This window comes from Toxotes jaculatrix, chromosome 21, assembly GCF_017976425.1.
Source record: "Toxotes jaculatrix isolate fToxJac2 chromosome 21, fToxJac2.pri, whole genome shotgun sequence".
NCBI lineage: Eukaryota > Metazoa > Chordata > Actinopteri > Toxotidae > Toxotes > Toxotes jaculatrix.
Window position 1 is genome coordinate 13,797,938 of NC_054414.1, and position 114,227 is coordinate 13,912,164.

Genomic DNA, 114,227 nt, shown 5'->3' on the forward strand with positions numbered 1-114,227 from the left:
TGACCTCAAAATGTCATAAAAAACGTAACAGTATAGTATGGCGTTTTTTTTGGGCAAAAAAAGTCAAAAAATTTTTTGACCTCAGAATGTCATAAAAAACGTCATAGTATAGTAAGGCGTTTATTTCGGCCAAAAAAAGTTAAAAATTTTTTTGACCTCAAAATGTCATAAAAAATGTCATAGTATAGTAAGGCATCAAAATCTGCCAAAAAAAGTCAAATTTTTTTTTGACCTCAAAATGTCATAAAAAACATCATAGTATAGTAAGGCGTTTTTTTCGGCCAAAAAAAGTCAAAATTTTTTTTGACCTCAAAATGTCATAAAAAACGTCATAGTATAGTAAGGCGTTTTTTTCGGCCAAAAAAAGTCAAAAAATTTTTTTGACCTCCAAATGTCATAAAAAACGTCATAGTATAGTAAGGCGTTTTTTTCGGCCAAAAAAAGTCAAAAAAATTTTTGACCTCAAAATGTCATAAAAAACGTCATAGTATAGTAAGGCGTCAAAATCGGCCAAAAAAAGTCAAAAATTTTTTTGACCTCAAAATGTCATAAAAAACGTCATAGTATAGTAAGGCGTCAAAATCGGCCAAAAAAAGTCAAAAATTTTTTTGACCTCAAAATGTCATAAAAAACGTAACAGTATAGTATGGCGTTTTTTTCGGGCAAAAAAAGTCAAAAAAATTTTTGACCTCAAAATGTCATAGAAAACGTAACAGTATAGTATGGCGTTTTTTTCGGGCAAAAAAAGTCAAAAAAATTTTTGACCTCAGAATGTCATAAAAAACGTCATAGTATAGTAAGGCGTTTTTTTCGGCCAAAAAAAGTCAAAAATTTTTTTGACCTCAAAATGTCATAAAAAACGTCATGGTATAGTCAGGCGATTTTTTCGGCCAAAAAAAGTCAAAATTTTTTTTGACCTCAAAATGTCATAAAAAACGTCATAGTATAGTAAGCCGTTTTTTTCGGCCATAAAAAGTCAAAAAAAATTTTTGACCTCAAAATGTCATAAAAAACGTCATAGTATAGTAAGGCGTTTTTTTCGGCCAAAAAAAGTCAAATTTTTTTTTGACCTCAAAATGTCATAAAAAACGTCATAGTATAGTAGGCGTTTTTTTCGGCCAAAAAAAGGCAAATTTTTTTTTGACCTCAAAATGTCATAAAAAACGTCATAGTATAGTAAGGCGTCAAAATCGGCCAAAAAAAGTCAAAATTTTTTTTGACCTCAAAATGTCATAAAAAACGTCATAGTATAGTAAGGCGTCAAAATCGGCCAAAAAAAGTCAAAAAAAATTTTGACCTCAAAATGTCATAAAAAACGTCATAGTATAGTAAGGCGTTTTTTTCGGCCAAAAAAAGTCAAATTTTTTTTTGACCTCAAAATGTCATAAAAAACGTCATAGTATAGTAAGGCGTCAAAATCGGCCAAAAAAAGTCAAAAAAAATTTTGACCTCAAAATGTCATAAAAAACGTCATAGTATAGTAAGACGTTTTTTTCGGCCAAAAAAAGTCAAAAAATTTTTTGACCTCAAAATGTCATAAAAAACGTCATAGTATAGTAAGGCGTCAAAATCGGCCAAAAAAAGTCAAAAAATTTTTTGACCTCAAAATGTCATAAAAAACGTCATAGTATAGTAAGACGTCAAAATCGGCCAAAAAAAGTCAAAAAATTTTTTGACCTCAAAGTGTCATAAAAAACGTCATAGTATAGTAAGACGTCAAAATCAGACAAAAAAAGTCCAAAAAATTTTTGGACTTTTTTTGTCATAAAAAACGTCATAGTATAGTAAGGCGTCAAAATATGCCAAAAAAAGTCATATTTTACACCATGTAACTTTGATGAAAGCTTTAGATCACTTTTACTGATCAATATCTTCTGAACAACATTTCAAATGTATCAGATTATGTCCCTCGGAGAACTTAATTAAAATACAATGTGTGGAATGTGGAAAATAGGGCTAAAAATAATGCATACAGCCAGTAGGTGGTGCTGTTACTGTATCATCATATTAGCAAATCAATCTGTCCAGAATCACATGGTCATCAGGTCTGATTTTTTTCATCCACATTGCATGAAGTATGTTGGAGATACAGCCACAATTATATCCATTTCCTGTGTGTCGGTGAAGGCTGAAGTTTGTGGCAGCGCCACAGGTAGACCGTATAACCCACACCAAAACTTTTGATAACTTTTTGTCCTTGATGCCTTAAGATTTAACAGACAAATTTCAGGATTTCGGACCAATCCCCTAGGACAAGATCGTTAAAGTACTGCCAAATGGCGGCATTTTTCCAAAATGGCGGACTTCCTGTACATCGTAGAATTTTTCTCCAAGAGACTTTTTTTTCTTGTATTGAAGAGATCTATCTGTGCACCAAATTTCATGTCTCTAGGCCTCACAGGGGCTGAGTTCACATTCCAGGGGGCGTTGCTGAGCTGAGTGACCACGCCCAATTGTGCTAAAACAGTGCCCTGTGGCAAGACTTGTAGGAGATTATAGATTTCATGGTGGAATATTAGCCAGAATGGATGAGTGGGAAAAACCCAAAATCCTCATTTTCACAAATCGGAGGGTGAGTTTGCGGCAGTGCTCCGCCCACATCGTGTAACATAGAGAAAAGCTTTTGATCACTTTTGGACAACAGTGTCTTAAGAGCAACATGACAAGATTTCAGCTCCATCCAATGATATCCCTAGGAAATCATCCCTAGGAGTTAATTAAAGAAAAAAATGAACCACTGCCATTAGGTGGCGCTGTGACGATATGATCATATTAGCATATCAGTCAATATGTTCAGAATCCCATGCTCATCATGCCTGATTTTTTTCATCCACATTGGATTAAGTATGTGTGAGATACAGCCACACGGGCAGACCGTGTAACCCACATCAAAACATTTGATAACTTTTTATCCCAAATGAGCAATCTCACCAAAATTCAGCGCAATCGGACAATTCCCCTAGGAGGAGTTCATCAAAGTACGGCAAGTGTGAAAGGCAAGATGGGGCAGTCTTTCTAAAATGGCCGACTTCCTGTACATCGTGGAATTTTTCTCCAAGAGGCTTTTTTTCTTGTCTCGACATGATGCATCTGTGTATTAATTTTCAAGTTTTTTCACACTCTAGGGGACGCTGCAGAGTCGTTTGGCTGCGCCCAGTTGTATGGACAGTGTCAAACAAGAATTTTCGTGGGGGGACAATTTTGGGCAAAGTTTGGTGACTTTTGAGCATGTTCAGGGGGTCAAATTAACTGACAAAGCGGAGGAAGAAAAATAAAAGAGAATAATAATAATCCCTTCAGTTACAATAGGGCTTCGCACGAATTTCGTGCTCAGGCTCTAATAACAAGAATCGGAGTTTTTTCAAATGTCTTTTACTTTGTTCTCCATACCACTTAAAAATTCAATAAATATTAACATTTAAAGCTTTCATTCACGTATGTATATACAAGAACTATACAATAAACATAATGATGTTACGAACTGCAATGCAGGAATGGTGTAACAGTATGACCAACCACAGTCTGTAGACTTACAGCATCACCTGTATTTTCCAATTGCAAAACAAAACTTTTCAGAACTTGAAATTTACACTATATACATTATTATCTGAAAAATATATCAGTTACAAAAAAATATCATAATGTGTTTTTTTTTTTCTGAAATCTTTTTGTTTTTAAAGCGTAAGTAACTGACTTCCACAAAGGCAGACAGAGGGCATGCTACAGTGGGGATCACCCCTGCTCATCAGTGAGGAGGAGAATCACCAGTTGGCATCCATCGCTTCTCCAGCCCAGTTTAGATGAAACCACGCCCACTGAGTGAAACAAAAAGGCCAAAGTCTTGACCCCTAGCCCCAACCCCCTAAAAAAGTGGGCAGCGTTTCATCTAAACTGGGTTGGAAAAAACAATACCAGCCACCAGTACGTTGGATGTGGACAAAAATAAAAGAGCACCGGGGACAGAGGAGCCAGGAAGCTCCCTGCCAGGAACAATAACTATGAAGCCTGGAGTGTGCCAGTGGAATAATTATAGACTTAATATGTGTTTACTGTACCAATTTAAAAACAATTATTAAAAAGTTAGCATTAATTAATTAATTAGATTAGAAATATAAATGATACACTAAAAAACAAAGAATTATAAAATGATCATTAGCTTAGTATAAGACTGGAGGCAGAAGGAAACAGCTAGAAATGTGAAAACAAGTTGTGGTTGATCCTTTTACTTACCATTATTCAACTAGCCTGGCAGCCTCATGGTGACAAGAAAAGTCTGGGAAGTCACAGTGAAAACAGCTGGACAGGCAGTGCTACAGTTACTCCTCTGAGGGTTTGTCCTCAAATAATTCCTAGCCATCACACTGCATTTTAAGTGTGAGAACCATTTTTAAATTAGAGCGATCGTGAAATGGAAACTGGAAGAGAATATTAGTAAATGTAAAGACAAAAAATAAAATTTTCACTTAACAATTTTAAAATACTTATTGCAATTTCAATTTACTATCAAATTAATTCAAAATTCAATTTAATTAGTAAAAATAAAAATAGTTTTTATTGCAAATATTGCAATTAAAGAATTTATGCATTTTACTGAACACTGCCAGGGTCTATAAATATTCTGGTGGCACACTCAGAGACTCCATAGCTGGCACATGCACCTCCAAAACCATGGCATCTCTCATGTTCACAATACCAGTTCAATAGTAGTTCTAATGCACTTGAAAAAAACAGGCTTACACAACTGTACACAGATAAAAACATGAATGTAGCAATGCAGTCATCACATTTTGAACACGTCTTGTAGTCGTTTTAGTTTACAGCACCTTCGTTTTGACAACTTTTTTTTTCTTCTGTTTCATACTTGAAGCACAGAGGACAGAGCGACGCAGCACGCAGATCGCTCTGGAGATTTGATGAGGTAACCATCACTGGTCAGTTCACTGGCATGGAAAAAAAACTTAAAATATATGCAGCAAGACATGGCATGGAAAGGCATGGAAAAAAAAATTAAAATATATGCAGCAAGACTGCAAGTCTATCAGATGCTGCAAAGGATGAGCTGCTCACTGTTCATTGTTTCTAAGCTGACAGGGTTCTGTGACTCGAGTCCCTCTCAGATCCTAAATTGTCCCTTCTTGACCTGGCAGTGACTGGGCCTAAAGTGCTGTTTGGACTGTGCTCTTTAGAGGCACCTCCACTGGAGTCTGCTGTGGGCCGTGCCGGCCCTGGAGGTAGAAGAGGCCCCGGGTCTGAGTCTCCCTTCCCAGCTGTGAGGAAGGAGTTGCTGGTGGGAACCTGGGGTAGAGCAGCACCTGTGGATGGCAAGGCTTCAGCAGTGGTCGCGGTGGTGGGCGCTGGGGCAGTGGACCGTGGCCGTCTGCTGATGGCTTTAGTGGTTTGGGGAGGGCTCTGGGTTGTAGCGGGTAGAGGAGCCTTGGGTGATGAAGTTTGAGAAGGAAAGGAGGGCTCAGGTTCAACTGAGGCCACTGGGGTGTTTTGGAGGTCAGGAGCATGAGTGGCGAGGTTTTCTTTCTTGTTGCAAGACTCACAACAAAGCTTATTATATCCAGGGATGGAACAATAACGGGCAAGAACCTCCATTTGACAGAAAATGGATTTATCCCCCAGACATGGCTCATCTAGTAACAACAGGAGAGAGGACATCACTAAGAGCAAGACTGAAGAAAAAGCATTTTTACTGTAGATGTTTAAGTTTAGATCAATGTGACTGATTTCTGAGAAAATTAACATATTGACTTACTTGAAGAAATTTTGTGGACAGGCTTTTCAGGAACCCTTTGATGTATAGCTTCATCTGTTACTGTGGAGTTTCCCATTGTTTCAACAGTGAGAGAAGACACTGGCTGTCCTGAAGTACATAACAGCAAAGACAGAACAAAAATGAGGCTAAAAATATTCCTAAATAAGACATTAAAACAGGAGCCACAAGACCCAAGAAAGGTTTTTGACAACCTCTCACTACTGTAAGAAAACAGAGCTGTGCTGTTAAGAAATCTATAATAAAGCCTGGTGCTATTTACAGAACACAGGGCACAACCTGGACTTCATGTTTTTGACAAAAACCACTCCATTTATCAGTCACTGCCTGCACAGGGAAACAGAAAAAAAACAGTGGCGGGTCATAGCTCTTTGAAGAGGAAGCAACATGAGAAAAACCGTGAGTGGGTTTCCTTTGCGTTTTCAGAAGGTTCTTTGTCCTTAGAATACATTAAGGACCGGATGTAGTTAGAACAGCTGGTGTGATTTATAGAAGCAAACCTACAATTTGTATGTCTGAAGTTGCAGTTTACTTCCATGTATGTCCAGACTCATTTAAGATACTGAGTGAAGACTGAGTGAAGACTTTGAAGGAATTTAATAAAAGGTGTTAAGGGTATTGGCGGAACATTATGATGCCACACTGAAGTTGAACCCAAACCTTGTCGATATAAAATGTTAACTTCATCATTTTAACCTATTAGACATTTCTGTGAAATAATCTCAGAATTAGCATGTGAATTATTGAGTTATGGCCATAAATGTAATAGTGACCTTTGACCACCAAATTGTTGTGTTAAACCTGCAATTGTAACTGTTCTGGCTACATGCTGCCCGTACCCATGAGGGAGTTATCATGTAAGCATATGTTCTGTTTGATTTGGCAGTGAGATTACGTCTGAGTCAAGCAAACATTATACACTAAGTGAAGTATCCTCATTTGGCTGAGTTTAAATCTACTTCTAAGGAATTATGACTAAATGTACAGGACGTAAACCACCCACAGGTTCTTCCAAAGAAACATACAAGTCTTTGTGCCAGCTATTTACAGTCAGTCTTTCTACATCCATCACGAAACGGAAATGACTTGATCATGCAGAGCCAGTTTCTTTAACAGCGAATGTTAGGAGGGCAGCAAATCAGTCAGCTGGAAAATTGATCAACTCTGTCTCCAAATGACATGTGTGTGGATCTCACCTGGACATGGACTGAGTTTGCAAATGAGGACTGTTTCCGGCTTCTCGCCCTCACATTCTCCAATGGTGTTGTCGCTGGCCTTGCAAACCACCTGCCTTTGTTGGATTCCTTCGCCACAGGTCACTGAGCACTAATACACAACAACCACAGATACACACACAAGTTACAGCCATAGGAATCATATTAATGTGTTATTACAGAGCAGCAGCAGTTCATTATATATTTACTATGCTTCCAAACCCTGTCACTTCCCCTTCAAAATAAAGTCTTCACCTTCTTCTATATCTTTCAGACATGGTGTATATTTAGCATAAACTCATTTTCCTTTTGGGTCTTCATGAGAGTCAAATGAGAAATGGTAAAACTGCACAGTGGATGACATGATGCGACACATTTCTGTATTATTCCTGTCTGTTTACTGGTTTTCATTTGTTTTTAAAATTCATATTTCATGGTTTCGGGGAGTCGGTTTTGTGACCAAACCATGGGCATTTGAGCTGCGCCATCATGGATTTTAGTGGGAGTGTTCTTTCCATATTTGGCGGAGAGGCGGTTACGCTACGGGTCAGCCGGCCGAGAACACGCCCACTTAGCTCAGAGCAATATTTAATATTTACCGGCTTTCACCGCTGCTTCCATCCACTATCTACGTACAGTTACAGCAGCACATAAACAACAGCAGCCGCTTACTGACGGAGCTGCTCTGTCCATGAAATGTCGGAAAAATAAGACGAAATAAAATTGTAGCCTAGTATTCCCGCAAAGACTCTGGGAGCACGGAAAAAACCGCAACAGCGTTCTTAACATTAGCTGCTCTGGTCCTCCATCTGTATCAGCAGCGACCATAAATCGGCAATTAAGTCATAAGACAGCAGTAAAATATGCTAATACATGCTAATTAGTGCAAACACACAAAAAAACTGCAACACAGACTCCTTCGACGGTCGGTTAGTACAGTCTACTGGACTATCCGACAATGTTCGGATAGTCACAAAAACCTATCCGAACATTGGCAAACAAACACGGACACTGCAGCCCCTGTCCACGGCTGGAGGAAGCCGGAAGCCTCTGGATGTAGCCGCCTAGCCTAGCCGATGCTTTAGCAAAGAGCTTGTAGCTATCCACTTCGCTATGCCATTTGCTAGCTTGTCTTGCTTACCTATACTTCTGCCACACGTTGCATCCAACGTAGTCTGCCGAACCACCACCCCACCCCTCACACTGTTTGTTCGGCGTTAATTCATTAATGCGTTAATGCGATAATAACGCGCTAACTTGCCCAGCCCCAAATTATATATTAGCGAGGTAACATTAGCTGCCAGTTAGCTAGTTCAATTAGCTACACAACAGTTGCACCTGGCAGCTACTAGGCGTAAATGTTTAGTAAGAACTGATTTCTACGTAAGAACTGTGGTACAACGTGTTTTAATTTGGTGTAAATCTCCACTTAAGAGACACCTGGACAATAACCCAGCTGAGTTCGATATTAAGTTTGACCTGACTCACCTGAGACCACGCCCCTGTCCTCCACTGGGCAGGGCATATGGTGTGGTTACAGGCTCTCCTGGTCTCGGGCCGATTCTCGGTGCAGTGTTTGCTGTGGACGGGCCTGTTGGTGCCGTTGTGGAGCGCCTGCATGCACTGTACCACCCTGGTCTGGTAGCCGAGCTTCCCGCAGGTCTTACTGCAGGGACTCCACTCTTCTACCACCCACCTGTCAGCACAGCAGGCTCTTTGAAAAAGGCTTCCATGTCACACGGCAATTGAATTTTTTTTCTCCTCCACTAGTCAAGATTAGCACTTATGTTCCCTCTAAAATTGCATAAATGATGCCAGGATGAACATATGGAGGTAAAGCCATTATTACCACTTTTAATGCTGAATTAGCTTTTGAAATTCAAAAGTATGGATGTACCATCTACAGCTGCACTTACGTGGGCTGGCTGCACTCTTGCACATTGCAGCGTTTGCGGATGGGTTTGGGCTTTTTGCTGGTTTCACAAAAATTACGATGCACCAAACGGCTGTCACTCTTTCTCCTGCACCCATATTTTGTGTACTGTATGCCTGAGGAATAGAAAACGGACATTATGACATCTTCTTGCAAGGTCACACAGTCATATGGTGTAGTTAAATAGACAAATCTGAAACCATAATGTTTTCTGACTTATACGTATACAGATTTAATTGCTTTTTTTTTTTTTTTTTTTTTACATATATACTCACTGACCTCCCCCACAGGGTTTGGAGCACTGAGACCAGCTTTTCAGCGCCCACTCATAGGTGTCCAGTTCAGCCAGCAGTACATTGTTGTTGGTAATAAGCGGTAGCAGATCTTCATGTATGATATACTTATATGTCAAGCTTATTTTTGCATCCTCCTCCTGGGGAATGACCTGCAGTGAAGAGAAGAAAGTTTGTTAGACAAACAACGAAAATCATAAAAAAGCAAATTAAAATGAGATGATCCTGTCTCACTCACCAGAACCACGATGCCTTCATGGAGAGGGCCTGTTGTTTTCAGGGTCTCCTTCCCACTGTCCATGGAATACTCCCACTGTAAACCATTTTCGATAAAGGTCTTTGATTCAGCTTCTTCACTTTTTGCATTCAGTATGAAGTTTCCAGTAACTTGATTCTTCACAGCTGTCAGTAATGAGCAAAAAAAAGTATGTTATGAATGTGTGCACATCATGTAGTTTTTAGTTTAATTTATCAAAAATCTCAAAAATTGAACAGATATTCATAATCAGCCCTCCCTCGCCAAACAACTCAGAGATTTTCCTTTAAGAAGGGGAACGTGTCAGTATGTATTTTGAGATGTTTGGCGTTGTGGTTAGCCAACAGTAATTCCTCCAAGTTGTGTGTCATCTCTTCTTCCCATGAGCTAATAAAAACCAGAAAGAAAAAGAGTGGAGAAAAGAGGAGAGGGAAGGTTTGGCTGAATGCCACGGTGATCTTGACTCATCCTCGTCAGTCGCATAGAGACCCATTGTAAGCAGAAAAATATAAGTCTGTCACCCCTTCACCTACCTGAAGACATTCTGACATCATGCTTCCTACTGCAGACTGCATTTACTGCACTTATGAAGCCATTCTCAACGCATTGTTCCACCTACTCAGCTACATTTAGCTCAAATTAAAAGCCATTAGCGTGTCAGTGTAGCTTAAATTAGAAAACTTTTTTTTTTCTTTTCACAGAACCATAGCACCTGTGATGTGACTCATCAGCTGTGCTAACTGCACGGACATCTGAAATATTCCACAGAGAAATAAGATAGACTTAAGTGCTGATTGTTTTCATCTTTTTAGTGTTCCTTGTAAAAAAAAACAGTAGGTACAAGTGCTTCAAATTCACACTGCTGTCCTCCATGACAGGATGGAGACAGCAAGATCCAAACCTTTCAGGGCCACCACTTAAGCCAACATAGGGTGGATTACTTGATGCACATGTTTTTTGTGCATTATTCCCTCAATGTATTTACCCTGTGGTTCTCTGTGCAGAAGTCAGAGATGATGTGAGTTAATCTACTTTTGTATAGAAGTGTTTGATGAAATCCATTTGGTCAGACACTTAGGAGCTGTATTTCTTAGAGCCTTCTGAGTCTTCACTTTGTGCATTGGACTTCACTGAGACTCATAAAATTGAACCTTAGAACATCCAAGCAGTCCCCTAACACGCTGATGTATTCAGTTAAGGACTGTTTCACTCTTTCTCTTAGTGCTTTAGAGTCTTTCTTTTGGATGCTGTATTCCACAGAGATAGATGCATGATGTGATGTGGTGGAAAACTATGAGCTCCCTGTTAGCTCACTGATCTAGGTATGCAAGCATGCACACATTCACACACAAGAAATGTGTAACATTTAAAAAAAATGGACTTGTGTTAATAAATTCTATTTACAAACCAATTCTGTTACTTAGCACCAACATTTTTATGTGTTATCCCCCTTTGGAAAAGGATGTGAGACAGACTCACCAATTATATGAGGGGAGGTCTCGTTCTCTTCGATAACAATGTGGCGGGCTCCTATTGGGATGTCGAACATTTTCAGCATTCCTAACAAGACAAAGAGACACAGTACAGTACAGCTGGGAGCCTTAAACAGTGGGTACTTATTCTGGGTTGTAATAGCAGCCAATTATTTCTGAATCAAGACACTGAGACAGAAAATGTAGTCCTTTGTTTGATGATAGTGTGGGATATAGGCTGTGGTCAGTCACAGAAGACTGAGAAGATGTGTTTAAGGCCTCTGGATAAGTGATTTTGAGCTTAAATGATGAGAGCCAGGTAATATAATGACTCTTCTGAAGCAAAGCTGCTGACTTCAGCACTGGTCCATCCACACAGATGATAATTACCGTTCTTTTTGGGCGTCTTGGTGAGTGTCAGCTTCACGGTGCGACAGTGTGAGTTGTCCCCCTCACACACTCCACATTTGTCCTCTTGTTTGTAAGAACCAACCTCCTTGTCACAGCCAACATGCTGTGAGGGGAGAAGGGCCAAGACAGTCAATCAAATCAGGGCAATGCTGCATCTGACTTTTACACAGAGTGAGATTACTCCACTGGGAAAGTGATGCCATGGGAAAATGCAGCGCACATCTGGTTCAGAGCCTCGTTTAACATGATGATGCATACTGGAAACACACCCACACATAACAGAGTGCAGCCAAAACACTGAGTGATTGGCCTACAACAATGAGTCCCAACATTATGCCCAAGGTGAATATTGAGACAAAATAATGTCTGTGTGTGTTTGTGTTAGATCAGAGTGCAGAAGAGTCCAGTATTTCCGTCACAGTTATTTACAGTTTCATAGTGAGATATCTGTATAACTCTTTCTAGGCCACTATTTACATCATCAGAGAACTTCCTAGTAAAAGGTCAAGGTAAGAAAATATAATGGTATTTCTAAACTCAGCTCCTTGACAAGTGATGTTTATTATTCAATATTTCTCCTGGCATTCATGAGGATGCTTATCGCTGGCATAAAATGGCATAGAAATTAGTGCTAAAGGCAACACGTTTAATGAAACATAAATATATTGCACTCATAAATCAGCCTTATTTTGTAATTTGAATACAGAATTATCATGTCATTTAAAACAAGTTTTAATTTACATATCTTTTAATTTGTAATTTTAAAAAATAATTAAAAATTGAAGAATATGTTGCTATTAAACAACTGAAGTTCAACATGTTTTTGTCATGTGATTGGCATTTACAAAAAATGTCCACCCACTCTAACATTGTAATTAAAATTATGAATGAGATAACTTTGTCATTTGAGAATTAGATTAAAATGTGACATTTAAAGTCTTCCTCCAGTCAACAGTGTGCTTTGCTTATTGTTCCTTTTTTTGGATGTTTGACCTTACCTGTGCTGGATGATATGGGTACAGAGTTTGACACTAGCAGGCTGTTTTCACATTTATCTGCTGAAGGAGGAAAGTTTCTGTGTGCTAAACCGGAAATGTGACTTTAAGATGTATTAAGTTTTGAAATGAAAAATGTTTGTATATTCATAGATTGTGGATTTCTCAACATGGGTAGAGAAAAAAAATGCATATTTTTAAAAAAAATATATTTTATATGTCTTAATGCTAATATTTGTGTTTGAGAGAGCATACAGTTTAGGTGAATACATACCAGGCACTCTCCTCGAGCACACACGCTGAAGGGGTCTAAGTAGCTGCATCGGGTCCCATCATGCATCACCTGGTTCATGAACACCACCTCTCCCGTTTCCTTTGACTTACAGCTCAGCTCACATTTACGGCCCTCTGAAAACACAATGAATATCCCAAATATCTTCAGAAGTGTATACAGTGGACAGATAACACCCAGCTCATTCTGAATATGTGTGCAAGCAGCTGCTCCTGCAAATATCATTTGTGCATTTTTGTTGCTTTTCAAGAAACTTTTAAGCTCATCTCTGAAAGAGGGAGCCAACTTTGCTTCACCCTATATGCACTTACCATCCGGGTGCTCATACGGTAGCCAGGTGTGCTTGATGTTTTTGTGGTATTTGTTGCTCCTCTGGATGCACTGCTGAGCACGGAAGTCCTCGTAAGGACCAGCACACTCCTCAGTGTTGCACATCTGGTAGTCAAAAGCAGAGCCTGGGCAATCTCGACCACCGTAGGCGGGCCTGATCAGTGACAAACAAAACCTGTTTTTTTAGCCTATTCATAAGTCATAAACACAGGAGAGAGGACAATTTAGATCAGACAGAAAATGGATCACCATTTTTTTCTCACTTGCCTCTCAGGGCTTCTATAGATTTCAATATATAAATTTAAAAGAAGAAACCATATAAAGCACTGCCATTTCAGTGGCATTAACATTCCAAATGTGTTACTCTCCTACTCTCTATCAGATCATCTAACCATGCTACATGGGAAACACAATTTACAGGCCCTCACTACGGTGGCCTTTATTGTGAAGGCTTTATCTGCCACCGGTTTGAGATGCTGAATTTGAAGGTGTAAAGTTAATTAACTGCACAAAGCAGAGATTTTGACATTTCACAGAAGGAAAAGCACAGGTGTTACTTATAGCGTTAACAATGGCTCTGTTCTATTCAAGTGTCACAGTGAGCCATGACAGTGTGACAGTGAGCCAGCATGCACAATACCAGGGCCCTGTAACTGTGAGCAGCTAAATGGAATTCAGCCAACATTGATTTTATTACGTGCACCTGTGATTTTCTTACTGTGACATGTCAAAATGTCATCTGGTGAAAAAGGCTTGCTGCATACTATTTCTATAAATTATGTCCTATATAATGAATGTCACAGCACTGTTCTCATAGACTGTATGCAGGAAATCTACTTTTTTCCTTAAATCCTCCTGCCAATAAGACTTAACAAGATGAAAGCTAAATGTTTCCAAAAATTGAATACTTTTTTGTCTGCTAATCATCTTGACCGTTTCTTTACTTCCACCAATTCACTCCCTTTGTACATTGCATCCTATGAGAGTTAACTAAAAAATGATGTTAAGAGACGGAAAGAGAAAATGTCATCACATTAAAGTTTTAAAGTATGAAAAAAGGGGAAAAATGGCAGCGATATATACAGTAGCTCTTGAACACTTTCAATTCAAGTGCTGGATCAAAAACCAGCTCTGCTATCCAGCTCTACACTCACACTTCTACAGTATGTCATCATCTGTTGGATGAACACACAGATCATATAAACTATTTGGCAACTAAATAAATAATAGATTTTGTTTCAGTGCGCTCTCTTTTTTTTGCCACCCAGAATCACTTTACTTGCTGCCACAACACTCACGGAGGGTTGTTGCACTGTCGGCTGCGGGAGCGAACACCACCTCCACAAGTTCTGGAGCAGGTGCCGAACTTTGACCAGGAGCCCCAGCTCCCATCGTGGCCCTGAGGCTGCTGGCTGGACCTCCAGATGCAGTGGCCCTTGAAACACCACTGAAACAATGACAAAGACAGGAGAAAAGACAGACCTATAAGACTGAAAGAAAGAAAGGTCAAAAAGTGAAAACTAATGACTCTGAAACCATTTCCAGCTTTTTGATTTTCTCTCTGCTTCCTATCATTAGAGAGCTCCACTTTGCAATTACTGTACAATAGAACTTATAATCTAAAGCAGATTCAGAGACATTTCCCACCTTTCCTGGCGCACACTCTGTTCCATCCACTGGAGGTCCTTTTTTTGTTTTGCAAAAGTACTGGTTGTCGGGGTGACTGCACCACAGTTGCTTGCAAGGGTCGTAGGTTCGAAACTAAATGAAGAAACAGCAAATTTGAGCTTGAGCTATTCTTGCTGGAAATGTAGACGGGTAAAAAGACTCATTCATTCAGCCTCTTCATGCTGAAAGAGGAAAATCCACCTTTACTGTACAGCATTCTGAGCTAAATTCGTGTTTGATTTTTTAAAATTTCCCATTGGAGCCACATTCTTGACTTTCTACATGAGCATCAAAAAAGACAATGTGTAAGGACTTTATATATTCTGTGTTTATATTGTACTGTTATTTTATTTTTATCTTCTGTAACGCAGTGACATGTTGTAAATGTTTATCTTTGCGAGGGCACTTCAGGTTTCCCGCTGACTCAGAGGGGCTAAATAAATGAATTAATTAATACAATTTAAATAAATTAATTAAACAAGTGTGAGAGACTTACAGCGGTGCACATTTTATAACCAACGCCAAAGTCAAAGCGGCACTGCTCGTCCATTGAATAATTTATTCCAGGGAGCTCGGGAAGCTTGGGCCACTTGTGTTCAAAGGGATCATCCAGCAGGCAGTCATAGGAGCTGAGGAAAAGATGACAATAGCATAGTCCTAAATGTGATATAAGGTGAGATCTTTGGAGAAAGTTCTACAAAAAAAAAAAAAAATCAATAACATATTGAGCTCCACATATAAGATGTGCAGCATTACACACATATGGGGCCAAGAGAAAATGAGAAATCATGGGACTGGAGAAGCAGAATGTACTGGATGTATCGATTGAGCTCCTGCTTGCTGCAACGTGACCAGTGATAGCGGTGGAACGCTGCTTGGACAAGTGGTGCCATGATGCTCCCCATACTGGTCTCATCAGCACAGCGATTCCCCTGGCCATCATGCTCCATACCAAGCCTGATGAGGGGAAAAAAGGTTTATTGAACAGGAGATGCACACAGTGTAAGCAAACGATGACCAGCAAAGTCACTGGAAACTTACTACCTTTGGACAGAGCCAGGCTAGCTCTTCCCTGTATCTCCAGTCTTTGTGCAAAGCTAAAAGAGCCGGTTGGTGGTGGCTGCTTCATATTTACCATACAGAACATAACAGTGGTATTAATCTTCCATTATATCTCTCTACAAGAAAGGACATAGTTGAATTTCTCAAAAAGTTGAACTATTCCTTTAAAAGCCACCGCTTTGACAGACTGAAATCAGGCAAGTGGAGAGCTATGAAAACAGACATTGGTCAAACGGCACACACATTGCAGCTAAAACGTTGGAAAATGACATTAGTGGAGAGTGTAGGTGGTTGTCATTGGAGACCGTAAAAGGGAACCAATTATGATGAGTTACAGAAGCTGGTGGAACAAGAGAAGGGGGTGGATTTTCGCTCTCCATAGAGCTACTAGCATTTGTCATTTCTTTGTACGGAAATTACGTGAAATGTTGCCTACGGGGGGTTAGGATGTAATGTGAGCTCTCTATTAGCTATGAGGTTTCTGTCTGTGAAACCACTCTCAACACATGTACTTGCTATATAATGTCCATATACATTCAGGTTGAGTTTAAAGCATTGTATCTCAAAAGTCTTTGACACGCTGACAAAGCAGTATGGACACCATAGTTACTGAATGCCAACTAAATATTTTTTTCTTTGTTGAAACGATCAAAGTACGTACTCCTGTATTAGCAGCTTTTCACAGAGACTAATTAAGGACAAACCCAATGAGAAAACCCACTGAGTTACAGAAGCTAGAGGAACAGGAGAGAGGGCAGGACTCTGTGGTGCTGCTGGCATCTGTCGTTTCTTTGTAGTGACAATGAACTGAAATGTAGTCTGCAGGGGGTGAGAGAATAACATGATCTGTCATGAGCCATCCCAGTGGGATCTGACAACACGTGAATTCTCAAAGTTCAATCTAAAGAGCAATTCAAGCCTGTTAAACAGATATTATGTGATCCTCCAAAATTATCATACAGTTGAATTAACACCTCTTTACACAGTTTCAACAAAAACTGAACATTATAACCTGCATGAAGGAGGATGCATTACTTTTAGCTAGATGTTATTCCTGAACTTGCATGTTCACCAGCAAGACACTTACTTTATTGACCTCAGTAACAATGTACATTAATGAAGCAGTGTAGGATTCCCTTTCTTGTGGACAGCTTTACTATTCTAATATATCCACCCATCCAGCTTCTATACTCCCTCATCCTGTTCAGGATCATGAGAAGCTGAAGCTTATCCCAGCATGCACAGGAGAAGAGGCAGAGAATACCTCAGAGAGGCTTCCTGTCTATCATATAGCTACAACTTGTGAAAGAACATAGAGTATTCACACCTCTTTGGAATTAATAGGATTCATTTCACCTAACCTGCATGTGTTTGGACTGAGGAAGCCAGAGCACACAAAGGAAACCCACGCAGACATGAAGAGATAGACAGGACCCAGCTGGTCAGGTCTGGTTTTAACCCGGGAGACACTGTGCTGCTTAAATGTATATGTAAAAAAATTAAATAGGGTGTAATTAAACCCTGCAATCCTCCAGAAGCTACAGCTGTAACATGTCTTAGAAAAGGCTAACATAGAAGAACAGCTGCTCAGATCTGGCTAATTTATTCTGGCGAATAAACACTGCCCAACTGTCACAGGTACAATTAAAGGCAGCAAATTGCACTGGTAAATTTTGACACACACATCAAACTCACTCTCAGTGCATTTCACTACTTCCTTTGCCTACAGAGAATAATTCAGCATTTAGAGGTTAACTACTGTCCTCACACAAAACACCTTCAAGAATCTGATGGAGGAGGTAGAAATCTAAGAAGGTACTACTGGCATACACGACTGATTACTGAGAGTGAAGGAAAAAGGGAGAGAAGATGCAAAAAAAAAAAAAAGAAAGCTTATCAATCAGTGCAAAAAAGGCACAGGTACTCTAAACCTCGTGAAAGTGATGGATTCAATCTCTGAGTTAGTCATGCTTGTTGACAAGGTCTCTGAGCACCAACAGGCAGATCATGGCGTCTGCCACCTTTACAGTGGTAGCAGATGAAGAGGTGAGTGACCTGTTCGTCTGTTCTTTTGTGTGATGTGACAGTCAATCAGGTCTGTCTGGCCAGTTTTAGATGTTTGTGCCGCAGCGTAGTTCACAGACTGTACTTCATAAGCCTTTAGAGCCCCATTAGAGGAGAAGAAGTCTGTGTGAAATTGAGCAGTAGTTATACATGATAATGGTGTACGACCACAGGAAGAAGCTGCTAATGAGTCAGACTGCAGCTCCACAAGTTCATAGACAGAGAGAATGCAGCCTGTTGTTTCACGAACCTTAAATAATCAGCGACATAGCTGCACAGAGGTGGAACTAAATACATTTACTTTCTTGCCATAAGTTGAGATGAGATGAGAAAACCAATACCACTTTCATGTCTATACAATAAATATGAAACCACTATAAGAATATGACAAAGCATTAGAGCCAACCTCCAGTATTTTACAGTTTTTTTATACTCACTGCTACGGACTAATCCCTGTGGATACTCAAATGTATAGATTTTTTCTAAAATATTAGAAACATTACTCAGTGTTATGCAGTCCAGTACAACACCACCATTATTACCATCTCTATGAGAGTGTCACAAAAACTCAACATTGTAGGTATAAAAGTAGACTTAGGTATTGGATGTGTTAAACTGCACAGGTACCTTTACCTAATAAAGTGGACACTGATTGTATATACATGACAAAAATACACATCTGCAGATGCGGTATTGATTACACGTATATAGCTCATGTTGCCTGGTTGAGTACCTGTATGCTCACTCTGAGGCAACCAGATGCCTTGTTTGGTTAAGACAACAGAGCCACGTGAAAGGACTCTGCCTTTGATTACAGACTACAGTTCCCATGCAAAACCGTCAGCTTAATTGCATGCAGCAAAATCCTGTGAGACTCTGCTGGTCTTTTCATCATCACACCATTACTCACACATGGCCGGTTTCGTGAGCAACCACAAAGGCGGAGGAGAAGCCATCCTCATGGTTCAGAGTGCAGCTCCTCAGCGGGTGGCACATCCCTGTCACTGGAGCATAACCTGGGCAATAGAAAAGACCACACAGCCCTAATAATCAAGCACCAGGATGAAGGTCGTGACATTCTCATGCAGTGCTGATGATGGAGGTGGAAAATTATCTCTTGGTGCAACATTATTGAACTTAAGAGAGCTATACATGACGTAACCGCAGTCATTGTGAAGGTCTCCAGTCTTTTCTAGATGCATGGCAGGCTGTCAGCTTAGATAACTACATTTTTTAAAAAAAGAGACTGTGAAGATTGCTCAGTCTCTTTCTACGATCAGCCCACATATCTATGTGCATATTTCTTTTGATGTGACACACTAGGTTGCATTTAGGCAGAAACACTCAAAATAATAAAAGCAAAGCCTCAAGGTGCACTAAGGAGAGGGGGAAATGCTTGTAATGAGTCACTAACTGAAAGCGTCTGTACATGATGTACCACATCAACATGTTCAGTTAAGGGTAATGCAGTGTTGTAGTGAAGTAAGTCTGCATTCAGAGCCAGATGCCATTCAGGGATTATAAAATACATCTTCAGGCTATGCCTAACCGAAGACGCAAAATTCAAATACTGAAGCCTTTCTGTCTGTAATAAAACACCTTAAAAGCACCTTGGTTAAAGCTGTGTGGTGGAGTGGAGGTGGTGTGAAGGAGACTGGAGCTCCTTTGTCATTGTGTGTTCTCTATACATAAAGCAAGTCCCAAATTAAACAGCAAGCTCGGAAGCCTGTCATCATTACCCCGCAGACATCCGCCCGGCATAACAACATATCACACAGTTCACCAGGACGAAAAACTTTTAAGCAAAGCACAGACATTAAACATAACTCGATCAAGAGGTGTGCAGTGATTTCAGCTTAGCGCCTTTGGTTTGGACCAGAAGCACGCTCGTTCCGGCCTTCTTTTGGCGGCTTTCAGATAATTTTCATGCTTTCTGACCATCAGAAGACCTTTTTGGCATGCAGGTAAAAAGCAGAAAATGCAGCAGACAGACAGCCGATGATAAAGACTCTTAAAAAGCACATATATCGTGTTATTATGATGGTGCTGAAAAAGAGCAATGTCTGCAGCAAGTTATTTCAGTCACAGCAGAGTGTGATATGACTTCACAAAGGCCACTTTCTGATCCACATGGTTGATGATTCTGTGGCTGATGGACGTATTTAGTGCTGCGAGTGAAACAGTGAAACATGAAAGCAGATGTAGAGCATGACCCTTTATCTTAAAGGCAGATAAAAGCAATTCAGGAGAATGCAGATTACATTCCCATGAAGAAGCCATCGGGAGCTTTGCACGTTGAAGCGAAAAGGCTCAGCAGCAGCAGCTGGGTTCAAAAATGTATTTCTCTCTAGCTGATGTCATGAGCGAGGAAAGAGATGGTCTCTGTCACACACCGAGCATACTGCATGGGAAATAAATCAGTGACAAGGATCAAAAACGCCAGAAATCATAGGATTTGATTATAGTGCATTTGTAAATGTGGCAAAGTCATTATCACTTCAAGAGAAGCTGTTTCATCTCCATTTGCTTTGCAGTTCCACCACAGACAGAACACATTTTCCTCTATTCATCCCACGGCCCAATATCTGTATTTGGATATAGAATCTCACAGCTAAACTTTGACAAAAGAGTGTGATGTCTGCTCATGACCCTGTGACACAGCACTGAGTCCAGCCCAGCACAGTGCGAGGTGCCATAGAAACTGGGCTTGTTATGAACACAACACAACCGCAGCTATGGCAACATCCGAAGGTGTGACAAGCAAACCAGGTAGCCTCGGGCCGTCCTCTAAACATGACACATGTGCTTTAAAAGTTAAAAATATACACAGGTCAATGCGAGATATTGAGCTTTGTTCATTCTGGGCCCAGTCTCTCTGGCGGTTTGGCTGCTCACTTCAAATTTTGTTTTGAAGGGCTGAAAAGAAGAAATACAGCATGAGACAAATGCTAAACTGACAGAACAACATGTATGGTACAAATCTTCTCTTAATGGCTGCATACATGTATTATTAGGATAGGGAATTATCTACTGATTATTTATGAGTAAAGACAAGTTCATACTGAGCTTAACAAAAGTTAATAAAGACTAAAAAACAACAGTTTACTTAAATAATATAACAAACGTTTCTGTTTTTTCTCTACATGCCAAAAAACCTTCTTCAGCAAAATCAGTCTCAATTTTTCATATCCAGGGTGGCGTCAATGTCAAGTCAGCAAGGTTTTGGAAAGCTACTCAACAAGTATTTTCCTGTGAGATCGCTGTTGGCAGAATTGGATTTGAGACCTCAGGTGCAGCCTCCACTTTTAAGTTTCCGTTGACCTTACCTGGGCAAGACTTGAAGCCAACCCCTTTGTGAATGGAAGCAGATATCAGCACTCAGTCTGCACAGGCCTCGATCGAGAAAAATACAGTACCTTGCATACCTGCGGGACCAAAATCTTGCCTTGTGAGGAAGATGGCGTGGTCGTGGTACTCGTTGTGGTCGGGGTCGCGGCGCTGCTGCGTGTTGGCCCACCGACACACCTGCTCCAGGCTGCGTGATGGGTTGCCACGCTCGATCAGGCTTATAGACTGTAGAAGTACAAAGACCGGGGGAAACATTTTACCTCTGAAACCGTGAATAAAAAACAATTGTTCATCTTATCAAATCCCTCTAAATGGCATCGCTCTTGGTAATGCGAAGGAGTGAGACTTCTCACCGGTACACCATCATTTTAGGTGCACGTGTACTTTCACTTTGAAAATCATGAAAGGAGGTAACCTAGGGATTCATTTCCCTGAGAAAGTCACAGAGCGGGGACGTCTGCTCAGCCAAAAATAAGAGATTACATTCACCTTTTCTTCAGCCTTTCTTTGAAGGCTGAAGTGCCCGGTGATTTTGTGATGCAGCTAATAGGCAGCACCATTAGAAATGATATAAAGTAAAAATTTCAATTCCCCCCTAAAAAAACACAGAGATCAGATCTAGTTTCACCTCTGCTTGATGAAGTGCCAGATTTGCATTTTGAACATAAAAACCTGCTGTGTATGTGTTTTTTTTTCTCAAACTGGCATGGAATGTCACAGTTGAATTATGATTGCAAATAGGTGATTTCCAAGTGGAAACTAGAAATAGCGTGACAAATATTAAGCAGAAATGGGAAAAAAAAATCTGTTTTGTCTTCCATGTTCAACAACAAAACTCAGCTGAGGATGAAATAGCGTGTTGATTGACAGCAGCAACCCTGCTTGTTCACACTGTGTGTGGCCAGGAGAAATGAAAGCGTCCAGAGGAGCTGGCAAAACATTTGTCTTTCTTCTCCCAGCGTGTGCTGCAAACAGGACTGGTAACACATTCAACATGTTTGAGCTCATCTAATTGGTGCTGTGTAAACAGAATCTCTCTGCTTTGGCAACCAGACAGGAGACGCCAAATGCAAAATGCCCAGTCTCCAGGCAGCATCAGTCAGTTATGTTGATTAAAAGGCACTTGAGGAAAAATGGACATACGAGTACAGCAAATGACATGCTAGTATCTGTTGCCAAGTATAGAATGGTTAATATATCTGTACCTCATTACTACATATTTTGCAGCCTACTAATGACCAAGTTGATATTAGACCAAGTTGATATGTTGTTGACACAAGCAGCATCTACCTCTGAATATTTAATTACAGTGTTACAGGCCATATGGGACCATTTCAATATGTTTGTGATCTGCATTGTAGATGTATGATTTGTCTGTTACATAAGCAGAATATCAGTCCCTGCTGGCTGAGCTAACGCACAGTATGCAGCACAGAGTGGTGTTGTCAGTAATAAGTGGAATGTATTACGCATTTCTCACTTTAAAATCATCTAACAGGTCTTTGGCACTGAGATCAAATGTGTTAAGAAATGTGTTAAGATTTTTTTTTAGCATCTTTGGTGTTGACAATTTTTTACAGCGGCAATTCCAAAATTGCGCCTGTCAATCAAAATGTGAGTAATCCCCTTTCCTTGTAAATGAAGCTAGTTTTCTCATATACATGATGTAAAAAAAAATATAATAATAATAGTAATAATAATAATTACAGCAGAAAGGCTGCTGTAACCCAGTTACTTACATGTAAACACACTGACTGAGTCAGTCTTTGAGGAATAGTTGGGCATTTTGGCAATAAGCTTGTTCACTGTCTCATCTGTATGATCCATATGAAAATACAGCGAGTACCATGGACTGGAAATGGGGGAAAACAGCTAGACTGGCTTTGTTCACTGGTAACAAAATCCCCCTATCACCACCTCTAAAGCTCACTAATTAACATTTAATCTGTACTGACCTTTGCGGTTTTCCAAAATGTCAAACTATTCTTTTAAAGTTGCAAGATTGTGGTTTCAATGTGTCTTTTGTAAAGTTCATACAAATTACACTGTCCAAAACAGGTCAGATATTCTAAAATATACAGTAACATTTTCTATAGGCAGTAACAGCAGAGTACTACTGGAAATAGCTTTAGATCATTGTTTAGATCACTGAATCAACAGGGCAGGCAACAGAGGTTCATTCATTTGAAAATATGTTTGCATTCAAACCCAGTCCTGTAGCAAATGTCTTAAGCTTGAATGATGTTTGAAAATGTATTTGCACATATACAGAAAAAATCAACAGCGCGTGACATGGCTCACCTGTCGGTACCCGACCATTATCATGCGGACAAGGACAATGTTGATGTTGGTTCCCAAAGATTCATCATGGTAGATTTCATCGACCTAAAAGGGAATGAACAGCATCTGTCACTGATCTGCGGGATGAAAGGAAAGCAATGCGTTTAATGACGGTCACTGAGAACGTCTCACAATATTGAGCCTGCAGAACACGTACAGGACAATGACACAATCAAACACACGGCTGTCCTTAAGGCAGAGAATTGCTACAAACAAAGTGCAGCCCAAGCATGTGGGAAGAAAGACACAGTGCTTCAGTTCAAATCAAAAAAACCTAAACTTAGCGTGGGCAGGATTTTCATCGGGCCATTACAAAACAATAGTGAGGTCTTTGGGTTCATTTCTAACTTCTGGAGTTTCCAAGGGATACAGTACTGCATAAAATATGGCAGTTTATTAGTAAGTGGGCACTGAAAAGGACTGAATAATGGCTTCTCTAACTCTGCAAATCAACTGGCATCAAAAGGTTTTAAAAGTGAGGCTTGGTTCCAGTAACATTGATAAATTGCAGACTGTAAGCTCATGTTTACCACAACAGCTAGTGTGTGACTTTTCATCCCGAGGGTAATCAAAGGCACACAGAAGAAGAAGAAGTAATGGATACATTGGTGGATTCAGTGTTCCCCTGACTGACTGAGTGCCCATGCTGTTTGGGGAGCAGTACTTGCACCTGTTTGCAGCTTTTATGAGAAGATATATGCTGTGATGTATAAAGTCTTTATCAGTAACAAGTCAATTAATCCATCTGCTTTATCTAAAATCTGCAGAAGCAAGTAGCAAACATTTGTTTGAAACTGATCTAATAGTGATCAGTACAAAAGCACTTGTTCATGCTTGTATGTTGTCGCTTCCACAGATTTCATCTTGAAGTGCAGCACCCCAGCAGCAGGCCGTCTCACCATAGAGGAGGGGTTTTTTTTTTTTCATCTTTCACAACAAGCTTAGAATCATGATGAAATATGTTGTTAATACATTGGCAGCCATCCAATGAAACCATTGTTGTTATGCAATGGCAATGAAGCCTGACCCAGAAATGTGTCAACTGCTATTTAGCTTTATAGTAATGCTGTGGTATGTAGATGCTTATCCCAGGGCCTAGCTGGGATCCCATTCAAATCCCAACTCCAATTTCCTCTCGAGTTTCTTTCATTTTCATGAAATAGTCGCTACATGTCGGCCCCATAAAGTCAATCAACTGCTTCGCTTTGCGGTTGATAAGTGAAGTTCTGGGGAAAATAAGGGGTAAATATTTCTTTTTCCATAAATCAGTAAGTCATTTAGTTGGGGCATGGTGGTTATGGATTGTAATTAACAACGTGCCAAACAAACCGGGCGACTCTCGACTGGTAAACATAGAGTCATTTAGCTTCACAAAGCACCCTCACATATCTCCACGTGACTTCTGAGCTTGTCACTGAGAGGAAACATATGTTTTACAGCTGGCATTTTAAGGCATGTGGGTTGACACTGTGTGTGAAAAACTCATAATTAACTTGGCATGTTATGTTACAAGCTTGGAAAAATAATTTTATGCAACATCTTAGTCTTGTATTGTCATCTTCATCATTTGTGCAACATATAATTTCCCTCATGTATTAAGTTTTTAATGAGACTAGCACGCTTATCGTATCAGCCCAGTCATTTCTGCAACTTCTAACTGTGTCAGTTTACCACAATAAAAAAAAACATTTATTTTTTTCATAGACAGTGTTAACTGACTCACAGTTGAATTACTTCCAAGGCTTAGACTGGTACAAAACTCTCCCAGCAAAAAGATCAACAACTGCATTTGAAAATATCTGACTTACAAAACTGACCCTTTAACATTAGGCCCATGGCAGAACTGTATGGATAAATATGGTAATTACAGAAAACACTTGCATACAGATTATCTTCATCTGGTCACACCTGAACCTCATCCTTTGAGTCACAACTCTCTTGCTGACTGCACCATTTTTTGGTCACTCTGCTGCAGAGTCCTATGAGATTATTTAAAACTACTTTGTTGAAAAGATAAAAAAAAAAAAAACATCAAATCCCTGTCTCCCTCAATGACCTTGTGTCTCATCCATCTGTCTGTCTCTTATCTTTACTTTCCACTGTCCAAATTCTTCAAATCATTCTCCATGGACTTCCTGTCAGTGTTAATGAGTCTCTGTCTTGGTTTGGTAGATGACAGGCCTTCATTCGCCTCTAATTAAGAAAAACCCTTGAAAGTGTTGTTTTAGGGTGGTAGACCCTATCTCCAAATAACCCTTAGTGTCAAACTGTCAAAAAGGCAGGAACTGTTGAAGGGAACAATACCTTTGACAAATTTCCATCTGGCTTTCACTGACATTTCCATGCTTCACTTCCAGTCACAAGTGACATCCTTATGAGTGCAGACTATGTTTGCCACACCATCGTAATATCACTGGCTTTAAGTGCAGCTATGGATAACCGACCCCAGATGATGCCATTTTACTTCAGAGACTCAAGCACTAGGTGGGTCTAAATGGAACTACTTTAAATTGGTTTTCTTCCTTTTGATTCTACAAGTTGTTTGAAGTGGCTGCTGGCAATTCTGTTTCTTCCTTTCCTTATTTTATGTGGAGTCCCACAGGGCTGAATTCCTGGTTCAATTCTTCTCAGTATAAGCTGAGCTGAAGATACTCAGTATATTTCAGATAAACCTAAACGTCTTAACAACAGCCATGAACCAGCGCCTTCCTGATATTTAAGACTGGGTGGCATGACCCAGTTGAAGCTATAGTCGGTGACAGGTGAAAACAGGTTGCACGGCTCTCTTCAAAGCTAAAAAAAAAATCTCCCCCCCAGCCACTCTAAAGCCTACTAATCATTATCATTATGTTATACCTCTTTTGTTTAAATGAGGTTTAATGTAAAACATTTTTTTACTTTTGTAGGGGTTTATGCGCTGAATCTATTTCTTTTTGCCAAGCCAGTAACTACCCTAGTGCTAGACTGATCTACCGAAGGTCATCGATTAATTGGTGTTGCTGAACAATTCACAAGAGCCCTGAGGTGAAGTGTAATGTTTTCATTAATGCTGCAGCAGAGCTGTTGAACAGCTGTGATGCTATTTCTATCCATAAGTTTTAATCTCTCCAACTGCTAATGTTGAAAGCATATGCATGGAAATCCTACAAGTATTGCTGTGCTTTATGAAAATGAACATACATACCTTTAGAGGGACATCGAGCCATCCATATGGCAACATAAACAAACACATAGGTGGAAACAGTGGAAAAGTGTTGTCCTTACCAGGGCTGTTTTCATTATCAAGTCATTGCTCTTTTTATTTAGGAGGTACAGATAAGAGCTATTGGGCATCTAAACTCAGTTTTAGGCACCTTTTTCCAATAATATCAACAATGATTCTGTCAAATCTCAAATGTCGTCTTCATGGCTCTTTGTGTATCTGTCCTTATGCAGGCTCTAAACAAACAGACACACACTTGTGGCTGAAACAACCACAAGTCTCTGGATAAAAATTATGACTGTGCAGAACAAAAGCTCTGTCACTGAAGAAAGGCTATCCTGGCTCAAGTCCAAATTTGCTCTGGGACGCAGGGTTACACCCAAGGCATTTAAGCAAATATTCCATTCACAGAAGCCTATTCAGGTCAATAAAAGCTGTAAAGAACACTCGAGTGACCCCAGATTCTCCCTGATTTGTTACAAACTCAAATTCCTAGACTGGTCTATACTGACCTATATACATGTCGGACCTGAAAGAGAGAAGCTGTTGAAAAATGAGTGCATCAGTAAACAGCCTCACAAAAGTTACATGATAACTTTTGTAAACACGGAAGTTGCATATTTTTCCTGACAGGACTCAGGTCTACGTATCGAACCTTTAAAAGCCTTTTTGGAGACTCCTGATGAGGGATGGGCCAACCCGGCAGATACAGGGATAATTACAAAGCCAGGAGGAGCACACAGAAAGCTGGAATCGGACTGTTGTGGCTGAAAATGAGAGAAGCAGCTGTGGGCTACAGGCGCTAGGTGTCACTGGCTTGTGTACAGCATCACATCGATGTGGACAAAACCTGGTCCGTGCTCAAACAACACGGCCATTGTGCGGCAGGCACCTCAGCAGTCACCTTGGCTTCGCGCAGACAGGATGTTCAGTAATCAATCCCTCAGGGAGAGTTTCTCCAGGTGGTACTACACATTCTGCAGCCACGGAGCAGGGATTCAGAGGGATTTGAGCGGGCAGAGCTCTTTCAGACACAGCAAGCCTGTGGCTTACGAGTGGAACTAAAGAGTTTTGACCCTCCTTTTTTTTTTTCTTAAACTGCACCTTTCTTTCTGGACGTTTCTCTCATCAAATTTTACTCAGCATGAAGGAGGCTATATGGATATTACTTTAAGAACTTTACTTGATTTCACTTATAGCTCAGTCAGTTTCATCTCTAAGGACTTATCAGAGAGCACTAGACACTGAGGACTGACAGTTACAGAACGCGCTCTTACTTCCACTTCACAGTATAATATATAATCAGCCAAGGTCATTAAAAATCAGACATTTCTCCCTGCTGCAGACATTTGGGGGACAAAATGTGAATATAATATCCTAATTAAATAAACACATCATTCCATGTAAGCAGAGCTTGGCGGTGCGAGCGGACTTCTGGCACTGGTTTCCCTGACTGCCCCGCACAGTTCCCAGTCAACTTTCTAATTGGTCTAGTGCAGCTAATCAGACCACCATGCAGAGTCCAAATGGTAACTGTTACAGAGTGAAACCAGCACCCTGTGAAAATCTGACTTGGGGGATTTGGGCCCAGTAAGTAGATTAGGGTGGTAGGAGCTGGTGGAACCCGTAATGAATGAGCTGAGAGTTTCTTTTTTCCCCCACCTCATTGGTAATCCATAAACAGCTAAAGAAAGTGGGGGTCTGGTGAGAAGTGTGGCAAGATCTGATGTCAGAGAGGACAAGGAGGCAAAAATCTCTCCACAGGTAAATAAAAACAGAAAAAGATCACCAAACCAAGAAAAGCATATTAATAACCAATTAATTTTTCAAGAAAAAATGCATAAAAATTACTAGTTTGAGGCTCTCAATTGTTACTCTTTGCTGCTTTACTTTGTATTATATAACAGTAATCCAAATATGTTCGTATTTTTGGTCATTTCAAAGCATCACCTTTGATTTTAGGGTTTCTGCCTATTTGTGCAAATTTAGAATACAACTTCATGACATTTTGCAGACCAAATAATCTGAAGGTTAGTTGATATTGAAAATAATCACTAGCCCTAAATATTTCCTGTTGGAAATCTGCATAAACAAGCACCAGGTGGTGAGAATCTGATTAGCATCTTCAACGAGAATAATACAGACTTACTATGTTCATGAGTGTGAGAACGTAATTCTGCACATGCTCCTTGCCATGGAAGCGCACCACAGAGTCGTCCACAGCCAGTAGCACCTCAATGTTGTAATCGTCTTTCTTCGCATGCCTCCTCTTGCGCTCAGACTCAGACAGTTTATGTTCGATGAGATCCAGAGAAGCGGGGAGGTCGGCGATCCCGAAGTCTGCCACTGAAAAATATGACCAGCACATAAACAACTCAGTGAACAGACTGTGGGAATCTGGTGCATTATATGATATTTCTTATTATTATTTCAGCTTCTCTGAAATGATATAGTTCAGTGTCAAACTCGACATAAAACAAACTTCTGTTCTTGAGTCTCAGGATGAGCAGGAGGAATCCTTCGGGATTTCTAACAGGGGTGTGGACTCTATATTTTCTAAGCCACTCAATCTCTAGTCAAAATACTCCCCTCAGACTAACTCACTCGTTGGCCTAGTGAGTCAGAAGTGCATTTCCTGCTCCACATTCAGCCAAACTATATGTGCATTCAGAGAACGAATCCCAACCGGGTCACAAAAATATCAAACAACATTCATTCACGTCATAAAGCCTTTCAGCAGTTCTTTGCATTTGCGATGTTTATGTAAAGCAAGCCATCAGTCTTTGGCTTTGTTTGTTAGACATGACACATTTATAAAGAAATATAAATTATGTGAGGGTTTTTGAGATTCAGGCCATGACACAAACTCTGAGATGAGACAGATCTTGCGAGACAAGATGAAATGTCAAAGGAAAAAAACAACAGTGATATGCAATCATCCACGCGTTTGGGACACACACACGATAAAGTGAACACTGAATTGCTGTCATGTGTGACAAACACTACAGAGGCAATAAACAGAAAGCTCTCAGAGAGAGCATGTCACTGCCAAAGCTGCACAGCAGTGTTGTTTTAATTTGTCTAGTTATTCTTAATCTCCACCTGGGTCTGCATGAAAACACACATAGTAATAGACCATTATGAAAATAGCAAAAATGTCTCATCATTTAACCAGATTTTACTGAAATCTATTGCAAAGCTGTGATGTTCTGCTATCTAAATAATCAAACAAATGGAGGAGGTAATAATGTTCACTAATCGGAGGTAGTGTTGACACAGAGAACATGTCTGGCAGAAACTGCCATTCATGCATCATAAAAGTCTGGCACGTTGCTGGAGGCACTGAATTATTGCAATCTCCTGTAAAAGACTCCACTTAATTTCGCATTTGAGACGGTATTGATTCAAGCCTGCCAGATACAAAATAGAGACATGACAGATTATCTTATGCATACCAGAAAATCCATTGGACAAGGTATTTTCAGAAGAACAGTGCAGAAAAATGAAAATAAAGGATAAATGCTGTGTTCTCTGTAAAACTAAAAATTTTAACAACTGGTTCCTGGTAAATCTCATGAGAAGCAATTTATTCTAAATAAATATAGATAACAGCATAAATGCATAACAGATGACAGCTTATTTGCAACAGCTCCAGTAGGGTAAATCAAGATAAATGTCTCAACAGCTGAAATAATTGGGTTAATTTTTTATAAGCAGTAAACAAAATAAGTGTTTGCAAAGCTCTGACCATAATTAATACCACATATGCTTACATAATACTGATAAAAGCAGGGATGAGGGCGATGGAGCATAAAATATCACTTCAGTTCAAGTGAAATTTTTGACTGCTGTGGGAAGATTTTTCCAGATACTGTTTGTGAATATAGAAAAAGCCACATCACATGTTTTAAAGCTTAATTGGGACACCGACTCTCTGTGAGGGACATAACAGTACTGTAAAGGACAGAAATCTCCAAAAAAGCAAGAGTAACACTGTGAAACACCTTCACGCCAGTGTCCTGTAATATTAGTCTGAAACTTTTCTCTGCAAATAAGATCTTATCAGAGCGAGTCGGTGAATGAAGTTATTTGAGCAGGTACAGAAACGGTAATGGAAAAGGTAAAAATGGCAACTATATTTAAAGCTCTTCCCCAGATGGATGCAGATTCAACATCAGACAGCTGCATCACTTTATAGAAGAATGTAGCCTGTAAAGATAAATATGAACATAATGGATTTCACAAAGGCGGTAAAAACATACGCACACCAAAAAAAAAAAAACGTGAATGTGAAAAATATGGCTTGGAAAATGTGAACAAGTGACTCGATTAAAATTGTTTCTCGGGATGTATGAGCTGGAGCCCTGTGGAGTAAAATGAAAAGACCCATGCATCAGTTTTACGGTTACAGACAATGGGAAATGGAGTGAATTAATGAGTATAGTGAAAATCTTCCGCCAGATGCTCAAGCTATTGTTGTCGCAAGGAAGGAACAGAAAAGGAATTCATGATGGAGTTGGGTTGTCGACTGCGAAGGAAAGGTCACCCCGCCTTTCCACGCTGGTTCCCCCTCCCTCCCTCCCTCCCCTGTCCCCAGTTCTACCACTGGAGCCCAGAATTCCTCACTTTACCAGGTGGTTTGGTGAACACTGCCTCGGCTGCTAAGCCTAATAAATATACCTTGAGCAGTGATAAGGTTTTTTAAAAGAGTTAAAGGAACACACCAAACGCTGCAGGGTTAAGTTCCCTGGTTCCTTGCTGCTGGGCAAGTAACGTCCACTGAGATTATCGGAGCTCACTGAAAACAGCTGCCTGCTGCAGCTGGAATCAAGGTTGATGAGACCAGCGAACGTGAACCAAAACAGTAAAGCTGTGGGCAGTAAATGAAAAACATTGAGCTGAGAGATGCTAAAGTGCCCAGTACATTCCAGGGGGAGCTTTATGAACATGCTGTAATTATTTTCTGTTGTTCTGTTTCTTAAATGCTTTTGTGTCTGTGTCACGTGTGACTTCAGGACAGTGAAGCTGCATGTTATTATATCCACCTATCATATGGTCCTTGCTATTTTGAAGCTCCAATGAGCTGTGCACCAATGTACTTACTCACACACGTGCTCATGGGATGCTTTTTGTTTCCACTGACATCATCACTCCTAACCTACCTTCATTGTGGAGGTCCTCCTTCCGCTGGCCCGTCTCCCGCTTGATGGCCGACCTGCGGTAGACCACGTGGACACGCCCCTTCACTTCCACGTCCTGTTGGCCCTTCTCTAGGGGCTCGATGAAAAACTCCCCATTATCAGTCCGGATCAGACCTGCCTGGAAAAAGAGGGCTTCAAATTAGTGCACCCCTCCTCCTTCAAAGGACGGTAATTCCACTGGAGCCAGTAATTATAGTGTGCTTGATCAATTGGAGGATTTAGAGAAGGGGAGGGTATGGGGAATGACGCAGGTAGACACAATTTGGGCCCCTTCAACAAGCCCTTCGCCAAGATTTATTGAGTGTCACTATGATTTCACCCTGAACGAGATGATGAGTTGCAATGTTTCAATTCAGCCATGGGTTTCCATCTACTTTTTTTTTTTTTGATGAATTCTGAGAAATCCCTTCTGTCAGACACTCTCTGATATCAATCTGCAGTGTTCAAAGAATTCAAAGCCTGTGTTGAAGTTTTACAATTTAGTTTCTGATGTACTCACTTTCTCTCAGACCGCCTGGTGTGCTCCACTTCAATTAGCAATCTGACACTTCTCAGAATCCCTTTCAACTACTCACCGAGAGCAGCCGTGATCTTGCTGCTTTCATGCAAAGTTAAGTATACGGTCAGGAGGATGTTATTAATGGGACAATGAGCTGGTGTTGGCCTGATGACTGTTCTGTGACACCCCTTACTCAAAACTCAAGATTTCTTTTAGACGCTGAATAATGGGTGACAAACAACTGTCAGCGATCTGGTTTGAATAACTACAATAATTCAGCTATTTAAGCTGCGCTGGAAATATTTTCATATTGTGTTTCACCACAACCACAATTCACTAAAATGTCACCAGATATGCAACAAACACAGCAGTTAAAATGTTGTTTTTTTTTTTTTTAGGTGGCATAACAGTATGTGGTTTGACACTTTCAACTGTATGTTACTGTGACAGAGGATCCCTTCAGCCAAAGAACAGCACACACTGGAATTGGATTCAAACAAAGGTATAATGTGCAATCACTGAATCAGTTTGTGCAAACATTTGCACTTTACTATATGATGATCCTCTGTTCAGGCCACTAAGATGAAATATCATTTTATAAGCTTCTATGTATGGTATAGTTTAAGGTATTGCAGATATTAAAGGGATATTTATTCCCTGGTCTGAATTTGGTGTTAAGTGTTAGAGATTATGATTAAACCAATCTGCATCAATTCAGTAGAAGCATAATTTTATATTTTGGAACTGCCGTAATATGAGAACTTTGTGTGCAAAGCTGACATATTGTTTGCAGTCCTTTTTGCTCACTCTCACCATCCTCTTTTGATTTTGACCATAGCAAAAAAGCTCAGAAAAACCAACTGTACACTACCTGCTCAGTACCAAACTGCAGACAGTCAAAGTTAGCGACTTGATGGTGACAATTTAGCAACTAAAGAGCCAGACATTTCAATCAGGAGTTGGTAGAGCCACCAAGCTGTGCGTAAACAAAGGAGTGTTCTCTATTTAACATCCACCTCAGCTCTCTGTCATTGCCTGTATGTGTATGCAACATCAGCCTTTGTAGAAAGCTTCTGCTGCCATCCGTTACTGTCTGTGCCTCCCGCTTATTCTTTGTGGGGTCATGGGAGGATAGAGGCTATTAAAGCTCCCACACTGGGAGAGAGCCTCAGACAGGTCATCAGTCTATCACAGGGCCAACACACGGACAGACATTTTACAATCACACCATTTAACCTAACCTGCATATCTCTGGACTGTGGGAGGACAGTCAAACGACATGCAGGAGGAAACCTGCATGGACACAACGAAAGACCAGGCCTTTAACATGTTTTCCTAGTTAGGATATCATAGTTAATGTAGTTATGTGGCATCTTGGTGGACAAATGGTGTGATACTGCAACAGAATTTGCTCAGATCCATCCAGGGAACATTGCTCCATCATGTTTCCTGTCACACTTCCATGAGCTGTGTCCAATAAAGACTAAGTGAACACAAAGGTGGATCCAAGGCTTGTAATTAATTAGCATGTAAGTAATAACTTGTAATTTTTAATTAAGCAAGAACACATAACCCAATATGACCTGGATGAAACAAAAGCAGTTGAGACGTTTCTTTTGTGTTGCCATCTTGTTTCTATTAAGCTTAATGAGTACAAACTGCTCTGTCTGAATACACAGCACACTGCAAGTGACATTTCTCATATTCCTACTCCTTACTGAGAAAAAAAAATCTATCCAGCCTATCATTATACTCATGAAGAAGGCACACCAACAAGATTTTGGCAAGAATGTGTGTATTTACAGCTGCAAAAAGAAGTCTAAAAACAGTGCAGCAAAGAGAACGCTGAAACACAAACTTCAAAATCCTCAGTGCACTGTCGCTTGAGACTAACTACACAAGAACTGTGAACTTAAGGGTGGACATGTGACAATAAGGGCAAAGAGGAGTGAAAGAATCCGTCCAGCCCCTGACCAGGAAATGCCAAGTAAGACATGCTAGAATACTTCCTCTGTGGTCTCTTATTTCAGCAGTGGGTGGAAAGAGAAGCCGGGTCTGTGAGGGGAGAGAGCAGCAGCATCTGGAAGGGCCTACAGAGGAACCAAATGTAAACATATGTACACTGCATGGTAACATCTGGGCTAGGCAAGGACATAGGTCTGCTGTCAGAAGTGGGGAATAGACACAAAGTTATTGGATTTTCAAAAGTTCTGTGTTAATTTCTATATTATTAATGGCTTTATCCCACTAAGAATCAGATGATTCCAGACACTCAGGAAGATTTGCGCCGTTTCATATGACTGTAAATCTTTGTGTTTTATGCTGTTGAGAAAATGTGCATTTGACCAACATCAACTTGTGCACCAGGAACTTAAAACAGGCTGTTTTTTTGTATTTTCTGGCATTATTGGCTGAACAATTCATTGATTAATCTGAAATAACATCTTTTAGGCATGCATTACAACTACACATTGTCACCTGTAAATTAAAACATACATTATGATACCTGTGAGTAGCCTGAGAGGCCAAACCCAAGGAAGCAAAAAGTCTCAGAGGCTGTTGACAGTATAACTGTTAGCATTGTTATTAACTCAAGAGCTTTTCTAATTTGAACTGTGACGGCTGGTCAGTAGGAGGAATCTGTTTAGAGAGATTCCAGCAGGTCACTTTTTTGTTTTTTCATTTATAGTTTTTCAGATTTCGCACTCTGATGCTTAGGTCAAGTGAGCTTAACTGAAGTGGTGGTTCTCAGGCTGCTCCATGTGAAGTGAGTGTGCATACAGCTGGGATCATTATGAGCACTGCAGCGCACACCGATATAAAATTTATATCAGTGTGAGCTTAGGCCAGCTTCTCCTGACTCTGCACTGAAGAAAGCTTTAAAGTCGAGACAGGGAGGCATCCAGCAGTATCACTGACACCGTACAAAAAAAGGCAAATAAAGCTAACCCTTAAGCTCACCAGTGCACCAAATTCCACACACTGGTAAGAGCAACTTTGAAGGTGGATATTTACTGTATGTAATTTTAAGGAGACTTCTTTCTGCTCTGCAAACTAGCGGTTGGAGTCTGTCACCTGCTCAGTGCAGCATAAACATCGAGGCAGGGAACAAAATGAGGTGAGAGCTGGTGAAATTTGTCTAGTTTAAAGAAATATGTTATGCATGAATATGCTCTACAGAAAAAGGTGTAGGTTTGGTTTCAGAAGTTTTTTTTGGGTTATAGTTATAGTTTGCATTACCCTTTTTCAGCTCTGAGTATTGTTTGCAGGTATTCCTTTCAGGATGCATACTGCCCCAGCAACCTCCAGAAATAAGGATGACGGACAAACACAATCTAAAAATGGAACAAGTGCCACAGGCCACGGACGCTTGAGCTGCAACGTGCAAGGAAATCAAAGTCCAGCCGTCATTCCATAAGCTTAACCTGTAATTTGTGGCAGATTGTTTAGAAAAGTGTAATTTCGGTCTCAGGCACGCTCGTTGTTGATCCACAAACGAGAGACAAAGAGGGAGAGAGAAAAAAGGTAATCCACTGCTAACAACTGAGATCAAGGTATGCTCTCTAATTTGTGCGAGGTCATACGGTTTCCTATATGAATTTTAGTCACAAGATCTATCTATATATATCGGAATGGAAGAAATAAGACTTCTGGTGCAATATTTGCATAAAAGACACAGGCAGCATCCGACGAACTGGCGATATTAGATAAAAGCTTTTGTGGTACAACCAGGAGGATCAATAAGCCGGGGAGTAAATCACAGCTCTGCGGAGTCGAGGGTATGAAATAATCGTGTGAGACAGGTTGTGGGAGCAGGGGATTACTACTTGATTCCTTTTTATCAGCTTTCACATCTCACTGTGCGGGGCCACAAAGGGCATGCATAGCTGGTGATCAAGATGAGGATTAGGAAGAGAAAATTGGGCTTCTGATCACCGGCACTCATCTGCATGGGACTGATATCAAAGAGGGAAAAAATAACAATCATTTAGCCATGTTGAAGATTACGAGGCTACTATTAACAGCTAATTGTTTTTTTTTTATACAAAAGCTGTTCTGTTAAGGATAGATACTGTATAATGTACTATTAATACTATTATTCATATCAATATCAGTATGAACATTAGTAGTAGTAGTAGAACTAATAGCAATACTAGTAAAAGAGGAGTTTGGTACCAAAGTTTTGTAGCTGAAGTAGAAGAACTGGAAAGTAGCTGTAGGAGCAACTGTAGTAGCAGTAGAAGTAGTGGAAGAAGTCCTGGAAGTAGTAGCAGTGTTACTGTTGTAGGAGAAGTAGTAGTAGTATCAGTATGCTGTAGAAGTAGTAGTGGCAGTAGTAGAAGCGGTAGTCATGGTAACACTAGTAGTACACATATGATAGTCAATAGTACTGTGTCATTCACTGCTGTGTGTGTGTGCGTGTGTATGCTTGCAGGTATGCGTGTCCTGTATTGTATTGTAGTGTGTGTTTGAATGAAACAGACATACCATAGCTGCTGCAAGTGAGAAATAAATCACGCTATTGGCTGAGGTGTCAGGCTTCCACTGATGGAGCTCTTAATTTAGTGACTTTACCTCCGTGCCAGCAGAGTACTGGAACGCCAGAGGATACTGGAATACTGGACTGGGACCAGCCCTGTACAGAATTCCTGCAAACATTCATGAATAGAACAATTTATGGAAGCATTTTCCATCTCCAATGGATGGAAAACTGCCCCCCACCCAAAAAGAAAAAACAAAAAAAAACAAAACAGTAAGCTGACTAACTGTTGACTGTTGCTAGGTGGCTCTCTCTCCATTTAACCGATGGACACAGAAATAGCACTCTTCCGACTGCGGTTATCTGGCACTCGTGTTTCCATCACACATGTAATTCAATCAGTCCGTCATCTGCGCTAATTCTCAACACATGAGCAGCTCCGGTATAATCATAGCTATCACTCATCGCTCCACAACAATAGTTCATGCTCGTCTGGAGCGCACAGCTGTTGCCATCAAGCAGGAGTTACAGCCAGGGAGGAAGATTTTGCAGACGCCGACAAGTTGGTCAATCAAACATAAATTATATTAAAATGAAACTGAAAGTGCAGGTCTGATTTAGAACACCATGTCATTTTGTATTCCCTTTCTTTGCAGCCCCAGCTGACAGTCTGGTGGTGCTGTGAGGCCAAATATGCCCTAAAGATATCAGATTAATTTGCAGCTTTACTGTATGCGTGTCTTATCTGTCTTGAGCTTGGAATGCCATAACTCTTATACCTCCGGGCACATGGCAGGAGACCAAGTTAACGTAATCTGTTTCTGGTGATGTCATGCCTCGCTATTTGGGAATCGTCCCTGCGGGAGCGGCCCCCTCTGCGGAGGACACACTGACAGCAAAGCTTATCATGGAAATTCAGTCGCATCAAAGGGAACAAAATGAATTAAAAAGCAGCATGGTTAGGAGTTGTGATGACTGCAGGTGTGGTCTTCAAGTCTGAGCACATTGTTTCCAGGAATGCACATGAAATGTGAAGAAAAAACTATCTATGCAACTGTGATATACATCTGCTGCAATGATCCAAACCAGTATGTTCTCTATAAGGGACCCCATCAAACGTTCTTCTGAAGATGACATACAGTGCAGTGAATCACATGAGATTTGGCCCGCATGCAGCGACCTCAGCGCATGATCCACGTTCTTCTTCCTTTCAAACTCAGTCCTTTCATCAGACATGATCTCCTCTGTGTCCCTCCACATCAAGCAGACACTTCAGACTAAATAACTTGCCTGCAAGCTGTCTGCACACCTTCAAATGCTCCCCAAACATCCCTGCATGCACAGACAGGTCTATGTTTATGTTGGATTTGATGCAAGGAAATGCATGGATGATATTTCTATGAGTCAAACTACAGCATTTAGAAGATGAGTTTGCCCCAAATTAACAAAAACATTTTTTTTCCCCACATGCACTGGGTGGGATCTAGCCATGCAGATAGTTTTGGCTTTGCTTGCCCTCAATGTCAGACTTCTGCCACCACAATACAATAAAGATGAATGCAGTGTTGTTTGTGGTGGTCACAGCTTTAAAATCTGACATTTGAAAGAGTCAACAGCAGCATGTTTTTCCAGACACAATTTCCCAGAAACACTGCACAATACACAGCCCTCAATGTCATCAATTTTACTTGCAAACTACTGTACTTTCACCTACAGGTTAAATTTGCTGAAAAATGTTTACAAAAAAAAAAAGTGATTGATTTGTGATTTGGTTGAACAGACCTTTGTAAGAAATAAATATCAGACCATCCTGTCAAATTTTAAGTATCTAATATAAAAGGCACAACATACCATATGTGACAGCAAATCCCCAGAAATGTCAGATAACATATGCTTCGGAGGAGGAACGTACTCAGGCCTTATTTACAAATCAGATGGATCTCAGACTGCTGGTTTTAGACTTCTAAAATGCCAAATTAACAGTAAAAGGACAAGGCTTTTGGCTGCTGTGACAAAATTAACTTGACGCCTGCTTACAGATGGTGTGACCGATCATTGATCCGCTGTCTCATGTTGTCAATATTGCATTATTTCACCACAAATTAGGGCACTGAACAAACCCAACGTGATTGGTTGCTTTCAGTACCTCATTGTGTGGAGGGAAACATAAATAGACAAAAGCTTGAACAACAGCTTGCAGGACATAAGGTCACAGAACAGAAGTTTGCAGAACAGATGCCAGGAGACACATCAATAAGCAGAAAAGTTATGGAGTAGCCTTTCTTTGGTCAATCTGCCAATTCAAATGTCACATGTGCGTTTGAAGAGTCACTCCAAATCGCTTGACTGCAAACATCCATTAGCAGTTCAGCTCACCTCCCATCGCTCTGCTCTTTCACAGAGCGACACAGTTTTAAAGGCTGTGATGACACCAATTGACTGCATTAGTGCAGAATGACGAATAGATTGGTTGTAGTGGAGGAGGACGCACTTGCTCTGGTTGGGTCCATTCATTTTGAATAGGTTTTACCCAGACATACAAATCCATAACTAAGGATGCGTAAAATGCTGTTCAAAGAGACCAACATCTGTCTCACATTCCTGTGGGCTACGATGGCTGTAAAATGTTTGTAAGTTTGATTGGCTCCCGAAGGAGACCTGTTTTTACTGTATTAGAGAGAATCACGCCATTAGAAACTTCTAAAACCAACCAACAACTTTACGGTTTTATCGCTCTCTCATTGTTCTCATCAGTGTCACTTCCAAATGTAGCTGCAGGTGTTTTCAAGCAAAAAGCTCTGGTAAACCAGCTACCTGTCCATCACCTAACGGCAGCTAATCGCTAATGGCAGATAAGATTAGCAACTAGTTAGTGAACACAGCAGTGGACTCAGCAGCTACATAGCAAGATATTTTTCTCAGGGGTCAGTGGAGACAAAAACAACAAGTGTTAAAAAGAATATGACTTTAGATATCAATGGTGTGCTGATAGCATGTTGCACTGCCCCCAAGAGGGCAAAGAAAAATCATTCTACGCAGGTTTAAATAACAAAATGAAACTTAGCTATGGTCTGGCTGTATGCTATACATAAGTCGACGTCCTCAGCCAATGATCGATTGTTAGGGAAAGAAATACCAGATTTGCCAACCTTACTGTTCCTGTGTCAGTTCTCACGCACAAGCTTTCAAGTCTGAAAGTTCTTTGAACACTTGCCACCTGCCCCCTCATTGGTCAGACCTGCTTTATCCAAGCCCAGTCACTGGCTGCCTGACGAACTCCTGGCCAATAGAAGATCAGGATCCAGACACTCAAATTGCCATGTGCCTGCTCGTGTATAGATGAATGTTTTTTTGTTTGTAGGAAAAAAAATATGAGTGTTTGGAAGACACTGAGCATACAGATGGACAGCATAGAAATTATGCTGCAAGAGTGGTTTGAGAAGTCTCTGTGGAAGCTTTGATATTTCTTTAAATACAGTACAAACTGGTCACATTTAGAATCCATGCTGACGTGACAGCAGCAAAGGACCTAACTACAAACTCAGAGCCACCACTACACCACTGCTTGATAGTCAGAAGATGGATTTCAGATGGCAGTCTTACATAAGGATGCAATACATGTAAAAGGTTAGGTCAGAAAATGTGAATATGAAAAAATGCCTGCAAATGAATGTGAATGAAATGCATGCCAACCCACAACACCCCACGTTCGGTCTGACACTGTGCCAAAGAAGGAAAAGCATCCTTCCCCCTGCTGCACCTCTCTCCATTGGACTTATGTTTCAAGTGTGCATTGATGACTTACCAGTCCGTCACAGTTGCTGATAGCGACCGAGGCCCCCGGCATGTCACTCACATCCCCTGTGAAAACACAGTACCCCTGGATACGTTCCTTGGCCTTTTCCTCAAAGTCCTCCTGCCATTCCACAAAAGCCCCCGGGGCCACCAGCCTCCTGTTGGCCCTCAGGCGGAGATGCAGTTCTTTCCCAAACACAGTGACATTGAAAAACAAGTGCTGAGCAGAGGAGGAGGTGACCGAGGGCATCTCAGGGGCACCGCGGGCCACCCTTCTTTTGCTGCCAGAGTTTGAGGCGGTATCAGCAGCAGCACCACCACCACCTTTACTTCCACTTCCAGCAGAAACCACGTGAGAAATGTACCGGCCATGGGAGTCTGTGCTGAATGGCACGATAAGACCATATTCACTTAACTTTCCAGAGAGTTTTTCTGATGGGACAGATAGTGTCAAGTGAGAATCACGTTCACAGACCTATGGCAAGCATCTTCATATGGAAAAAAGACTATAAAGCAAAATTAGCTGAATGATTAAAAAAAAACTAAACTTTATTTCAAACAATTGATTATGTAAAGCATACAAAAAGCTCAGTTCTTCTTATGAAACAGGGAAATTATATGTAAACAATATTGTGGACATTCAGGGATATCCAGCAATTCAATACATTGTATTGGTTTTGTTCAACCAGTTCATTGTTTGTTGACCTATCAAAAAATAAGCCATCTTTTGTTTTGTTTTGTTTTGTTTTTTATCATTATTCAACCACATTTATACTTCAGAGTGCATTTCTATAAACAGTACAACAGCACAGAAAAAAAAGATAGTAAATGGATATGAATGGATCACTCACCATGTGTTTCTGCTGCGAAAATATGCTCCAAAAATACCTGACTGAGTGAAAAGCACATCAATAAATACATACAATCCATCGCGAGGGCTACAGTGTGAGAGCTGCCACTTCAGCGCTGAGTTTTCCTGCCTGTTGTAAACTTTGAGCCGAGTCCTTCCTCCTGAACAAAAAAAAAAAAAAAAAAAAAAAAAGCACAAATGCAGGAGAAAAGTCCTCAGAGTTGAGCTCCAGCGAAGCAACCGGGCATTTCTGAGCGTTTCCCTCTAGACGCCACACTGACGGATATTCACAAGTTGTTTCCAATCTTTTGGCCTCTGCTGAACTACATAGACCAAGACTGCCCCATCCATTTAGGGAGATAAAGGGGGGGATATCTGGGGTGCTGATGACGACAACTCCCCGGTAAAAACCGGGACGGTTTGAAGAGGTAGCCCAAGTTTTCTTCTTCTTCTTCCTCCTCCTCTTCTTCTTCTTCTCCTCCCGCTTCTTCTTCTTCTTCTTCTTCTTCTTCTTCTTCTTTGCCTTCCTCAGATAACTTTTTAAAAGGGCAGGAGAGCAAGTTAACGCACGCCTACGCTGAGGAAAAAAAGTCGGAAGGGTTCAGATAAAGTGTGCAGAGACAGAGTGTCCCGGTGGTGAAACATCTGCTGTCCAGTCCTGCACCATTACGCACCAATGGTTCGGCTGCGGGACTCACAACCGCTCAACTTGAAGCCACTACCAGCCAACAGTGGGAGCGCCTTCTCTCCGCTAGACAACCGCGTATTTAGCCAAGCGATTTTTTTTTTCAACTCAAAAAAGAAACTGAAGTCGTTATATCATCATATCCTGCAAAAGTCCACCCCCACAGCTAATATTCGGTTTTCAAATTTATTTTTCTTTCTTTAAGAGGGTGAAAAACTCTGTGGGATGCAAGGCAGTGACTCAAATAATGTTTACATTAGTCCACAAACGCATGTCAGTGATAACATGGCAATAAATCAAAGGGGGCAGAAGTGGAAAGTTTTGAGTGGCCATGCTCAAAGAGTGTGTACGTGCTCTGGGACTTTGTCTTGTTTGGAGAGAAATCAACTTTAACTTTATTATTATCCCAAAATTTAGAATTTTTAGTGTGCAGCCAGGCATCAGACACAAACTGTAGATCACAGAAACGCATACATGGCAACAACTCAGTCAAAAACAGAGACTAAATATAAAACAACAAAAAATACAAATGTTAAGGACGTAAAATTATAAATGTTTAAAGTGTTTTAAAACATTGTTTAAAATATAGAATATATAAGGGGAAAAGGCTAAAAGCAGAGATACTTCTACCATCCTGTATGAATGATTAAAGGAGAAGTGCACACATATAATGCACACGTGTACTTTGAGACAGTTTTTGTTTTCTGTAAATATTCCTTGTGTCCATTTTGTACTAAATACAAGGCTTCAGCATTCAGCGTTAGATAAGTCAAGTGAACATCTTCCAAAGTTACAGTGTTTTCAGTACGAACTTCCATCTTTGTGCCACTTACTGTTTCCTCTACTGTGGCTCAGCAAGCAAACTGTCGTGGAAACATAAAGAGGGAATTTCACACTAAACAGACTAACTTTGAAAGACACTCAACTAATCTGATTATCTCTTACACTTAATATTGTGTTTGCTATTTATTCTGGGCCAGAAGAAACAGGGCCACTTAAAGTTAATTTCAAGATAAGGTAATGTGCAAATGTGCCTTTAAAAATTAAGCCTGTCGGTGTCAGTGACTGGGATAAAATCAGATTCAGTGTAACTACATATTTTCTATGTCTCTTAAATGAAATGCTGGTATCAACAAAGCACACACTGCATTATCTCATTTGATGACCTCATCCGGTTTGTATCCCAGGTTTTCATAATCAGGGCTAATCCTGCAGATGTCACTGTGAGCATATGTTCCATTTGCAGAAAGGGAACAAATCCAACACCATCATTAAAAACTTAGAAGGTGTGAAAACCTTACAGTGGATTTCAACGGAGGAGTGACAGTCTGTTAAAACTTTGGATGACTGCTCAAGCAACTGGGATTTTTTTTGGCCCCGGCTCACCCCGCTGGAGTCCAGACTTAGTCAGACATGACCATGCAGAGACTGAACCAACAACTCTGGAATCCTTCTTAGAGGAAGAGAAGGGGGTTGGGTGGAAATGAGTTTTGACTTTCAGGTACTTTTTGGAGAAAAAAGGTGTCTAGACTGGACATTCTTTTCTCTCCACAGTTCCTTCTTGACTGCGTCTGGGCTCTGCTGCTCTGGACGACCTCCCCCATGAAATGCCCATACTCTCACTCTGTGGTTAATTACCCCCATGCTCCCAAGATGGTCAGTGTAGAGCAGGTGTGGGTTTTACACAGTCATCCCCCCAGGGCGGCAATGAGAGGACTGGATGGTGATCCAGAGTTGTGCATTAATAAGCGATGGAAACTAACCACAGCATTAAGAGATGGAAACCATTAACTGCCTTGTAAGAAGTTTTATGCTCTTTTTCCATCCATACTGTTTGGAGTTTTTTCTTTTTTTTTTCTTGTGTGTCTAAAAGCCAAGATGAAATTCCACAATATAGCATAGTATTCAATTAGAAGCCTTGTTTTTTCCCTTCTGAAATGAATAGCTCCACTCACAGTCTGTGGTTAAGTCCACACACCAGAACAATTTTCTACTACAGTGCTTGCATTAGAACACTCTGTCCTTCACAACAGAAGTCGAAGAGCAAAACTTTAATACACTCTTGCTTCAAATCGAACCCAGCTCTTGAGTATTTTAACAACAAGCTGCAGATATTCATGTGAGACAGCCATCATTCTTTGGAAATGTGATTTACTGATTTGTAAATACTTGAAAAAATAAAACTCTTCCTTCTTTCCCCTGTTATACTTCACAGAGACATGTTTCGGAGCCTACATTTGCTTAACATTTGAATCTAGCAGACACGCTGTAATCGGCTGAACAGTAGTTAGTCCAGTCTTTGAGGGTGGAGCTGCAAAGAATAAAGCCTCTTCCACTGTGTTTCCAGCAATAGTGAGACGTTACAGTACTATGTGCAGGGCCGCGGATGCCTCAGTGTGTGCTGTAATGTGGTCTAGCCATGCCAGCGTGCTGAGAAAATATGTGACTTTTCATCTCCGAGATGTAGGGTGATGCAAAGCAGCTGCTAGTCTGCCTGGCAGCTTGAGGGAAGAGGAGCTTCTGTGTTTGCCAAGTTACAAACCAGTGACTTGAAGGAGTTGTTATTACGGTCCTCTGTCCTGTGTAGAAAGAGGGAGCTGGGACTGAAAGTTTCAGAATGAGCCCTGAGTTATGACCCTGGTCAGACTCGATGAGTTTCACTTGACCATCCTTAAGAAAATGTGATTAGACACTAATGAATGTGGACCTCTTTTCTGTATGTGCAGCTGCAACAGTACCTACTCCTATATGTGTCACTGTATTTGTGCGGCCTCCACTTTGGGACTTTGTTACCTTGTTATGTAGCTGAAGTTCAGTTCAGCTCACACAACAAGACAGCAAATCACTTATACTTGGAACCAGGGCTTCTAAATAACAAAACCTTAGTCGATGGGATGTGTTCCAAAAGATCGAATTGAGGTTAAAAATAAAGGGGGGAAAAAAGGAGCATTTAAGAGCTCTCTATCAATTCAATCAGTATTTTTTTATCCTGTCAGCTGAGACTTTTCATTACCTTGCTCAGTGGGGTGTGTAATACCTAGCCTCTCAGGGATTGTGTATTATTGCCCATGGTAAATGAAATACTACATGAGTATTTGCCAACGCAGATTTAAGAACATCCTTTCAAAGATTTTCACCATCTTGCTATTATTGATTAAATCCCGGGAGAGGACTGAGAGCACACTCTGAGGTGTCTGTAATGCTGCTTTTATCCACACAAGAACAATCAAAGAGGACAGCGGTGCACCCATGCACCCCTCACACATGCCTCCTCTCCTGAGCAGCTCTCTCATCTGCAGAGGGAAGCTTTTTTACATCAAGTTCATTACATCCCCTCTTGCTGCTCACCTCTCAATGCCGCTCTTTGTCCGCCGTAATCTCGGGATCCTTCAGAACTGCTAGCTTGAGTTTCACGTTGGGGAGTATCTCAATGAGTCTGGAAAGGATTTCAAAGGCGAGGGGCCGCTATATCATCCTAGCATGGTCCTCATGTCCTGGGCTTATCTTGACCCGGAGTCAAGTTGGCCACATGCTGCAACTGAATAAGCCTTCTCCGTATCCGCATGTTGTTTTAACCGATTTGTCTCTGTTGGTAGAGTTAGGGAGAAATTCACCAACAATGTGCTTTTTAAAAGTGTGCGTTTGTGTTTCTGTGAATCTCACTGCCAACCCCATGACAAAGAGGGACAAGAAAGCTCATAAACTGAGGTGATGTAGAAAGGAAACAAGGGCAACAAACTATAAAAGGACTGTTTCAATCTGGACCACTTGGTTTCCATTTACAATAATCCAGGATAGGCTGTGGTGTGATAAAATCCTAACAACTTCCGTGCTCCCAAAGATAAGCCTGCTATGCACTTACAAGACGGGAAGTGATCTGGGATATCAGCCTTTCAAAGCAGGCCAGCGAAGCCAAGTGAGCTTCACTGATGTGCCGGCCGGTGGCTTTTAATCCCCACACAGCCCTCCATTCTTGACAGAGTGACCTTTTTTTTTTCTTTTTTAATTAAGACCTTACCTGTCCACATCAAAAGGCAACTCAGATTAGTCTTTTGATCTGCCTAAGCTCTTTATTACTGTATATGGAATATGTTAAGATTTCAGTCCAACAATGAATTATCTGTTTGGTGTAAATGTACTCTGCACGATGTTCATAACCGGCTCTGCTTTCCGAGAAGCTGGCACTGACACAAGACAAAGAGACTGTCTTGATATACGAGTGTGTCCTCAGCGGTGCGTATCTCAGAGCATAAGATGATGCTGAGATAAGGAGGAAAAAGAAAGGAAGCAGAGGGGGGAAGAGACAATTATTTGGCTCCATCGCTCCCGATTCGGAAACTTCAATGAAACAATGCACAGCGGAGAGTTGTGTGCAAAATATCCACGGTCAGAGAGTCCACCCACACTTTAAAATCCAAATCCTTGACACAGATGGATCAGTTTTATTTTTCTCCTTAGGAAAGCCGACAGTGAAATGATACCAAAAGCAGACACAGGCTGGTAAATCTATTTGAATTATTTATTTCAAGCCCCCAAAAAGAAAATAAATGATACATAAAGTGAATAAAAGATAATACGCTTCTTTGTTTAAAAAACATTAAATTAAGAGCATAGCTAAGAAATTAAGGCGTTATTACAACCTGCACATGTATGTTCTTGTGTTATCAAGTCACACAGATGGGTTTATGCTAAAGCATAAAAAGGCTATTTCAATTACCATTCTATTTTCAGTCATCACAATCTTTTTGCTCAATTAGTCTAGATGAGTTATATACAGTGCAAATGTTATGACACATTGACAGAATAGAACAAATCGTAATGAAAGGCATCGGGAGGAAGGATTTTTAGGGTTTTTTTCTGGCTTATCTTTCTGGTTTTAAGGCAGGATTCATGGTTTTTACAGCCCACTTGAAGCTGCAAGTTACTTTACAACTAAACACATATTAGCAAATTAAAGAATAACAAACATACTTAAACAAAAAAGATGTTAGGACGTTTTAAAGAAATGCTGTACAGTAAAACCTATTCTGGAAATGTAGAAACACTAAACAATAACTGGCACATGTTCAAGAAAAGCAATATTCTGTTGCCCTGTTTGTCTGACAATGCAATTATACCTTTTTTGTCCCGATGAGTGAATCATGCATCTTTTGTCTTCATATACCCTTTGTTAAAGGGTGTATTTATCATTCATCAATTGAGACAGTGTTTTCTTTAACCCAAATATTTGCAGGCCCAGCTTTTTCCAACCATTAATTTTACCGTCAGACGTATAATTTGATTCCTGCTGACGGACTGATGATGTCACAGGAACTACAACCGTTTACTGGCAGGGGTCGTCAATTCTGCGAGGGCTGAGCTGATTAAAGGGAAACTCTGAAAATTTTACACATCAAAGTCTGTTTACAGGTTTTGGGAAGTACTGCTGTGCAACCAAATAGGCCGACTTAACTGTCAGCAGTCGGGCTGCATTGTGGGTAATGCAGGTGTGAGAAAGAAGAATGCGTCTCTAAAGAGTCTCAGAAAAAAAATATGCATTTTCATGTTTAAGCAACATTGCTCCAATGTATACAAAGGTGAATACAAACACATATACAGCTTTAAAGTAAAATCAAAGTTAAAAAAAATCCTGCTGTACTGTTAGTACCTGTCTCATGACATGTAAATAAATGTAAAAAGAAACAGGTACAACAGAGGGACACATCACTGCTCTTACACTGTAGCGACAGAAACTCTGACCATCAGTTCTCAAAAACATCCACTCTGATCAGCTTTAGAAAATTCAAGGACACAAAATTTTAATAACAACAGCTTTCATGGATTCACAGGGAATGTTTTGGGTTTTTTTTTTTTGTTTTTTTTTTCAAAAACCTCAAGTCAGACAAATGCCCAGCCACTGATGACAGCTGTGCTGAGAAGAAAAGGGCAGGGCTCAAGAAAAATATCAGGTCACACGACAGCAAACAGTTGTGACATACAACCAAAATTGTTGGCTGACAACAGAGAGGAATTTGCTTCTCTCCTCCATAACAACATTTAACTTCTGTCTTGGCACAACAGAAGTTTTGAAAGGCTGTCTCATCTTCAAAAGAGAGGAGTAAAAAAAGGGGGAAAAGGGGTTTTTGTTTTTTTGTTTTTTTACCTTAATTTGAAAAAAGTAACATAAATAATAGTCAATTCTATGATCTACTTTTGAAAAAAGGCAAAGGCACAAATAACTTCTAGTATATCATCAACATTCTGCTAAGACTTAACATTTCATTAAGACTTAATACCTACAAAATGGAAAAAAAAAAACAAAAAACAATAGTAAAACAAATCATAGATGAAGTGAAGATATGCATAATACAAGGGTAAATATAGAAGGCGTGACAACTTTACTGTAAATGTCTTTTATTCTGAAAAGCACAGTACTGTTTTGGTGCATTCACAGTGATCCTCTCTCAAACGAACTCCCCTCGGAAAGGAAGTGACTGAATGTTTTGCTGTTGCCAGCGGCAGCGCAGCCTGGCCAGCGGCGTGTCCCTCTGGTTTTCAAACTCGGAGAAGGCCAGCTGGTTGAGGATGTCATAAACTCCGGCCTTGGCAGCCACCTACCACAGAAATACACAAAACGTTAATGAACAGGCAACACAGCCAGCCAGGCATTTTCTTTTATTTATCCATCATGACCACACAAATGCTTTAACTGCCGAGTTTAAACATGTAATCTGACGGTTTTCTTATACATGCAGCTGTTTCACTGGAACAATAGGTATCTACTGAGGGTTTGGACACAACAGGAATTGGTAGAAGAAGTATTCAGATCCTTCAGTAAAAATATCAACACCATAATTAAAACAACACCACAATCTAACTTTACTTTAGTTGTAAAGTAACTTGTGGATTCAAGTGTGGTGTAAAATCAAAAAAGTACTACATTACAAACAAACCCCTGGAATTAAGAGATTGCTCAAGGGGCACTTCACCACTTTTAAACATCAAACTTAGTTTGCGTGTCACAGGAAGTACTACTGAGGAGCGAGGGTTTAATGGAACAATCTAACAAGAAAATGCTATTGAGTTACATCATGGCTCTTCCTGCCCACATGTCCACAAGTGTCCTTGGTCAAGACACTGAACTCTAACTTGCTACCAACGGTTAGGCCAGTGCTTTGCATGACCGATCACTGGCAGTGGTGTGTGAGTGAATGGGTGAATGGCAGCTTGTAAAATGCTTTGGATAACAGTGCTACCTAAATTCAGTCCATTTACCAGTGAAGAATATTTCTATGAGCCTTGTTGTGTGCGATGATTTGTTTTTGATTTTGTAGTAAAATGTTTACCACTGGAATTTAGTGGACTGGACATACAACATAAAACTGAAAACCAGCGGCCTCACTATTTTACTGAAGTACTGTAATGGGACAGCACTGGAACAACAGCATGGACATAGGATGTGTTATTTGGTTTTTTTGTGTCTGAGTCATTTCTGAATGAATGAGGAGGGAGAGGAACATGGCAAGATTTCCCCCAGGAGAGAGTTCAGTGTTCGTGTTAAGCACCAGGTCACGCTGACTCACTGTCTGCTGTGGCTGTCAAACACCATAGGACTGATGGGAAGCACCGTGGACAACCAGAAACATCTGGCCATAAAGTGAAACAATACAAACAAACAGAAATAAACCCTGCAAAAACTTTAAAGATTGAATACCCCATTAAAAAGTGCCACAGCTGGCCAAGTTGACTCTGCAGGGTTCGCTTTGAGAAACAGTGCGGGACTGTGATGTTCTGCTACTAGATTTGATAAAAGAGCATACAAGAAACTAAGGAAGTCAAACTCTGCTAACACAGGCTGCCAAATTTATTTATTTCTATTGATCCTTGTATCGACTTTCCCATCACAAGCCATTTAAATGACTTCAGCTCATTTTTTGGGGGGCGCACAAACATGCGGGAAAGTTACTTCTTGCAGCTTACACACTCAGCTTGGAATCAATACAGAACACAGCTGAACCACCAGCTGTTCTGCAAGTCTGTAGGACCCTAGAAGACAGCAGGGAATGACTCAGTTGAGGTAACGTTGCCTAAAACGCTTTGCCAATACAACCTCTCCCTCCGCTCCTCGGGCAGTCAAAGAGTCTGCAAATTTTGGAGTGGAGAGGAATGTGGAAGATGAGAAATGTTCAAACATTGGGGTAAATAAGGGCATCACTTGTGGAAACATACTTTAAAACTATACAAAAATGAAGAGTATGACTGTGGTTATGCTCTTGAGGCTGTGAGGTAATCCTGTGTGTGAATCGCTTCTCTGGACACTTTTAAAAATGCACCGTCAGGTTGACTGCTGAGGAAGACATGCTGGAACAATGAACAGGAATAATAGTATCAAGATATCCCTTTCACTACAATGATTATAGCTTAGCTGGCCAGCTTTGAGCAGAAATAAACACAAGGCGCCACAGAGTGTGGTCTAGATTACCTACTCGCTGACCATGCAAAATCAAATCTTACAATAGATATCATGTAACGCTAAAACTAGTGCTTTGTAGAGTCGACGCTGGTTCAAACTTAAAAACCTTTCCTCAGTCCTGTGAGCTGTCTCACCATGAACAAATGATCGTGCAGCTTCTAGTGTCCTATCTTAATAAAGCCTTTTATAGCAAACACATGAACTGATGTACATTTCGGTGCTGGTTTGCCTTTGATGTATTCCTGGGTAGCTGCCGAGTTCTTTGGTGGGAACGAGTGAGTGGGTGCAGAGGAACCATTAGTCAGTGAATGTGGATTTGGATTTGTGCTGTTAACCAGGATACCTAACCTGACTCATCTACCCCACAGCCCAGCTGTCTAAATAGGGGATGTGTCAAAAATCTGCAACGGTGAAAAGTCGCGTCTTATGGCAAAGTCAAGGGTTTGAGATGGAAAGGATCAAGAATGACTGCGTGCAATCCCCGTGGGTAAGAGCTGAGAACATTGACATTTTGTTGTCTTCATTCTTCTCAAAATTTAAAAAAAAAACAAAAAAAACAATACTCCAACTAAGTCAGGTTATAACAGAAGTTACAATGGTGACAGAGACATGGCAAAAAAAACATCAAAACTTCCACTTTCCCACTTTTCTTCACTTCTCACACTGCTCATGCAACAAAATCCACTCCTTTTTTACTGTGACACATGTTTAGCGCTTCTATTTCTGACTGCGTCCACCTGGACACCAACATGCCTGAAAACATGTTGCGTTACCCTGACAACTAGCCATCATGTCAGCAATCGTCACCTGCACCTTTTTTTTTTAATAATTTAAATTTAGCCTCACTTTTATGCACTTAGAAAAAAATGACTCGCCACACCCCTGGCAAGTGTTCATGGCACGCCACGTAGCTCCTGTGGCACAAATAACAGCTAAAGACAACGGCATGAGATGTAGAAAGCAGCAAATCAATATATCTTCACACTGTACAACAAAGTCAAAAACAAATCAAAAGGGATCAGTTCTTTCAGGGGACATCTGTGGAAAAAAAAAAAGCCTTGAAGTTGCTGGTGCGTGGTGACAAGCTTTCTGAGTGACAGTAAGCAGCTGTCAAAGAAATGTCTTTCATGCTGCACTGAAGAGATCACAAACGCCAAAACTCATTAGGCGGCTGGAGCGGTGGGAGGGGCAGGGCAGCGAGGAGGCGCTGGTCCTTCTCACAGTCGGCTATCTCAAAGGCTGCACATACCTGACCGGTGCAGGGGGACAGGGAGGCCTCTGTGCCACACATCAAAACAGCTGGAGTGACTGACAGGGTACCTCTCCTACAGGCATCTGTGGTATGCACTGTACACAAGTCCTGCCATTGTATAAAGGGCCACGTTTTGGATTAGCAAACATGGATTTCAATTCCAATAACTCCTCTGATGTTTCTGCTCTGATCTCACAACATCGCCACAAGGCGACATGGCCTAATGACGCCAGGGACAATATTTGTCCAATGTGCACACAATGTTGCATTAGGCACTTCAAACACATAAAAAAGTATATACATATACACACATATACACACATATATATACATATATATTTATATATATATACATATAGCTTTGGATATGCATGGCTGCATCGTTATAAGGCGATTAGCGCCTCTGATCCTGCAGTGAAATAACACAAAACATATGCTTCTGTGGTTCAAACAATCCAACTGAACAGAAGCAAAGAGACCAAATAGATCAGAGGCTCCATATCAGCTGGCACTGGCTGCTGCTGTGCATGTCTGGGAACACTGTGCTCCTGCTTTTAGCTGCTGAAGAGATCAAATTAGTCCATGCACACACACATGCATACAGCCAGCGCAGGATGCTGGACAGACTGTGCTGCTCAGATCTGGCTGGTTGTGTAACCGTGGCTTCAAATGCATGACTAGTGATGGTGATGACCCGCCACCACTGCCTCTGGCGTTGCGGTTTGTCATTAACGATCCTGCCACGGTCACTGGTGATAGGCTAATGATTGTGCCTTGGGGTGGGTTGGGTCAGATTGGTTGGGCTGCTGCCAGATTCTGCTGCAACTGGGCCAGTATACACATCACAATACTGATACTGGTGGGGTGCAAAAGGTATCACGTATGTCACAAGACTCCTGCACAATGTCTGTGTATGTTTTTCTTTTTTAGAAATTATTTATTTTAATTAGATGTTCCTTAAACAGAAAAATTAATTAAGTTTAAAATTCTTTTGAATGGATCATTTTTCCACACGTCAGCAGCCTTCTTATCAAACTGTTGACAGTTGTCAAGCAATCAGCAAATTGTAGTTTTTCGTTTTGAGAACAGTGTGAGAATGACGGTGTGAGATTCACAACCCTCACAGCAAAATGTGCATCAAACACAGAGCAAAACAAAACAAGATACTCGGATGTTTGAATGTCAACGTGACTTCTGTCACAGCTGCGGCTCACATCTTTGCTGTCCTCTCTGTCTCTCATGGGATCAGAAATCAATCAGAATAAAGATCTCTTTAAGATGACACCTAATCCTAACCCTAATGCCAAAGAGAATGGTTGCCACAGCAACCGTGTCACCTCACAGAGTCTGACCAGTTTAAATCAATTTCTACCTTTTGTAGGTACAGTGTAATTGAGGGACATTTTGCCCGTAATTCAATTTATTTTAATGGTATGTTTGGAGACATCTTTTTGTGCAGCACAGTTTTGCACTGCACTTCCAAGACATGGCCTGTCAATCAAATAGTGTCTCGCCAGCGGAGGTTTCTTCTGTCCAACCCCCCCCCCCCAAAAAAAAGATAATTATTAAGAAGACATTTGCAAACACATTTAAAGGACATTACAAAAAGGCATTTACAGTGTGTGTGTGTGTGTGTGTGTGTGTGTGTGTGTGTGTGTGTGTGTGTGTGTGTGTGTGTGTATATATATATATATATATATATACACACACACACACACAGCATGTCTGCCCTAAGGTTCATGATGCTATGTAACCATGTAACCACAGTATCCTGGATTTGAAAACCTTTGCCAAATGTCATCTCACCTCCCTGTCTCACACTGCATTCTCACTGTGAACCATATATAGTAGAGTGAAAGGGACCAAGACAAAGTGCAAAGTAAGACATTATTGATCATGTCATTGCAGCAAGTTCAGACATCTACCCCACTTTCACTGACATTCCGAATATAAGAGCTAAGTTAACTTTATGTACAGTTTGCTAGCTACAGGTTACATTATCCTGTCAGGTGTCCCATCATCAGGGAAATTGGATTAAATTAATGCAGCCGCTCAATCAAATGGTAAGCTCAGACCCCAGGCAGGAAAGTAATGTGATTCTGATGAGTTCTTCATAGGAGTTTGAGTAGTGACCGAGCACTTCCAGCTAGTTTCCAGCTCATTAACGCTGCACTCTGTGGCTGATGATGAAAATGTGACTGTCTGCTGTTATCAGCGACAGCATGGGCCAGGAAGTAACCTCGGTCACCAGCCTAATTAGCTGTTAATTAAACTTCTATTTAGTTAGTGAAGAAAGTCATTTTATTGTGTGCTACAGTTCAAAAAGTACAACTAAACTGAGCTCCCTTTGTCCCCCCCCCCCCCCCCCAAATGTTTAACTACGATGACACTCAACATGTCCTCCAGAATTTTCAACATTATTTCCAACAAAAAACAAGTGATGACTATAACATGACTCTACTGTCATAATGATGGAATTAGTGGCATAGAAGTGTATATAATACTACCACATGGGCTGTTGTAGTAGGCTACAGGTAATTCCCTTTTTTAATGACCATGTGTTGACAAATGCTCTAGTGAAATCAGCCTCTTGATTTCAGTCTGTTCCACAACAGAAAATGTCAGTTTTGATAAATTGTGGTGCTATCTGAGGGATGCTCTCCGTGCAGTTGATGGATGGCTTGGTTACCCGTCTCCCCCCAGACCTTCCCAATGGCCAGGGAGGTGAGAGCCGAATGCACTGGCACATCTAAAGGACACGCTGGGTCATTTTTGTCATCCTGCTCAGACATGGCCCCAGGTGTTCCAGATAATACAGGAAAATTGCCAGAAGCTGGGAGTCGAAAGTGAAGGATGAAACACCTGTGAGGCTCCATTCTGTGGAAAACACTGCTCCAGCCACAGCAAATTCACCACTGATCTTGGAGGTGCATATTAACAGACTGATTATTATGATTATCATTGATGATAAACACCCAAATAAACACACGATTGCTAATAAGGCAAAAAAAAAAAACTGTTGTGTTTATCAAAAAAGAAGCTCAGAGGTGAGGTGTTGGGATTTTCAGCAGTTACAGCTGTACACTAAAATGTACTGGCAGTAGCCGAGGAGCTGGTAGAGACCAAAACCAGAGCTAAAAGAGAGTGAATATTGGACTTACAGTCACCAGGTGACCAAAAACACAAAAGCAAGGGAAAGCTAATACTTCTTTGTAAATGCTGGATGTGCAAATACATTCAACCTACAGTTTTTGTAAATGTATTCATATTTTACGATTTCTGTTAAAAATCCAAGTACAATTTGCACTACATGGCAGGGTATTAAAGATTTTCCTCAGTCTGGTGTAGATGATGTAACAAGAGGCTGATTTTTAGTGACTTCTTCAAACTTTACACAGTTGCTTTTACATTACTATGATGAAAATTGTCCCTATAATGGGAACAGAATAGGCTGCTGTGCAAAGCAGCGGGAGTTTTTCCTCAGAGGGGTAGTTTTAGTAGAAAGAAAAAACAAAAAAAGAAAGGAATACCAGCGAAAACAAAAGCGCCACCTAGATGATAAAATACAGAACTATCCTAGAGATAACATTTAAATATTATGATGTGGTGTAGTGTTTTCTGTTGCCTGCTTTACAGCAGAGCATCCCTGTCCTCTGTGTGCACGTCTGTATTTTCTCATGGCATAACTGGGCCATTAGAGTCACTCTGATGCACCACATATATTTGCTATTCATAACAGGAAGAATATGCACTGATTGACTGTGCATATTTCTGTGACAATTGTTTTCACAGCCATTGTTCCAGTCTATTTTGGAATTCCACGTTTTTTTCTTTGAGTTTATTCCACCTCAATAAAGACAAAGAAGGAAGAGATGTTCATTCAGTGATTTTCAAACATTCCAGCCTCTTGGCTTTGTTTCTCCGGGTCCTCTGCTCGCAAATAAGAATAGAAAATGGCTGTGAAGTTGCAGGATGAAATCTAAATCATAATCAAGTGATTGTTTACTTTTAGCAAAAGTTTTAGACATTCATGTCTTATATTTTGAGACTACAAACAAAAAAATAAAAATTTCATTATTTAGCCTGAAGCAGCTTGAGTTACCGCCTCGTGATTGTACGCCTCTGCCAACCAGTCAAGCTGCAGTTTACATCCATTTGTCTGAAATTTTGTCTCTTGAGTCTAAGTGAAGGTTTGTGGCTAATTTGAAATAATTCTGTCACAGCATTCCTGAGATGTGGCGTTCACGAGAATTGAACAGACGGACAAACAGACAACGCGGGAACATTATGGTGGCCATGGCTTTCGCTTTACATATCGTAAAGGTGCTGCTGATGGTTGCTCTGTGGTGGAAATGTGCTAGTTCTATTTTAAAAACAAAACAAAAAATAAAATGAGGCCTGCTGAGCCATAACAACAACACCTTTTAATTGAAACCAAATGTATAAAAATTTAAATGAAACCATATAATACTGATTCACAGTATTTACCTGTATTTATGCTGAAATGTGTTTTGTCAACCTGCCAAAAGCTATTTTTTTTGTACCACCACATGAGCTTAACATCTAGCAACATACATTTTAATTGCAGTGTGTGAGTGTGTGTGTGTGTGTGTGTGCTGAGTACCACTTACAAACTACTCATTTGTTTGGAATGCACATAAATTCTCAACTTTACTGTAGGGGCACAGGTGGCCAAACGATTAATGTACCAACAAAAACACAGAGCCGAGACATTATGAAGTTCAGTGTGTGAAGAACCAGGCCACAATAGAACCAAAACCAGCTTGTAAATTCCTGGAGGAAAATCCAAATGAAACTCTGGTAACTGGCTCACAATGTGCACAACCTGAGTATGAAAAAAGCCCCACTGTCCCTCATGTCCTGTTTCTGTTTTTCATCAACAGGCTATTAACACATAGCATTATGGGTAACTGATTGAACTGTGATATACCCAGCAAATCTTACACACGTAGAGCAGCAAATGAGGAAGTGAATAGTAGTCTCGAAGGCCACCCTCCTCAAGTGCCTGAGAGCAACAATTGACTCAATGCACATCCGCTGTGCAGATGGCTCAGCCATCGGGTCTTTTCTAATATTTTTCCAAGCGCTATTCAAGGAAAGATTCATTATCAGCTGCATTAAGTTGAGCTTTCCATCTGATGGAATTTTAATTGAAACAACCAATTCATTGTGTGGCTTAATGGAAGGTGCATTATCATTTTTTCTTGAGGCTTGCCTAGTTATCAAACATATTCCCTGTCGGTTCTGTCTGTATTTTATTTGCATAAATGTCACCAGTAGAAATAGATAAAATGAATACAGGATATACATAAATACTGAAAAAAGGGAACAGATGAAAACCATATGTATATAAACATCAACATGAGAAACAGTAGCAGTGGAGCAGAGATCCCGTACCTGTTCCATCCAGAGAGTGAAGGAGCGCTGCCAGGAGTCTTTCTTCTCTAGATGCAGGTATGTGTTGAAGAGGATGAGGTAAATGTAGCGTTCCAGGCACTGCAGGCTCCTCAGCAGCAGCTGTTGACACTCCTTCTCGGTCTTACCACTTTTTATCTAAAGAAAACAGGTAAACAAAGTTCTGTTCAACAACACATTTTTCCCATTCAGCAACTAATGTTGGCAGAAGCGTGCTTGTTACATTTTTACATTTGGACTGTGTACTGGCATATGGGCTGTCTCTCTTGTACTGTAGCTAGTTCAGTGTCTCTAATTGCCTCCAGCATGAAGGCTGCGTTTGCATAAGGTTGGTCTTGCTTGACTTTTTAGTTGAAAGTATCCAGAGAGCAAAGACTTTCACCAAGGCCACACAATCATCACAATATATCTAACTATATCTCAATCAAACTGACTGCAACTGACTTTAACAGGTCACACAACCACCCACTACATCAGTGTCTGTGATATGGATGATATCATACACCATCCTCCCCTATCGCATTCTCTCATCTCTTTTATCTGCTGAAGAAACCCAATGGCAGATCGCAGTTTTGACATTTGAAGGTGTTCAGTTTGTAAGCCCTCTACCAAACTGTCACCCAACGTACAATTTCACCCACTACACCCTAGTATTCACAACAGTTGTTTACTCATTGTGCTTCCAAATACCCTTAAACTCCACTGTTTCTTCAATAAACGGTTATTCTTATGACAATAATTATTCATATTTTCATGGCAAACCCCTATGGTCAGAAACACTAGAAGAATGCAATTATCCAAAGTATGAGATGCTCCCATAATTCCCTTTATTGTTATTCAAGAGACAAGATAATAGTACTCTCACAGTACTAATTCACTGTCTACAGGAGGGAGAGGAAAATCCTTTGCAAGACAACCTTGGACGCAAGATCACAAAAAAAAGTCAGTCGATACGTCAATAAAAGTTTGATACAAGAATTAAAAAGCTAAAAGCTAAGCACAACTTAGCAGCTCAAGCTGTAATAGCACTATTACATGTCGCTTCTCACCAAGTAAGGCTGGTTATTGGGTTGCTCTTCAATTACAGGCTTTGAGCAGCACAGAGGTAAATGCAGACAGGCTTTCATCAATATGGCGAATCAGTGTTAAGATGGGGTTTTTTTCCCCTTCTTTTTTTCTCCTTTTTCCTGATTACTAAGAGCCTTGAGCACTTCCAGGCATCAAGTGACAAGGTCTGCCATCCAGCTGTGTGTCTGTGTGGCGAAGTGTGGATTGGATAACGTGTCAATTAGGGTTAAGAGAAAGTAACAAGAGGGGACGAGGTCTTCAGGTCTTCAGACAGTTTCTCACAGCAGACTGTGGTCTGCATCAAAATGAGCATTTGACTGCTTGTGGTCTTTGTTTTGACAGATAAAACAGATTTAAAGGTTATCTGCTCAGTTTGCAGCTTATCAGAGAAGTACATCACAGGCTAGGGGCTGCACAAAGAATAATGAAAGTTTAAGTTTAAGTAGTTGGGCTGGCACTCAAGGTAATTTGAAATGTGCACCATAATACAATCATTCCAGGGCTGAATGACGCAACAGAGAGGGGGGGACGTGAGTGGGGTTTCCTGTCCATTCCCAAACAGCTGTGGTTGGATCCCAGTTTTCCAAGCATCTGCAGCAGAGCAGAGGAGAAACTACACCTAGGTAAACAATGGATGTGCTGTCTGTTGTCTATCAACTCTCCCAGGGCACAGAGCAAGAAAGAAAGCATACACACACCTAACTTTTCATAATCTGTCTCAGTTAACACTGACTACAGTGGAAGGGCAGGCCAACTCTGGTGAACCCGATCTCCCTGTGCACCCTGCACCCCCAGGGGCTTTTCAACATTTCATCTCATAGCCTGAAAATCCACAGTGCCAAAGCCTGGCAGCTATCTGTGCACAAGCCACGGCCAAATACGGAGCTCTCTCTCTCTCTCTCTCTCACACACACACACACACACACACACACACACACACACACACACACACACACACACTCAGATCAGTTGTTTGCAAAGATTACATAATTCACACCTCTACAATCTGCTGAACCCTAATTCTGTGGAGGCCATCTGTCTACATTGACTGAGCCATATGTGTGGTTCAGTGGCCTCTTGTGCTCTCTCAGAAATTCCTTCAGAAAACAATGTTGGGGAAGATGTGGTGAAGAAACAAGAGTAAATTTCTTCCATTCCATGTAAAGGAGACAGCCTTGAAAGCTTTGGATTTTCATGGATTACATTTTCTTAAGTTCTGGTGCAGTCCTGTACTGTGCTTATTATCATGTCCATGTCCACTACTGAGCATTTAGTTTATACAAGTTAATAAAGTCTAGAACATATTACAAAAAAAAAATGCTCTTACTTGATCTATTGAGGTGAAAATCAAAGAATTGAAGTCCTTTTTTATTCTACAGATGGAACAATTTCATACATTTTTAAAAAGAAAAAAGTTTTGACTGAGGTAGCGAAATAGAGGAGAGTGGAGAACCGGAGAATTCTCTCATCTCGCCTGGCCTTTCAGAACAAAGGAGGTGGCAGGTCAGTCCTTGTTCGTTATCAAAGGTGAAAGCCATTATGCAGCCAGCCGCTGAGGTGTGATAATGAACGTCCTCAGTTCTGCTCAGTCCTGAGTGGGATGGGAGGCTGGCCAAATACAGACCACATACCATTGCTGAGAGAGTCCAGGAATGCTGGTTGGCTGAGCAGAGCTCTACGTGAGGACAATGTGAAAGAAAGAGAAGTGGTTAAGAAAACATGGAGGCAGAGTCCATTATCACTGCACAAACACTCATGAGAGCGGGGGCAGCTTTCTGTTAAACGCATGACTGGAATAACCTTATCTATTCCTCCTCGATACAAGCACTACAGATTAGAAACATCTTACCGGTTCCTGTAAAGTCAAAGCACAAAGCGTACACACCCAATGCCAATGTCATTCAATCAGAGGAACTATTCATCATTAGACCCCATAGATATAAAGACATTTTGTGAGACAGATACACATATTCGCTTTCTTATTGAGCAGTAGAACAGAAACACTCATTCCACTCTCATATCTGTTTAATATGAAGCAGGAGCCAAGATGGAGATGGTTAGTTTAGCTTAGCAAAAAAGGCTGAAAGAAGCCTGGGTCTGTCCAAAAGTTTAAAAAAGGGCTACAAACACCTCTAAAGCTCAGTAATTAACATTTTACAATTCATTTGTTTATCCATAAAAGACCAAGGTGTAAAAACGACAACTTGTGGTTTTATGGGCGGTTGGGTGCCGGGCTACTTTTTGGCTGGGAGCAGTGACTGTGCTGGTAATCTGGTAACATCACAAGAAGAAGAGGGAAAACACAACTTGTCCTTTTCATTCTTAGGTTTTTGTACAGATAAGACAAATGAGATATAACGTGGTAACTGTCTCCTTGCTCCAGCTTTATTCAGAATTGAAAAGACAGAGGTAAGAGTGGGATCAGTAAGAAAGCAAATAAGTGTATTTCCCAAAATTACTATGTCTTGCCATATTCGGTAAAACTAGTTTTTCTTGTTTGTATGCGCGTACTGTGATAAGAAGGAGGGACAGAGACGGAGTAGTGTTTTTACTGTTGCTAATATACACTAGTCAGGAAAGACAGACACTGTACAAGACAGCAGGGGGTTGTACGGCCATTAAGCCAAGTCAAGTACAGCCACAAAACATGTGTTACCACATCTAAACGAGCTGCAAACCCCTATTCAATATGCTGTAAAACACAAAAAATGTTGGCAAAACAACTCAAAACTACACTGGAAACATGGCTGCTGAAAAGCAGACGCTGTGTTTCTAAAATGCTTCTCCTGGGCACAAAACGCAGCACAGTCACGTCCACATCAAACACATCAGATTCAGACCAGGTTCAATCAAAGGACCTTGATGCAAGAGGTCAGTAACAGGTCATTATGTAAATGTTTTGTTTTCAAAACTGCATACTCAATAACAAGGCAACGATGACACGTGCTACACATTCATAGAAAGAGGGTTATTCACAGTCTGATGCTGTAAACTCCCACCACACACTTACACAGACTGACAGGCAAGTCAGTCAGTTGCTGTTGGCTAGTGCTATTGATTTATCAAATCACTGACATTTTGCTCACCAGGGTGTCTGAGGGCACCGGCAATTTCTGTCTATCTTTTGCAGTGAATCACTCAGAAGTTATTTTCCATGTGTGCGTCAAGCATCGACAGCACTGACATCTCACAGGCCAGCCTGTCATATTGCCTCTTACCTCTCACACTAAAAAGGCAGTGACAAAAAACATTGCACTGTGAAAAGGATTAGCACGTTTCAGACTAGAGGATTCGGAGAGCAATTATTGGGTATGTCAGCTGTTTTTCTTTTCTAATCATGCTATTGGTCTGGAACGCCTAAATAGTGTGTTACGTCATGGTCTTAAAACACACCAAACCCACTTGGCCATCAGTCTCTGTAGGCCGGCTGCTGGGATGGTCCCTTGCCCGTAGTTTTTGCGGTGTGTCTGGCACCACTGGCACTAATCTGCTCTTAGTGCCACCCATTCAGCCAGCTGAGCTTGTTGAATCAGCAGCAGAGGCAGTCACTAAAAGAGAGCGCTCTGATTGGCTGTGCATTAGTACAAAAGAAACTGAAGACACCAGCTGGCATGAAAACAGTGAGCTTTGTTTCTCAGCATCTTTCCACAAAGCTGAGACCAAAACAGAGCAATGTCACCTTGATGAAATTTATTTTTAAAACTAAAATTTGTAATAAAACAACCGTTGTTTAACCATTTCATGTTGTTTTTTTTTTTATAACCCACACTGGCATTAGTGCAAAATATGCAGTATAAAGTAAATGAGAAAGCGCCATGTCTGCACTTCAACTGTACTTCAAACTTTCTTCTTACTTTTTTATAATCTTTTATAAACTATATATTTTTTTGTTAAATTTACTGTACTAATCTTTTTCAAAATCAGGTAAGTATGGTTCATCTATAAAGGAAAGCAATATAGAGCTATTGGAAGGAGCATCACAGTTCAATGCCTAAATGGTGGCAGACAAGTGTTGAGGGTCAACCTTTCTGTGGGTTCGTGTGGGTGAGGACTGAATGTGAGAAGTGCGCATTATGGAGAGATCCGTCTGCTTGACATATGGTGCCAATTACCAGCTGATGGGGTTGCCGAGGTAAAAAGGCCAATCCATATTGGCCCTTCCCACCCAGGTTTGCACAAGCAGCCATTCATCACATTCTACAAGAACACCTCCCACCCAAATCCTAAACCAAACCCCAACCTGTCTAGAGTGGACAGGCAGCCTACACATGGCTCATTGACTCAATGTACAGACAACTCAAAGTTGAGTGTACATGCTGATTTTCAGGTTGGTTCATTAAGTGGACCCAAACCAGGGTTCAACTGCAATTTTTGGAACTACTTTCCATGGAGGCTGACTTTTGTTGCCAAAGTTAACAGATGCCATATTTCAAAAGTCTATAGCCAGAATGACAATGGGACAGTGTATGCAATATTTAAATTAAACAGTATTAAAGAATTCTTAAAGATGAAACACTGTTTGTTCCTCCCTGTTCATTCCTGTCTCACAAACACAACATGGACTTCACAAATGACTCATCTTCCTTAGTCTGGCCTTTTCTCAGATGCCACTACGTCATCGCACAACTCGGAAAGGTTAATGTTTTGTACAATTCCCCTTTTAGAACAAATAAAACTCTGCTTGTCAGGCTCAACTCTATATTCAGTCAAACTTGGCTAAACTTTCAGCAGACTAAGCTAAGCTGTGACTTGAGCTGAATACTCAATAGAGCTGCAAATCATAGCATGTCCATGTAAGCATGCTAAGAAGGCTAAAGTTAATTTGTTTACAAAAATTAGTACGCCCCAACTGATAAACTGAATATTTTCCATTCCTGCTACCTACTGGTAGCTACAGCATAATAATATTCATTACTACTAAACCCTTTTACCAGCCTACATAACATCCAGTAGTCTTCAAACAGATCAAAAGACACCTAATCGGCTACACACAGCCGCTGAAGGGGTAAAATATGCTCATCTGTCAACTTGCAACTTTAAATTGGCTCTTTTTCAGTATTTTCCTTTTGCAGCAGGTAATTTAAATCATTTCTGTGTGATTATTATAATTTTATAAGAAATTATTTTAATAACATTATTCTGCTCTTTTATGAACAAGATTAGTGCTGTAATATAGTGGGCCAGCATGAAAACTTTAATTCTACTCTACATTAGGCATCAGCTCTCCAAACTTGCTGGCCGTTATTTGGGTTGCATTTTCCAGCAATGTGCTGAGGCAAAACATTGTTTACTCTCAGCACATAAATAATGGAGCTGTTTCCAAATGTTTACAATGGACTTACATCACTGAATTTCAGCTCTCTTGGCTACGTTTCCATTTTCTTTTTTACAAGTGAAAGCCCTTATCACCGCTCTTGCTTCTTGTCCTGTCAACTTCTATAGAACAGCATGTTATATTTCAGTTTTCTCCTTCTCTAAAAGTCTGCGTGAAGCTGTCTAACTTTGCTTAGAAAGGTGAGATATATTACTATTATAAATATGAATATTAGCATTATTAAAATCTTTGCCATTCTTAGGGGCTCATACCACAGATGCTGGAATGTGTCAGGGTGAAAGGATTATCTTAACATATTTCTCACATATTCCTCTGGGTTCCATGAATATAACCACCATATGTATGGTTTTTTTTACATTCAAAGCTATTTTTCTGAAAACCCGACCATCCACCCACCCTGTCTGCCGCCTGCCAGGTTGGCCAGTAGCAAAGCAATCAAAGTTATACTGTATATCATCTGGCTTCAAGCTGCAGAACTGATCTTTATGGATCAAGATAGTGCCCAAAACTCCCTTTTCAAAGGAGCAGAGAAGCCATGTAGCAGCCTGTGAGAGGAGGGGACGGAGATGCCTTTATGTTAATGGTTTCTACAGATTCCAATCCTCTGTCTGTCTTTTTCCAGTCGCTCAGCCACACTGCGCTGATTAAATCATGAAGTCGAGGTTGAGGTGGATTTCAGGGGCAAGCTGTGTCAACCCACATACTGTATGTGCAGACCCGCCACCAGCCAATCAGTCCATCTTGCCAAGGGCTTGAAAATGAATGTGAAAATGTAACTCAAAGAGTTCAAATACTTTGTAATGACATCATAAGCAAAGTCTTGTGGATTATGATCTCTATTATAATACATAATACCTTCCTTTAATATTTAAACTCACAGAAATGAGCCTTAAAAAAACAAAACAAAACAAAACACAGAGAACTAAAAAGGAATGTACCGTACAATCAATAGTCAACAGGCTTTTGACCAGAAAAGGCCAATTTCTCAGACAAAAAGACAAGCAAAAACACATCACGTGTCTGGTGAGCGGAGATTACAAAAGCCGCAGGAGGAGACAGGGCTCATCAACTTAGCCTACACAGAGACTGGAATATCTGCCCACACTAACCACACGCATTATGGTACATTCTGTACGTGCACATGCCTGGCAACAGAGCACATCGAGACTCCCGCTGTGAATCAATCATTTACTGAGCTATCAAAATATCTTGTGCATGCAAACCCAACACTGGGGCATTAAAATGGTATGTCTGCGAGCTACACATAATCACTCAATATTTCAAAACCCACCAGAGTTCTTCAAATCAAATTTGTACTCTTGGCCACAAATGACATTTTGTATTGATGCTTGTGGTTAATAGAAAGCAAATGTATTGATAGTTGACCTTTGTTTTGTGAGGAAGGCACGGAGCTACTGTGAAGGCCATGTTGCTTGTTAGCCACACTACAGCTCGGTCAAACGTTTTGGTCCAGGGGGAAATGAAGTTTGATATCAACATGTTACCAAGTTAATGTACTAAATTTTACAAGCTAACTGGCTGTCAAAATGCACAATAACAATCTATTCTTAATCCTGCCTAAAGTTTTTATTGGCTCGACTGTTTTTCCAACACAGGAGACAGTTGGCAATGACCTCCCCAGATGTATTTGAATCACTGAAACAAATCAGAGATGTGCGCGGTGCAACATGTGTCTGGAACCAGGCTGCTCTGGCACCACCTTCAGACTAAACTTATAAACTTATGTTTCTTCCCTTATTAGTCAAATGGATCCTAAAAGAGCAAAGTTGTCTCTTCATTTTTCAACATCCAACAGTTTTGTTTTCTGTAGTGTAACAATCATTATATCCTCATGGGGCTGCTGGTGTGGATACAGACTTTTCTCGGTCTTCAGTCTGATCTGTGAACGGTGAATCGTGGAAGCAGCAACACATGGATTTCACCACCTGAGCAGCTGTTTTTGTCAATCTATGGAATGTGTTTTTGCCATGAACCTGTTTCTTATACACAAATAACTTATGTAAGGCATTTGTACCAGAAATTCAAGCCAGCATGTGTAAAATCTGTGTTATTATAATGATTACTTCCAGTAATGAAAGAACGCAGAAAGAAGCCACCTTGTGCCTTATTGTGAGTTGTTTCTGTAGGAAAGAAAACCCCATTTGACAAGGCAGGTCTGAAAGCTCCTTGCTGACTGTGTGAGTTGTTGGAACTTTGGGAGTAGTTATGGTGTCGTTAACACGGGATTCATCTGTTGCTCAACTGTCCTCACGTATGAAACTCAGCTTCCCCACTGGTGCATTATTCCAAGTGCAATTCCTGGAGCAACCCAGTCCAGTCACGACTTCTGCATATCTCACACGGCTGGCATTTAAGTCACTTCACCACTGGGATTGTATTCCTGTAGGTATTTGTTCAGTGCCAGTAGTTAGCTAGTGTGAAAGCTTAGACCAAAAAGGTGGACCTTTCCCTGGTGAAATGATTTGGGGCTTAGCAGGATCTGACAGACAGCACGACCACACTGGATACTGGAGGCATGCTTAAACACTCATGCATGGTTTTGGAGGTAGTTATTCCTGGTCTGTGGGACTGGAGCAATGACAGGTTTAGTGTGTGGGGGCAGGAAATGGCAACCCCTCTGTGGAGCGCCCAGCCAGGTCTGAAACACAGGGAGGTGGGGGACATGAGGGAGGTCAGGGCAAAGGGCAGGCCAGGGCAGTTCAGTTATTCAGGGTAAAAGGGGACAGACTAGGAGGCAAACATAACGATTTCTGAAGTGGTCAGCATGTAGAGTGTGAGGCAGAGCATCAGAGCTTGAAGTGTGAAATAAACACACGGCATTATGGTAACTGCAGAGGTCTTTGGCAGTGGCTGCAGGATCACAAGGTCAAAATAAAACAGAGAAAGGCACTATATTTCAGAGGGAAATATACTGAACATTTTACCCAACCCATTTTACCCAAGTTAACTAGCTTCACTGTAAAGTAAGATTGTGTTGCTGTGGCCACAAGTACCAAGGTCAGTAAATGATAAAAATCTAGCCAATAAATCAGCAAACACCATCAGACACTAAGACTAAGCCACGTGAGACCAAGTTAATCTGTAGCTGCAAAACCACTGACTCTATTCACCTGAGGAACAATGCATTTTATATGTTAGGCAACTTTTCCTTTGTAAGAGGAGGACTGTTATTTCTAATTTCAAAAGTTAGATAATCTTGCCATTAAGTGGCTGATCTGAACTTGTTTATGTTTACGTAACAGCAACAAGGCTGCAAATTAGCTCATGCTCATTAACACTGCAGTAGGTGATACTTCTGATAATAACTGAAAGACTCCCTGTAATCAAATGACTCCCTGCAGCTATCTGCAGTATTCAGACACTTTCAATTAATTGTTTTTGTGAGCTGGACTGACCAAAAAAAAAAAAAAAAAAAACAGAAACAGTGCTGGTTTATATAAATACCATGGGCAGCTGCTCCCAGATCTCACACAGCCCCCACAACACTGTACAACACTGCACAACACTACCTGCCCAGTGTGAAATGGCAGCTGAAGTACACAGGTGTCTGGTGAGAAAAATGAAACAACTGACCGTACAAAGAGATGTAAGTTGGATGTGGATGTGAAACTAAGCAGCTGAAAATCACACAATGCAGACTCAAAATTAGAATATTACTCAAAAGAACCCAAACACTTTTATATCCCAGTACATTACTGTGCATTACAGTTGGTAAGGTATGTAACTGCACTGCATTATAGAGAGATATGCTTGTAATATTTTGTCCACACAATTTGAATGTTGTATTAAACTGTATTTTAGGTAGGTGCACCAATTAACTAGTATGTGTACATGTAGTGTACCTACATATGGCATAATAAAAATATAGGTTATGTTTTACTTATGGTTGATACAGAGGTTGATACAGAGGTTTCCGTTTGTAACTCAGTCACCCAAATGGAAGGTCAGAAACCGGATGTTCATGCCCAAGTTCTGACTGTAGTTTGTTATTGTGATGAAAATAACATTTTACATCGCTTCAGTTCAGCTGCTGGAGAGCATGCTGGTTCTGGGTGTGAAAAACGGTGCAGCCAAATGGTGAAGTGGTTTTGTACAGTACAGAGTGTCTAAGCAATTAAACTCTGAACACGGCCATGGTGGTAGCAAAAGTTAGAATAATAAGCAGAGGGGAAATGATTATAATTCAGGGGTTTTGAATGATTCGCTGTGAAGCTGGAGAGCATTTGTTCTGACGATGCAGTGCACCAGGTGATTTCACTGATTAGTTCATCTTTGGTTGAAGATGTACTAATCAGTGAAATCACCCGCCACAGCATAAAGGCTTGAACGAAAACCTGTATACACTCGTACACACATATGGCTATAAATACCCTAAATCATAATTTAAAGGGGGGTATGTTTGGCCCGCTGACAGAGAGTAGGAAACCTGACAGAGATCGATTATATAATCATTGAGTTCACTTTGTGCTGTCGGAAAGTCACAAGGATCTTGTTGCGTGTGGTTTGTCTTCCTCTTAGTCTGATGTATCTACTGCAAAGGTACAACTAAACCTGCTCTTTACAGACTCCGAACAAGGCACATAAATCATTAATGACAAATGTATGAGGTCAGCATCAGGCAGCCTTCTAAAGGATCATGCCATATTAGAGATCAGTGGGCACTTTAAACATGCACTAGATGTATTGGAGTATCATTTGAAGTCATTCGCAGTTGTGGAAACTCCCTTAAAATAAATGGGCTCCTGAATAGCAACTGACTCGTAGCAGCTGCGTGTAGCCCCCTGGCTCACCAAACCCCCCCGGAAAGTCCCCAGAGATGCTTTATTTACCTCTATGTGCATTGCCACACACACACATGCACACACACAGAGACATACAGCTGTATCATTACTCCCTACTTTCTGGATTCGTTGTGCACAAAGAGACGGTGTTACCCTTATCCAAATAACTTAGCTGGTTGCACCTGCTCAGATGGAATTTGGTCAAAATAAGTCATTTTGCAGACAACCGCAGCAAATACTGCTATTAGCATTGGCATGTGAGAGGCTGGAAATTATGAATAAAAACAACAACCCCTGCCTCTTCCACCTTCCTCCCTCTCACCATGTGCCAGGTCTAAATAAGAGCCTCTCTTTAAGAATAAACTCCCACTTCAAGGAAGAAGAAGAACCTGCCTCTGGCTCAGGTGGGCTCATTTTCCTGCCAGTATTTCTCTTGGCCGTTACCAATTCTCCCTTGTAATTGGCCCACTTATGTCAAGTGGTCATTCTAATTGAGAAGAAAACTGTTAACATGAAGCCAAAGGAGTATTAGAAATAACTCAGATTAAAGTGCAAAGCTGCAAAATACTAGTTCCAAAGTGGACAAAGTGGTTTGTTAACCTTACAGCGCGACTCCCTCTTACTTTCCCCATTCTGATTCTTTTTTCTTTCTAATCCCTTGTTCTTCTTTCTTGATAAAAAAAATAATCGGGCTGTCAGTGCCGTGGTGGTCCCCTAAACCTCTGCAAACTTGGAGCGTTGAGCCCAAGTTCCTCCCCCTTCTTCTTTCCTATAGACGTCCTCTACCTTTCCTCAACGAAACCTGCTCACAGTATTCTCCCCTTTCTAAAAATATTTTTCCACTGCCCCGTCCAAACCATGAGGGCCTTTCTTTGGACACACACGCGCAAACACAGCATGATTTGCCGCTCATTCACTCTCGCTGCATGTGTTTCAGTTTTCTCACCACCTGAGTGAAAAATCATTCTTTTTTCTTTTTTTAAAAGGTGATGCAAAAAAAAAAAAAAAAAATTAAGATTGAAACTTTCACCCAGCACAAAGGATTAAGAGTTGGATTTCTGAGATTGTCAGATTTGACAATCTCCATTTCTGAAGCTACCAATCTTCAGTGATCACATTTTATGTACGTGTGATGAGAAGTCTCTCTATAAGCTGCTTAGGATAAATCAGACAAGGCTATGTAATCTGCAGCCTGGTGGTCTGAAGGTTAACACGAGGCCTTCTAGAGCTAAGTGACTTACAGGACAGGCAGCGAGATACGATTGTTTATGGAAATTGTTGATGGGAAATTAGAATGATGTAGGCGGATGATAAAAAGGGAAAGCAGAAAAATCAATCAGAGGGCTAAGAGACGGAAATTAAGAGATTGTGAACATGTTGGTGTATTAGCATAGAAATATGTTTTGGTATGTTGCGTTTTCAGATTCCCCGCTCACCTCCAAATCATGTCTGATCATCCAATAAATTCAACCTGGGAAATACAACACACCCGAAAACACACAAACCTCCACAAAGAAGGAGAACAACATCAAAGTAAACACTGGTGTGCACAGATTGCCTGAGGCGGTTTTCTACCTCAAACTGGATTGACGATGGAAAGAAAGGCCCCTGCAGCTGATCTCTGCACAGCAGACAGAGGAGGAGGAGGAGAAGGAGGAGAGGAAGCGGGCTCTCCACTGCGTTGGCCCTGATGTTGGTGGATGCATCTGCAACGTGGGGTCACGCCTGGTCGGCAGCAGGGATTTACAGGCCCTTCAAGAAGAACCCCTCCTCTGTCCCCCCACCAAAACCCCACCCACCACACCTCCCCCCTCTTCCCAGGCCCCTCTGAGAGCTGGCGGACGGTTCGGGTCCCAGTGTAAATATATTTTTTCCTCTATCAAAGACACATTTTCCAACCACTCTCAAAGGGGAGGAGGGTGCTTTGGAGGGGGGAGGGCTATGAGAAGAGAGAGAAAGAGTGGGGGGGTTTTCCCCTCTTCTTCCCCCACTTTTCTCCCACCTCTCTCCTCCGCTGCTGCCTGCCGGGTTCTAGCAACATCTGGCACTGTTTATCACCTGGCCTGCTGGTTCAGGCAAGAGGAGAAAGGCTGAAAGAGAAACCCAGTGCCAACCTGAGGTCCACTATAGCAGGGTTAACAGATCATTCTGGTTTATTACTGTCTGGGTCTGTTTTCTGTAATTTTGGCCATCATGTCTGTTGGTAATGATAACACTGTATGATAACAAAGTAACTGCAGAATTCTTGAAACAGCGAAACAGCTAAAATCAAAAGCATTAATAAACTGATGTATGATGAGGCAAATAAGGAAAACTCTGGGAATGCACAACTAGAATATCAAACTAATTCATATAAAAAAACTGTCTGTAAACTTAGAATGGATGTTTTCAATAGATAGTTTTGTTAATAATGTCATTGTTCACCTTTATTTTTTCATCCAACTTTCATAAAGTTGGGAGTTTGAAAACTTGTATGATTATCTGCCCCTTCATGTTTCTTCCTCCTTCCCCTTTTTTTTGTTGCTATGTCCCCATGTTCACAAATCTCAGCAGCTAAAGGTGCTTTGTAAAGTTTTCTTATACAACAACTTCAAAAATAAGAACTAACTTGTTACGAACATTATCTTTTTAGACTCTGGGACAGGGTAAGGTCAGTGCATTTTACATCACAGAATTTAAATACAAACATGTAAAATATATGTACTAGTACATATATTTTACAAACATGTAAAATATATGTACTAGTACAAACCTGAAAATGAAACTATTGTAAAAACATTACCTAATTGATTTGAAAGGCATCTGATATGGAGTCTTTTCCCTGAGCCTGGCACCAGAAAGTGACAGACAGAGGGAGAATATAGGGGAAAGACAGAGTTCATGGGACAATGAGGCCCATTGATACGATGGAGACAGGACCGGGTGCCTCCAGCACGCTGAGTACGGCTGACGGTGCACAGAGGCACAATGATTACAGTCTGCATTACAAATGGCTAAAACAGAGCCGTGGTCCTGCAGAGGCCACAGCATCAGCAGAGACCTTGTCCAGGTCTCTGAAACACCAATGTAAACTTCATTTGTTATCTTTATGCCTTGCTAATTTAACACAACGTCCAAACGACCAGGAACAGCTTTCAGAGATGGAGATGTAGCTGCTTTTCATCTTTTTTTCATTCATTTAACATAAAAATACTCCTCTACTTTGTTTACACCTACCAGCCTTTCCTCCTTAAAGCATAATGTAGAGAATCTAACAAACTTAGCTCATCAGTGGACTTGAGATTAAAAGACATTCAAAGCATGTAGCAAACGCAGCTGACACTGATACAAAATGCTATTTAATACTACGGTACTTGTACAGTGAACAGAACAAAATAATAAAGCTTCAAGAGGTCAAGCCATGAAATCCCACAAGTAATCATGTCTTTTCCTGTCCTTTTTCCTCTCACTCTTTTCCATTTAAACCCAAAGGAATTCCATTGAGTTTTAGAGATAACGTATGTTGCACCGCAATCGTTTTTCCACACTCTGCTGCTCCTGCCTACACGGCAGTGGCTCGCTCTCATTCATGTCAGCTGTAGCTGTAAAAGACATTAAAACAAGTTCTTGACGCCATCTATGGCGCCCCTGTGGAACTGCATCTTACATCGATAATATGCTGACAGTGTCCCAGCATGAAGAAAGCAGATTTATAAGTAAGCAGTTCTTGTTACTTTTCTGATTTGATTTACCCTCTTGAGAGGAAAATATGTCAGACCCTAACAATTCAGACAGGAGGTTCAGAGGGATGTGTGATGATTTTTACTTTTGAACATACAACAGTTTGTCCTTAATTTGCAATATATATTCAACAAATGTTTAGAATACTCATCTGGACTGTGAGTTTCCATTTAAAATTGTATTTCTGCAAAGGGCCCTCAAACTCCAACTTTAATCCTGTTCAACTAAACGAATTGACGTCTTTCCTTTCTTGTTTTCAACGCTCTCAGATTGTGAATTTTAAAAGTGCTTAAAGTCTATTTCAAATAAAGCGAATGTTCTGTGTCTTAGAGACTGGGTAATGATACCACAGGGACAAGTGATGTACCTGTCTGTATGTGCAGATGATGATCTCTCTCAGATGGTAGTGCATGGGGGTCATGGTCTCGCTGACAGAGTCCAGGGCCATGTCCACCTCCCTCTTCATCCTGTGCCCGTCAGGGAGCAGACGAACCAGCTGCATGACGACCTGGATGGCAGAAACAACAGACACTCCTCATGTTTCCAGCCAAAGGTTTCAAGAAATGTTTCCAAAGTTGAGACAAGACTGCAAAATTTAACAAGCACCTCTAACTCTGGTATATCTGCCTCCCACCTGTGGCTGTATGTTATTTTAATTTCGCAGAAGCAGAGTCACGCAACATCATTATTTACATGAAAAATCTGTTTTCCAGATGTAAAAACATTTGCAAGGTTTTGTTTTTTTTTTGTTTGTTTTCTTTGGTTTGTTTTTTCTGGCATTTTAAGTCAAATGTAATTCAAAATGCACATGAAAACATGGATGGAAATGTACTGAAGCTACAATTTCTCTGTTTTCTTCTTTTTTAAAAAAAAATCTTTTTAAATGTCTCTCACCACAAGGTTTGCCAAGAATTTCCTTTTTATGTTTTTATGCTGTGTGTTATATTCAGTATTTTAATGGACTGTATGAAATGTGCTATGTCAACAATGTTGTCTCGGCTTAAAGCAACAGCAGCATCTGGCATCAACCCACCATGTCAAAATGTGCATGTATGCTGCTATACCATTAGAATGAAACAATATTCATACAAATACTATGAGGCCTGATTAAAACAACCAGGCAAACTGTCCCATCTTGTGAAGCCTGATGATAACGATTCTTTGTGTAACACTCAGCTGCATTAATAAGAAGCACACTGCCCGACAGTCCTGACCTAAATTAAATATCGGTGCGAGTGTGTGTCAGCATGTCCAGTTATAGTGCTGACCCAATTGAGATGGGGCATGTTTCCATCAGCAGAGTCTATATGATGTAAAACCACAAAACTGTGTGACAGTCCGTTACAACCTAGATAACTAAACCTTGCTGGCGGCCCCTCTGCAGATGGTTTCCATCAGATACTGATGATAACACCAATAAGAAGAAGAAGAAGCAGGAGGCAGGAGAGGGAGGGAAAGCCAAAGAGCAGGATCAGAGAACAGAACAGGCCTGCATACAAAACCCTGTCCTATCATTCATAGTGTGTGTCAGACAAGCAGCATCAGCATGCAGCCTGGTGACTGGGTGCTTGGGAAAAAAACACACAGAGTCTGTGCCAGTATCCATAAAACCTCTACACGTTTCTCCGTTGGAATTCTCTTAAAGCACTTTTTTCTTACCTTTTATGACACAAACTGACTTTACACAATAACAAAACCTATGTTATCAAAGCTATTCATGTTTTCTTTCTTTAAATGTCTGTGCAAGTTCTCATTCATCCAGGTCATCATATCCTAAGGGTTGACTGAAGGCAACTGGACTTCTTGTTGAATTGCCTTCAATCAACCCTTAGGATTTCTTTAAATGGTTTGTTCACACCTCTAATTTCATATACTACTATGAGACAACTTCCTGTTTATAACTTAAACTCTTCATTTATGTGTCTGTGTGCTCTTCAGAGTGGTGAGAGTGAACCAAAACAGTAAATTGGCAGCTGAACAACGAGCTTAAACTCGCCAAAAGTCTGTAAAGCCAAGGAGAGCTGCAAATTTCATTCACGTTGTCACATTGTCATCATAAAAATCTCAGAAGACTGTCTATCACACTTTCATTGTATCACACCAGGAGTTTCTATATCACACTAAGAGCGGATTATATAACAACACGCTAGTTCCTCCATCACGTAATGCTGTGAACCGCACAGCCTTAGCGTCACCTCTTCTGGCAGATAAGGCAGTGGTGATGGCAACATCACACTTCCTTCAGAGGCTAAACTGAAGGCGGACAAGGTTTCCGTGGCGACGGCTCTGCGTTTCCCAGAGACTCCGGTGGCCGTGCTGCTGTGACTGACGTGCCGCATTGTGTGCCTGCAGAGTGCAGCCTCTTTCTGTGTGTCCGTGTTTACAGTGCTGAGGACACGGCCAGCAGGTTCCAACCACCGATTCATTGTCACAACACTGAATCAGAAAGAACACCCAGCGGCCCTAAATCACAGCCACTATTCAGGGCTGAGGAGAAAAGCTTTGGTTTCTGGCTTTGTTTGGCCACAGCTTTCAATCACAGGTGCAGGGTTAGAGGTTAGAAAACTCACAAGGGCTGTACATTACCCCTTTAATACACAATTGTATTGTGTGCACTGTTCATTTAGAGGAGCCGTTGCTGTGATTTGTCAACAAAGCACTTTATGATAGCTGCTCTGCTGCAAGCAAACACGTGTCTAGAGAACCCCTCAAACATCTCGTGCACTGAGGTTATGTATGAAATAATACAGTTTAAAGGTTTTGCTGCTCCCTGTTGCCTTCAACTGCGACTCAACTACACAAAGTTATCACATCTTTACAAGGTAGAGAAGGCTATGGTTTTGTTGTTTCAAGTGTACGTACCTCAAATTCTCCTTTTGTGTACTTTGCATCAGGAACACTTACAATCTCATCATCTGCAAACTCAGGGAAACCCTGTAAGTGAAAATCACCAGTCTGTGTGTTATATTGGATTTTGAAAACATCTCTGTCACATTTGATCATTTCTAGATAAAATGGTATTAAAATACAAGCGCAAGGGCCTTAATGAAACCGAATGAACATGCAGGAAATTCAAGGAAGCGTCTTACATTAAAGTGCCAGAGAGTCAGAACAGCGACGACCATGGCGGTCGTGGTCCTGCCTTTGCCGTTGGAGCAGTTAAACACGAAGGCTGAGTGAGAGTCCTCAGCCAAGGCGCTCTTCATGGCCTCCAGCAGCTTATCAAAATCCTAAGAACAAGAACACACACACATACAGTTCATGTATAAAAACACACACACACAAACTCTACCACAATACCCCTTTATTTTATCTACTTTAATGCCTGTATCAGAAAATCAAAGACAATATCACAACATATCAGGATTATATTCAATCACATTCTTAACTTTCATTTTGTTATGCTGAATCCTAATTGACATCAGTTTTTACATGAGCAGATATCATGTATGTTACATGATATCATGTATGACATTTTTTACCCCACATTCAAACAAACATTCTAATAGAAAACTGCGAAATTAATTAATAATAACGAAGAAAATGATAAAATACAACTTGAGTGCTTGACAAAAATGTTAATAGAAATAGTTATTTTATTTTATTATTGTATGGTGAAAGCCTCAGTATGACAGTAATAATCTTCACCACCAGAGGGAGCACAAGGCTTATTTATTGTCACTTCTCTGCATTACAAGCAGCTACCAAAGGAACTTAGAAGCTCTTTCTGCACCTCATGCATGTTTAGCGCAACCCCCGCCCCCCCATCATTACCTCCTCCCTGGGTGCGCTGTAGTCCGGCAGAGGGATGCGTTTGTAAACGAGGCCCTGGTGGGAGCTTTTGTGCTGGTTGAAGATCTCCTGGATCGTCAGGCAGCTTTTAAACATCTTCATCTGTTTCTCCTGCTCCAGCGTCACTTCCAGCCACTTCTGAGCTTGCAGGACCGTCTCCTTCAGAGACGTCTCAAGTTTCTACAGGCCAGGAGGGGACAAGAGCACTTTTATTTCAATAGTTTGAAGCTAGGGCAACTCTGAAGCTTGCAATGGTAAAACTAGTGACTGTCACTTCTGATAATTAATCTGCATCAGCATTGAAAAAAACATCTTATCAGCATCATTTTCTCTGTACCTCTATTAGCTGTGGGTCAGATGATGGGATAGGAATGTGTTGGTCCACACACGAGGGCTCCCTCGGCGTGAAAATCTGACCATTTCCTTCTAACACCAGCTCCTCCTGCAGGTTGACCCACAGCACGTGGCTGTGCTTCCTCTTCTCATCCGTCAGATGGGCCAAAACTGCTCCGGTGGCCTGCAGAGAGCGAGTTTACGATTAGACAGCACGGAGCTGGAAGTCCGGCTCAAGCATCCTGAGGTGGGCGTGAGTCTCCACAAAATCCGCATGAGTCATTCTTCTGAGTCTATTTGTATTCTCGTGAATATTCATTACTGCAGGTGTCGATTACAAAATTGGATAGGAAATTTTTTGTGATGATGAGGATATGCAAAATCTGTCTCTTACAGATTAAAGACTCATTCTCTTCCTTGTGTACACACTTGGTGTATAAGCCTCTAATATTTAATCATATTTAATAATCTTTAATAAGCCCCAAAAAAGCCACTTAGCAATGTAAGTATTACAAATACATCCTCTCTAGATGGAAGTGGTAGTCCATGAAATAAACAGTCAGTGTAAATCTTTAATCTTCTTTTCAATTCTTCAAGCTTATGTTTAGGATTTCTGTGGTTAAGTACTGTCACAGAGTAAATAAGAGCTTTCGTATAAATTTGATGACAGTATGAGGGAATCTGCTGCACCTCTGATGTTGGCTGAGCCATTCCGTAAACAGGCATCTTGGGCACTCGTCTGAAGTTGACCGCCTTCATCTCCTTCACTGTGCTGAGCACGTCAGGAGCCAAGTACTCATCAGCAACCTGTGCAGACACACGTTACACACATAATGTCTGAGGCATCTAAAGACAGAGGTGATTGAACGATTGCGTGAGAAGACAATGACAAATTTGAGGGACTTAAATAAAACATGGAGATCACGTGGTGAGCTTTTTTAGAATAAAAAAAAAATGAACACAGCAGTAGAATTTGAATGTATAAAAAGTGAGAGTTTATCTGTGTCCTACACAATGTGGTTTCTCATAAGAGACACAGATACAATCAAAAGTCTAGAGACGGCAGAGTCAGTCTTCTTTATCTGATTTCCTCACCAGGACGCGGGCTCCTCTGGTGACCAGCTCGGCCGAGGCTGACAGCTCTGACAGGTCCATGCAGGCCAGCAACCTGTACAGCCACACGTGGCAACACATCCACTGGCTGAAGTTGGACACAAAGGCAAGAGGATACTGCAAAATGCCACAACAAGAGTTACAACTCAGATTATTTTCTCAGCTTTTTATCAGTAAAGAAATTTACTCTGCAGAAAAAAAAAAACCTTTACCTGTTCATGAAGGTAAGCGTTAAATACAATCAAGTAGAAGTAGCACTCCAAGCTCTGCATGGTTCTGTTGAGAAAGTAGTCTTTGGTACTGTTTCCCTAAGAAACAAGCAAAAGCTTCAATATCTGCTCAGAGTAGCAGCTCATATTTCTTCAGTGAAGCACCTCATCTAAACCTCCATTCAAGACGCCCACTGATTTACTGACAGACAGGAGAACATTATGCTAAAAATTCAACTCTGTTATTTAAGTCTTCCATCAGCTTGAGGACCCATGTTGATAAGGACTTCATCATCGTTATCATTATCTCTCGAGTAAGAGGAAATCAACTCCTGCTTTACTTAGCAGAATATAACCTGAGCAGCAGAAGACACAGGCAATCAAGCAGAAGAGAAAATCAAGGTGCTGCCACACAGATCACACTAACCTGAATCTGATAATCTTCTCCAATCCCTTCCAGCTTACTCTTGTTCTCATATATTGCTTCTTTTATGTTGTGCATTTCTGAACACAGGGCAATAGCTTGGTCAACCTATCAGATGAAAACAAGACATTATCAACTTCAACATTTCTGAGTGTCAAGAGTCAGAATGAAATATAAAAACAATTTGATCTTGTAAGTCAGACCTTGACTTAAATAATCTAAATTGATGATCCTCTCCAGAAATATTAAAGACATACAAAAAATACTGTTTGGAACAATAAATTACAACAACAATAATAATAATGATAATACATTTAAAAAATTAATTAGCTCCTTATAAATTCTTAAACTTACATCTAACCCATCTCTCAATTTTTGTCTTAAACCAGGCGTTACGATGGTGTAAGTAATCTGTTTTACCTCTTCCATGACCTGCTGCCCATTAGGCAGCCTGCTGATCAGAGACTGGATGACCTGGAAAAGTGGTTTGGGCTCTGGAGCTGCTGCTTCCTCAACTCTGCAAAACAAAGCAAACTCCAATCTAACCTGACATCCAAATAAATGCTGAATGAAACACGTTTCAAAGCCTCATTAGTGAGTTTTAAATGTGTTTAAGTCATTATCCCTGTTTTCCAGATGCGTGTGATGCTGAGTTCTTACTGAGACTGCTGTTGTGAATCACCCCTCAGGCGATTCATGACCAGTGTGCCCAGGATCATGGCTAAGTTGGTGCGGCCGACGCCCACCTGGCAGCTGAAGAGCAGCGAAGGCAGCGGCCGGGATGCATCATGGCCCACAGACAAGCTGGGGCTCTCCTGGAAAACAAAAGATGAAAATGTTACTGGCTGAGTGTGGTTTTGGTGAACTACAGATCAAAACTGTGGAACTGTGGTTTTAAAGTCTGTTTAAAAACAGAAATGGGAAGTGAAGGATCTTTCAGCAAGGGAGACTCCAGGAGTATGATGTCCTAAGAGAGACCTGTAGAAAGAAAGAAAGAGTGCAAGAGAGAAAGAAAGAGCATGGCAGGACTTAGTAAAGCTCCGATCCAAACACTGTCAAAAAAAAAAAGAAAAAAAAAAAAACAGGAGCCACTTTCCAACCACAGGGAACTGGACCGGCTGCTGCATGTCAGTCCAAAAAAGGGCAAAACAAGACGAAAAGAACATCCTGTGAGAGTGAAGGGCAGGACGGAAACCAGACAGAGCGAATGACCAAAGAGCGGACACAAAGTGAGTACAAGCTGCAGGTTTTCTGCCATTTTTTTTGCATAACTATCACTTATTAGATATTAATAACACAGAAAAGACAAATTCAAAATGTGGATTAAAAAAAATTAAAAAAAAACTACTATGACCTTCTCACTGCCTCGAGTGAGAAAGACCAGATGCACTCCAATATTCCAGCCATTTATAACTTTAATGGCACATCAAAACACAACTCCAACAAGAAAAGCACAACCAAAAAAGGTCTATTGAATTGGTGGACTTGTAGCATGATTGACATTTTTACATGAGCTTACCCTGACTATGTTAACAAATGCGTCAAAGTCTTCTTCCAATGGCGCTCCCTCCATTGGTAGCGGTAATCTGTAGTACCTGCAATACAACAGATTGTTAACCGAGAGCTGAACCTGTGCCTGTGTTGTGTCAATATTGTCTTTATGTAGGTCACAACACTCTGCACATAAACATTTGACCTAAAGTAAGACTCGAGAGATGAGCTCCCTCATGTTGTGTTTACTAATTTCAAGAGACTCAAATAGAAACTTCACCTCTTCCAACAATCCACAAGGGATGATGGGAGAGATCAGAATCATAAGACCATTAATGTTCCACCTGCCCTTTCAAACTATAATAAAACATCCTGCTGCTTTGTTTTATGACTGTAAAACTTCAAAAGAGACACGGCTTCGGAGCTCACCTTCGGAAATAATATATACTCTTGGAAATGTCAAGAGCAGCACACGACATCTCAATAAAGCTGACTCTGCTGCTCTGATTGCAAACAGGATGCTGCAGTCTTTAGGTTCTGCACGCCCCTTCTTCCAAAAAAGCAGGGCAACCAGCCTTTGCACAAACAAGCGCCACTATTTATAACCTGCTCTGCATATTCTGCAGCATTCAGTCGCACGCTGCTCTGTCTAAACTGACGTGAGAGCCGAGGAGGTAAAGGCTAATAAAAGAACAATGTAAACAACCTGTAGGCTGGCATGGTAAACATGGGCCTCTTGTAGACCTCTTCAGTCACATGGATGTCCTCCTCACACGTGATGGAGATCTTCTGTGGCTCGTCTTTAAAGAACTCAATGTCATTGTAGACGTAGAAGATGTTTTCGTTGAGCTTGGCGAAGTCGTGGAGCTGTGGAGGAAGGAAGAAGGGGAGAGCGTTTAAATGCTGCTATAAACTGTATTGTATCAAACAAAAGACTTTTACATGTAAATGCTGAGTAAGTGTATGTTCATCACCTCCTTCCTGATGGTGAGCTCCAGGCTCTCAACCAGTACCTCCTTTTCCAGGCCATGAAGGTTTTCGTGTAGGTTTTCCTTCCTCCTGGGGGTGTACGGCACAAAGTCATCACCCTTGTGCAGGAAAACCACCGGCTCCTCTCTTACACAGAGGAATATAACCTCCTGTTTGCAAAAGCACAGCAAGATAGGCATCAAATGATAGGTTTTAAAAGTAAATGGTTGTTGCCTTCTACCAACTACACCACTTCCAAGAGCAACTGGAAACAATCTGTTGTCATATGACATGCAGCACATGAGTAAGGAGTTTAGAGAGGCCTGATGTATAATTTTGTCAATTTCATTTCAATTACGGTCAGTTTCTAGCTGCTGTAAGCAGAGAGATTCATTTTCCACTGGTACACACGACCGCAACTTTCTGTTTGCTCAGTTCTACAATTCAGCCACAGCCTCCACTGAGCACTTGACTCCTCAAATATTTACTGACAACACGGCTAGAAAGAGGCCAGGCAGAGCAACACAGGCACCAACACAGGAAGAGAAAAATCTACCAGAGGACGTATCGGCCATTTATGTCAGCTTAAACGTAGTGGTCTGATATTCTGCCTGTACTAATGTGTGCAAAAGAAAATAATAGTGACCTCGTGTCCTTGGGCCTGGAGCCTCTGGAGAACCTGTCTGAAGCCGTTCAGGCTCGGCTGGCCCATCCCATACAGCGGGTAGGATCCCTTGACTTGGCGGAAGTTGGGCGCCCCGTAGCTGCCCGTGGTATTCAGGACATCTGCCTTGCTGTACACATCTTGGACCATGAAGTTCTCGCCCTGGAAAAGAATTGGAAGTTTCATCTGAACTTATCTTAGAACATGACCCTGCCCCCCCCTGCCCCCGCTCTTTAGCATTCGTTAACATTTGTAAATTCTGCAGAGCAAATATGTCGACACTAAGGTGGTCAGATACAACATAAAAACGCCTTTCAGCCTCACTGGCAATTTAAGCTTTTGTTTTATGTTATTATTGTTATTACATCAGTTCTTTGTCCTTCACCCACACTGATACACAAAAACAAAAAAGGTCTTCTTCCTCTTCTTTCTGTTGGCAAACAACAAAACCGACACAGTCTGCTTACTCTGCTGACTCAACAAATCAAATCTCTGCTGTCACCTCCAAGTCCTCAAGATCAGTTATAGCATGTTTCAACAGAGCTGAGTCAAAAATAATGTCATATTTTCCAGCTTCTGTTGAATAAATTAGTGACATTATTGTGGTTAATAGGTTAACATTCATTCCTACATTACTGGACTTGTTATTCTTCCAAGCTGTCCACTACATAAAAATAAATACAGGTTACTGACAGCTGAGGATGGGTTCCAACAACCGGTTCCAGATTGCTAAAAATAATCGGATTCGTTAAGCTCTGATTGAATAAGCACCGAATCCCCATGGGTGATAGATAAATATTTAAACAAGAAACTTCTTGGGGGGCCAGAGCTTCCTAACATTTCTGGTGCACAAAACTCATGTAAGCAGGTATATTTCATCATTTTGGAAACTATGCTTTTGTGTCCACACTCCAACAAGAGGCTAGAGTTTTCGGATTTCTCCACTCCGTAGAGAGTTTTTAGCTGTGGAAAAAAAAGCACCTGCTTGGTGTGGATGGAAGGCCAAAACAGAGAGGAAAAAATGTGTTTTCAAATTCACCTGCCTCCATGTGGATATGATCTTACTGTAGGTCAAACTACTGGCGTTTCCACACGTGTAAACAGAAGCCGTGAGTTTACACTGACAAAACACTGCATGCTTGACCAGCCACAGCAGAGGAGGTGACAGAGCAGATCAAAGCCTTGATAGGAGGGTGACAACGATTCTTGTTTCAGTGGCTGCACCAGATCATAAAACAACGCATGACAATGTTCCTACGCCACTCTGCAATTTTGGCATGTGAATGTGAAAAGAGCAGATATAAAGACAGGTGAGATGACTCCACGTCTTTCCACGACGAGTGCGGTGCTTTCTTGGAACTAAAAAAAAAAAAAAAGAGGGGCTCGTGTTGTCCTTACCTGCACCAGGTAGTGCTCAGGCATAGTGTCTGATATCCGACCAAGTCTGTAGTTGGTCTTGAGGATGTCATCGTGAATCTGAAATTCCTGTTTGCAATTATACCTGTAAAACAGAACAAAAAAGACAGGTCTGGATGGTAAAAAGAGGTCAATTCAATTATCAGCTACTATTTGCCAGGTCTGGATTGACAAATGAGATGATAACAGGGGCAAACACTTCGGCTGGAGGGCGGGGGATGTCACCACAGTGATCAAAGAGGATTAACACCCAATTGTGAGAACGCGGATTCGAGGAGGGACTTACGTGATGACGACAGGTGCGACTTTGTTGGTGATAATGGACTTGGCCTTGTTGTTGTGGATGCTGACTGTCTGAAAGGGGCTCATGCTAAGAGACTGCCTGCTGTCGGCCATCCCGTTGCCATGGACACTCTCAAGCGGCGACGCTACAGAAACAGGCTGTGGTGCGGCACTGGCAGTTGTACCCATGCTCCACATGCAGCTGTGAATGACATCGCAGCGGACTCAGAAACAGGAAGCAAACACGCTCGCACACCCACATAAAAGCTCGCACACAGTGGCAATACATACGGTATATCTGAGGAGTAACAACACTTGTAGACGTATTTAAGGTGTGAATGTCTCACACTTTCACACTGAAGTGATTTTTAAAAAAAATCTGTAAATCTTGTCCCATATGCACATATAGTAACAAAGCAACATAAAGATTTTGCCTATTTTGAACATATTTTTACCCATGCAAGCAGCATCCCTACAGAGATGGCAGAGTCAAAGTGTCCACCACCTTTGTCATGACTGAAATATCTTTACAGCTATTGGATGAATTACCATGAAATCTGGTACTGACATTCATGGTCCTGTAATAACTTTGATCCCCTGACCTTTTATCTCACACCATAATCAGCTCATTCCCATCAGCCTCAGCTGTACTCTGTGTCCGAGGCGAGAGGAGAGGAATAGAACAAACAGTGACTCATGAAATCCCCCTTTTAAGTTAAGTCAGCACTCAAATGCATTATAATTATCATTAATTTCATATCTTTCTGATTTAAACACAGTGGTAGGGAGTCAAGTGTCACAGTATTTGAAATCATACAGCTTGATACGGAGCACTCAGCCCCCCACGCGAGCCAGCCACAGGTTTCAAGCAACGCTCCTCCCCTTTGAATAAACAGTGATCATTGCAGGGAGCTCTGCAGATAAACAAACGAGTCTTGACAAGCTAGGAGTCAGCGTCACGAACAACACCGCTCCTCGACATCACTAATGAGCAGGAACCTGCATCCCCAGAACACACGGTCATAGAAACATGCATAAGTCCCACATAAAACATTAAAAATATAAATATATACACTCAAAAGCACAGTATGTCACCCAGCACAAACTCACAGATACACATACTGTCACACTGGAGCTGCAAAGTGTAGACCAAGAGCACAGAATCAATCCAACTTCAATATCTACTTCATGTGACACAGCTGAGGGGAATGGCAGGGCTGTGTGTTGCCGCCTGAGCTCAAAGCAGCTCTGTGTGATCTCCAGCTTTGAACAGAGTGGACTCTCATTGTGCAGAGAGGCTCTGTGGAGAGAGAAGTGCCAGGTGAGTCACCGCTGCTCTCCTCTTTGTTGCGTCTGGAGCTGAGTGGGCAGGTCAACCTTGTGCCTTTTGATTCAGTAGAGATTCTCTTCCCAAGGGTAAAATGAAAACATTTTAATTTGCTTGTTACTTTGTCTGCTGGCACAGATAAAAAAAGAAAGAAAGACAGAGACAGAGAAACAAATTTTAAAATGCTTTTACAGCTTGACTTGGATAACCGTATGATTTTAGGAGACATGCCACTATCAAGTAACCGAAGAGTAAGAAGACTTAGGAGTAACAGGAGGCTCAGTCTCAGCCCGATGAAAAAAAATCTCAGCTTCCATAAAAGGAAGCTAAGTTTTCAAGAATATTTTGCTCCAGCTGCCCAAATCTATTTGAGTCCTCACCACATACCAAAAGCATCTCTGTTGCCATAATTTTGTAACTACCACAGGAAAAAAGCAACAAAAACCCCCTATACTGCTACAATCCACCGAAATCTGAAATCTTACGTGTGTGATGAAGAGTGATCTGTACTCGCAGACCCTTTTCTTTGCTGCTTGTGTTCTGCCATGGTCCAAAGGAGTGTGAGAACTTGGCATCACATCCAAAAAGAAATCTTCCCCTTTGGAGTCCTCTTGCCCACCCCAAGTCAGTGGGAAACACCCCTCACGGGAGCTCAAAGCACTCGGCCGCTTGGCATCAGGCAAAAACTTCAAGAGCTTTCAGGCAACGTCCTCCACGTCCTCGCCTTATCTGCTGTCTGATGTTGGGGAGTAGATTCATGCAACAGACTCGCGTCTCTACGGAGGGGACCGGGGGAAGTTGTGGTACATCTGGCAGCCAGATGGCTAAAGTTCAGCTCCCTTTCACAGGGACAGGCAACGCACAAAGACCACACAGTTGACTCGTGTACTGTACAGGAGGTCGCTTTTTACGCGAAATTCAAACATTCGTCCGAATGTAGGTCAAAATTAAATATTCAAACTGTTATGGCCATTTTAAGTATTTCACTTTGAGGTCCAGCAGAGGGTCCTCTTAGCATTCACTATCAGCTTGACTGGTGCAAACAAATTATGTGCCAATTCAAACTCATTTGAACTTGATTTTTTGAAAAAGTGACAGTCCTGCTGTACAGTAGCAAGATAAACCAACCGATATGAAAACTCAATGAACTGATCAACAGAAAACAAATCTACAACAATTTGTTAAACAAGTAATTGTTTAAGTAGACTGTCAAGCTTTTAATTTACTGATGGCAGCATCTCAAATGTGAGGTGGTGCAAGTTTGTGTGATGACAAAACCGAAATTAAAATCCTGTTGGTTTTTTTTTTTTTTTGTTGGTCGGATGAAAAAGAAATCAAACACATCACTGTAAACTCTGGGAACTTGCCATGTTTATTTTTCCACAAATTTCCTAAAAGTCACAAACAGAAAATGCAAATGGACACGTCTCCATTCACATTTGTGAATATATTAATAGTTTGGCGCATTAAGATAAACATTCCTGAAGTTTCCGCCCAATTTTAGTTAACTATGTGTAATGTGAGACATGGTAGATATAAAGATGTAAAGATGTAAAACAGAGCTTGCAGTCTGTGCACTCCTCACCGTAAAGGCCATTTACACAGCAAACCCTTTTCACTCTCTGTCACTTTAAGGACATTTAATCAGTAGGTTTCCTTTATCCACCACCACAGTCATGCATGATAATATGCATGTTCCTATGTGGTTCAGTCGAGAGCTATAAAACACTCTGACAACAGATTCTCCCATTATCCTCATTCACACTCCAGAACTTCCTATATCTTATCCCATGTAGTGTTGTTATTTGTGAAACATCTGAGTATTAAATGAATTTAAGTGACATTTCCAGACAGAGACTTCAGTTTTACAGGCCTCAAAAGGAAATGTGACATAATTAATGCTGCAGCACATATAGTAGCTTGCTCACTGAAACTGTTACATCGGAAACCCTACTTAAAACCCGTCTTACTTTACAGCGCGACTACGGTGCACACGCACTTTGACTCAGAAGTCCCTGCTACATGCAAGTTCAGCTCGTCAGCCACACTGATTTCAGCATGGGCAGGCCTGGGCTAGCGAGCGGGCAGCCGGGGCGGTGGCCTGAGTAGAAATAGCCCTCAGTCATAAACATCCTCCTGGAGAGCCAATCAAGGCAACTCATCAGAGAGGCTGTTTATCCCACATGTCAGCCCGAGTACTGTCGCACTGCTCATGAGGCCAATGAAATGACAAGAAAAACTCTGATTTCCTCTGACAACATGGAACAACGATGCAGAAAAGTTTGTCTGTGACACCATCAGCCGGGCCGTGAACAGCTGGTCGAAATGAGCCAGAGGAACTAATATTTAAATTCACTGATGGCACAGTAAGAATAAAGACCATGGAAACTGGAACCTCCTGCCAGCCTACCAGCATTGCTCCATTCAGGGCTGCCCCATTTAAATTCAGCCGGTGTCCCAACTTTGCTGTAGCAACGTCTTCAGACAAAAGGGTCCGAGTGCAGACAGGAAGGAGTGTGCAGCTGCAGGATGCATCTGTTGGTGGCCCCGAGGAAGGATGCAGAGCACTCTTCATTCACAAGAGATGCAGGGGTTCGAGAGAGATGGGTATCACTCTGTAACGCTGAGAAGATCTTTCAACACAACTTCCCATATCAAGATGGAGAAGAAAGCCGCAGGCGTGGTGGCACAAACAACCAAAAAAGTCCAAAATGAATGCAACTTGCTTTCTTGGCAACATTACTCATCTTATTCAAGAATCCTGGGCATTTTTTTGGTTTCCACGGAGGCCACTCGTTCAGTCTGACAATGTTAAGCCTGAAAGCCTGCACAATACCACATAAAATAACAGAATTCTATGAATACAACATAAACTGATGCAGTATGTTTCAGTGAGGTTTTCATTTCTGACACAGCACTATATTAAGGAGTATGTTTTGTCTGTTTTGAGTGTGTACAGCTTTGGAAATCTGACAACATGAGTGTTGCAAGGACTGCTCAGCATTGCTCAAAAACCTAATTTGATGTATGCCGATGAAAGGTTTGAAGTAAGCCGGTCTTATTTTGAACAATGACACAATCTCCCACAGGTTCTCACTCATCACAGGATACTAGACCAGCAAACTCTTCAATACAACCCAGCCACACCTCCCAGGCACAGGAAGTGTAAGCACACCTTGGCAGGAAATGCTTAGTCGTACTCTCTGAAACTTCCTCCATGCAGCTGTACACATATTTCACCAATAAGGTTAGGGGTTACATATAGGCGTGATTCCACAGGACATTGCTAGTTCCTGTGCTAAATATCAGTGCTGCACGGAAATGAGCTCAGTGCTTCCTCTGCATAAAATCTTTTTTGCTTTCCTTCAACTGTTCCAAAGACCTCATTGTGAGTTTGTGTCAACTTACAGCTCCGATGTTTGTTTTTGTCCAAAATAAATCGCCCAGCAGCGTGTTCAGAAAAAGACTGTGTGGCAAAAAGGAAGCCATGCGACGCATTGTTCAAGGATGCAATTTCCAAATCTGATCTAACTCCCCGGAATAGATTCTGCACTGCAAGACAGATTAACAGTTAAAGTACACAAAATGGCTGAAAAACAACTAAATGAAAGGCACTTTTTTTTCTTGTGAAAGCAGCAAATCTAGTGGGAGTCCATGAATGGGACAAAAACAAACTATCCTACAGCAGTGAACGTAACATAAATCACATGAATAACCTTTAGCCTTCTACATTCTTGCTTTCATCAAGGCTTGACACTGAGCTGCTAAAAAGGGTGTGCAAATCTATTTTTAAAACCCTGCCTGTAATTTATTTCAGTTCAAGATGGCAATTTTATCCCCCTATGATTTCAAGACTGCAGTAATGTGGCTTTCATTTTTTCTAAACCGCAGCGTCTCACCACAATATTCTGTCAGCTCCACCACACCAACTGACAGCATTTTTTATTTGTCACAGCCTTGAAGAACCTCTCCGCCGACAGATTTTACACCAGTCCGTTAACATGTTTCGTTTTGCTTACCAATCTGATTGAAATTTGTAAACTTGTGTATGTGCAAACAAACCCTGACTTGGCGACGGCTTTTTCTAAGTTGGCGTGTGATGCCAGAATCCTGTCTAACAGGCGCTGGTCCTCTGGTAAAGGAATGAGAGCTGATAAACACATCATCACATGCCATGAAGAATGTAATCCATGTAGCCATGTGAATATCAAACATCATGGGATTTACAACAGAATACGTTAACCCACTGAAGATTTCTCTGAAAAAGGAAAAGTAGCTTCATATTCTATGATAGATTAAGAGAAATTCCATAGTGTGAATAGGTTGCATAGTTACATAGTAGACTGAAGTGGTTTCAGTCTGAAGTCTGAAGAGATAAAATCACGGCAGGCATCTGAAGTGATATTTAGACAACAACGTATGCCATTTCCTTTCCTATCCTTCAGAGACATACTGATGACATGTCTAGCGACCACAAGCCTGCAGCAGAAGTCAAGTATCATAACACAGAAAACATAAAGTATCTCAACTGTACCTGACATTCAGCTGTTCAGTCCACCATCCGAGAGGTGCGCGAGTCTCAGAGGAACACAATGGGAAACCAGAAAATAGTGGGTTAAAAATGACAGCTCTCCGGCAGGCAGCGGCACTGGTCTCAGTCGGACATCCTCGCTGGCATGTCTCTCTCTGATCTGTGAGGTAACCTGTCTCTGCCCGCTGATCACACTACGGCAGGCGGCGGTCTCGCATCATTAACGCGTCCTAATAATGCGAGTCAATGAGCATGTCCTTCAGTGAGGACAGATCTCAGACAGGCACTCAACAGGACAAGGCAAGGGAGGGGGTGCTGGGGGGGCACGGCTCTCCGTCTGAGGTTTAGCTGGGTGACAGCATTCTCCCTTGTGTGTTATTTGTTACTTATTTTTTGTATGCAAGGCTGCTCGTGTGTGCTGAGGTTTGTATGTGTGTGTGTAATGTGCAACCGTGTGTGTGGGGATGTGTAAAGAGGATGTGGAGGCGGACCCAGAGAGGCTTACTCATCATCCAGTACACTATCCAATCACTACTGAAGCCTCCTGGTAGCACAATGCCTCCCACACACGGCAGACCTTTTAACAACTGTCTCAAACACATAAATTAGACCTTCACTTATAAAACTTACAACAGTCAGCCACAGCCGTTAACCCTCACTGACATGGTGTAATGTGAACCTGCCAGGAGGCTGACGATCAGCAACAACTGCACACAGATGACATCACGTAAGCCTAATTCACTACGATGCTCTAATTACTCCATTCATTAGTGGTTAACACATGCCATGTTGAAGGCAAACAGGCTTACAGCTGGGCAAATACTTAGGATTTAAGCTTGAGGTTCAGCTGCATTGGGATGAGCGCTCTAACTCTTGTAGTCGTAACCCTGAGGTCAGGCCAAACTATCAAGCACCGAGTGTCCTATTTCATCCTGTGGGCTGTATAAAGTAAGAACAAAGCCAACTGCGCCCATTGATATTCTGCCAAACACACTCATACCTGGCAATAACCATGACTCCAAATGACTAAACAGAACACTCAAATGAAGGCACCAGCCTTCGCAGTGGCCGCCCGTGAGAATATTTTCTCACAAAAGTATGTGCAATCAACAGTCTGTCACAAATTAAGCTTATTTGCAAAAGTGGTGAGTGGTTTTGGAGATATGGGTGTAAAATCTACTGTTGCCACACCTGTTCCTTCCTTCCTGCAGTGGCGCAGGCCAAGACTCTTCTTGTTCTTGTGACACCACGAATGTGAAACAAAACCCTCCCATGTACCGCAAACCACAGAACGTGAATGAATCAATCCAGGGAGTGAGAAATAAACAGGATTTTCGTTTTCTGGGGTGATTTTGTAAGATCTAAACTACACATATCAAGACACAAGCTTCAAAATGACAAATATAGTTATTCTGACAGGTACAAATTCGTTATTTCCTTCCATTTTTTACTAGAGGGAGATAAAACAGAGCAGAGGTCCAAGTAAGAGGATGAAGCTAATATGTTCTGTGACAGATTCAAAGAAACATCCTCTCTGCTAAATGTCCCCAGTGGAAAAAGGACCATGCGGCTAATATCACCTGTCTTGTCCAAATCCTTTCTCAGGCCTGGCGTCTGTCTCACCCCCAAAAAGTCAATTTGCTAAAAGCCTTGTAACAGGAACAGGAAAGGAGGCGACAGTAAAGGAAAATATTTCACCTGAGCTAGAGTTGAGCTGCCAGCAGCAGAATAAGCATGATAGTATTAAATAAAATAACTCTTATTTTGATTCAATATATTATTTTCACTATGGGACTATGGGAACATCACTACATTTGTTTTAATTATTAACAACATATTCTGGTTAAATATGTTTTCAAAAACACTGCAGCTCCTGAGAAGCTAAAAATACAATAAATGAAAAATACCCAAAGGGATCCATTTTTTTATGGAACAAACAATATTCTGGAGTCTGGTGATCAAACATGACACCTTGTGGTAAAAATTATCCAATGCACTCAGGTGTGTACACAAGATTTCTAGTCAGTGGGACACAGATGTTCATTATCTTATGACAACTATTTCAACTCCAAACAGGTGTTTATAGAGTAACCTGGGGCAATATCTCAGAGACTGTTCCTCATTTTTACTGAAGCATCCCTGAGTTTTATGAGCCTAAACATGCCCAAAGAAACCCCAAACCTATCAAACCAATATCCCCACCACCCATAGTTTATAATAAAGCATGAGCTATGACAACATCTCACAACACAAATGATCAACTTTTCAAGTTAAGCCCGGGAGGAGTGAAGTTTCTGCTCTATGCTTCTTATCAAGATAAACCAAGAATAAACGGCTCAATCATTTGTGATCCCGGTGTCCATTCACTGAGGAGTTTCATGCTCTCAGTCTTGATTAATAGTGATGTTCACGGTTTGATCTGGGCTCTCAGTTGTCAAGAACCAGTTTCTGTCTTCCCCCAGGACGTGAGTGAGGTAAAGTGATATGAAGAGAGGAGACTGATCCCAGCTGGACGGGGCTAAATCAAACAAAAGACGGGACTACAATACATCAAAGAGCATCATGTGCTTTGTCTTATGGCGCTATAGACTTTTTGTATTTTACATGGCAGCTAATGGCAAGAATGAACATGTCTTGGTACATTTCATGAATCAGTGAATGAATAACATGTTTAGAGGCATACTTTAATGATCCCAAACAAAACTCTGCCACAAACACAGAACACTTTGCTTTAGTGATGAAACTAATGAGTTACTTATTTTGTTACACAACAGTATATAAAAAATATATTTGAATAACCAAATTATGTGTTATCAGTGTGTGGGAGATCTAACATATCTCACACGCTCATATTAGTGGCACATCCACTGCCTGCAGGCAACCACTTTACAGACAAGTGTTCATGTTTTTGTTTTTGTTATTTTTTTGTAAGTACATTAATAAAAGCATAAACTGTGCTTGTTTATGTGCGTTTACCTAATGATAACCACCAACCTGGGGCTTACAGTTCACTCATTTTCTTCCATCACTGCCTGTGAACAAATCTTTGAATGCAGTTCACACAACAGAGCAGGCATGGAGAGTTGGGGGGTGCCAAGCACATGTATGCTCCATCAGCCACACAAACACTTCATGAAAATACCCTTCACGAAAAGTCCTGACAAAGTGCTCGGCTGCACGCATTTCTAATGCACAAATGATAGATGTATGCGGAATCTGTTATCTGTCAGACTCTTCGCATCCAAAATCGGCGTGAACGTTAACTTCTCGGCCGCCGTGGCTCGTGCAGCAAGAACCGTAAACTTTAAAGCTACTCACCATTTCAGCACACGGTAGATGAAAAAGCTTCTGGCCCTGAGGAGAACATGTTTTCAGAGCTCGGTTTGTCTGGTGCGGGGGATGTAGCCGAGGTGCACCGCTCTCTGTTTATATCACTGCGAAAAAAACATCCATTGATTTTTTTTTTGGTCCTTTCTCGGGAAATTTACGAGGAAAAGGTTTTTCGCTGTGCTTAAAGACAAACAGCGCATGCGCAACCTGCGGTCATCATCGGATGCTCGCTACAAGTTCTTCTCACCAAATTTTTAACAAAATCTTTTAAAAAATATAAACCATTGAGCTTTGTGAACTTGTGGCGTGAGCTGAACGTTGCTGTTGTTTATGTTTTTACATTAACGTCAGGTCCAACACGCAAAATCTTACATAGAAAGACTGTAGGAATTTTACCAGGATATGGATAATGATATGAAAATCCAAAAACACCATGAAAAAAACGTATGTCAAATTCAACATTGACCATATATATGCTGTGCAGAAAATATGAATATAATAAATGAACCTCAGGAAGTTAAATACGATATGAGAAATTTCCTGTTAAGATCTAACCCTGCTGGGCGTGATAACGTGTCTAAACGCAATATCACTTTTTCACTAATCTTATCATATTCTGTGGTAGGCCTCGTTTTTTTTTATCTCTTTCATGTTTTATCTCTGTGTGAAGTCCCAAATGCATAGCCTGCAGTTACGCAACATATTTTAACATCTTGAGAAACTGCACCAAGGCCATAAGGCGCTACAAATGTTTATAATCCTGATCATACTGACTGATGAGTGATGTTTTGACATGTGTTTCATGTTAATGTTCGTAGTGTTTCATTAGTCTGTGCCTAATAAGAACAGCAGCCCAATACTTCTCCCTATAGCCCATGTCAGACGGTATTTAGTATACTACATTACACTATGGGAAAGGCTAACAATTAGTGTAAGCCAAATAGCTGAAACAATTAGTCCACGGATGGGGAATCAGGCTGCAGAAGCCCAAAGATCTTGGCGCAAACAAAAAGTTGCGCTCCTTGTAAACATGCACCCGGGCGCCTCATTACCAAGTGAATGGATGATGAGCTGTCAGGTAACAAGTCTTGAGGACGCATGTCAATTTCCTTTAATGTTCTCAGCTACTTGTTAAACATGAAAGGGGGTGGGTGAGGGTATATAAGACACCCCTAATCTCCCAGTAGAGGAATTTGTCATTAACCGGCCCAAAACATGCGCTCATTGGGAGCTCTGGGTGTTGTGCTGCACGCATCTCTGCTGGTGCTGCTGGCCCAGGGGATTCACAGATCCAGAGATGGAGTTTATGTGAGGCCGCTGCATCGTCTTTCCGTGCTGGACCGATCAACCGGGTATCACCTGCCAACGTACATGGTGCACCTCTACAGGAATTTCAGGTCAAACTTTTCCAGGCCAACGGACGCTATGGAGCAAGATGCCGCAAAGCAAGCAGACACCGTGAGGAGTGTGGTGGCTAAAAGTAAGATTTGTTTGATTATTCTCCAAAAACAAAACAAAATAAAATAAAAAAAATAAAAATGCGACACATGGATATAAATTACAGATGGTGGCAAATGTAACTACATAGAAAAAACTTTAATTATTCCTTACGGTTTTGTAGCTCAGACTCAGATCTCTCCTCCACCATTTCAAGACCCTCTTAAATGTTAGTTGTTTTTTTTGTTGTTTTTGTCAAAGCTTCTGTCAAAGCTGCGTGCCAGACGACCTCAGAGGGTTTCAATCCACATCCCACTCAGGGGGTGAATAACCATGCAGGGATCAGCGTGTGAAAAGGCCGGTTTTCTGTCTAATTCTCAAAGCAAACCTCTTTTTTCTTAAATAGGTGATGTTGATTAGATATCTCGCCAGACATCCCCCTATACAAATCTCTTGTTAAGTCAAATCAACAACTTCCCTCAGTTCTTTTTCACACTTGGCCTGATTAGATTAGAGCTCGGGAATTAATGGTGGCACAGGCAGCCTACAGAGGACAGCCCTCCCCGCTGCTGAATCCAATTTCACATCGCTGCTAGGTGTTAGAGTTATTACCTATTTGTCTGACTGAGGATATGCAGAAGCCAGGACAAGCAGAGATGTGTTAAATGATTGGTTTCGGCGCGGTGTTTGGTTTGAGTGGATTAATGGCGAGGATGGTTTGCACTTTTGATCAGCAGTCCAGCTAAACGCAATAGCCAGTGCATAAATTAAATGTTTAAGATGCTTTAATCCTTTAGATTAATGTGAACCACACCTGTTCATTGAATCACAATGACCCCGCCCATTACAGATGTGGGCGCAGCACATGTCCAACACTGGGACAATGACTGGATTATTTTTCAGATGCTTTACATGCAGCTTTGATTTGCTAATATCTCCAACAGTACAAACATTACTCTTTAAGCTAGAGTATAAGTTTTCAAAAGCAATTATAATTTGCATTTATTATTTACATTATTTAATAGAAACACACACTATTTCTTGAGTAAGAATGCACAGTCACGTGTTTCTAATGTCTGATAAATTGTCATATCACCAATCTTACTCCCACTTTCCACCAGTTTCAGATTAATGCTTGCTGCAGAGACCTAAGTAAAAACTATATTGCTTTAGCAGTGTACTGTTTCCAAGAGCAAATCTTAAATCACTGAAGATGAGAACAAGTTACCTCAACTTAAATATAGCATTTCACAGGCAACGTTTATTTTAGTACCACACTTTCAACATGTTGCATGTGTTGCATTTTTCTACAACAGGTGGAATCTGCTTCCCCTGGAAAACTCACTGACACATTTGTGTATGTGTTGTCATATTGGTGCGACATACTGGTCACGATTTTGATATTTATCCAGATTTTACCATAATGTCCATTAATAATAAGCCACCTGACAAAGTGTGAACCCCGATGATGATAATCTCTCTTTTCTCTTCATTAGGTTTGACGTACAAACACAGGCGCTGGGTTGCGACCTTTGACCTCCACACCCTGCTGGCTGACAAACAGATCCAGGCAGCAGAGTTGAGAATCAGGCTTCCTCGGACACCGAGTGCATACAACATCTCTGTGGAGGTCTATCACCAGCATGGCCAGGCATGCCATACGCAAAAGGGCTGCCAAGAACAGCAGCTGGTGGGGCTGCTCACTGAGTCATCACTGGTCACTTCATCGCAGAGCTGGAAAGTGTTCAACATGACAAGTCCTCTCTTGGACTGGCTCAGACAAAAATCGAGCGCAAGAATTCGACACAAAAGAGTGTCAAGAAGAAGGAAAGCGGTAAAGACGAAGAGAGGCCTGTCGCTTCCTGATCAGCCTGTTTATGTGGCGAGCCCGAGGAGAGAGCAGGATGTGAGTGACCGAGCCTTGCTGGTCATCTTTTCACACACGGGCTCAGATGAAAACTCAAAGGCCAAAGCAAGCTTGCTTCATACAGCTGAACAATCCAAGTTCTTGTCCCCCGCTGAAATCAAAAAGGCCCACTGGCCAAAGAGGCGCAGGAGCAAACGGGGCCAGAGAGAACAAACAGCGAGAAGCCTGCAGGTGTCCAAAAAAGGGAGTGAGAAATCTCTGTGTCGCAGAGTTGACATGCATGTAGACTTTAATCAAATAGGCTGGGGTTCCTGGATCATCTTTCCTAAGAGGTATAATGCCTACCGCTGTGAGGGTTCCTGCCCTGGTCCTCTGGGAGAAGACCTAAATCCAACAAATCATGCTTATATGCAGGTGAGTATTACAACCTCTCTATCTGTCTATCTATATTCATTCTACACTGAGATGACAGGTATCACAAGAAATCTTGGAAATGTCTGTAAAAGACAGATATGGACCTATAAAACTGGACCTGTAAAATTATGTAGAGTTAAGGAGTGTGCTGCACTTATTAGTTTATTAGTCTATCAGCAGAAAACTAACCAGTAACTATTTTGATGACCATTTAGCATTATATATAACAGGGCTCTCTGTTTTGTCTCTTCCTTTTCCAGAGTTTATTGAAACATTACCACCCTGACAGAGTGGCATCACCCTGCTGTGCCCCGACCAAAATGAGCCCATTGAGCATGCTGTACTACGAGAACGGAGAAATGCTCCTTCGACATCACGAGGACATGATTGTGGATGAGTGTGGCTGCCAGTGACAGCTGCAACCAACTCCAAGCATGACCTGTGTTGCTGAGCGGCATAACAGCACAAAAATGCTGTGCCTAAGCGACCAATTTCTGAAAAACAAAAGAAAACACTTAGCCAGAAGGAAAAAGCTCTTTGATATTTGTCACTGCACACTGTAAGATCGAAGCTGATCTCAGCAGAGACACGACTTTAATTTGTGATGTGAGCTCTGGTTTGTAAGGAGAACATTATTATTTTAAGATGTGCTGAAACACAAACACAACAATACGGTAGCATCGAGCCCTCCAGCTGTGTGCAGCTGTCACAATCTAATGTAAAAGTTAATTCTCCTTAACTTATCAATTTCATCAATGTAAACATGAAATCGGCAATGTTATTGAATATTCCAGCACTGTTTTATTGTACACTACCATTTGTGTAACTGTAAAATTAATGTATATTTATTGTAAATATTAAAAAAATATTGTATTTATGTACATTTTGCACGTGGAGTATGTATTTTGTGATGTTTCATTACTTATACTGTCCTTTTATGTCCTTAGCAGCAAATATCAAAAGCTTGTTTGATCTTGTTCACTCATTCTTGTTCGCTCCTTCTTTGATGAAACAGTTCCTGATTTAAATCATTTTATTTAGTTTGAGAACTTCTAGATTGACTTCTTGAAATAATGAAAAAAAAAAAAAAAACAGAACATATACACAACATACCTGGAAATATATCAGCAACACACTACACATGTATGTCGCTGCTCGGATCACTGGCATATTTACCTGGAACCGCTGTGTGTGAGACAAAAGGGCAGGCACAGCACAAGAGGCGGACTTTTCTAGTTTCACACTGTTTCAGTCATCCACAGTGAGTCATAGCCAAATTCCACTGATGTTCACTAATTCAAAATAAAGCTCTGTATAGCAGAGGAATATCCAGCAAATACTGTGAAGTGGCTGCTAGTTGTAACAATGCTAAACTAAGTTCTATTCTTCTGAAGCCAGAGGGTTCATTGTATTGAAATCCTTTGAAAGTACACTGACCGACCAGGAATTTGCCAGAGTCATGTCCATGGCAGTGGTCAAACTGGGAATAGTGGACCAGGACTAAGAGGTAAGACAACAATATCAGCCTCCAGCAAATATGGGAAAAAATATTTCAGAGTAATTCAATATATATTAGAGGTGAAAAGACTAGTGGATCAAGAGAAAATTAAATCTGCGATTATTTTGAGTACTGATCAATCATTTAAACTGTTTTTCAAGAAAAACTGCCAAACAGTTGACGGTTCCAACTTCTCAAAGTGGGTTTTGGACTGCTGCTCGGACACAGAAAGACATCTGAGGACATCACCTCGAGCTCTGCAAAACTGTGATTAGTATTCTTCATTGCTTTCCAATGTTTTTAAGACTAAACAATTAATTGAGAAAATAATCAGTATATCAATTGATTATAGGGCTGAATGTTGATCAAGTGATTAGTAGAACACGGTAACTGTTCTGATAATTGACTGATTGTTTGAGTGAATTTTTCTAGCAAAGATAATGTCAAACATTCTCTTGTCTCAGCCTCTCAGATGTCAGTGTTAGTTATATTATTGTAAACCTTTTTTTTTTTTTTTTTGAGACCTGTCAGTGAGACAGAAGTGCCCTTGGTCCCTGGGAAATTGTGATAGGCAGTCTATTTTTGACATTTAATTAACTAATAATTTATCGATTAGTCAAAAATAATAATAATGTGCAGACTGATCGATACTGAAAATAATTGTTAGCTGTTAATATGTGAAGTTATTGCTTTTTTTTAGATGCTTAATTTGCTTACTTTGTTACATCAGCTCCATCTTCTGCAACCTGTCAGCGCAGGACTGACACTCCTCGTGTTCTCTAGTCAGCTGTTTGCTAGCAGCCTAAAGCTAATTCGTGCTAATTTATGTCGCGAAGCAGCAGCGAGTTTTACAAAGTTTGTTAACTATGTGAGGTGTTGCCAGTGGGTCTTTATTTTCTAATGAATATCGGAAGGTTTGAATTACGCGCCTCCGGGGGCTAAAAATACACACTCACCAAATTAGACTGAGGTTGAGCTGGTGTGGCTAACGTTGGCTAACGCCGGTAGCTGCCAGGCTGTGTAACAGTAGCTTCTAGTCGGGGTAAGTGGCTTCCTGACGTGGTTTTAATGAAACACTAATGAAGTAATTTCTATCTATAGCTCAACAGACTCCATTCGTATTAGTCCGACAGTGTAGGGCTGTGGTACAGTAGGCCTAAAGCTTATTTTATTGTAACTTATATGTTATACTTGGAGGGAAATGTGATCTTCAGTAGCTACCAGGTCCAGCTCAGTTCAGTAGTGCAGTTGTCTCAACTTTTGGTTTTTCCAGTAGTAGAAAGTAACGATCATGAATACAACACCGAGGTAGCTTACTCGTGTTTTATGCTGCTGCCTTGGCCATTTTAATAACGACTGTAGTGACTAAGTAGAGTCAAAATTGTCATTGTGTTTCCGGGGCTGAATCGATTACTACTAACTAACTAACTACATGATCCTCCAGCTGATCAGAAAGTAGAGCTGCAACTGTTAGTCAATTAGTTGACAGAAATCTCTGTAAACTGCATATCTGTTGGCTTTGAAGATGCCACCTTGTGAAATTTTTACTTTTACTTTTTATACTTGTGTACATGAACATGTACACATGTTGTTACTTACAGAATAATTTGACTATTCCTTCCACGAGGTATGTACATTTACAGAAAATACTAATTTAGTTTTAGAGCACACAAACTTATTTTTGACTCAGAGTAGCAGTGTGGTAACGGCATGAAGCAAGACACATTTGTAATAATATACTGTCATTATTTCCAATTGTGATATTTGGCTGTCATACATTCAAAAACATGCAAGTGTAATGTAGTATGACCTCCCCTAGGAACATTTACCACAGAGAGATGGCTGAGGCAGTTGCAAATGTGGCCCGGAGGATTAATGCTACTGTTGAGGAGGGGAAAGATAGTTTGGGTAAGACTCCCTTCACACATATTTCTCTTTGTCTCTTATTCCCTTGCTCTTCAGTTTCCTAGCATGTGAATGGGCAGCTCTGATTCAGCGTTCTGGTTGATGCTATTTCAGATTTCACCAGCAGGTGGTGGCAGTGACTTAATTTTGTTTGCTCAACTTACCATAAATTTAAATCCCAAAGTGTTTGACAATTATAGATAATGAACATTGCCCTGCTGCATTAATGCTTGATAATCTCATTATAACGTTCCTCTCCTCTGCAGATCTGTCAAAATGCAAGCTCATTTCCTTCCCAGACGGTGTGTTCAAGGTCCTGAGGAGTGTCTCAGGAAACATCCATGTTATCACGTTGGCTGACAATGAGATGAAGGCCATTTCCAGCAAGTTCTTCTCAACCTTCACTCAGCTGAGAGGTAGCGGATAAGAAATACACCATAAACTAAGTGATTAAGGGAAGATTGTACACTGTTCGTCTCTCACTCTGTCCACCTCACAAATGTTGACAGAATGTCTTCATGCTGTGACGGAAGAACAGACAAGCGACCCCTCGAATTTACTCGTTTCTTGAAATACCTTGCAGAACTGGACCTGCAAGGCAATGCTCTCACCAAACTGCCTGATGCTGTGGGAGAAATGGAGCATTTGACCAGCATCAATCTGGCCAATAACAGCTTCTCCGTCTTCCCTGAAAAGCTTGCTGAGATAGCCACATTGGAGAGGATTAACCTGGAAGGAAATAGAATCACTGGTAATAATAATACATTAAAGCAAGTGTCAGAGAAAGAGTTTGTATATTTTAAGCTATAGTTCATGCAATGTTTTATATTTCTTTCTACAGAAATTCCATTGGAGAAGTTGTCCGCCATGCCGGCACTGAAGTGGCTAAACGTGAAGTCAAACCCTTTGGACTCAAACACTCAATCTGCTCTGCAGTCTCCCCACAAATTTGAGATTTTGGCCACAACAGAGTCCTAAAAGATGTCATAAGTGATGTTTCACCTCATATAGACTGCATGCTGTGTGCCTTGAACTCCTTTTGTTGAATGCTCTCATGTGCCTGAGAATATTATGAGAAAACGTAACACTTGAAGATATCACAATGCTGTACAAGAAACAAGAAAACAGAGCTGTGTGAAGATGGCGTCCTCCTTGCATGAGTTTTTAAGCCCTGCTGGTGACCACAGGCCGTGGCCTCTACTTTGTCTTCTCTGCATGAACTGCAAAGGGCTGATATTTGAAGACACACTCAATCGATCTTTATGTGCCATTTGACCTTTGTTTTAGACTAATTTAAGATACTTGCAATTACTTATTTATTACTTTTTATAGTATAAAAGTTTTTTTGTTTTTCAATTAAAGCTTATACACAGGAAACTATGTGTTCTTGTTTCATTATTTTTTAAGTGTTCATTCATTGTTGAGACTTTGTTGGATGAATGTTTGATTTACTATTCTAGGCTGAAGAGGTGGTAGGTACATGTTCTCCTTTTGATCACCCTCACCCTTGCCCACAGGGGTCAAACATTTGGCTTCTAACAAAGAACAAAATCCATTCAAGAGACCAGCAAAACACTCAGCTCCGAAGCTACCTGGCCACCACAGAGACACGTTTTAGTAGGTGATAGAGAAAGTACAGACAGCAGTGTGAGTGCTGATTAAGCTCTTAAATCCTCCATCTGTAGTGGAGGCTGCAAATGACAGAGACTCGTCCATACTTGAGTGATTAAAAGTGTTTTGCTCCGACTTTTCAGGCATTCTTTAAATAGCAGCACTGCTGAGTCTGGATCACTTAAGCTGATATTTGGGCTGACTGGATCCTTTCTTCCAGCAGAAGGAGAGCAAGAAGAGAATGGTGGCATTCTGATCCATGAGGATTTCATCAATGACCAGATTATTTTGTATCGCTTTTCTGTGTTAAACACTTTTAAAAAATGCTTATTTAATTTAAAGATTGCGTGCCAAGCGCATTACATTTACAAGTGAGCCAAATGAGAATGTCTCCTGGCCAACAGAAATATTTAGCAAGGCTGCGAGCTTACAGCGTCACGTGACTCTTCTGTTGCCCAGGCTGTGACCTTGCATTGTGCACCACGCTGCCCTCGGAATCACTGTGCTTTAATTATTTATATCACAAAGGAGTTTCACTTTTTCATCACTGCTGAGGAGTTATAGATATTTGGCTCTCTAAGACAGTATGTATATTGATCATGCTTACAGCTGGAGGCATTTTTCTGTCAGTTACACTGTACGTTTTGTAGTTACACTGAATACGGAACAAGTTCTCCAAATAATCAGCTGAATGATAATCATTTATTTATGATTTAATAAACGTTACATTTACAGACCATATTCATTCTAGGTATTGTGAAAATTAATACCATATATGAATAATAAGAAGTATTTAATATAATATAATATTATCTTAATATAATAGTATAATAAGTTTAAAAAAAGTTCCCTTTGGTTCACCTGTAATGCATTTACTTATTGCACATATCTGTAATGAGGCAAAAAGTCAAATAAATGACCTTCTATATTCTATATTCACATAGTATGAAATAAATGCATTTCAGTGGGTGCAGTCAAATGTCTTACTTTGACATAAAAATGTTCAGGCAACAAGCAAACAAAAAACATTGGTACAAAGCTCAAAATGACAGATAGAAGACAGATTTACTTGGTTTCAGTTCTATTCAGCAAGTCTCAGAAAATGCCATCATTTACCACTGATATACCTGTTTTTAAAAGTGATGGATTTCAGATAAACTAAAAGATTTTTATACAGAATGTTTCTAAAAACAGGCCCCTAAGTATGTTATCAAATAGTTACAGTGAAACTGAAGAGGCAAGAAGTCACAACATGGGCACCTAATCCCGCTTTGTTAATTGGTTTACAGCTAACACCAGTCAGCTCCATCTGTTTTTGTCTGAAAAAAGCTCTCAAGGGCCACAGCTTCCAACAGGGAAATGGAAAACAAATCACTTCACACGCGAAGAAGGTAGAAACTTCACATTCATGCTGCAGCATGGAGAAGTGGTAATGAGGAAGGATTAGCTGTTGATTACAATTCTCTGAAATTCTGCTCAGAGGTTTGTTTACTCTTGTTACACTTACACTTGTTTACTCGTGTTAGCTACAGGCTCCAATTATTGGAATGTGATTTAAATTCAAGCAAACAGAAGCCAGCGTGGCTCGGTCATCTGGCCTTTACACTCTTCATGCAGCATCTCTGTTGTCACATGCAGGCAGTTGTCAGGTCTCTAACCCTGGCTTAAGAATTGCGCATGTCTGCTCCTCAGCCTCAATGACTGCTTGTCAGTCAGGAGCTGCTCAGTCCTCCTGAATTAGTGCACGGACTGCAGAGGGACAGTTTGAAACCAAGAACAGACATGAGCTTCGTCATCGAGGAGAGGGGCAGGCCGAACACCCAGGAGTACAGGGTGTTTTTCAGTAAGCATGGCTCTTTGAATGAACTAGTTTGCGTCTTGGAGGGAGACAATCCCTTCGTGGATTGTGCATAGTGTAATGGTTTCTTGAATAAGTAGCTGCTCCAGTAGCTGTACTGATAAGTAATCATAGAGTTTCATGACAGGATCACACACTTTTTAGTTGCTTGTAGTCTAAAATGTTCATTTCTGCTAGTAAATAAGGAACTAAAATGCACTTTTGCTTTTACTTAGAAAACTCTGAGGGAAAATACATCTCTCCATTCCATGACATACCCATCTACGCAAATGAAGCAGAGGTGAGCATCATGTCTCTGTTAATTCTGCAGGATTTGGAAACTCCTGTTAGACGCTTGGACAAAAATAGGGCTTTGGGCTTTACAGGGTAGTGCCAGTTGTATTTGTCTGCAGCGATGGATGGAAGCTTTCTCCCCAGCACCACCTAGGGGCCACAGTCTGTGGGCCACCTTCACTGACTTTAGTGACTTTAGAGCCAAAATGAACTGTTTCTCCACTTTGTGAGTGTTGGCAGTAAGTCATTTATCAGTGGCACACTCACTTTTCTAGTTACACTATCTCACTGATAATAAATTGGTGTTTAGTTTTTTGGACTACACTGAATATATCAGCTGTTTCTTTCAACATTCTTCAAGTTCGCGGTTTGTATAGATGTAATGCTGCAATTCTTTGATCTTCGATCTTTCACTCTGTAATCTCTGCTATGCTCGTCCTAATGACATATGTTTCACAGAAATGTATTTAAAGTAGGAAAGAGAATTCATTCTTAGCGTAACAAAACATTATTTCTGATCATCTTCCAGAATATTTTTCATGCTGTTGTGGAGGTTCCAAGATGGACAAATGCAAAGATGGAGGTATGTATTTACATATTTTGGCAACTTATTAATGTTCATTGCATGTTGCGTCCTAATGCTTAGTTCATAAATGTGGTATAAAAATAAAGTTATTAATCAGTCTGCAGTGACCATATTCTTTGCCTGTACTTGTTATAGGCATATCTCATGATTTGATGCACAATGCTGACTTTGTCATCATTACACTGTCAAAAAATGATATGACTGCAATATATCATCCTCTAGAGCATGTCTGAAATGATTACGAAAGTCACATAATTATGGTAATTACTTTTCTCTTTTTTCATTTACAGGGACAAGTTAATTTAATTTTCTTTGCGCCTATATTTCTCAGATTGCCACCAAAGATCCACTGAATCCACTGAAACAAGATGTGAAGAAGGGGAATCTTCGTTACGTAGCAAATGTGTTTCCTCACAAAGGTTACATCTGGAATTACGGAGCTATTCCACAGGCAAGTCCTGCTCAGACTATATTTAAATAACCACGAAAATCAAACTACATTAATGCTTCATCAAACATCTTTCTTTGCTTTCCATTTGACAGACGTGGGAAGACCCAAACCACAAGGACAGTGACACAGGATGCTGTGGAGACAACGACCCTATTGATATATGTGACATAGGAAATAAGGCACTGAAACAATAACGTTATTTTTGGACACTGAAGTAGTAGAAATAAATTTAACTGTTTGCAGGTTTATCAAAAACTTGTCTTTGATTTCCAGGTGTGCTCACGAGGAGAGATAATCAAAGTGAAGGTTTTGGGAACTCTGGCTTTGATCGATGAGGGTGAAACAGACTGGAAGGTCATTGTGATCAATACTGAGGACCCTGAAGCTGGCGACTTTAACAGTAGGTTTAACCCGCAATACAAGATTTTCCACACTGCCAGAAATGATGCCATCAGTTAAAATTCAAATTTACACTGTATTTAGACTTGTCCTTTGTTTTTGATTGGTTTCAGATATTGATGATGTGAGACGGCTTAAGCCTGGATATCTGGAGGCGACTGTTGATTGGTTCAAAAGATATAAAGTCCCAGATGGGAAACCTGAAAACCAGTTTGCTTTCAATGGAGAGTTCAAGGACAGGGTAAACCTTTCAGAATTTTATTTACAGCACTGTATCTCCAAAATGTTAGATTTCCTCAGGGACATGTTAAATTAAGAAGCAGAAAAAGTAAACATGAAGTCATATTTACATGAAGCATTTTCAAAGGGGTAAATTATACAGTGTTTTTTACATTCCTGAATCCTTCCTGTTTTATTTAAGCTTACCTACTTTATTTTTTCCTGGTATATTGATGCTTTCATGAAAGATGCAAATGAGGAAAATGTATTTTGTTTTCCAGGACTTTGCCATTAACACAGTGAAGAGCACCCATGAGTTTTGGAAGGCGCTGATCTCTAAGAAGACCAATGCTGGCGAGTTAAATTGGTGAGTAAGTTCATGATCAGACTATGCTCCATTATGCAAACAGTAGGTAGCATGACAAATGCTATTAGTGATATTTCCTGCTGTAACATCCTTATTATCCAGTAGTGATTGAAAATATAGATTTTTTTAGGTGCTTTAAAGTTTTAAAGCTTCAATTGTTTCCTTCGTTTTATTTATTGCTTGTGTCAGCATGAACACCAGTGTCTCAGACAGTCCGTTCTGCTGCTCTGCCGGGGATTCAGAGGCTGTGGTTAAGTCTGTAAGTCTATTTTATTTTCTCACTCATATTAGTAGCCTTAATAAGAATAAAGATGGTAACTTGGTAACTACCAAGCCTTCAGGCAAAAGCAGAGGGTCATTAGTGAAGACAGTGAAATCTGAAGGCAGTTTCTATCAGTTTAATCCCACTGATTTTTTCAGTTTTTTGTTCAATGTTATGGGTTTTTTTTTTCATAATCAAAAGGAGTCTAACATATCTAAGCTACACACACGTATTCCTCATTTCACTAACACTTACAGGCATGTGCTTTTGGAGCTGAAGATCCTATTCCAAGCTCAGGTGGGTGTTTTGTACATTTATTTGCTCTATTACAGCAACTTTATGTTGTTACTCTGTGAAAATCACATGATTGCTTATTTTTCAGTCGACAAATGGTTCTACTATGAGAAGTAGGAAGGACAAGCCAGTGCAGAGACATTCCCTCCTTCATTCCACACTTCACTCCTGTTTTCCTTCATTGGATCAGAGCAGCACATGAACTGAACAGATTGGATGTATATTTTACCTGTGTCTTTGTTCACACTTGGCCGTCTGACATTGTGTTTATCAAATCTGCTTGTTGTGTGATTGTAGCACTTTGTAAAATTCTGACCACATGAAGGCCCTTTTATGCTTTGTCATCGTTTATGTTGTAAGAGACTGCCCCATAATTTCAGGCTTGACAGAGCACTGTAATAAACCACACTAAATCCCAGGCTGTGGTATTGATTTTATTGCCTCTATTACATACTATCGTTATCATTTAGACCTGAGCTTACCTACAGAATATTGATCTGAAGAGGATAACGGTGCCCTGATGGGAAAGGAGACAGAAAAAACATGTTCTGCCTGTAATCTATAAAAAGAGACACACACTCTGTTCAATTCTTCATAGCCTCATAATTCTCTATTCAGTGTTCATGAAATGTAATAGCTACTTAACAGTACAAATGAGTGGTTATCAAAGCCCTTGTCTGTAAAAGCCATTCTGTAGGCTACAGTAAAACAATAGGCTTCAATAAGCCTCTATATTCCTTTACTGTGTAATTGGAAACAATGGCTAAAACAGCTAAAAAGTGTTCTTATGCAGCTCGTGGCATAAAAATTGTGTCTGGGTTCCTGAGGAAATAAAAACATTTTTATTTCATACAACATTCAAATAAAATTTCAGACTGGACATCACCAGATGCTTCAGATGTGCTTAAAATACTGCACATCCTATCAAGAACTTTTCTGAGAATTAGTCCATCGCTGTCGAAATTTATGTCACTTTTTTGGTTGTAAATACAAGAACTGCATACAATGGAATAGTATGAGAAGAAGAAGACTGATGAGATGCTGTCTTCATCATGTAGAGACAGTATTTAATGATTTAGAAATATGTAAAGAAAGGTTTGCACTTCTACTACAATATAGAACAGCATTACAACTGATTATTTTTGACATTTTTCATGATAGCATCTGTGTTTAATGGTAAGGATGCTTTTTTTTGCTTCCTTTTAAAATATTCTGTTACAGTCATGTTATAAAGTAAATAAGAGCAGAATTTGTGCTAATCCACCCACAAAGAGCAGCTCACAGTGGATTTTGTGTCATTTACCGCCGCTCGTCAAGAGGGGGCGCTACGGCAACAAGTTTGACGCCAATTCTGAAGAACGAGGAAGAATATCTCCGACTGACTGTTTCCAAGGAGACCATCGATACTAACTGATCGCTGGTCAGTGCCGAGAGGTGAGTTAGCTGAAACTTTAGAGAGATTTTGATGTACTCACACGATATGACAGCATACTGTGCTGTGGACGGCTCTTAATAACGAGCTCGCTCGTCGTTAAACGTTGTCCTGCCCCACGTGAGGTCAGACTCTAGAAAGCACCAGAGGTTTAACGTCATCTGACATGCTAATGCTAACTAGCCGAGCATCGTTATCTGGCTTACGTTATGTGGATCTAAATAACACACGAATCACGGCGAAACGAGCTCAAAGGAAGCGACATCACGGCTGAACACACTGCAGTGTTTTTGAGAGTAGGAGCACCACACTGCTGAGGGTTTTTATTTTGTTTTTACAACGCAGAAATCAGCGATTAACAAGCGGCGGAAAGGAAAGCAGGTTAAATGAGGATACCAAGCTAATTAATTATTTCAGATACATTCATTATCACAGATAGATGATGATGAGTACGGGTGTCTGGAGGCATAAAGTTTGCTCTAAATGATCTTGTCGCTAAAGGATAACGCTAGCCACCTGCTACTCGTAGGGGGTGGAGTTACAGCGTTATGTCACAGATATCTACACCAGGAGATTAAAACACCTGTATGATATATCACCACAAACTATAGCCCTCAATAAATGATTCACCTGATACACCTCACTGACATAATGTTAACAACTAATTGTCACAACAGTAAGTTTCACAAAGGTAGTAGTTGTTGCAGACTAGGCCCGCAACTACTGACTATTTTCATCATCGATTAATCTGCCAGTTATTTTTGTTTGACCAGCACTCCAACATCCAAAGATGTTTAGATTTAGTTTGTGATAGTAATCTGACTTCTTTTTTCTGTTTCAGGCAAAGACCCACAAGATGTCATTTTTATTTGACTGGATCTACAGGGGGTTTAGTAGCATTTTACAGTTCTTAGGTATGTTCTGTCTGCAGCTCTGAAATGGCTTAACAGTGGAAGAAAAGTACTAATATCCCACACTTCAGAAAAGCAGAATTACCACCAGTTCACTGTGTTAAATTATTGACGTGCAAGTTTTTAAATGTTGTATGCAGTCCAGGCGGTGCTAGGAGGTCAAACTACTGCATAGTTAGCAAAGTGTTCATCAGCTTTTTGTGGTTTCTTCCAGGTCTTTACAAAAAGAATGGGAAGCTGGTTTTCCTGGGCCTGGACAACGCCGGTAAAACAACACTGCTGCACATGTTGAAAGATGACCGACTTGGCCAACACGTACCCACACTGCATCCAAGTAAGGAGCGATATACAGCAGATAGTAGTGTGCCAGACTAGTAGTACAAGTTGTATCATTTTACTGGTGTCATTATGGTATATTGATTATTACTGGCAAAATATCATGACAGTATTGTGTCCTGAGTAATCTTGTGATTCCCAGCCCTGTTCTTACTATGCTGATCAAACAGTTATTGGTATAATAAACTATTTTTTTCTTTCTTTCCTACAAAGCATCTGAGGAGCTGACCATCGGTGGCATGACATTTACTACATTTGATCTGGGAGGTCACGTACAAGGTGAGATCTTCACGTACAAGGTGAGATCTTCTGGTACAAGGCGAGATCTTCCAATAATGACACACTATAGAAAAACAGTAAGTAGTTGTCTCTGATTTTTGTTACCGCAGCAGATTTAGGTGAAACATAGTTGATATTGTAGGAAAATAGAGGGGATACTAATAAAATTAACAATTCCTTCAATCTATATACCAGGACCCTGGAACTAAAGCAGCTAGTTAGTTATCTATTAGTTATCTGTATCACTATATTCAGTGACACAATGAGGGATACAATTGAATTTTCATCAGTTTCTATTTAAAACTGCTGCATCACTATCTCTAACTGTTTTTCCTTTGTTCATAGCTCGAAGAGTTTGGAAGAACTACCTGCCGGCTGTGAATGGAGTCGTCTTTCTTGTAGACTGTGCAGATCACGACAGACTCACAGAATCCAAAACTGAGCTCGATGTAAGATTGACCATCACAGTTACAAGCTGTTTCCACTGTGCAGTACTGACTGTGTCTGTGAACAGTGGATTTATGATGATTGTGCTGGTCTTGTATTTTTAGGCTCTGCTAGCAGATGAAACCATAGTCAATGTACCAGTGTTGGTGTTGGGTAATAAAATTGACCGTCCTGAGGCCATCAGTGAAGGAGGACTGAGAGGAGCTTTTGCTCTCGATGGTCAAGTGACAGGAAAGGTAGGCCCTATCTTTTCTACTCTCAGAGATAATCCAATGTTTTTGTTTGATGTGTGTGGGCACATGTCCTTGTGCCTTGTGGCGTCGTCCTCATTTATCCTTTTTATTATCAACAGGGAAATGTCTCTTTGAAGGAGCAGAACATTCGACCACTGGAGATTTTCATGTGCAGCGTGTTGAAAAAACAAGGCTACGGGGAAGGTTTCAGATGGTTATCACAGTATATCGACTGACGACACGAAGGACTGAAGCTTAAGCAGAGGGGATTTTCTTGACACATTTTCTTGAAACGTGACAAAGAATTTTGTCTCTTTGCCAGTGTCAGTCAACCCAAGTTCCAAATCATATTATTAAGAGCATATTAAGACCATATTCTTTTTAATCCTTAAAGCGTTTATTCAGGGTTTAAAGGTTTCTATGCAAACTTTTAAAAGTGGTTCATGGTGAACTGTCCTACTTGTGTTATATATGTGAGAGTTAACTCAGTTGTCCGACTGCATGGCATGTTAATTAGATCATATGTGATTATAATACACGTGCAGCCATACTTTGTGTAAGAATGTAGATATGTCAGTGTTGCATTATTTATTATCTAATAGACCAACTGCTTGAGTTGGAATTTATGAAGAAGTGAGTGATGTAAATGATGGTCTCAAAATGACTGTGGTGGCTCATTTATTGCTTGTCTGACATCAGATTAAGAGAGTCGAATTTAGATTTAACAGCTAATTAGACAAATAACAAAATGCAGAAGATTAATTTTAGTTCATTTAATCTAACAATGCGCAGACACCCACCTTCAAATTACATAGCCACAGATGTATGCCAGTGACTTTGGGATTAGCAGGGAGAGAGACTGAACAAAAGATATGTTCCAGGCTGAGTACTGAGCCAAAATAACATCAAATCCCCTTTAGAACCCAAAAAAGGAGAAAAGACAGCACGTCTCTCAAACAAGGGCAAAGATGAGGAAGTAAAGTGAGTCAAGCTGAACAGCTCACTGATGAGTGTGTTGTGATTAATGTGCTGCTCACTTTCAGTGTCTTGATAGAATTTGCTTCTTCAGTTTTGCTCTGAGAGTTACATCTTTTGCTAAATGCATTGACCCAAAGTCGTGTTACATGTTGCGTTGAAGGCAGCTAAGTTAACGTGTGCTACTTGGACTGAAAGGAGTCATTATTATCTTTTACTTTGGGATGTTCATAGAGAATTTTTCTGACTTTAATTGGCTGCCCTTGCTTTATTATAGTGTGGATGCTGTAGTAATGCATTTCCCTTGAAATGTCAGGAAGCAATAAAGAAGAATGACTAACTGTAACTGTAGCAAAGACAGTTTTACTCCACTGTATTTGAGAGTAGGAAGGAGTACACATAGTTCCAAGTCTGTTTATTGAAATCTGTTCATCATTAACTAATACTGCATAAAATACAGTGTCTCATTTATCTGCGTAGTATTGGTTACAATCTTACTTGCATTTAGCATGGCTGAAAGTCCAGCAATATTTTAAATGAGAGACTAAAATTAGTATTTAATTTTTTTTGGGTTATTTATTCCTTTATTCTAGAGCCTGAGCAATATATCTGCATGTAATCCTCATGTAGGCTTTACAACATTAACAGGGTTGAAGTGGTGCAGGTAATGTACTTTTTGACTATCTGAAGAGATATGAGAGTGCATTTGTAAACATTAATATGCTAACCTGTAAATTACTATTCTAATCTTATCTAGATACTTAAATATTTCTGTTCTTTCTGTCTGTGGATGTAAACATACATTTTTATAATGACATGTGAAACTGTATCTTCATCATTAGAAGCTGGAAATAGATAATGAGAAACAGAAGCATGTGATCGCTGAGCCCCGTTCGCTGTTTTCTGCATCCCATGTTTACAGGGTGATGTTCTGAGTATTAGGTTCTTCTCCTTTGAACAGTTTTCCCTACCAGTCACTGAACTCCTGTAAATTATGTATGATACAGATGTAAATGTTTGTACAGTAAATGCCCTTTAGCTGACACCAGAGAGTACTGTAGTTATTTATAACGGACTATAACCTGAATTAACGTTTTTACCAGAATATTTTACAGTATCTGTGCAAATAGTTTCATCTTGAATTATAACATTAAGATAAAAAGATGAGTAGGTTGGTCCACGTGATGAGCGGTAGTGTGAGGAGAAATATCGCAAGATAAACCCTCTGACCAAAGATCCAGTTATCAGAGTTGGGAAGGGATTAGTACGTTTTCTTCACTGTTGTGGTTGGAGGAGTCTTGTCCTCTTGTGTCCATTGTGGCATCCCTCAAGGCCCTATCCTTGCCCCCTTATTATTCTCTGTGAAGGCATTGCACTTTTTTATGTCTAAGTCTTATACAATTTTGAATCATGACACATCTAATTAAAAATCTAATTAGATTTTTGAATGTCACTGTGAAAACAAATCTCCCCAGACACAACCATAAACACTAAATAATTAATTTGGTTAAAACAGAAATTTCAGAGAAATGCAAAAACTAAAACATTGATTTGTAATCCAATAGCACATTTAAAGTCCAATAAAATAAGTCCCAAGGAACGGGTCCATTGAAGGGTGGGTAATTTTAAGACTCCAGGCTGTCATCACCAAAGAGGCCTCCTAAATATTGGCTTGCTGGGCGTTAGTCTGTTTTTGCAATCAATAGTTTTGTTTTTAATGCCACTACTTACTTTAGATCAATTTGTTTTGAGATTTGTTTTCACTTTGACAAAGTATAAAAATCTAAATTACATGCACTGTGATTTTAATGTTGGCACTATATCTCCAGCAGTAAATGTCGGAGTAATTTCTGCGTCAGACCTGTCATTAGACGCTCAAGGAACTCAAGTGGTGCAATCATGTTTTGTTCAGCTAAAGCACATCACTCAGATTTTCCTTTCATTGTCAAACGAGGAGAAAGGCTTTGATGCTTTTATCTCCAGACTCAGTTACTGTGATGGGCCCCATTTTCCAGATATCTGACTGCAGCTATTGCAGAGTGCTTCTTCTCGGTCTCTAACATAACACACTCCAAATGAAGTGACCATCTCACAGCAGTCATAGTTGCCAATCGCCAGCTAGCAGTCGCTCTTAAAAAATATTTTTTAATTTTACTGCTGGTTTTTAACACGTTGCAAGGTCATGCCCCAACTTATATCTGCAATTTATTAACTCTCCATGAGTCTAATCATGCTCCACTTGTTGGGCCCCTTGCTGTCCAACTTCCTGCATGAAGCTCTCAGACATACAGAGCGAGTCTTCACTTTTAAATCTCCTCTTTAAAATATTATAATTTACTATTTCTATTTTGTGATGGTTCTGTTGTGACCATGTGTTGCTGATATCTTTGTTTTCATTAATCACTTTGTAAGAATAGAAGAAGAATCTTTACTGTCATTATATGCAGGAGCAATGAAATTTTGCATGACATCTCTCCTATGTAAGTAAAATAAAGCAAATAAAAAGCAGTGCCAGAAAGCAGCTGTAGTAGCAGCATAATGTAAAAAGCGACACTTGTGTAAGTAAAATTAATTAATGAATTAAATTAGATTTGCATAATTACATACAGTGGGTATAGAAAGTATTCAGACCCCCTTAAATTTCTCACTTTGTTATATTGCAGCCATTTGCTAAAATCATTTAAGTTCATTTTTTTCCCTCATTAATGTGCACACAGCACCCCATATAGACACAGAAACACAAAATTGTTGAATTTTTTGCAGATTTATTAAAAAATAAAAACTGAAATATCACATGGCCATAAGTATTCAGACCCTTTGCTGTACTTGGCCGCATTCATCTTTCCTTCAATTGCAACCAGTCGTCCTGTCCCTGCAGCTGAAAAACACCCCCACAGCATGATGCTGCCACCACCATGCTTCACTGTTGGGTCTCCCAACTCCCATCTCCCGACTGCATCTCTGGAGCTCAGCCACAGGGATCTTTGTGCTCTTCTCCCCCGATTGCTCAGTTTGGCCGGACGGCCAGCTCTAGGAAGGGTTCTGGTCGTCCCAAATGTCTTCCATTTCAGGATTATGGAGGCCACTGTGCTCTTAGGAACCTTAAGTGCAGCAGAAATTTTTTTCTAACCTTGGCAAGATCTGTGCCTTGCCACAATTCTGTCTCTGAGCTCTTCAGGCAGTTCCTTTGACCTCATGATTCTGTGAGCTGTAAGGTCTTATATAGACAGGTGTGTGGCCTTCCTAATCAGGTCCAATCAGTGTAATCAAACACAGCTGGACTCCAATGAAGGTGTAGAACCATCTCAAGGATGATCAGAAGAAATGGACAGCACCTGAGTTAAATATATGAGGGTCACAGCAAAGGGTCTGAATACTTATGGCCATGTGATATTTCAGTTTTTCTTTTTTAATAAATCTGCAAAAATTTCAACAATTTTGTGTTGCTCTGTCTATATGGGGTGCTGTGTGTACATTAATGAGGAAAAAATGATATTAAATGATTTTAGCAAATGGCTGCAATATAACAAAGAGTGAAAAATTGAAGGGGGTCTGAATACTTTCCGTACCCACTGTATTTTCAGAGGTTGAGTGTTATAAATATTAATAAATAGAAGCTGAGTCTTATGTTTATGAATTGTGTCTCTGAGGGTGGAGGTGGGTGTGTGTATGTCACAAACACAGTCTTTGATGTGAGTGTGTGTGTGTGTGTATGTATTTCAGTACAGTTTTGAGGTCACGTTGCTTGAGTGTTTCCACTTTGGGAGACTTTCTAGTTTTTCTCTGCTACATTTCAGTTTCTATTTGCTCTGCCACTCATAAAACAGGGCTGCTGTTTTTGTGAAAATGCTGTATCTCCAAACTGCCACCTTTTCATAGGAACTTGCCTTGTTTCTGAATTTTCGAAGTGATCTGAGGAGTTATACAAGAGTTATTATTTATTCAACGAGCAGAAGAGCCTGTAATCTTTCTGTGTACCTCCAGAGTTTAGGAGAAATAGGTACATACTAAACTAAAGCATTAGTAATTTAACAGTGATTTCCATCCTTCACAGTTAT

At 40.7% G+C, this 114,227-nt stretch overlaps 6 protein-coding genes across 11 annotated transcripts; 4 read left to right on the forward strand and 2 right to left on the reverse strand.

Annotated features, from left to right (window-relative positions):
• Nucleotides 1-5,064: 5,064 nt before the first annotated feature.
• On the reverse strand, nucleotides 5,065-42,115 carry LOC121201449 (A disintegrin and metalloproteinase with thrombospondin motifs 3). Its single transcript, XM_041067287.1, has 22 exons — nucleotides 41,486-42,115; nucleotides 40,645-41,066; nucleotides 31,822-31,978; nucleotides 28,809-29,005; nucleotides 23,419-23,502; nucleotides 21,186-21,342; nucleotides 18,680-18,785; nucleotides 15,457-15,600; nucleotides 15,140-15,272; nucleotides 14,623-14,736; nucleotides 14,274-14,422; nucleotides 12,957-13,129; nucleotides 12,628-12,761; nucleotides 11,338-11,461; nucleotides 10,955-11,035; nucleotides 9,458-9,621; nucleotides 9,206-9,371; nucleotides 8,910-9,042; nucleotides 8,482-8,689; nucleotides 6,976-7,105; nucleotides 5,762-5,869; nucleotides 5,065-5,639 (listed from the first exon to the last, which is right to left on the reverse strand). Exons 1-22 carry the CDS (start codon nucleotides 41,562-41,564, stop codon nucleotides 5,080-5,082), a joined length of 3,723 nt encoding a protein of 1,240 aa, XP_040923221.1. The 5' UTR covers nucleotides 41,565-42,115; the 3' UTR covers nucleotides 5,065-5,079.
• A 4,559-nt stretch (nucleotides 42,116-46,674) lies between these two features.
• Nucleotides 46,675-92,232, reverse strand: pald1a (phosphatase domain containing paladin 1a). 4 transcript variants are annotated; one of them, XM_041029299.1, is made up of 20 exons: nucleotides 92,104-92,232; nucleotides 82,932-83,129; nucleotides 82,628-82,730; nucleotides 81,212-81,391; nucleotides 80,571-80,735; nucleotides 80,303-80,463; nucleotides 79,625-79,700; nucleotides 78,766-78,920; nucleotides 78,526-78,622; nucleotides 78,109-78,213; nucleotides 77,685-77,780; nucleotides 77,455-77,589; nucleotides 77,050-77,166; nucleotides 76,364-76,543; nucleotides 76,009-76,206; nucleotides 75,324-75,464; nucleotides 75,097-75,168; nucleotides 72,602-72,742; nucleotides 57,292-57,447; nucleotides 46,675-48,762 (listed from the first exon to the last, which is right to left on the reverse strand). In XM_041029299.1, exons 2-20 carry the CDS (start codon nucleotides 83,123-83,125, stop codon nucleotides 48,613-48,615), a joined length of 2,622 nt encoding a protein of 873 aa, XP_040885233.1. In that variant the 5' UTR covers nucleotides 83,126-83,129; nucleotides 92,104-92,232; the 3' UTR covers nucleotides 46,675-48,612. The 4 variants fall into 4 exon arrangements, with proteins under 4 accessions (XP_040885233.1, XP_040885232.1, XP_040885231.1 ...); XM_041029298.1 differs by lacking the exon at nucleotides 92,104-92,232 and adding an exon at nucleotides 88,789-89,209; XM_041029297.1 differs by lacking the exon at nucleotides 92,104-92,232 and adding an exon at nucleotides 84,740-84,873.
• A 1,098-nt stretch (nucleotides 92,233-93,330) lies between these two features.
• ndr2 (nodal-related 2) lies at nucleotides 93,331-96,619 on the forward strand. The gene is made up of 3 exons (XM_041029179.1): nucleotides 93,331-93,595; nucleotides 95,049-95,833; nucleotides 96,094-96,619. Exons 1-3 carry the CDS (start codon nucleotides 93,331-93,333, stop codon nucleotides 96,244-96,246), a joined length of 1,203 nt encoding a protein of 400 aa, XP_040885113.1. The 3' UTR covers nucleotides 96,247-96,619.
• Nucleotides 96,620-98,119: 1,500 nt separating this feature from the next.
• lrrc20 (leucine rich repeat containing 20) lies at nucleotides 98,120-100,607 on the forward strand. Of its 3 annotated transcripts, none has more exons than XM_041067294.1 (5): nucleotides 98,120-98,373; nucleotides 99,151-99,239; nucleotides 99,503-99,652; nucleotides 99,820-99,987; nucleotides 100,078-100,607. In XM_041067294.1, exons 2-5 carry the CDS (start codon nucleotides 99,170-99,172, stop codon nucleotides 100,212-100,214), a joined length of 525 nt encoding a protein of 174 aa, XP_040923228.1. In that variant the 5' UTR covers nucleotides 98,120-98,373; nucleotides 99,151-99,169; the 3' UTR covers nucleotides 100,215-100,607. The 3 variants fall into 3 exon arrangements, with proteins under 3 accessions (XP_040923228.1, XP_040923227.1, XP_040923226.1); XM_041067293.1 differs by lacking the exon at nucleotides 98,120-98,373 and adding an exon at nucleotides 98,391-98,639; XM_041067292.1 differs by lacking the exon at nucleotides 98,120-98,373 and adding an exon at nucleotides 98,649-98,958.
• Nucleotides 100,608-102,572: 1,965 nt separating this feature from the next.
• ppa1a (inorganic pyrophosphatase 1a) lies at nucleotides 102,573-105,941 on the forward strand. Its single transcript, XM_041067291.1, has 11 exons — nucleotides 102,573-102,690; nucleotides 102,921-102,985; nucleotides 103,508-103,561; nucleotides 103,896-104,015; nucleotides 104,108-104,194; nucleotides 104,289-104,415; nucleotides 104,528-104,655; nucleotides 104,915-105,000; nucleotides 105,190-105,259; nucleotides 105,520-105,559; nucleotides 105,645-105,941. Exons 1-11 carry the CDS (start codon nucleotides 102,630-102,632, stop codon nucleotides 105,671-105,673), a joined length of 867 nt encoding a protein of 288 aa, XP_040923225.1. The 5' UTR covers nucleotides 102,573-102,629; the 3' UTR covers nucleotides 105,674-105,941.
• A 980-nt stretch (nucleotides 105,942-106,921) lies between these two features.
• Nucleotides 106,922-111,206, forward strand: sar1aa (secretion associated, Ras related GTPase 1Aa). The gene is made up of 7 exons (XM_041067235.1): nucleotides 106,922-106,990; nucleotides 107,830-107,902; nucleotides 108,114-108,233; nucleotides 108,449-108,514; nucleotides 108,860-108,963; nucleotides 109,066-109,197; nucleotides 109,314-111,206. The coding sequence occupies exons 2-7, from the start codon at nucleotides 107,845-107,847 to the stop codon at nucleotides 109,428-109,430; spliced, it is 597 nt and encodes a 198-aa protein (XP_040923169.1). The 5' UTR covers nucleotides 106,922-106,990; nucleotides 107,830-107,844; the 3' UTR covers nucleotides 109,431-111,206.
• Nucleotides 111,207-114,227: the final 3,021 nt, after the last annotated feature.

Bases quoted from the DNA above. Each gene is read 5' to 3' on its own strand.
- LOC121201449 (XM_041067287.1), bottom strand. From the start codon at position 41,564: ATGGATTGTATGTATTTATTGATGTGCTTTTCACTCAGTCAGGTATTT. The intron at 23,503-28,808 runs GTAAGTCTGTAT...ATTCCCTTTTAG, and splicing joins TTCTCACACTCATGAACATA to GTCGATGAAATCTACCATGA. The intron at 5,640-5,761 runs GTAAGTCAATAT...TGTTGTTACTAG, and splicing joins TGTCCACAAAATTTCTTCAA to ATGAGCCATGTCTGGGGGAT.
- pald1a (XM_041029297.1), bottom strand. From the start codon at position 84,801: ATGGCAGAACACAAGCAGCAAAGAAAAGGGTCTGCGAGTACAGATCAC. The intron at 77,167-77,454 runs GTGAGGAAATCA...GTGTCTGCACAG, and splicing joins CCAGAGGAGCCCGCGTCCTG to GTTGCTGATGAGTACTTGGC. The intron at 75,465-76,008 runs GTAATGATGGGG...TCTTGTTCTTAG, and splicing joins ACAGCGCACCCAGGGAGGAG to GATTTTGATAAGCTGCTGGA.
- ndr2 (XM_041029179.1), top strand. From the start codon at position 93,331: ATGCGCTCATTGGGAGCTCTGGGTGTTGTGCTGCACGCATCTCTGCTG. The intron at 93,596-95,048 runs GTAAGATTTGTT...TCTCTTCATTAG, and splicing joins GAGGAGTGTGGTGGCTAAAA to GTTTGACGTACAAACACAGG. The intron at 95,834-96,093 runs GTGAGTATTACA...TTCCTTTTCCAG, and splicing joins CAAATCATGCTTATATGCAG to AGTTTATTGAAACATTACCA.
- lrrc20 (XM_041067292.1), top strand. From the start codon at position 98,903: ATGAACATGTACACATGTTGTTACTTACAGAATAATTTGACTATTCCT. The intron at 98,959-99,150 runs GTATGTACATTT...GACCTCCCCTAG, and splicing joins TTGACTATTCCTTCCACGAG to GAACATTTACCACAGAGAGA. The intron at 99,653-99,819 runs GTAGCGGATAAG...AATACCTTGCAG, and splicing joins AACCTTCACTCAGCTGAGAG to AACTGGACCTGCAAGGCAAT.
- ppa1a (XM_041067291.1), top strand. From the start codon at position 102,630: ATGAGCTTCGTCATCGAGGAGAGGGGCAGGCCGAACACCCAGGAGTAC. The intron at 104,656-104,914 runs GTAAACCTTTCA...TTTGTTTTCCAG, and splicing joins ATGGAGAGTTCAAGGACAGG to GACTTTGCCATTAACACAGT. The intron at 105,560-105,644 runs GTGGGTGTTTTG...CTTATTTTTCAG, and splicing joins AGATCCTATTCCAAGCTCAG to TCGACAAATGGTTCTACTAT.
- sar1aa (XM_041067235.1), top strand. From the start codon at position 107,845: ATGTCATTTTTATTTGACTGGATCTACAGGGGGTTTAGTAGCATTTTA. The intron at 107,903-108,113 runs GTATGTTCTGTC...GGTTTCTTCCAG, and splicing joins TAGCATTTTACAGTTCTTAG to GTCTTTACAAAAAGAATGGG. The intron at 108,964-109,065 runs GTAAGATTGACC...TTGTATTTTTAG, and splicing joins AATCCAAAACTGAGCTCGAT to GCTCTGCTAGCAGATGAAAC.